The following is a 126074-nucleotide window of genomic DNA, read 5'->3' on the forward strand; positions in this document are numbered from 1 at the left end:
GTTGACGACCCAAGCTCTGTAAAGGACCTTGGAATACTCACCTCTAATGATCTAAGTGCTAGAGCCCACTGCAACTACATAGCCAAAAAGGCATTAAGAGTTGTTAACCTAATCCTACGTAGCTTTTTCTCTGGTAATATCACACTACTAACTAGAGCATGCAAAACATTTGCTAGACCAATACTCGAATACAGTTCATCAGTCTGGAACCCACATTACGTATCTGATATTAGCACAATTGAGAAAGTCTAGAAATATTTCACAAGAAGAGTTCTCCACTCCTCTACTTGTTGTAGAATACCTTATGCCACCAGACTTGAAATTCTAGAACTAGAAAACCTTGAATTACGCCGTCTTCGGTCTGATTTAAGCATGGTATATAAAATCATACATTGCAATGTCCTACCTGTCAATGAATACTTCAGCTTCAACCATAACAACACAAGAGCACACAATAGATACAAACTCAAAGTTAACCGCACCAAACTTGATTGCAGGAAATACGACTTCAGCAATAGAGTGGTCAATGTCTGGAATACTCTACCCAACTCTGTAGTTTCTTCCCCAAACCCCAAAAACTTTAACCTTAGACTGTCTACTATTGACCTCACCCCTTTCCTAAGAGGTCTGTAGGGGGCGTGCATAAGCGCACCAACGTGCCTACCGTCCCTGTCCTATTGTTTCTCTTATTCTTCTTTTATTTTTCTTATATGTACCCATTTCATGTATTCACAACTATGTATACACTTATACTTATTATCTTGTAAACAATTGGCAAATCAAATAAATAAAAAAATAATAAAAAATAAAAAAATCAGGAAATAAAATACAGGCTGATAGTCAAGACCTTGTTGATGATCCTAACTCTGTCAAGGATCTTGGAATACTCATCTCTATTGACCTAAGTGCTAGAGCCCACTGTAACTACATAGCCAAAAAGGCATTAAGAGTTGTTAACCTAATCCTATGTAGCTTCTTCTCTGGTCATATCACACTAATAACTAGAGCATACAAAACATTTGCTAGACCAATACTCAAATACAGCTCATCAATCTGGAACCCACATTACGTATCTGATACTAACACAGTTGAGAAAGTCCAGAAATATTTCACAAGAAGAGTTCTCCACTCCTCTACTCATTGCAGAATACTTTATGCCACCAGACTTGAAATTCTAGACCTAGAAAACCTAGAACTATGTTGCCTTCAGTCCGATCTAAGTATAGTATATAAAATCATACATTGTAATGAATACTTCAGCTTCAACGATAACAACACAAGAGCAAACAATAGATACAAACTCAAGGTTAATCGCACCAAACTTGATTGCAGGAAATACGACTTCAGCAACAGAGTGGTCAATGTCTGGAATACTCTACTGACTCTGTGGTTTCTTCCCCAAACCCCCAAAACTTTAACCTTAGACTGTCTACTATTGACCTCACCCCTTTCCTAAGAGGTCTGTAGGGGGCATGCATAAGCGCACCAATGTGCCTACCATCCCTGCCCTATTGTTTCTTTTATTTTTTTAAATTTTTCTTATATGTATCCATGTATTCATAACTATGTTTTTACTTATACCTATTATCTTGTAAGCAATTGACATTAAATAAATAAATAAATAAATAAATAAATAAATAAATAAATAAATAAATAAATAAATAAATAAATAAATAAATAAATAAATAAATGCTAGCCAGGGATAATGGGACTTGCATGGTAAGATGCCACATTTCCAAAAGAGAAGAACAAAGAAATGGAAACTATAGTCCCAGCTTTTTATTTAGCGACAATCCCAGGGTTAAAATGAAATGTAGATTAAATCCCCCCACCCTTCTTAAAAGAGAGAGAGAAATAGAGAGAGAGAGAGATTCTTTGTTCTTTCTTTTGCATGTGTCATCCTAACAACTGTCATGTAAGGTTAATGACAGCCTCTCATTATCCTTGTCAAATATATAATAATGTGGTCCAACAACAGAGCTGAATGGCTGCTGCTTGTCAGATCCTTGTTTTGCAGAGCAGATGGTCACTATATTTGGAGCAGCCCTGCTAAAATCTATCAGCACAATCTGAGATACATGTATGCAGGAAGCAGTTTGCTCTTAACATGGGTTGAATGCTAAGTTGGCTCTCGTGAGACAAGCAAAGGGCTCTCCACCTCCTCCTTCACCTGCTCCTCCCACTTCTTCTTCTGCCTTCTCCTCCACCCCACATCAACAAAACAAGAATGAGATGCAACAACAGCTTCTTTATTTTTCTTCTTTATTTTTTTATTACACACAGGCACTCCCATCTTTAAGAGCTCTCGAGGTAGCTGGCAACAATAAGAAACAAACACAATTGTATTATATTATAAAATACTTTCAAATAATCATAAACCTTGCCTGTTAAAACTGATGAGCTTATTTTCATATTTTAGAGATTCGTATTGACATGTTAATTGTTTCTGAACATTTCAAAAACAGATATAATTCCACAAGATATAAATATTCTTATATATTTTTGATATTTTTGTTGATATCATGGAAATTCTCAATACCATTTTCTCCCCAAAAGAATCTCACTTTTGTAAATTGTAATAGTGTATCAAATTTCTGAAGATTTTGCATACACACACACACACACACACACACACACTTGTGAATTTTAAAGTTTCTTAATGTTTTGAACTGACAGCTAAAAGATTCTGCTGCAAGAATTTCTCTGAAGTACAGCATTACTAATTTCCAAAATATTCTCCATGTAAAATCCTTTAATGACCTTGAATTTTGGGTTTTTATTTTGCCGATTTCCAAAATCCCTCATTGTGCAACATCTTTAATTGGCCCAGCTAAAATTTCACAACCATTTGCATGCTTTTGAGTACATTTGCATATTTTTGTGACCTTTTATTTGGCTTAATAAAGATATTACCTTAACATGGTTTGGCTTTTTTCTTGATTGTGAAATTCAAATTGGATTGGAGAATTGCAGATAATGCAACGTAATACATATTAAAAAACCCTTTCAACTGAGAAGTTGATATGCTATTAAATCTACTGTAAAATATTACTTGTGTAACTTAACTCTCAGAAGTGTTCATTCTCTGTACATGTGTGTTTTTGTGGGTATATGGGTGTGTATCAACAGCAGAAAGAGAAAATGTGCATCTACCATCACTATGATGTTTTTCTCTGAATGAACAAGCACTGTTGGTGTTGTTGAAGTCATGTATAAGTGCATGACAGTTTATTTCTATGGCAACTGTTATGATAAAACACATCACTTCCCTTCCTGTTGCTGCATCCCTTAATGCAGTAAGGAAAATAAATAATTATGAAGAGGTGATAATTTTCTTATTGAAGTTACTGCAGGAGAAGGTTGCTGTAGTTAAAAAACAAACAAACTTTGCTGGATGCAGGCTTGATTTCTCATGTGATGTTTGACAAGTAAAGAACTCCATCACTCCATACCCATGGTACATTCTACACCATTTTCTATGCTGCAGTTGCCTAGATTTATATCGAGGATACACTTGTTCTCGGCCTTTGAAATAAAAGGTGAAAAGTTTTTATTAAAAAATGTTTTCACTGTCATATTTACTATAATATTAAGCCTAGAAGATTAAGCATTTATGAATCCTCACATTGGGACTGGCTTTTCAAATTCCACTTTCCATGAAAAAAATGGACCTTTAAGTCAATTGTCTGAACTGAAGATAAGAATATCTGTTGTCTCCTACAATATCTGTCCCATTGGACAAATGCCATGGCATAGAAGTCGTTGACTCTTTGCGTACTTCAGGATGGGAAGGTATCTTCTTTGCTGACTTCTTTGTTCAGGTGTTGCAAGATGCTGAAGGGTAGACCATAAATGCTCAAATTCAAATGACAAAAGCAAGGTTACATCAGAGGTGGTATTCAGCAGCTTCTGACCAGTTCTGGAGAGCTGATAGTGGAAATTTTGAATAGTTCGGAGAACTGGCAAATGCCACCTCTGACTGGCCCCACTCCCATCTATTCTCTGCCTCCCGAGTCCCAGCTGATCAGCTGGGTCTTCTTTTGTTAGCTGATCAGCTGGGTCTTCTTTTAATTAGATAAATTCATACAGGAAGCAAGGAATGGCATTTTGCAAAGCAAAGGGGAAACAAATTATAGTTTAAAAGTATCCCTTTAGCAGGGGTGGGATTCTACTGGTTTGGCCGGTTCGGCTGAACTGGTAGCTCCAAGGATCATCTGTCAGTGAACCGATTTGCTCCAACGATCAGCTGTTGGGACCGCCCACCCACCTGCCCTGGCTCTATTCTGACCTTTATTTCCTGATTTTCAAGCTCAGCTGCTTCGCGTGGCACAGCGGATTGTGGCGCATCAGCTATTTAACACACAGGGAGATTGCAGGATTGCAGGAGAAGGTCAGTAGCAAACCCTCACTGAACCGGTTGTTACACAGGTTGAATCACACCCCTGCCCTTTACCTTTCTCTAGGTAACAGGAAAAAAAATTAGTGGAATAAAAGTCAATTAGCAAAAAGGTTGGTAGCCATTTAGAACTCTTGAGGGGTGTGTGTGTGTCTCTCTCTGTGTGTGTGTCACATATACATATACTTTAAAATGTCTTTTGGATAATGTGTCTTGTTCTTCCATGTGGTATAGATATAACACTGTTACATTTCCAGTTTTTTTTTCTTGCATGAAGACCCATCAGTTCTGATTCGGCAATGACATTTCCCCCCATATGTTCTAGCCTTTGGAGACTTTAGTCATAAATGTTTTATTGGTTGCTAAGAGCTTTGGTCAAACATTTTCAAAGTTTGTACAGAACATGATGCATGGTGGCCTCATGTTTTCCCCCTTCACCAATCCTCCTGGGGACGGTCAGGAAGTGAGGGCAGTCATCGAGAAAGCTGGATCGGCCTCTTCTCACAGTTCATTTCTTCTACTTTGTTAGCTCTCTCCAGAAAACAATTCTACAGACCATGGTGGTTTAAAAAAAAACTTTTAAAACAAACCTTACATTAATTCAGATATAAAAGAAAATAGCAACAATAGTAATATTTTACAAAAAATGTTGTAAATTACACTTAGAATTGAATGACACTTAGAATTCATAACCAGGACGCCATAATAAATCACAAATCTTCCATCATTTCATGGCTTAGCTTAAGTCAGTGCTTCTCAGCTTTGGGGACTTTAAGACATGAGAACTTCAAGTCCCAGAATTCCCCAGCCAGCAACTTCAATGGTAGTTGTAGTCCACATATTTTTAGCATCCCCAAGTATGAGAAATACTAGCTTAAGTCCTTGGCTAGGATTGGCAGGAAATCCTCTGACCATTCTTGGCTAGGTTAGGACCTTTCCTATAGACAAGAATAACGCATTAGCCTCCTGGTACAAAAAACAGGTATTAATTTGGAGTTAGGGAGGAAGCCTATTTACATTCTCTTCCCTTACTTTGAAGTGGAGTAAACCATTTTAAGTTACTTTTAAAATGCTTCCTGCTCTTGTGCCAGTCTTCCCATGGATATTCTTAAGTGTGGCAATTATTGTTGTGCCCACCTGATGTACACAAAATATGCTTCAGTATTTGAAATGAACAGGTAAGCATATGGTTAAATATATCAAGTCTAAGGTTATTTCAATTATTTTCAGTTGTTTGGGTTTTTCTCATATATTCTTACTTATTGGATCATTGAGAACAAGAGATAAAAAAAGAAAGAAAAATGGCAATGGTTTAGGATAGTGTTTCTTAACTTGGGCAGTTTGAAAATGTGTGGACTGTAACTCCCAGAATTCATCAGGCTGGGGAACACTGGGACTTGAAGTCCACACATCTTCAAACTTCCAAGGTTAAGAAACATTGGTATAGGACGCAGGAAGAAGAAACTTGGCGAGAGATTCAAATGAACTGTTTTTGTCCCATTTTAGACCTTTCAGCATCTTTCAAAGTCCCTATCCTGAAGGGGAATCTGGAGTCTAGATTCCTTCTGCATCCATAATTTGAGCTCTGTTGAGTATAAAAAGCAGTTATTAATAAGGACAGATCTGTAAGAATGTTTAACATGATCTCTATTATCATCTCCACTCCAGGGAAGCTGCGTTCCTGGGCCAATTCAAAATATTAAAATAGTTTTCAAAGGCATTCCAAGTACTGTGAAGGAAAAAAAAAGTACTTTCTTGGAAGCTGGTCAAAGGTTAGAATAACCTCCTTTGGGGACAGAGGTTTTGGGAAAAAAGTACTTGCAGTTGAGCACAAACGTGCATGGAATGCTTTTGAAAAAAATGTGCATTGACCTTTAAAGAATATGCACACTGCTTAGGAAGTGAATTAGCTGCAGGCAACAATAAAAATGCTCCAAATCTGCTGGGAATTCAGTGGTTCTTTGCTGCCTTTTCTCTCTTGGAGCTTTCAACAGAGAAAGTGTGGTTCTCCAGGACCATTCCTCAAAGCTGATGATAAAAAGAATCTTATCTGCAATTTATTATGGATTAAAATGAATGCAGTGTGGAATCATTCAACAAGACCCTTTTCTTCTTTCAAAGAAACAGATCCCAGTTTGGATCAGAACCACGAGACTATCATTGGGCATGTTTTCTTAGCTTTGTGAGGTAGTCCACACAAGAGGCACACCCAGTTTATTGTAACTTTATTGTAAAGTTACATTAAATCTGTGCCCCCCTCCCCTGTAGACCTCCTGATAAATCTGAACTTTCTTTTTCTAAATAGTAGAGTGGAAAATGTTAAGATACACTACCAGTATGCATGGATTGCTATTATTAGCTTAAGAAAGGCAATTTTATCTTGGGAACAAATTCTACATGGCAAATAGGTATGAAGTATCACAGGGAGTGAGGGTTCATTGGGCATGTTTTGTTAGCTTTGTGAGGTAGTCCACGCAAGAGGCACACCCAGTTTATTGTAACTTTATTGTAAAGTTACATTAACAGAACTTTCAAGTCTGCATCTCTTCCCCCATTTCCATTACAAATAAACTTTCATTGAAGAAATTAGGAAGGACTCCTTCTGCAGACTCAGTGGCTGCTTGTCTGACCATTGTCTAGTCTGTTGCTCTTCTTCCTGTCTTCCAAGATCATTCCCACATACTCTTACATTCTTAGATTTATTATTTTGTTAGATGGAATATGGAAGAGAAAGTTTTTGTATGTTGCAAGAACTGCTTATTGAAATATTGTCTTGTTGCTGAATCTGAGTCTATATGAAGCTGGAGCATCTAATCCATTTATAGGATTTCCTATCTTGCAAATGTAACTCTGGGCAGCTAACAATATGTAAACAAAAACAATTATTATAACAATTATATTATAAATGAATCCTCTTTGAACTATGTACAGAATCAATATCCTGATCAAATATGATTCCCAACTATAAAGAGCTTCATACTATATTCATCCAACATAGATTAAAGCTTCCTTTAATCATTGCAACTCTTTGTATATTGCAATATTCCTTTCTCATTTTAATCCTCACTATAATTTAGGCTGACCAGGAAGTCTAATATAGGGAATTGGAACCTATGGCCTTCCCAGTGTTGCTGCTGCTAGTCAACAACCATCAGCCAGGATGTCCAATAGTCAAGAATGCTAAAAGCCATAGTTCCTCACATTCTGGGATACTAGAAGCTGTGCAATTGATTTGCTTTCAGATCTTGCAAACCAACATGAGTATAATTTAAGTTGCTCTATCCATTTGTCTTTTGCATGAAAATAATTTCATAGCATACTAAAGAAGATACAGATGGTCCCTTTTGATTCAGTCATGCAGTCCAGTTTTCTTCTAATAACAGCAGGGAAAATGCCTCTGGACTTGCACAGAAATATGTCTAGATAATTTCTGGAGCCATTCTCATGCTCTTGGCTCTTCTCCATAGAAGCCAAGGTGTTGAAAACTCATCTGAACTGAGTTTCACCTTGTATTTCCTGGCACTTAGTACAACCTGTCCATTTGAATTAATTGCAAAATGAGCTTGCATTTAATTAAATGCTCCAATAAGTTGATCAGATGATCATCCCTTCTGCAGTCTAGTTCAAAGGTCCTCAAAAGTTTTGGGTAAGCAGACACATTTGAAAATTTGAGAGCACATTGTAATCTATTCTAAAATGGCTATCATAAGTTAAGGTATAGGTCTTCTGCAGTAGCTCATCTAGCCTCTCTCCCTCAAAATATTATTTACTATCTTAGCTTTTGTCCCAAAGGTAACCAGGACATTGGGGGCAAAGTTGGAGCTAATAAAGGGACTCCTACTGATTATCTCACTGTGTTGCCTTTGTGCCATGCTCCGGGTCATCACAGTAGGTGCAGAGCAGGTGCAGATGCATGGGTTAGTTACATCTGCTCCTTTTAAGAACTAGAATGCTATATTACTTCAAGGTTTTACTTTAAAGAACACTTTCTTTAGCCTACTACAAAACAAAATAGTTATTTACACACATTTGTATGAACAATAGTTATTTACACACATTTGTATGAACTTACCCTACAGCCATTCCAAACCCTGAGGTCCTTGACACAGTTATTGTTGGATTATAAATATGACAGTCCAAGGCACATGGAAAGCATAATGTGGGGAATGCTGTGTACTTCAAAAGGCTATGGCCTTAATGGCATTTTCATAAAATACATAAAGTAGGAACTGTTTTAGTAATTTTGCATTGTGGAATGCATTTTTAACATGCAGTTTGCAATCATGTTTATTCCACAGTAGAAATTTGCAGCATGCCTTTTAATTTACGTGGACTGGATATAGTAATTAAGCCATTTTCTCATTTGTAACATAACTGATTGCTTTTCTTGTGTGCGTGCAAAATAATGTGAATACTTGTCTAAGCTAATCATTCTTCATTATTTATGAGCTTGAGTAAAAAAAAACCTGAATTATTTTCTATTTGGAAGTTAGAAAGAGCTATTTCCTAACTCAGAAAGACAACAGTGAATAAGTTTCCTATATACATTCTGTTTCTGAACATGGGCAAACTGCAAGATCAAGGAAACAAGCACTTCATGAAGTCACAGTTGTCTTTAATGCTTTAATGTCTTGGGATAAATAGAAAATCTTGGAAACTGCAAGAATACTCAACCTTTATTTATATAGTGAGTTATTTATGGCAGGATTACTTTGAATGGCTAGAAGCACTTTCTTCCAAATTTCTAGGCACTTAGAAATGGGTTGATTTGCCATTTATAAAATAAGCTAGCAATTGATTCACATTCTGCTCTTTATTGGCTATATCTAATCTTTCTTCTATCTCACACATGCAAAGTACGACTATGAATGTACAACATGTACATTATAGGCAGTGGTGGGATTCTATTTTTTTTACTACTGGTTCTGTGGGTGTGGTTTGGTGGGTGTGGCAGGGGAAGGATACTGTAAAATCTCCAGTCAGAGGTGGTATTTGCCAGTACTCAAAATTTCCGCTACCGGTTCTCCAGAACTTGTCAGAACCTGCTGAATACCACCTCTGATTATAGGGCAGTTCTGGTTCCAAATATGAAAATTCTCATCTTTGTTGAATGTATTTTCCTCTTCTTTGATTCGTTGCTGATAGTCTTCTCCTTCCATGTTCAATCCTTTCCACCTCTTGGAAGGAAAATGAAAATTAAAACCTGAGGTGATATCCTTTCTTCACTTTACTCCTCCCATTTATTGCTTTTTCAGAAAGGTTGATGAATAATACTGCAGGTAGTTAACAAGCACAACTGAGCTTGGGATTTTGGTTGTAGTTTGTTGTGGTTGTTAACTCCATGACCGTGTGATGTGACTTGATGTTATAGTGGTTGTAAAGTGAGTCACTGTGGTTGTTAAGCAAACCACATGGCTGTTAAGAAAAGCCATTCTCCCAAATGGTTGGTTTTTTGCCAGAAACAGCAAAAATGTAAATCACGATCATATTGATTGCACAGTGCTACAATTGATCATAAATGCAACCCCATTGTGAAGTGCCAAAAATGTGATCATGTAACCCTGTCTGTGTATCTGTGTATGTTGTGGCAGTTGTAACTTTAAAGGTAAGTCATTAGTAACTGTGATTAATATTCACCCTGACACGAGACATATGCCAAGGGACACATGAGCTCAGAGGTGGTATTCAGCAGGTTCTGACCAGTTCTGGAGAATCGGTAGTGTAAATTTTGAGTAGTTCGAGAACTGGCAAATACCACCTCTGACTGGCCCCACCCCCATCCCTTCTCTGCTTCCCGACTCCCAGTGATCAGCTGGGTCTTCTTTTGTTGCCCTGCACAGGAGAATGGAGCTGGAAAGCAGGTTAGTGGGGTGAGGAGGGAATAGGGATTTTGCAGTAACCTTCCCCCAGGAGTGGGGAGGGAATGGAGATTTGTAGTATACTTCCTCTACCACACCACCAAGTCATGCCCACCAAGCCATGCCCACCAAGCCACGCCATGCTATCAAGCCACGCCCACAGAACTGGTAGTAAAATATTTTGAATCCTACCATGGATGGAAATAATTCTCATTTAGAAATAAATTGAATGATTCCTATGTCTTTAAAGGAACTATTTTGTGTATCTTCATGAAGTTTTTTCATGAATATTTTTCATAAGCTTCAGAGATATTTTTCATGGGAGTGATTACTTTCCTTCATTACATGCAGTCTTAAAGTTAATGTAGTATTTATTCATCATAAGATATGGGTGTGAAATTATTGTTGCCTCCTTGTATTGCATTTCTTGCCATGCTGCATCCCTGCAGATCTTTCATCTGCACATGCCACACAAACAGGGGTGAGAATAATGAGTATAGGGATAGGGGAAGTACTATACTCCTTGTGGGCTAAAATTTAGCCTGTGTGAAGCCATTTAGAGCAGTGATCCCCAACCTTTTTGACGCCGCGGCCCGGTACCGGCATCAGCTGGGCGCCGCGGCCCGGTACCGGCATCAACTGGGGCGCCGCCATCTTTTTGACGCTTTGAAAAGATGGCGGCGCTAGCGCTCCGTGAGCTTTTTCGGGTAGAAATGGCTTTCTACCCGGAAAAGCTCACGAAGCGCAGCGCCGCCATCTTTTTGATGAAAAAGTGCTTCTGGTGAGCTTTCTACCCGGAAAAGCTCACCGGAAGCACTTTTTTACCAAAAAGATGGCGGTGCCCAGCAACCAGCGCCCGGTAAGACTTGTTCCGCTGACTGGTACCGGTCCGTGGACCGGCAGTTGGGGACCCCTGATTTAGAGCTTATGTCAAGGAAATCAGCACAATGGTCCTCAATGTGGAGCAAAGCAATCATTTCTTTTCCACAACTTATGAAGCCTCTGAGCAGGATGTGCGATAGACAGCTGCAGATTTATCTGTTTATAGTACCAAGCACTTGAGGAAGCACAGCAAGCTGATTGACACAGAAGCTTTTTTTTTTTTAAGTCAAATTGCTGTGACATACATATAAGTGCATGCATGTGCATGTATATGCAGAAAAAGCCCACTCAAATCTACACCCACTGCTACTGTCCCATCTTTGCAAGGTACAATGCTCGATAATGCTGTTTGCCTTCTGTTTCCTAGAATAAAATAATAAAATCTCCCAGGCAGTAAATGTTAGAAATCCTCTTCAAAAAAACTTTTATACAGCTGATAAAACTGGGACACAAAATCAGTGAGCAGCTTGTAAAAGAGGAGGCAAGGGAGACATATTCACAAGAGAAAAGCAGAAAATTTGTAGTGAAGCATATTAACCAATCCTCTTTCATCTTCTTACTTATTTTGCTTCCCCTATAGCTGTATGAAAATGTTGTTTAATTGGGAAAAGGAATGAAAAAACCTGGTTGGCTAATTGGGATGCATCTTGCTAACTACTTTTACTTCTTTTTTAGCTTACTGTAGTTCAGCAGCGGAGGTTGCATGTCCTTGGCTTCTGAAAGCTTTGGTGCTTTCTATGAAATATTTTCATAGACATCCAAGCAGCTAACCAGTAAACCAAACAATTGCAATAACCTTAAACTCCCTTACATATTTGCTTATGGCCTGATGTACTATATATTCTATCCCAGTTTATTCACCGCTATCCACGTGCTTGTGTTGAGTCCCTCTAATTCAGTGAGGCAGAAATACATATTTAATTTAGATGGGGTGAAACAGTAGATCTTCATAACGCATCCAGAGACCAGTGATTGGTCCAGCCCTTCTCTTCTGTCTTAAAAGGCTTTTAGTATCCAATATAACGCCAGTTTTAAAGTATGCTTTACATTTTTTTATATTCAAGTTTTGGATCTTAAATTTATTCTTTCTCTTGAATGCTACTCAGGAAAGAAAGGCAGAATACAAATTAAGTAAACTTATATATCAGAAAGTAAGTAAGTAAGAAAGCAGGCATTACAACAACAACACACACACACACAGTTGCAATGCCATTGCTTTCTTCCTTGCTTCATTTCCTTTTGTGTGTGTGTCCTACCAAAGATTTAACATCACGCCCAAGAATTAGAGTTCTGAGTTTTGCTAAGCAAAATTTCACAATATATTTGAAACTTGATTCTGGGTACTTTCTAGCATTCTAACTATCAAGCACAGCTAGATATAATATAATATCAATAGATCTTATATATATATAATTCATACTGTGAATATAGTTACATGCTAGGTTTCTCTTACAGTCCAAAATGATATCTTGTTAAGGTTTAAATTATCTTATGGGAAAAGTAGCGTTGTTTAGAAGGGTTACTAGTACCAGTAATCTTCCTAAAAGCCACAGCTCCCAGTTAGAAATAATTTGAAATTCTCTCTTAATTTATATTGCTAAATGCAATGGCCCAGCACATTCCATAATCTTATGAACCATGCAGAAATTCTGTGACTAACTCAAGGGACTTGGCTTAAAAAGAAATTGTTGCAGTCATTTTTAGTTTTTCCTCAAAAGAAAGAATATCTTAAAGATACTACAGGAGGCTTAGAGGTAGAGCTACATTTCAAGTCCTCAAGCAAGATGCTATCTGGGACTCTGCGCAGAATCTTAAACCCCATTTAAGTAGCTGAAGATCAGAGATAAAATGTATTTGTGCATGTCTGTGTATGCACATTCTTCATGTGATCTGAATGATGTAGAAAAAAAGGCAAGCATTATGAACAATCCAAACAACATGCTAATTCATGTATATATATGGTAAGAAATTAATAGCTTGTGTAATGGCCCTGAGACTTGAAGGTCTTTTAATTTTACCATGAACCATTCTTGTTTATGGTAACATTGATCCAGCTTTCTGGGTTTCATCCAGATATACTAAACTACAAGTCTCATGATTCTTATAGTCAGCCTTGCCATAATTCTATGAATCAGGGGGGCATCTGGTTGAAGATGGCTAAATAATGTGCACAAGCTGAGACCACAGGACCATGAATATCCCCACCACTACCACACAAACTTTGGATGTGGTCCCTAGAAAACTCCAAAGGTTACTATTAAATAGTGATGCTGAATGTGAGAGAAGGAAAAGTATAAAATAAATTATGTAGAAGTATGTTATTAGTTCTTTTTAATTAAAGATAAATATAAAGAAAATCAATATCTATCTATCTATCTATCTATCTATCTATCTATCTATCTATCTATCTATCTATCTATCTATCTATCTATCTATCTATTTATCTATCTATCTATCTATTTATCTATCTCTATCTATCTATCTATCTATCTATCTATCTATCTATCTATCTATCTATCTATCTATCTATCTATCTATCTATCTATCTATCTATCTCTATCTCTATCTATCTATCTATCTATCTATCTATCTATCTATCTATCTATCTATCTATCTATCTATCTATCTATCTATCTATCTATCTATCTATCTATCTATCTATCTACACACACACACACACACACACACACACACACAAATACATGCATGAAGTTTGGGCCCCTGCTTTAAAGCCACGTGCAGGCGTTAGTCTTGAAAAGCAACTGGGTACTCCAGAGGAAGCTGTGAGACTTCCTTCCAGACTCTCTTTTTCCACTGATATAAAATCTTGGTCCACCTAGGATTTTATGACACGCACTGAAGTCATGATAGGCTTTCTGCCAATAGCATTTGTTCGGGAAATGCTTTGGCATAAATTGAAGTTTCTGGAAAGATTACTGTATGTAATAGTAGAAAGTAAGGATGGGAGTTTCATTTACACATTTTTAAGCCACTAATGCTAGAATGTTTCTTATAAATGGATAGGAGAAGCGTGACTGATGTCATTGGAACTAATTTTAGGGACACCCTTGATCAACATAGCAGCTGGCAATGGCAGTTTCAGTCTCAACCAAAAGAGGGCTCCAATGCTTTGATTTAAGCCTCAAGTGAAGCTGTTGCATTATTTGGGATTTAATTGTAAAAGTAAATCTCTAAATTTCATTGCACTGGATTCCATGGGATGTGTTATGTAAAGTAATACATTTAAGATTATGTTTCTTATTAGGTTAACATAAAGGAGGGGGAATGGCTTTCGAACTAGTAATGGCTTTCGAATATACCATTTTATTTATTTTTTAAAATCTAATTTATAGGGCTATCTATCTCAACAAGTGATTCTGGACAGTGAACAAAGTTAAAATAATGTACATTACAAAAGTTAAAATACAGTAGCAACAACAACCCATTTTTAGAGATGTGTATCTCTTATATGAATTGGAGCAAAACTATGGAAATTGTGAAGAATAAGCCCAAGCCATCTAGTAGCCTTCAAAGCGGGGAAGGATGGCCAGACAAAGTAATGAAATATTAAAGGTATTAATTAATAGTAAAAACAGAACAATATTCCTCCCCCCATTCCCATATTCATGGTAATTTATTCCCCAGTATAGAAACTTTGCTATCACCTCATACAGACATGCTCAATTCTCCTAATGTAAACAAAAGATGGGAATAGTTAGTGCAGGGTTGTGTAATGGTTTGCTTTGCTTGAGAAGGACTAGGAAGTCCAAGATTCAAGGTCCCATTTAACTAAAGCTCAAGTGGGATATTTTAGGTGAATCATCTTCTCTCAGCCTATCTGCTTCATAGTTCAGACTGACTATAAAATTAATGGGGCCATACTATATCAACCACCCTGAGCATCTTGAGGAAACACAGGGTGTAAATGCAAGAAATAAACAAACGAAAAATGCCCATTGCAAATATCATTGCAAATACCAGAGATTGAGTCCACATTTAGTCATATGCATTGTAGATCCACCACAATCAGTGAGACTCCTTTTACTCATAATAGGCAGTACATATTTGTTTTCAAATAAAATTAGAATAAACAAGTTTTCTTTATGTAAAAAAGATGTAGAGTTGACTTCCATGAGATATGGATATTCTAGATATTTAAATATTGCTTCACACAAACATTTTCCAGGGACAGTCTTCCTGATATGTTAGTCTTTCCCAAATTCCGTATTAGATGGGAACTGTGGAAGTTAAAGTTCAACATATATGCAGGCCATTAGGATGAAGAGGGATCTTCTGCCACATTGAAAGTGGGATAGAAAGGAAAGGAGAAGAAAGAAGAAAGAATTATTTATTTCTTTTTTGTATAAAATCTGATAGGGAAAAATCCGTGATGTATGTGTAAAAAAAAGAAAGAAATAATTTATACCAGCAGAACAAATCTAAATATCTGTCTATCTTGTTCTTAAAAATGGATTTGAGGGGACAGAAAGAATTATGGATCTAGATGCCTAAACATTTATTCCCCCAGTCCTTAATCAAATATTTGCATTTTAATACAGGTTAAATTTCTGACTTTGCTGCATAAATCTAGTGACCATGCTATCCTTGGTGTTAAAAACACTATGTGCCTACCAACAAAAAACAAGACTCCACATGGAAATACTTTTCTCTTATCCAAGGAAGAAAGCACACAACTTCTAAGAGGAAGTTAAATGTTGAAAAAAGGTAATGGATAAGGAGGTAAAATAATCCTATGTAGGATTAGAAATACTAAATTTCTAGATTTGCAAATTAATCAGATGAGGCAGTTGATTTGTATGCCTAACTAACATTACCTCACCACATGTAAAACTGTGGACATCTTATCAAGGATTACCCACATTATGTGGCTTGGTACAGAACAAAGAGAATACTGGATTAAATCTTACATAAATGATTTATTGTCACATTTTTTTTACCCACACATTTGTAAAGACACCTGCCTGCACATATATATCTTTCAGAATGAAGCACGTGCAGCAGAATTAGATAATCTGGTGTACCTCTGCAGAATCTATTTCTTTTTTCTAACCAGGAAGGTCAATGCAACAGAAAAGTTTTTTTAAAAAAAGTACAAGAAAGACATGTTATACAGAGAAGATAAGAAATGCTATAAAACTGACTACTGTAATGGTAAATTATTTTGTACTTTGCCATTTTTAAACTTTGTATTAGTTTATGGGCTTTCTTACCATCCTGGAATTGTTTATTCAGCATTGTATCTTCTTACACAGTTTCATTTAAAAGTAAATGCTACCACTTTGAGTAACAATATATAAGTGAATCAGGAGAAATTATACTGTGATGCAGACATGATGTGCACAATAGCATGTTGGAATTGCTTCAGAACTTCCTTAAAAAAAAACAATTGCATCATTCATTTTTACCTTGTTCTTAAATATGAGCCATTGCTGTATGTTCATTCAATTAATCTTACATTAACTTCATTGGGATTTAAACTGCCTCAGTACATATGAGAATGAAACCTACACAGGTATGTTTCTTGTGCATGGCACAGATTTTTGTAGAGCTCCTAAAAAACTAACACAATGCAGTGCAAAAAAAAAAAAAATGGTTTGGTAAACAGACCATTATTATTTTCTGAGTAACACGGACATGATTTACACACAAAGTGTGTTCACAACAAACGATATGTACATCTGTATTTGCAAAGGATGAGGAAAATCAAGGGTATTATTTCCAGGCCACCATGTCAGGGTGCAAAGAAGAAATTCTACTGGCAATGGAAAACCTCGTGTCCAAAATGCTTGTTGTCCACCAAGGCTTTCATTTCCTGCACTTTTTGTATTTCAGATGGAATGAGGGCCTCACCTTGGGAAAAATATTAAACGATATTCCTTTCAATATAAATGTCTGCCCCAAAAATCAATTTCAATTTCATCTTTGTTTCATAAAAAAGAAAAAAAGAGAGAGAGAGAGAGGAACGGAGAGAAAATAAAAGACCTATAAGTAATAGCTACCCACAGTTTTCTTAATAAATATTTCTGGAGCAGTCAAAAGCTATACGAACGCTTTTTTCTCCTTGTGAACTGGCTACACTTTAAAAACATCTATAACTAGATGAGCAGATCATGTCTAGATTTGGATTCCATCATTTTCCAGAGATGGCTCTTTCCCCTTACCCTTCCCTTCCTCTCCCTCTGCTCTATCACCTGGCATTTTTTCCAAAGCGCCGCTTTTTGGAATGTGCGACGGATTGCGTGACATTTCAAGAACTGCTATCAATATGCATCCACAGGTACAGTTATGTCCTGTACAATAAATCATTCATCCTTTGTGTTCAAATAAACATTAGAGGGCCCTTCAGCAGCAACTCCTTATCTCGTCTAGGCAGGATTAGAAGATAAGCTTCTCCAAGCCCAACTGGATATATTATGCTTGCAACCTTGCTTAAATTATCCTTGCTGGATATAAACGTTCCTTTCTTTCTAATTTCAGAAAGGGGAAACAATGTTCTCATTTTAGGGATGCTAACTCATCACCAATCCCCGCCTGCAGCATTTACTCTCTCACCCAAACGCTTCATTCTTTTAAATTTACTTTAAAAAAAATCCAACACCCTAAACTGGAACCACGAGAGATTTATTACGGAAAGCTACAGCAATGAGAAATGTGTGCCAACCTTTCCCCCTCCTGCTGCTTCAGTGATTCAAGCATTGCCTCTGCAAAGTCAGTGTGCCGTTAAGGTAGGTAAGTTACGCACAGAGCCTCTATCGTTCTTTGTGCTATTATGTGGACTGGAAGCTGTGCAGTTGCCTTATTTGCATCTTTTCCTGTATTGGCATATCAAGTGAAAAAGAGATTGCTGGGGTGGGGTGCGGTGGAAGAAAGGAAATCCACCAGCTTTTAACAGATGATATTGTATTGAAAGCCTAGCTTTTAATGAAACCACATGTTGGAAATTTTAGTCTCCTGTAATGGCTGATGCTTCTCTTTTCTCTGGAACAGATTGGGTCGTGCTGCATTTTCTTCTTAACCTAGATTCATGTTAAAGGGGTGGCAGTTTAAATGCACTACCCAGTGTTGCTGACTAATACAACCCAGCCTTATTCTTCCAGCTTCTTGCAATTCCCTCCCATCACCTTACAATGCAAAGCCAGTAATGCAACCGGTAATGGGGGCCAGATTTTGTTTGGTTTGATTAAGAAAAATCGTCAAGGAGAAGGGCAGGAAAGGAGTCTCTTTGAAACTTCCCCACCTCAGCTGATGGCGCAGACAACCCACTTCCTAGCTAAATTAAAAATGTCAGAAAATGCCACCAAGGGGAATGCATTCCAAGAAGACGATTGTGGCTTGCTGGCTTCCTCTCATTCTCTCTTATCCTTCATAATATTAGCACCATATAGATTTAATAATGAGATGACTGGCAACATTTTGATGATGGAGCAGTTTCTATGATCTGCAAAAAAGACAGCATCTGCTTTCCCCGTGTACCAATTAATTATTGATGCAACTGAAAATGCAGGAACACTTTTCTTCTTTTACTATAAGGAAGAAGAAAGGTGGAACATTTTTGCCAATCGGAGAGGAATTATATCATCTTGACCTTGGAAGGTGTGTTTGTGTGTGTGTGTGTGTGTGTGTGCGCGCGCGTGCGTGCGTGCATGCATGTGTATTGTATTGTATAATGCATGTGCATGCGCAGATACATACACATAACATATTTTGTTCTTTTCTTCTCATCACTATCTCTGGCAAGCAGGACGCTGCTGTGAAATTGTCACTCTTATCTCTGATTTCTATTTTCAATCTGTGCTTTATTAGTGCTTTAAAAAAAAAACCAGCACAATTCTCTACTTACTGTTCCATACAACAGCTTTCTTCCCAGTGCCTCTTTCACAGTGAAATCTTCTACTGTAGGAAAGAGCACTTCTAAATATATAGGGTTTATTTGTTGACGCTTATAAGCCAGTTCATAAGGGTTCCCCCCCCCTCTCAAGTTACCTAGAATGAAATGTTAATCTTTGATCTAATGTCATCTTTTTATCATGGGAAAATCATACCCCATATTTAGCATTCTCCAAATATTTTATTTTCAAAAGAACACAAGCATATATTTTGTACCTTTGTAATCACCTACTTCGCCACTGGCGATTAATCTAAAAAAGATCGAATAATTCACTGCCCCATGCCATTCACATATCACTTGCTACCATCTGTGCTTCTCAGCAGCAGCAAATGATGGGTAATTAACTCAGTGCTTTTGTCTTTCTTCCTCCAAATGTCTGACACATATATAGATTTGGTTTTCACTTAAATAGCTTTAGTTCTCCCTTCCCAGTTTGTTTCTCTTTCTTTATATATGCTGGAGAAGAAAATAGTGGAGGCTTTAGATAAATGAAATAATGTTGCATACCTGACCAGGCTGGGGAAGGAAAAGTACACACACACACACACACACACACACCACCAGCAGCAGCAGCAATATGTTGCAAAGGAAAGAAGAGAAGCCCCCTCCCCAACCTCTACCAAATGCTAAATCTAAGAAGGCGAGTATCTCGCCTGACCTTTTGCTCTCCTTAATATCAAAAGGAAAAAAAGGAGTTGACAGTGGACAATGACTGCTTCGAATGCAGAGGCTACCTCTTCTAAAGCTTTGAGGTCAAGGTCAAGATGCAACCATGAAGAAAAGGATTTGCAAGCTTCTCTGTCAGCTGGAGCATGAAGGGGAAGCATGAAAGTGGGGCCATATTCAGGGAAAGTAGCAACCCTGGATACAAGCTAGTGATCTCTCAAATTATATATTCTTTGTTAAGGTGGTGGAGCACCTTAGTGCAGGACAATCGTCTGGATATACAATCTTGCTGTTCTAAGGAAGGGGAAAAGAACAGATATCCTGTGTCATGTTTTCAGCATGTACAGGACTTTGAAAATATCCTTTTGGTAGATTTGATGTGTTACATTTATATACAGGAGGAGAGTGCGGATGGGGGATATATGTGATACAGGAGGAGAGTGCGGATGGGGGACAGAAAAATATGGTGTAAAAAGAATTTTCATTCTCGAAATCTGCTAGCAAAATATGTTTCACATTTCAGGGGTGTTGATAGTCTTAAACAAGCTGTAATTGCATTAAAAATACAATCAAAAAGTCCCACAGCACGGAGATAAATACAAGAAGTGGCCAGAAATAGATAAATGACTTTGAAAGCTTATTGGATTATCTTGGACCAAGTGTTATTTCTTGATTTTAACCAACTCAGAAGGTTGTTATTAGAAAAGAGATGGAAGAGGAGATGCTACACTGAGTTTATTAGAGGAAGAGCACAGTAATAAACACTGGGTGCATTGTTTTGTTTAGGTTCTGGTAGGAAAAATGCATGGGTTGCTAATAATACTTGCTCTTGCAAATTTTCCCAATCTGGTACTCTTTAGATGTACTATGTATGCAACTCCCAGAATTCTTCCTGAGTACATACATGATTCCTTGGAATTCTGTAATTTATCATTCAGTACATCTAGAAGATACATATTAGGGGAAGATTGATCTACTACAATAAAAGAAAAATAATAATACTCCCAGAAGCAAAAACTAAACCTTTAGTAAAGCTTCACATCGATTACCAATTTATAACAAAGCATGTTTTCAAAAAGTCCATGTACTGGCAGATTATTTTTCCAACTTTTCTTCTCATCAACTGGTTTCAATGGTATCCTACTCTGAATACATAAATTATGTTTAAATATTAACATAGTGGCTACATCCATGTTCCATGAAAGGTATGGTTTGTTGCCAGAACTGTATGCAACAATTTGAATGATGGTGCAGTAAATATGAATATTGCCATTATATCATCACTCATAGATATAGATATAGCTTTATCAATTATATTTACAACATATGCATTTCAAATTATCACATATTTTCAGAACTCAGAAAATTGTTCACATTTTTATTAGAATTTGTGAATTTTCCTGCTTTAAATGAAACTAAACAGATTTCTCCATCACTTTCCATTTTTTCACTATTCTAATATTAAGACAAGGGTAAAAGAAGAATCAATAAAATTTAACTCCTCCCCACAACAACTACAGGAATTGTGACTATGTGTGAACAAGTTGGATCCAGAACTAAGTTGCTTTTAATTTATTTTCAACAAACCCTACTTTCTGAAATCTGTTGCAAAGCAATGCTTTAGTGGAAAAACTTTTGTACTAAAAGTGGCAAACAAAAATATGCATATTTGCTGACAATCTATGTTTTATTTTTGGCTTAAAAAAACAAAGTTTATGACTTCTGTAATATATTAGTAATTGATGTTATATAGTTACTATTGCACCTTTAATTATAACATATACTCTCACTCTTGTTACATGCAGTTTTTCAATCCCAGCATGAAAATACAAAACAAGAGCTTCTGTTGTCTACATCCCACACACATTTGCGGTATTTTCCATTGCAAAAGCATTGCAATTATCCACATATATTTTTTCCTCCAAAGCCATTTCAAACTGCAATGCAGGCTTCTCTTCTGTAAAGGCAAACTGTTTTGCATGTATTTAATTTTTTTGAATTGGGTAGGATGCAGAAATTTATCCTGTGGCCTTGCAATTTAAGTAATACTAAGCTCCCTGGATTGCATGAACTCAGATGAGAAAAATACAGAAATTTCATGATTATAGAGAAAAAGAGTCAGCTACATATCACAAAACTCTCTATGTGACTTCTTTACTTCCTCCAAGTTATGTATTTCCTTTTCAATCAAATATATTTCTATTACAGCTTGCTCAATAGAATATCTTGATTTTGTCATTTAGTGAATGAATAAATGTAAACTACCACTTTCTGCAATCCTTTGGTGGAAATCATTCTGATACTGATAATCTGGCATCCTCTCCCCTCTCCTTCTCCCCTCTCCCTTTCCCCCTCCCCTCCCCTCCCCTCCACACTTGCCTACCTTTCCCTCTTCCCTCTTCTCTCTCCCCTCCCCATTTTCCATCTCCCTCCCTCTCCCTCTTCCTCTCAACAATTGATAAGTAATAAAAGTCAGTTTGTATAAATTGCACTTTTAATGGAAAATAGATGTATTGCAGTGAATCGGACAATCAAATGCAGCTTCTCACAGCCAAGAGACAAACTGCAAACCAATGCACTGTGCTTTTCACTGAGTCAGTACTTGGCAATTTGATGACCTAGTATCTTTTCATTGAAAGAAAGGAAGGAGCGCACAGAAAAATAATGGATGCTAAAATAGGCAAGGAATATCTGGCAATGTTGCTCATTGACTGCAATAGATAAATCCTAGAATGACAACAGAAAAATATTAAAATTATTATTGTAATGAGTGGAATACACACACATGCACACACACACACACAGAGAGAGAGAGTTTAGTTATGCAAACTTTTACATGCATGTAGATTTTTAAAAAGTGCAAATTATCTCTTTTCTCACAACCTTGCTGCTCTCTATGCAGTAATGTTGTAAGAAAGTCTATGGCTTGAGACAGAAGTAAAACAGATCCGTTTCATCTTCTTTCTTCACTTTTTCTTCCTCCTTAGCTTCCTTTCTGCACATTGTTTCTTGATTGGCAGCAAACATTAATGCACTCAACAAAAAGTCAACTGGCCATTCTACAGCCATCATCCTGAAGGAGTGTTTTGAACAAAACAAGGGGGTTGTGGTAGTGATAACAGGATCTCTGATAGTTCTCTTGAACCTTCTCAAAGTCATCAGGAGGGAGACCCTGTTGTGGTTCGCTGGCAGCCTGTACAGACGGCAGCAGAATGGGACAGTGGGGAAGAACAGGAACAAGTCTGGGAATCTGGGGTGGACTCGGATGATACAGAGATGGGGTCAGGACCATCTGGGAGTTATGTGCTGACTCCAGAGCCTCCAGAATCTGGCAGCAGCGAGGCAGAGGAACAAGGGGAGCCTGTTCCCAGTGTGCATGTGCACAGAGCTGCCAGAAGACAAGAGCAGCTAAGACAAAAGGGGCAACTTGGAAGTAAGGCTGAAGGGGCAACTTGGAAGTAAGGCTGGGAGGTGATTGCCCCTCCCATAAGGTATAAAAGAAGTGCAAAGGTAGGAAAACCTTTGCAGGAAGCAACATCGTTCGCTCTGATAGGTTTGGACTCTGAAAGCTCTGTGGTGAATTGGTTTTCCATTTGGTTTTGGAAAGACTAATTGGGACTTTAGTTGTTGGTAGCACTTCAAGTAAGATAAGGTACACTGTTATCAGACGTCTCTCAAAGAACTTTGGCAGACATTCCTGGGACTAATTAAAACTGGTTAAGACTCATTGATTCATAGCCATTGAAAAAATAAAAGGGTTTTTGGATTTTATGTGTGTTTGTTGGTGTCTCAGGAAGCCTTAGTCAGAACAGACCCAGCCGTTCTAGCGGATGGAATGCCCCAGGTGACACATTAGGAAGACATTGTTGGAAGTTTGTATCCAATTCATTAGCTGTCCCATCTGCCACTCAGAGTGACTTCTTCATTCATGTAATAGTCAGATTGGAGATAATTGATCTGTCTATTTATTGGAAGGCACCCAGCAGATGATCAATTCCAATCCCTGGAAATCCAATAGTTAAATGTTGGGGTGGATTGCAGCCTTTGAAATGTGCTATTAAGAGAATATTTAGAATCTCTTGGAATCACAAGAGAACAAACCTTGAAGCCCTAGAGATAGCACAAGAGAAAAGAAATCTAATAAAAACCATCAAAAAAGAGCTATTGATGAGCTATTTATGTCTACATTTAGAAGTAATTCTAATTTTATACAAAAGGCCCTGGCACTACTACAAAGAGCAGTGGAGTAAAAAGAAGTAGGAAACAACAAAGAAACATTTGGAATTGCAATGCTCCAAATCATGAAGAATATGCAAAATCAGCACAGAGGCATACAGGTGAAACTCAAAAAATTAGAATATCATGCAAAAGTTCATTTATTTCAGTAATGCAACTTAAAAGGTGAAACTAATATATGAGATAGATTCATTACATGCAAAGCAAGATAATTCAAGCCGTGATTTGTCATAATTGTGATGATTATGGCTTACAGCTCATGAAAACCCCAAATCCACAATCTCAGAAAATTAGAATATTACATGCAATCAATAAAACAAGAATTGTACATAGAACAATATCAGACCTCTGAAAAGTATAAGCATGCATATGTACTCAGTACTTGGTTTGGGCCCCTTTTGCAGCAATTATTGCTTCAATACGGCATGGCATGGAAGCTATCAGCTTGTGGCACTGCTGAGGTGTTATGGAAGACCAGGATGCTTCAATAGCAGCCTTCAGCTCTTCTGCATTGTTCGGTCTCATGTCTCTCATCTTTCTCTTGGCAATGCCCCATAGATTCTTTATGGGGTTCAGGTCAGGTGAGTTTGCTGGCCAATCAAGCACAGAAATCCCACAGTCATTGAACCAGGTTTTGGTGCTTTTGGCAGTGTGGGCAGGCACCAAGTCCTGCTGGAAAATGAAGTCAGCATCCTCATAAAGCTTGTCTGTGGAAGGAAGCATGAAGTGCTCCAAAATCTCCTGGTAGATGGCTGTGTTGACCCTGGACTTAATGAAGCACAGTGGACCAACACCAGCAGATGACATGGCTCCCCAAATCAACACAGACTGTGGAAACTTCACACTGGACTTCAAGCAACTTGCAGTGTGTGCCTCCCATTCTTCCTCCAGACTCTGGGTCCTTGGTTTCCAAATGAGATGCAAAAGTTGCTCTCATCAGAAAACAGGTCTTTGGACCACTGAGCAACAGCCCAGGTAAGACGTTTCTGATGTTATTTGTTGTTCAGGAGCAGCTTGACAAGAGGAATACGACATTTGAAGCCTATGTCCAGGATCCGTCTGTGTGTGGTGGCTCTTGATGCACTGACTCCAGCCTCACTCCACTCCTTTTGAAAGTCCCCAAAACTTTTGAATGGCCTTTTCCTGACAATCCTCTCCAGGCTGCAGTCATCCCTGCTGCTTGTGCACCTTTTTCTTCCACACTTTTCCCTTCCACATAACTTTGTATTAATGTGCTTTGATACAGCACTTTGGGAACATCCAACTTTGTTTGCAATTACCTTTTGAGGCTTTCCTTCCTTATGGAGAGTGTCAATGATGGTTTTCTGCACAACTGTCAGGTCAGCAGTATTTCCCATGATTGTGATTCCTACTGAACCAGACTGAGAGACCATTTAAAGGCTTAGGAACCCTTTGAAGGTGTTATGGCTTAATTAGCTGATTAGAGTGGGACACTTTGAGCCTAGAATATTGAACCTTTTCACAATATTCTAATTTTTTGAGATTGTGGATTTGGGGTTTTCATGAGCTGTAAGCCATAATCATCTCAATTATGACAAATCACAGCTTGAACTATCTTGCTTTGCATGTAATGAGTCGATCTCATATATTAGGTTCACCTTTTAAGTTGCATTACTGAAATAAATGAACTTTTGCACGATATTCTAATTTTTCGAGTTGCACCTGTACATAGTGAAGACTAAGGGTAATCAATCTCCTGAAAGTAGAAGCCACTTGAACTAAACTGAACTCAGGGAAAATTTAATTTCAATAGTTATATCTATTTTTGAAATTCTTGGTGGTTTCTGAGTTTGGTTATTTTCTTGAAGATATTTCATGATCCATCTATGAAGTCATCAGCCTCACACTAATGATGTTACCTAGTTAAGATAGAAGATAGAATACTTTATTGGCCAAGTGTGGTTGGACACACAAGGAATTTGTCTTGGTGTAAATACTCTCAGTATACATAAAGAAAAGGTACATTCATTAAGAATCAAGAATCATAACGTACAACACTTAATGATAGTCATAGGGTACAATAAGCAATTAAATCATACTAGGAAACAGTCAATATAAATCATAAAGATACAAGCAGCAAAGTTACAGTCATACAGTCACAAGTGGGAGGGGATGGGTGATAAGGAGTGATGAGAAGATTAACAGTAATAGTAGTGCAGACTTTGTAAATAGTTGAACAGTGTTAAGGGAATTATTTGTTTAGCAGAGTGATAGCTTTCGGGGAAAAAACTGTTCTTGTGTCTAGTTGTTCTGGTGTGCAGTGCTCTATAGCATCGTTTTGAGAGAAGGAGTTGAAACAGTTTATGTCCGGGATGTGAGGGGTCTGTAAATATTTTTGCAGCCGTCTTTTTGACTCGTGCAGTATACAGATCCTCAATTGAAGGCAGGTGGGTAGTAATTGTTTCTTCTAAAGTCTACCACCATTTCTATGGTTTTGAGTGTGTTCAGTTTCAGATTGTTCCAGTTACACCACAAGGCAAGTAATGTTGTATGTAATTTCCATTTTTTTACTAGTTGCAATAATAAGTTGGACCAAGAGAGGAAGAATGATTTGCACAAAGTCATCCAGTAAATTTTCAGGGCAATGGTGAACCTGAAACCCAGTTGTAGCCCAATTTCTAGACTGTGTTGGCTCTTTCTGTTATGAACTAACATAAACATATTTAATAAAGTTTAACAACCTTAAATGAAAAGCAGGCTCGTAATCCTGCACTTTTGATTGGTCCGTGAATAGCAAGCTGGGATTGGTCCTTACGGGGCTATCTGATTGGCTATTAGCGGAACGTCTCCCATTGGGTACAATTTAAACGTCTCAACGTAAGTCATTGGTTAATGGGACAGCAGCCAGCCCTATAAAAGAGCTGTTGCTGCCCAGGGTTTTTGCTCTGTTCCTGATTGTTAATAAAGAGTTGAAGTTCACTGTTCACAGCCTCGTCTCCGTTCCTTGCGCCCATGCTCAGAACTTAACACTTTCCCAATCATAAAAGAATTTCTTAGTCACTTGGAACTGCAGGACAATCTTGCATCTTTCATTTATTTAAAATCTAAAAGCCATGTCCTTCTATGAGTCTTTCTGTGTATATGAGAATAATTAGAAGAATGATGCAAAATTATTTAGGCTATTATAAAATTACACACATACACACTACTTAACTATTCAACTATCATATAGTGATATTACATACATATAAAGGAACACATATTTAAAAATATACAAACTAGAGAATATTTCACTGATTTATAACAACTTGAATATTGTAACTAGAATAATACTTTAACAACTGTCTCTGGAATATTGCAATACATGGCTGCTGATGAATAAAAAAATATATGAAAGACACATTTTATTCTTTGCATCTTGAGGGTTATTTTCTGATGGTGTCTGGAATAGTACATTTTAAACAAAGTAAATGTTTACATAGTGAGTGATCCAAAAAAGGAGGTAATAAAAATATAGCCATTTTGAATGGAAGTTTTTACTCCGGATTTCTATCTATTATATATATAGTTTGAATTAGGATTCCAGCATGCCCTACAATAAACATGAGGAACAGAATTGGTAAAACAAACCTTCAGTGAGAAAAAAATTGTCAGTGTAAAGTTTCGCACTGCATACGAAAAATGATGTAGGAATTATAAATAGAATACTTCTCATGCATAGTGATTTCACTTCAGATGTGTAAAATCAAGATTTAGAGGGAGAAGGGGAAGAAAAAGAAGAGGCAGAAGAAAAGAAGAAGAAGAAGAAGAAGAAGAAGAAGAAGAAGAAGAAGAAGAAGAAGAAGAAGAAGAAGAAGAAGAAGAAGAAGAAGAAGAAGAAGAAGAAGAAGAAGAAGAAGAAGAATCTACTGTCTTTCCTTTGCTACTGTTCACACACTGATGCTTTGGTTGTAACTGATGAGAACATTTATTCCATCAATCTCACATGTGATACAGATGGGAGACTGATATGTATATGATGCCAGCAAACAGAATGGAAATGACCAATGAAAAATGTAATGCAAGGAGTCCTGACTGATGGAGAGCAAATAAAAGAAAGCAAATGTAATATTCCCTTTTCCCCATCTCTGAGCAGTCTGCTAGACAAATTCAGGACAGCCTCCTTGTGGGGGAGGGTGTAAATCAAGCCATTCAAGATTACCCTACTTACAAATGAGTAAGAGATTACCTTCCTTGACAATGAAATACAATAGCACCACTGATCTGAAACTGAATTCTTCTCTTGGCATGCTTTAATTTTATTTTGAGACCTTTTCTGAGCCAGTGACGAGTTGATTAAAGAGGAATTGTCTCTCCACCCCTTCCTTTCTCTCTCTCACACACACAGACTTGATTGCAAGCATGAGAAATGCGTAATAAAAATTCTGTAGGCAATCTTTTCCAAGGTTTAAATTGCCAAGCTACTTGTGTTTATTTCATTTGCCCACATTGTTAATATTTTAAAATAGCAGATTACAGAAAGAACAAGGATGATGGGGTGAGTGTGCGTGCATGGATGTTTCATCTATTTGCAGATTTTTTGAAGTGTATTCACAAATTATTGCCAGTTTCCTGGGATTCAGTGAACGCTACGAATTACAGTGGTCATTGCAAACAATATTACGAAAGGCAACAAGTCTATTATCACCACCACCACCACTACTAATACCATCACCATTACCATCACATCTGGAGCCCACATTTTAAAGAAATTAAATCTCAAAGGCCTTCCAGACAATCAAGCTTCTGGAAGGTCATGGAAAGGAGAAGCACCCTTATATTTATTCCAGAGTAGAAGAACCCTCATAGAGAATAGCTGCTTTCAGACCTCTCATCTTACCTTTTGGTAATTGGGCATTTCCTATTCATGTTCCTAGAATTATCTGGGATAGGTAGGTTCATAGATACAGTCATGGAGGACTTGTAAGTCCATCACTGAACTCAGAAGCACCCCAGTAGTTACTGAGCCTCCTGATACTACACCTTCCTTATCTTGCAGTTCTACTGAAATGCTGTTAGATATGTGCGCTGTCACCCACAGTTTCATTATGACTAAAGTTATATTTGTTATAGACAAAGTTATTTGTCAAACGCATCAACTTAAGCTTGAGTCACCTGTCTTGGCTCATGAAGTGATATTGGGGAATCTGAAATAGAGATAGGCAAAAAAAAATTGAACTATTTTTTTCTAGAACAGCTCACCACCCATTCACTACCATACATGGCATTTCCTGTTTTAGCCTCCTATCTAACTTTGTATTCCTAAGCTCTTATGTTCTCCATTCACAATCTCTCAAGCCAGTACTGGACAACACACATGAAATTTATTTTTTTATATTTTAGAAAGCTTATATTGCTGCCTACTCGCCCATGGAGACTCAGGGCAGCTTACACAAATATAAAAACATCATATAAAAATAAAAAAATAGTAATTATTAAATAATAGCCCCCCACCCATACCCATCCCAATACATATTTATACAAGTCATTTAAAATAACAAAGTTGGAAATTTTGGAAATCTTGGAAATTTTCTAGTCCAACCCCCTGCTTAGGCAGGAAACCCAACACCACTTCGGACAAATCGTTGTCCAATCTCTTCTTAAAAACTTCCAGTGTTGGAGCATTTACAACTTCTGGAGGCAAATTGTTCCACTGATTAATTGTTCTTACTATCAAGAAATTTCTCCTTAGTTCTAAGTTGCTTCTTCCCTTGATTAGTTTTCACCCATTGCTTCTTGTTCTATCTTCAGGTGTTTGACTACCTCTTCTTTGTGGCAGCCTCTGAGATATTGGAACACTGCTATCATGTCACTCCTAGTCCTTCTTTTCATAAGACTAGACATATTCAGTTCCAGCAACCATTCTTTATATGTTTTAGCCTCCACTCCCCTAATCATCTTTGTTGTTCTTCTCTGTACTCTTTCTGGATCTCAACATCTTTTTTACATTGTGGCAGCCAAAATTCGATTCAGTATTCCAAGTGTGGCCTTACTAAGGCATTATAAAGTGATAGTAGAACTTCACGTAATCTTGATTCTATCCCTCTGTTTATGCAGCCTAGAACTGTGTTGGTTTTTTTGGCAGTTGCAGCACACTGCTGGCTCGTATTTAAGTGATTGTCCACTAGGACTCCAAGATCCCTCTCGCAGTCACCACTATTGAGCAAGGTACCACATATACTGTACCTGTGCATTTTATTTTTGTTGCCTAAATGTAGAACCTTACTTTTTTCACCATTGAATTTCATTTTGTTAGATAGCGCCCAAAGTTCAATCTGTCAAGATCCTTCTGTATCTTAAGTCTGTCTTCCGGAGTGTTGGATATTCCTGCTAGCTTAGTGTCATCTGCAAATTTGATAAGTTCCCCGTCTATCCCCTCGTCCAAATCACTGATGAATCTGTTGAAGAATACTGGGCCTAAAAAAAGCCCTGGGGTATCCCGCCCATTTTACATTGAGAAAAATGCATTCCAGGAAGTTTTCATCATTGTTGTGCTCTATTTCTGTAGAGATGTAGTAATTTCTTATATATAGTGCAACTCCACCTCCTCTTTTATTTGGTCCATTTCTTTTAAATAATATAAATCCCTCAAGCTGTACATTCCATTTGTGGGTTTCATCCCACCAGGTTTTCATAATGGCAACAATATCATATCTGCCCTCATTTACTTGAATTTCTAATTCACCCTGTTTATTCCTCATACTCTGTGCATTGGTGTGTAGACATTTGAGTCCATTTTGACTGATCCTGTGTTTAATGGGCTCAATCCTGCTTTGGGTTCCCCAGGCCCATTGCCAGAACCATAGGTATAAATTTGCCTCACCCACCTCCCATTCCAACCATTTCTGCAAAGATTCATTTTTTCCAATTTTAAAACATCCTATCTCTCTCACCCAGTGATTCTGGGCAATGTAAAACTAAAAATAGTATATAAAAATTAAAAGAGGCAAGCAATGTTTAAAATTAAATAAAAGATGGAGAAGGGCTTTCAGGATGCCAACCAGCCACATGGCTTTGTGTTTCTCTGTGTGCCCCAAGCAAGGGCACAGAGCTATGTTTTCATGCCTTCCAGAAGGCGAGGAAAGTGGGGGCCCACCTCACCACTGGGGGAAAGAGTGTTTACAGGGGGGAGGGCAACAGCAAAGAAAGATATCTTTTTGGACCCCACCAGTCAGAATTCTTTGGCTGACAGGAACTTCAACCTACCTTCCCTGCCTAACCAGGTGGGACAGGCTGATGAAATGGGACTTCCTTCTCTTGTGCCTCCTTCCACCATCTACTCCTTTCTTTTCTTCCAATTTTCCACTTTGCTTTCACTCAAACCTTCCCAATTTATTGTCTCACTTCAAGGGAAAAGTACCACTTCCTCATCCCCCTATTTATCAATAATACAGTAAGATGGCTCTTTCCTATTCTTTTCTTTTGACTTACTTATGTTGATGCTTTCACAACAATTGCGGTTTCTGTGATACTTGCAATACCCACAAATTCATAGATTCCTATCTGCTGACTCTTTCCTGGATGAACTCTATCTATGAATTTTATATGCCTGGAAGCTTCCCAGCTGATCTATTCTAATGGCAGGGAATCTCACAGAATGAGTAGATCCACACCAAGCTCTATGGTCTGCCAGATGCTTTACATATGCCTCTGAGTTACAATAGTAACTTTCAAAAACTCTTTAAAATATAAGTGCTTATTTATCCAGAAGTGATATTTTTAATATAATCTGAAAAATGACACTTGTTGTAGGTAATAATATTTTACTACCTCTGAGGTAGTTTTTTAAGGAACTGGATGGTTGTCATATCTGGCTGATAAGAACTAGCTGACTTGGGTGAGGTACCAACTTTGATAGAACTCGTTAGCAGAGCCTGGCTTTCTCTGAAGAATGACTATTAACCACATAGGTTGCTGTAATTTTGCTGCCTCTGGTTAATACATTGTATGGGAAAACAAGAGTTAATTTAAATGGTTGACTGTGCTGGAAAAGACTAAAATAGAAGTTTATTATTCCATTAGCTCACAGTACATAAAAATTAAAAGAGACTTGGGAAAATAACTGTTGCCTCCAACACTGTTAACTTTGCTACCCCCAAAAGAACTTAAAAAGGCATGCAGTTTAATGAGATGATAAAACTCCTTGGCTAGCAATTCAAGTCAATGTCAAAGAGTCCATAATATATTACTCATGTTGGTCCCCAGAATTCCCCATAGGTAGAAGTAAAATTTCAAATTGTATATTAACACAATCAGCAGCAGCATTCAGCAATACAAAGCATCTTAAACCATCTGACTGACTAGATTCTTTGCTTTGAAGTAGGTTACCGCTTTGATTCACAAATCTGCATTGATGGGATGATTACCATGCCATTGAATTTTATTATTGCATTGGCTTTGCCTGTCAGTCCTGTACACTGCTGTGAAGTGATTGTGTGAAACAGTGAATAAATTGGTAATAAATAATATTTTGCCAAATTGGACTGGAGAAGTCCTTTTAACAACACAGCATTAGTATTTATTGGTCCATTTATTGGTACTCTGTCTGTCTGTCTGTCTGTCTCTCTCTCTCTGTTTCTCTCTCTCTCTCATTCTCTCTCTTTTTCTCATTCTCTCTCTTCCTCTCTCTTCCTCTCCCTTTTCCCCAAGCATATATTTAGTTATAACCCTATAACACTAAGGTTAGCATGTAGGCAGAAGACTAAATGCTTTCATTTTTACTTGCATCATTCTCAGGGAAAATTGTATGAAATTTCATTTTATAGCCTGCACATAGAAATGTTTGCTGCAGAATAACTGTATCATCTGGTCACTCTGGTAGTTAGTCAGAAAAAGAGGATAGGATTTGCTCTGGTCATATTGTTTTGCATGCTTTACCTCATTTGAAGAGGCAAACATTGCCCTTATTAAATGAAAGGAACAGTCAGTGCCTTGAATGTTTGCCAACATAAGCAAGATCAAATGATTGCTCATTAGGAAGACACCCAATTATTTCTCTCTTTTTTATATACTAATTAGGAAAATAATGTCAGCTTTATGATTCCTTTGCAAAGGTTTATGACCTATTATCAGGCACCTGCACAAAGTCACTGCTGATCAAACCCAGGACTTTATTTTAACCTTGAAGTCATGGAACTGGAAGATCTCTGATAATTTTTATGAAGATTTCTTTGCTCCTGTCTTATTTCTCTAACTGGGGAGCAGACAAAATCTGCAATTTTAAAATAAACTCATTTTTTTTCTTCAGATTTCACTGATAAAGTTTTATTAAGCAGTTAGACTGTGGCCACCCTTGGTTATTTAAATCTTGGAAGAGCTCCTAAAATTAATATGAAGTTAAATCATACTTCTGCTCTATTTTACTCCTTAGAAGCATGGAGGCAAAACAGCTTCACAAAGGCGTTCATCAAAGGAGGATCATTAAAACAATGTAGCATTTTTGTTTTTTGTTTTAAAATTGGAGATGGTGAAGATGGTGATACAGCTGATATTTTTCCTTTCTGTTAGATTCTATCACTCAGATTTTCTAATTACAGGTATTATTGACTTACTACTAGTGACTGTTCAAAGTTATGACAGATTTCCCCTGGAGAACTTACAACCCAGTTCCTAAGTTCCAAAAACCACCATCTTCCACAGTTACATGACCACATGTCAGGCACTCGGCAACCAGACCACATTTATGGCTGTTTTCAGAATCCCATGGTCACATGACCACATTTTACACCATTTTTGCTGAAACCTGGCTTTTACTTCCAGATTTTGGCAAAACCAGTTGACAGCAAATAATTGGTTCACTGAATAACTGCAGATTTGCTTAACTGTTGTCACAAAAAAGGTTGTAAAATTGGATTCTTGACCTGTTTTATGACTGTCATGACTTACAATCATAATGGACAGATTCCATATGATCATAAATTGAGGACTACCTCTACCCACAGTTTCCAGTCTGAAAAAGCCCTATATAATATTTCTCTTATAATGTGTTGTCCTGGGATGTAATGAGGAGCCTGGGAGACTTCATCCTGAGGGAGAGATTTTGGGAAAGCAGGATATTCATATACACCCCATAATTATCTTATATATAAATGTTTAAAAACAATCAGGGGTGGGATTCTACCGGTTCGGCCCAATTGTTATGCAAAGCGCATGCTCACCGAACAGGTTGTTATGCTGGTAGGATCCCACACCTGAAAACAACGTGTATATACTGAAATTCTTTTTTAGAATATAAAACGTCTTATTAACTGAAAGAAAACTGTAAAAACAATGCAAGAGATGCTAATCAAAGCCTCAAGTTTGCGAATTAACAGCAAGTTCTTAAGTGAAAACTTAAGTTAAAGGTGTTGATATCCGACTAAATAAAAATAGGAAACAAGTCCATTGTATGCTTCTACAACAGGAACCCAATATCCAGAAAAACAAATTAATTTCAAGATTCAAGATATCACATGGCATCTACTTCACTAAAATACTCACTTCACTTTGTCTTCTCCTGATCCCCATGATTGGATCATTTACCTCTAGAGCTGCATTGATCCAGACACAAATATATGTAGAAACATATATTTCCTTCTAGAGTGTATGTGTGTATGCATGTATATGTATATATGTATGCATATATGGTATATATATATGTATAATATTATATAATATATTAATGTATTTAGACCTGGAATGCTACTTTGGAAAAAAAAAGAGTTGCTTCAGTGGGGAAAATAGAAGGAGCAAGGAGTATTATGCCTGTTGATTGCCTTATTCCTTTATTTATAAAATAATAAAGACATAAAAATCAATTCATCCATCCATCCATCCAACCAACCAATCTATTAAAAGAATTTCTGTCTAGTTCACCTAGAGGATTTTATTGCTTTTGGTCAATAGAAGAGCAAGGTTGCAATGCAAACTCTGCCTCTTTCAGAGGTGCGGGCAACATTGCAATATATGTAGAAAAGCTGCAACATTGCTTTGATCAAACTGGCTCTTTGTTCCTGGCACACCATGGGCACCCCACCTCCTTTCTCTGTTTGCTATGAATGCTCTCTGAAAAGGCATCTGTAGCGTTACATTTCTTATTTTACATCAAATCAGAAAAGAGCTGATTTTAGGGGGATCACTTTCAGGATTCTACCTCCCAGATAGGCTTACCTACCACTGTCAAATCTGAAAATAAGTTAAAAGCATGTGTTAAATGGCTTGTGACTAATGTATTGCCCTTTTAAATAACTGGGTTTACCTCCATTTGAATGAATAGTATTATCTGTCAAATGGAACTACAGTGTTCACTTTCATTGCACAAAACCCATTACTTTTCTTATAGTGCTTTTACATGTATTCTCTTAGCTATTCCACTTGCACCTCCAATACCAGAGTCTGTGAAGTTTAATTTAAATTAAACTTAGTTAAAATAATTAGACTAGTTTTGTTCTATATAGATTTATGATATCATAAACTACTTCTGGCTACAAAGCATCACCACTAAACTGTGAAGCCTATAAGATTTGAAAGAAAATAAGAGTACAAGGATGTGGCATTATTGTAACCAGAAAGGTTGTGTTTATTCACAGACTATTCAACTCTATCAAATATTATGCAGAACATAATACAACATAATAAAAAACCCATGTTTTGAACAAATGTTCCAAATATTTGTATATAATTTTTTCCTTAATAAATAAAAAATGGAACTGCAGATGTAACCTAATTTATTATTTGATAGGCAGTTTTTCTGGATATTGTATAAAAAAGTTAGTGTGAAAGTGTTGAACTGCAAATACAGGGTAGTTTTGACTTTATTCATTTTTCTTTTATCTTTCTGACTCTCAACATAGTGGAAAAGAACACAGTATGGGTCCTTAGAGATAGGCTTAAATAACTCAGGCTTTTCCATCACTGTGTTATTTCCTAAATTAAGCTTGATTTATGATATTTTTAAGCACTAGCCTCAAGAATACTTTCTGATAAAAATTTTATTTCTAACTTCCTCTCTCCAGGCAATCTTTCTGCTTTATGAAGTAAGTTGTCTGTTTTTCAGCAGACAGCATATTCTGTTTTTTTGTAAATCACTATCCCTCTTTCCCATGCTGGCCTGGTCCCTTTGGAAGGCTTACAGCTAGATGATCAGTGGCTTTGATTCATTTCCTATGGATCAGTTGATCAATAACCACAGTTTTGGGGAAATCAGAGTTCTTGCTTATTTTTATAAATGGAACCAAAAAGACAAGAATAGATGCTGCCATGGTGAGCTTTGGTTTCTGTTAATTTGTATATGTGTGGAAGAGAGACTATTAAGGTATGATCTCTATGAAGCAGTGTCAAAGGGATGCAAGTTGGTATAGCAGTTCAAAATTACTTTTTATAAAGACAATGGCCCTTCATGTAACTGACAACATTTGGTTAATTCATCGTGTCATTTTTCCTTTAGTAGCTTTGAGGGATACTATATTGAGCCTTCATAGTCTAACACAAATAACCATGGCCCAAATGCAACAATAAGAAGCACCTGCTAGATGTAGAAAAGAGGTAGTTCCCTGGGCAAGCAAGGTCACTTTAAGGACAGTGCAGCACAATATAAATAGCATGACAATCTCTCTTCAGACAGGATGATATCATGCTGGCAAAATGGTGGCACATAAAAGGATCTATTTAAGAAGACTATAAAGGAATGTGGTGTAATTTAATTCCAAGCATTGCACTATTTTGCAAAAGCTATCAATAGCAAGATACATTTACTGTTACATTTAAGTAACAGGAAAGGATCTCTGCCTACATTAATTTGTTGGAATAAAGTTGAGTATAAATTAGCCCATAAACGATATTCACATATCAAGTAGGGGCTGTTCTGTTTGGACAGTATCAGGATACAGTCCAAAAACCTCTATGGTTGTATTCTATCCTTTTAGTTCTATTTTAAGTCTCTTTTCAAATCTATACTGCAAGTTAAAAGCAAAGGACTGCAATTTAGGAGTTGAAGTGCTATTGAAGGTGCTTCTTCACAGCCATTCTTTTCACTGTCCTACAGCTCAAGCTGACCAGTGATCAACTGCAGCTTCACAAATGCTGAGACAAGGCACTGACAGCAAGACTTCAAAGGGGAGGGAGGAGCCAAAACTTGAAATTAAGGGAATGTTTGTCTCAGCAAAAGACTTGTCCTCAAGCTCTTAAGAGCTTCAGCACACCGAGCAAAAGGACTAGATTTATTGTGTTTTCTCTTATACTTATCTATCCAGCAATAAACTCTTTTGGCTTTTGGGTACAGCTGAGTTGTGAGATGGGACAGTCGGAGACGGCTTTTGAACTAACCGAAGGTCCTGTGTGGAAATGTTCTGAAATAAAGCATTAAACTAAGATCACAGCATTAATGAAGCAGCAGAATATTATGTATGACCTAGTCAGGTAAATAATTTAATATATGTTTGCATGATTTATTTTTCCAAAAGTTATGGAATGTAAAGCCCATTTTCCTTCAATCCATAAAAATATGCTACAGAATGATTTAAGTTAATACCATATTTCCACTATAACTCCTTCCGTATTTTCTTTCATGTAGTGCTTAAAATGCTGTAGGATATCTGAAGTAACAGATTCAACATTATATTATATTATATTATATTATATTATATTATATTATATTATATTATATTATATTATATTATATTATATTATATTATATTATATTATATTATATTATATTATTATATTATATTATATTATATATTATTATATTATATTATATTATATTATATTATATTATATTATATTATATTATATTATAATATATTATTATATATTATTATTATATTATATTATATTATATTATTATTATATTATATTATATTATATTATATTATATTATATTATATTATATTATATTATATTATATTATATTATATTATATTATATTATATTATATTATATTATATTATATTATATTATATTATATTATATTATATTATCAACAAACAATATTGCAGTAAGCACTAGCCTGAACATAGAGTAGGACCATTGATATCAATAGGACTAGTTAGTCATGGCTAGCTTGTGGCATTGATTTCAATACATCTATTCTAACTTTCTGTAGCTAATCCAAAATCTATCATCCTATATGCCGAGAAATTTAAATTGTCCATTCCCATGTGTTTATGGCATATTTGGTTCAGGAAAAGAGTAACATTTCATTGAACTTTATTAAAATGGAGTCTAAAATCAATATTCTCATAAGTTGCTGGTTAGATACCTATTTATGGGAATGAAAGAATACTATATGTCTTCATGAAGCCCATATTAGAGTTCACTTTAGGCCAGTTTCAAAAGTAATTTTAAGTAATATGGATAACCTTTTGTCTCACTGCTGAACCAAATATATCATTATGTATAATGGTTTCAAATCAGCAAGCAAACAGAATTTGCATGCAATGGACAATTTCACTTAAAAGACTACAAGATTTACGTAAGTGATTCATCTTCTCCTTCTCCATCTTAGAATAGTGTGCAGACTCAGAAAGGTTTTAGAGCAACCCAAGAGCTTCAAAACTTGCCATTAAATAGTAAGAGTAGATATTGAGACTAACACTTCATTCATTTAGATGGTTTTATATTGCCACCCATTTACAACTTTGATTCTTGGAAATTAATACAGTTAATTACTAATAGAGAGCCAGTTTGGTGTAGTAATTAAAGCTTCAAGTTGGAAAGTGGAAGACTGTACATTCTATACTTATCTCAGGAACAAAGTCAGTTGGGTGACCTTGGACCAGTCACTCTTTCTCAGTCCTAGGAAGCAGACAATTGCAAAACATTTCTGAAATGACTTGTCCAGGCAGATACCAGGAATCAAAATGACTTGAAGGCATTAAATAAGATGTTAATTAATTTTATCAAAAATAGAATCAAAATGCTATTTTTTCCAGTCTATAACCTACTTTATAAAATATAGCTTTTTCAGGCCATTTACAGGTCAAGTGTGGCATTAAGTACTGAAAGCTTGCAGATTTTAGCATAATGGCACCAGAAGGAGAGATCAATTCCCCTCCCAATGAGGTTTTTCAATGTATAGACCATGGATTTTATTAAATCTCTTTGATACAAGTTGCAAAAAGTATTGTGTTCTACAGAAGTTCTATTTGTTGGTCCGCATTTTGAGTGGGAGTTTTATTTGTTCTGATTGGCTGAGCAGCCTGACAGTGAACTATAAAAGGGAACTGTCAGGCAGCATCAGCTGTTACCTGTCAGCTGGCTGATTCAGCAACATATCGGCAGACTAAGGTAACCTGTTTCTTTGTTGCAATAAACATTGTTTCGTTCTTCAATGCCTGCTTCAGCTCATTCTTAGAAAGAATATAAAATTGGCGACGAAGGTGGGATGCCTGCCTGAAAGCTGAGGTTGAAAGAGCCAGAGGTATTGTGTTTTTTTTTAACCTCAGGATAGACAAGATGTCGACTGCTCCAACATTTCCGTGTTTTCACCCATCACCAGAAACTTGGGAATCTTACATTAATCTTTTTGACTGTTTCCTAGATGCTGCTGATTTGTCTGAGATTTCAAACCATAGGAAAAAAGCGTATTTCCAAAGCTTTTGCGGGGCTGTGGTTTTTGATACCGCCACAGCGCTGTTGGTGCCTCAGACTGTTAAAGCGGTATCCTGGGAAGATTTACAAGAACTTTTAAGTAATCATTACTCACCTAAACCTCCTAGAATTGCGAGGCAGCACGCATTCAGGAGAAGACTACAGGCTGAGGGAGAGACTATCATACATGGCTGCCCTCCGAAAAGCAGCACTACATTGCGGGTTCCAGGATCTCGAGGATCAATTAGTATGCGGTGTACAAGACCTCAGGGTTCAAAGACGCTTGCTTGCCAAGGGTGATTTAACCCTTAAGATGGCTGTTGAGGAGTCTCAAGTGGCAGAAATGTCAATTATCTCTGCTGCTGAGATACAAGGCTCTAATAGCACTGCTACATCCAATCCAAACGCCATGTGCATTATGATGACAGTTTTCCTGACAAAAATTCTGAAGCTGATGAAGATGTAAATCGCCCCAGAAGACAGCCTCCACCACAGTGAAAGAATTGGATTCCTGATAACAAATCTATGCAACCGCAAACAACCTGCCTGAGTTACAGTGGTAATCATTTTAGATCCACATGCAGATTTAGAAATGTAATTTGTTTAAAATGCCAAAGAAAGGGACACATAGCTAGGGTTTGCAAATCAGGAAAAAAACTTTAATCCACAATATCAGCCTCAAGTTAGATTACAAAAACAAAAAGAAGAATGTTTTACTATTACTAGGGCTTCTTGCAATTCTACGTCACGTAACAAATTTAACCAGATCTATACTAACAAAATTCATATGACTGTCTCCTTAGAAGGAAAGCAGTGTCCAATGGAAGTTGATACCAGCTTATCGCTATCCATTGTATCCTGGAGCATGTTAAAAAGGTTAGTTCCTGCTATCACAAAGAAACATCTCCAGCCATGCAAACTGTCCTTAAAAGACTACCAAGGGCATTCCATTCCAGTAATGGTCACAGGTAAATTCAATATCCAGTTTCAAAACTTTGAGGGACTACTTCCTCTCACAATAGTAGAAGGCACCCTACCAAGCCTATTAGGGTTAGACTGGTTCACATTTTTGGGACTTACAATATCTGGAATACATTCCATTCAGGATCAGGATTTACAAACATTATTAAATGATTTTAAGGAAGTATTTAGCGAAGAAATGTAGGAACTCCAATCTCATTTACCTTGGATCCAATATAACACCCATCAGGTTAAAACCTAGAAGAGTTCCTTTTGCATTAATACCTAAAGTAGATGCTGAATTGGATAAATTAATAGCCCAAGGGGTTCTAGAACCCACAGATTTTGCAAAATGGGAGACCCCTATTGTGACACCTTTGAAGCGTGATGGTTCTATCAGGATTTGCGCAGACTATAAAAGTACCATAAATAAGGCTTTGCAAACCAATGCTTACCCAGTGCCACTAATCCAGCATCTGTTGAATTCACTGGGAAAGGGGTCTATTTTTGCAAAACTCGATATGCTCAGGCCTATCAACAGCTACTTGTTGACAATCTTACAGCAGAGGCACAGACAATTGTCACCCATTGTGGAGCTTTTAAATGTATTAGATTACAATTTGGAGTTTCAGTAGCATCAGCGTTATTTCAATACTTGATAGAGAGACTGCTTCAGGGCATTTCTGGGGTAGTGCCATACTTCGATGAAATTCTCATTTCTGCTTGCAACAAAGAAGAACTTTTCAAACATCTCAGAAGGGTCCTAACCTGTTTCGAAACAGCAGGCCTTAAATTGAAGGAAAACAAATGCAAATTTGCAGTCAGCCAAGTAGATTTTCTGGGATACCACATAGATGCCAAAGGTATTCATCCCATTGAGTCAAAGGTAGGAGCTATTAAGGATAGCTACACCTGCACCATCCAATAAGACTGAACTGCAAGCGTTTTTGGGCTCCTGAATTTCTATAGCTCTTTTCTTCCGCATAAGGCTTCTGTGGTGGAACCGTGACATAGATTATTGGATGCGAAGGCTTCCTGGTCATGGGGCCCCAAAGAAGAATTCTCTTTCAATGCTGTCAAAGCTCTGTTGTCATCTGACAGTGTGTTAATACAATTTGACAGGGATTTATCTTTGATACTTTGCTGCAATACATCCCCTTTTGGGATAGGTGCTGTGTTGGCACACAAATTGCCAAATGGCCTGGAAGTGCCAAGAGCATATTTCTCCAGGACCTTATCAAGTGCTGAGAGAAATTATGCACAGATCGATAAGGAAGCCTTAGCAGCAGTTGCTTCCGTAAAAAAATTTCATGAGTTCCTCTATGGTCACCATTTTCAGCTTGTGACCGATCACAAACCTTTATTAGGCATTTTGTCTGGAGATCATCCAAGTCCTACAGTATTGTCTCAAAAAATAACTAGGTGGACAATATTCCTTGCTGCCTACTCATATACATTAATATACAGAGCTGGGAAACACCTTAGTCATGCAGACGCTTTAAGCCGTTGTTCTTTACCAATCCCTGTAATTGACCCCGCACCATCATTAACTGTGTTCTCTTTGGATGATCAACAATTACCTATGACTGCAGCAGATATTGCTCAATGTTCATCAAGAGACAAAATAATATTACAGGTTTTGGACTGGGTGAGAAGGGGTTGGCCTGAAGGAAAATTAGACACCAAATTCTTACCATTTAGAGCCAGGCAGCATGAGATGTCCACCCAGCAGGGGTGTTTATTATGGGGTTGCCATGTCATTGTCCCTAGTAGGTTGAGGCCTGGGATAATAGATAGTTTACATGAAGGACATCCAGGTATTGCCAGAATGAAGGCACTGGCAAGAGTTATGTCTCGTGGCCAGGCATAGATGCAGACATAACTACTAAGGTCAGGACATGCCAGGCATGTCAACTATCAAGGCCTGCCCCACCAGCTGCCAATCCAGGGGAATGGGAATCGGTTAAGTCCCCATGGTCACAAGTCCACATAAATTTGGTGGGCCCTTTCCACAGCCGCATATTCTTAATTGTAGTGGACTCTTATTCCAAATGGGTTTAGTTGTCCCTCATGCATTCTACTATTTCGACAGCTATCAAAAAAGCGTTACACCGTTTGTTTGCAACTCATGGTTTTCCAGATGTTCTTGTTTTGGACAATGGTCCACAATTTGCATCAGCTAGTTTCAAATTGTTTCTAGCTAAGAAGGGGGTCCAGCACACTCTGATAGCCCCTTATCACCCGTCAGCAAATGGGCAAGCTGAAAGGGTCGTAAGGGCAGCCAAGGAGGTTTTAGGCAGACTCGAGGGAGAAGATTGGCATTCAAAATTAGCCACTTATTTACTATCACAACATATCACCCCTAGCTCAGTGACAAATTGTTCTCCAGCAGAGATGCTGATGGGAAGGAGACTTAGGGATAATTTAGATAGGCTCCATCCAAGCTACTCTCCTTCAATTCCATTAGATTCTTTTAGCCAGGTGAGGTCATTCCAGGTAAACGACCCTGTGTATGCTAGGAATTTTGGGGGTAATCCCCTCTGGTTGCCCGGCCAAGTGGTGGCTGTCACAGGCCCCAGGTCTTATAAAATTGGGTTACAGGATGGCAGAATATGGCGACGCCATATCGACCAATTGAGAGGTTGTTGGGGCTCAGCCCAGAGTAACTCAGAGGGGAGCAAACAAACAGAGGAAATGTTTTGTGGGTATGATGCACCGGAGTACGAGACACCGATGAGTGATGCGCGTGCTGACCCAAACTTACCTGATGAAGAGTTCTTGAGAGAGTCTGACTCATGTTCAGTGAGAAGTCCAGCACTGCCATGTCCAGAGCATTTGGTGACAACTGATCCATTCCAACCAGCTGCAAAGACTGAACTGCAAAGGTCAGGGCGAGAGAGACGATGCCCCACCTATTTAAATAATTACGCATGCTCCTAGCTGGGGGAAAGGAGTATTGTGTTCTACAGAAGTTCTATTTGTTGGTCCGCATTTTGAGCGGGAGTTTTGTTTGTTCTGATTGGCTGAGCAGCCTGACAGTGAATGATAAAAAGGAACTGTCAGACAGCATCAGCTGTTACCTGTCAGCTGGCTGATTCAGCAACATATCGGCAGACTAGGGTAACCTGTTTCTTTGTTACAATAAACATTGTTTCATTCTTCAATGCCTGCCTCAGCTCATTCTTAGAAAGAATATTAAAAAAAAGAGATTATGCAAACTGTTTATCCTCAATGTTTGTCTGCATTTTGTTTCTCATGAATGAATTTTTTTATGCATTGTACCAGAGAACGTACTTTTACTCATATTACTTTCCTTGTAATAATGAGCTTGTGGATGTTCAGTCACTAGAGGCTTTTAAGATGAGATTGGACAGCCATTTGTGTGGAATGGTGTAGGATCTCCTGCTTGAGCAGCAGGTTGGACTAGAAGACTTCCAATGTCCCTTTCAACTCTGTTATTCTGTGTATGAACTTTGGGGCATTTATGTTTTGAGCAGGCTGAAAATAATCAATTTATCTTTCTGATGGATCAAATTTCTTATCCATCCCAAATAATTACAGATACAATGCTATAAATTAGCGTATGGACTATTAATATACCTCAAAAAAGACAATAGAGAGAAGTTTTAAAAAGCAATAAAATTAAAATCTCTTTCCTTTCTAATTGTTGATTGAAAAAGAATTTTGATATCATATCTTTTGCTACTCAGACAATAACTGATACATTTAGATATAGCAAAGATGTACACTTTCATTTGAAATTAGCAGGAACTTGGTTTACACTGTCATTACTGTTGTCATTACTGGAAAAGTTATGTGAATAATTGGATGCCACATCACTCAATCCTATTTCTGAATCGATTGGAATTGCTTTACATACATCCAAGCAAACACAACTCTGTCATCAAAAAAGCACAACAAAGAATGTTCTTTCTGCACCAACTCAGAAAGCTCAGACTGCCCAAGGAGCTGCTGATACAGTTCTACAGAGGAATTATTGAGTCTATCATCTGCACCTCTATAACTGTCTGGTTTGGTTCTGCAACCCAACAGGAAAGACACAGACTTCAGAGGATAATTAGGACTACAGAAAAAACAATTACTACCAACCTGCCATCAATTGAGGATCTATATACTGCATGAATCAAAAAGAGGGCTGTGAAAATATTTACGGACCCCTCACATTCCGGACATAAACTGTTTCAACTCCTACCCTCAAAACAACATTATAGAGCACTGCACATCAGAACTACTAGACACAAGGACAGTTTTTCCCGAACTCCATCACACTGCTAAACAAATAATTCCCTCAACACTGTCCAACTATTTACAAAGTCTGCATTACTATTACTATTAATCTTCTCATCTCTCCTTATCACCCATCCCCTCCCACTTGTGACTGTATGACTGTAACTTTGTTGCATGTATCCTTACAATTTATATTGACTGTTTCCTAGTATGATTTGATTGCTTATTGTACCCTATGACTGTTATTGTTGTACCTGATGATTCTTGACTCTTGATGAATTCTTTTATGTATACTGAAAGCATTTGCACCAAGACAAATTCCTTGTGTGTCCAATCACACTTGGCCAATAAAGAATTCTATTCTATTCTGTTCTGTTCTGTTCTACTCCACTCTACTCTACTCTACTCTACTCTACTCACTCTACTCTATTCTATGGAGTTCTTCTTTGGTAGTATTTTCTCAGCAAGAAAGGGAGAAATGTTTCCCAAGATCAGTTTTTAAAATTTCTTAACTATAGTTTAAATATATTCTGTCATATTTTTATGGGGCTTTTTCATAATCTTTTAAAGTTTGTTGAGAAATTACTTTTTAAAATAGGCTTACTGACTGTTTATAACTATAGAACTAAATATGTAGCTAAGATATGACTCATTGAATAAATTCAGACAAGTGACTAGTTTCTCCTAAGCCTAAGGCATTCTTCTATTAATAGCCATTGATTAACTGTTCAAATATTATCTGGAACTTGCTGAATTTAAATAAGGATTTTACTTTATCTGAAAATTATTACCATAATCAGTGATAAAAATAATATCAACAGCAGGGGGCAGCACTGTGCAAAATGTGGCTTTGGGGACTTGAATTATTTGAATAGGACACCATAGGGAAATTTCAGGTCTATTGACAAGATTGAGAAGTTTGAAAGCCATTCCCAAAAGACGACAAATAAAATCATTCTCTACATTGTTGCCAAAGTGAGTGCCTTTGATATGTGTATAGGAGTTTGAAGGAATCTTTGTCATTGTTGCTATTTTCTGATTCAGTTGTTCAACATAGCACAAATATCCAGAAAATTTCAATACCTAAAAACATAGGTAACCTTAAATGTGTATGAATTTCAGTCTTGGCACTGGAAATAATGATAGTTTCTTGTACAAAGAAACTATCATTTTGACTATCGGGCCACATCAAAAAAGCAAATTTATGGGATCATGCAGAAACAGTTTTTAAAAACATGACAATATACTTTAGTTCAAGTTGTCTAAGGAATTTTAAAAAGGAACGCTTCCTGCTTTTTTTATTTCAAAAATATTTATCTGTAGATAAGTATAATCTTGCAGAGTATAAGTTTAGTGATGGGCAGAAGATAAAACCTGAAATTTTCTCCATACATGTTTGGTTTATGGATAATTCTGAAGCTCAATAACCTGCCTAATCATTTTGCCAATACAGCTTTAAATTGGACTGTTTCCCCCAGGAAGTAAATAAATAAAAGCTACACTTGGAATTTAAGTCCTTGCCACTCTAGTGCTTGGTGTTTCAAGTATTGTGTCAAAGGGCAAGTTTGATTCAAGGATGGCCTCGGACACCTGCTATCTGAGGTGAAGGGCAAATTAGATTGTCCCTGTGTCATGAACTGAAATTGACTGGATTGACTAGTGAATCGTATTTTACCACTCACAATACCTTTGCTGAAATAGAATTGCAAACTAATTTGGGAACTGCAAATCATTTTAGTGCAATGTTTCTAAAGCTTGGAAAGTTTCAGATAGGTGGACCTCAACTCCCAAAATTTCCCAACCACTGGGAAGTAAAACATCTGCCAATTCTACTGCAGCTGAAAATATTTTTATTTATCTTGGCATTTGGGAATCATAAGGGCGCTCTGCTTACTGATTAGTGATTTAGTGATTAGTGATTTAGGCTTACTGATTGAATAGGGTAATTATATAGCTTGTTTTATTTTATCTTATAAACTTATAAAATATAACATCTTATATTTTGCTTTTAAAGTGCATATTGATTATTGCAGTTTAGGACAAATGATAAATAAATGTTTTCAGTCACCACCAAGGAAGTTGATTGTTATATTGGGTATAGTACAAGGTGTGTCTTTCTCCTAGATCTTCCTAGTCGATATATGGAAAGGTCTGACAGAGCAGTTAAATGGAATGTGTGAGATTGTGATGCTGGAATGTGCTCCAACTGGAAGCCGGAAGCTCTTCCTGGACTCGTGGCAGACATCATTTTGAAGACTGAAGCAGGAAGGAACAATTGGAGAATTGGACTGTGCCATGCTCTAGCAGAAAAGGACACACTACAGTGATAAGGAACTGTGATGATTAGAGCAGGCTTGGATGGAAAGATGCCCAATCCATCCAAGCCCTTTGGCTGGCTGACTTAATATTGAACGTCCACATTTGCAAACTAAGTTTCCTTTTCTTAAATCATATTGGTGAAATTTCTTTTTTATTTTGGTCAAGTTTTTTATTTTATATTACATATACATCAGTGGTGGGTTTCAAAGAGATTTACCACCAGTTCGATGGGTATGGCTTTGTGGGTGCACTTTGCATGCACGCACACACTTTGCACATGCATGCGTGCCAAATGTGTACCTTACGCATGTGCAGAGGCTTTCCTACTTACCTCTTGCAATCCCTGTAGGTTCAACAGCTGACGCACGCAATCTGCTGTGCTGTGCAAAGCAGCTGTGCTTCAAAAGCAGGAAATAATGGGAGACTGGACAGGTGGGTGGGCCCAACAACAGCTCATCAGAGAGAACTGGGGTTCGGTCTCAGCCGATCTTTGGTGCTACCACTATGCCATAACCAGGCTGAACCAGTAGAATATCAATGCATGAACAGTGTGACACTTAGGTGCCATACATTTGAGTACAAATAAAAAGAATATTATTACTCATGATTATTTCATTTATCCAGCTTATATTTTTCTAATAATAATACACTTTTATAGTACATTTTAATCTTTCATTATTTCGTATTGTTTGAACATACCTGATACTACCTCCATTCACTTTCTAAACCTCCCTCTTATTACATTTATCTTATTATGTAGAAATGTGTATATTGTTATTCCCCTTTTCTCTTATTTCTGTTTCTATTCTAACTTTTATTCATGTCACCATTATATTAAAAGATGTTTCCTTTCTGTCTTTCATCTCTCACCTGCTTTAATACTTTAATTCATCACTATTTCATTATTCAATGTTGCCATATTCAATTCTGATACCAATCACAATATTATTTAAACATACAATATGATTCTATTCATATTCTATACGTTCATCCATGCTATATGATTCTGTTATTAATACAATATTGGTAAAATTTCTTATCTGCTGTCTGCTGGATTCAACTGTGAGCCACCCTACTAGTCAACCTGCTGGACAGACCATCAAGACTATGCATTGATGATTGATTATTAGGTATATAGTATAATATTGTGTCAGCTCGTAGACTTGGAAGACTAGTCTAGAAGAAAGAAAGAAGCAAGTAAAACATGGAAAAGGTGGTCATTTGTATTGGGAAGCTTAAAACAGCCAGATCTAACTGCTTGCATTATAGCAACTGACTGCATTACTGGAAACACCTTAAAGGGCCATCCAACTTACACGTAGATTATTTATATATTTATTTATTAAATTTATATACCACCCATGTTCACTGTTTGAATATGTAGTTTATTATTGATTAGATCAATAAGTTTTAATCAGATTGCATTCATCATCCTTTCTTGCCTATTTTAGGTCAGGACAAGATAACCTGCAAACCTGTATAATGTTAACTCGTTGATGGCAGTGCTATCTCCAACAAGGCTATCACAAGTATCAAATCTATATCAAATAATATCTGCTGGTTGCATGTAAGTGTATAGTTTTTAAATTTTGAAAATTTGTACCTTTTTTAAAAATTGAAAGTATCAATAAGTTCTGCATACAGTGACATTATGTTGCCATGTTGTTTGAGCTTTTATACTTTTCTTTTTTTGAGCCATGGTGGCACACTGGTTAGAATGCAGTAGTGCAGACTACTTCTGCTGGCTGTTGGATGGCAGCAATTTGGCAATTCAAATCTCAGCAGGCTCAAGGTTGACTCAGCCTTCCATCCTTCTGAGGTGGGTAAAATGAGACCCAGATTGTTGGGGGCAATATGCTGACTCTGTAAACCACTTAGAGAGGGCTGTAAAGCACTATAAAGTGGTATATAAGTCTAAGTGCTATTGCGATTGCTATTTTACTAAAAATAAGGACAGACCAACAATCAGACAAAAGCTACTAATTTATTTTCATGGTAATCTACCATCAGATATCAACAATGCCTATTTTTTTGCCTTCAAATTGGACCCATGTCTCCTTGCATTCTCTCAAGTTGATGGGAATGATTAGACAGATATGTTCCTACTGTGATAAATAAGCAGGCTTTTCAAGGACTTGAAGCAATATGATTGATCTGGACAACAAAAAATTAAAATTAAAAAATAAATTGACATATATGCCAAAATTCTCTGTTCATATTTTTCATTAGGCCTTGCAAATTGTGAATTTGGATCAAATGTAAAGATTTATGTACTTGTGTTTTATGCCTTCAAATTAATTTTATATTACATTAGTGACTGTTGCCATATTTTTTTTATTAAACTTTACATTGATTTTTGTGATGAATTTTAAAATATAAGCTAATAATAGTTCTGCATTCATTTCTTGTTAAATCTCAACAAGTACAAAGCATATATTAATTCAGCTATCACATATAAAACTAAAAAAAATCTAACAATATTTAATGTAAGATTACTTTAGTTGTCAATATGCCCACATTCATATATATGTCTGTTAATTGCTTAAGATCCAGCTTCCAGATGCTGCTTTTATCTTTGCCTATCCTAGGTCTATAATGTGTATAAAATAATAATCATAATGAGTTCAAAACAAATATTTCTAATATATTTGATAAAATAGTTTGAAGTTAGGCTAATGTTTGAAATATAAGGCCGTAGTTTGAACTATAAAGTTCCTTAATATATAAATTCAGTAATGTTATATTATGAGAACAATAAATAGCACCAGTACTAATATTTAACAAATTATGTTGAGCAATGTTTTGGATAAAAATAACCATTTTGAATAAAAATGAAATCCTCACCTGTAAATATAACCTTAGTATATTTTCTAGGTTAGTAAGAATAACTTAGTCTTAGATTTCTTTCCCAGTAAACACAATTCAACAATCCAAATGTGATTGTTAATATTTTGTTTATGTGATTGAAAGAATTATAAGTGTATTGTCATACTTTATGGAGCTTTCAGTACTATGTAATAGTTTTTCATTTTTTCCCTTATTTGATCATACTTACTTTACATTACCTAAGCTATAGATGCAACCAATGAGCGTCAGTAATATTGGAAACATCTCAGAGTCTATAAGCAATATGTACATTAGGGAAACAAATAAATAAGTATTGCATTCTCATTAATACTAATCCATACAACTGTAGTCCAAGCCTTTTCAATTTCATTGCCATTCTATTACACATATCATAATTTATTTATCAAATTTATATAACTGCCCATCTCCTAAATATGCCTCATCTTAAAGTAAAACAGAACAATAAATAAAAATATAAAACTATTAAACAATTAAAACAAATATTACTGACATTATAGAGAGTGCCTTAAAGATCTTACATACAATGTAGCCATTTCATGGGCTTCCCTCTTCCATGTGTTTGTTGACAAAAACCAGGCTTTAAGGGTTTTCTGTAGGAAAACAGTAGGACTAATCTCATCTTGGGTGGGAATGATGTTCCATAAGGTGGGCACCATCCTAGTTCACATCAGATGGAACTTCTTAGCAGATGGAATCCATAACACACCTCTTATGCTGCACCTGTAAGGAATGTCAGAATTCTAAACACTTAGAATGTATCATCTTAAGAATCCTCACAGGAATCATATAACCCAGTATTACTATCCTCATTTTATAAATGGGAGTTTGAAACTTACAAACTACAGCTTGCCTAAGATTACGCTGATTGATTCCTGGCAATTGTTAGATTCATAACAGTGGTTTTAGCCGTTATGCCTGGTCACCATTAGAAGTATTTCAAGACAAGCTAGAATTTCAGTATGATGTCAGAATTATTTCTGTTTGAAACTCCGGCTCGTATTTTTCATTGGCAAAAATATACTTTTGGTTCTGGGGAAGTAGTTTCCAAAAAAGAGATCCAGTGCCCATGTGATACAGAAACTAGCATCTACTTAATGAACCATGAGAGAATCTGAATGGAGCTGATGACTGTATTGGAAGATCCATGTATTACTTTATAGTGTTTGCATTTTAATGACAATTCTGACAGAACGGTGCTTCAGCTGTACTGCTCTATTGTCTTTGGAATGCTCTTGCTTGCATTCATACAGTAAACATATTGTATTATGTATACAATTTCCAGCATAATAATGTAGGCAGTAAAATACTTTTAAAAGTGTTTGGTATCTAGGGGCAACACATGTAATTCTAAATCTGGACCTTGCATTAATAGTATCATTAATTGTATCATTAGAATTGTATCACTAATTGGCAAATCTGTTTTCTTCACTGAAGGCCCAGCTGTTAGATGCTTCCAAAAGAATAATATATGGCCATGAAATGTGATTTTTAAGTTGGAGGGATGATCACAGATCATCATCACCTCTCAGTTCATTCATACATCATTACTTACCTGATTTAAATATATAAATAGTACTACAGAATTGTCCTAGAGTTTTTATCCTATGAACTGATTCAATGCCCCACCCAATTCAGTCTCACTTGAACAAAATTATGCATAGATACATTCCTTTTTAATATAAATTATAGAAAAGTGTATGTCTGCCTATTCCAGTTCTCATTGTTTCAGGGAGAATATTCTCATATAACTGTCTGTACCACTGCATCCTTTTAATTGTGACCTTGGAATTGAAGAAGGACAGCTACTGCTTATGATATGGAGCTAAGTTTAAACCTAATCTTTCCCACTGGAAAAAAGTTTATATCCCTTCCTTGCTCCCTCCCTCCCTCCCTTTCACTTTCTCTCCTATGTTCAAGCAAGGATTTAAGGTTCTCAAGAATATATACAATGACCTTGTGGGCAGTAATCAGATAAATATGGCTTGAATACAAAACAAGAAAACAGTTCCAAAGGCACTTCAGACAGCCCCTGCCCCCAATTCACACGAAGATTACAGAGAGAAGAAAGGAAGCACCGTCAGACTTGCAAGATTCTGTTTCTGTAGCTGTTCCAAGACAAGTAGCTTTATGCCCATGTCTACTTCTTAGTGCTTAAACCAGTGCTGGAATATTATATATTTTATCATTATTTTAGACTCAATTCTTCCATGAAAATACATGATTATTTTTACATGATTTTCTGTAATATAAGCTACATTAAATCATAGTGAAATATTGTATATAGTGAACGATACACTACTATATTAATTTATATTGTATAATTATATGAGACACACATACATGTGTGTGTGTGTGTGTGTATGTATGTATGTATGTATGTATGTAAGTATGTAAGTATGGTATTCAGCTTTGTTTGGGTATTTTCCCACATCATTATAGTTGTGCTTTTAAAGTTGTAGCGATGTTTCGGCAGAATCTCATCTGCCATCATCAGGCTTGTATATTGTGGTCATCTCTAAGTAAGTGAAAGCCTGACTCACAGACGAACACAATACACAAGCCTGATGATGGCAGATGAGATTCTGCCAAAACGTTGCTACAACTTTAAAAGCACAAATATAATGACGTGGGAAAATACCCAAACAAAGCTGAATACCATACATGTAGGTACCCGCGAAAACTTAAGAAAACATACATACATACATACATACATACATACATACATACATATATATGGATCTTTGGTTATTCGGGTTTTCTCCCGTGTAAAATTGGAAGTATCTAGGCGACATTTTGATGAAGTCTCATTCATCTTCTTTAGGCTTGTGTCTTCGGCTTTGTGCTTCTTGGAGTAATGTGAGCTTGCAGCTGCTTCTTCCTTTTAACTGCTAGTGGGGGTGTGACTTGATTGGGTGGGGGCTTGGCTGTGTTCTGATTGGGTGGGGGTGTGTTCTGATTGGTTGGGGGTTTGGCTGTGTTCTGATTGGTTGGGGGGTTGGCTGTGTTCTGATTGGCTGGGGGTGTGTTCTGTTCAGGTGGGGGCTTGGTTGTGCTCAGGTTAGTCTTAGTTGCTTAGATTTGAGCTGGTGAGCTGTGATCCTGCTGTTTGGCTTCACATTCGTGGTCGTGCCACATCTTCATGGTGGGTGTCAGTTTGCTTCATGTATGGGTCGGAGGGGTTTGAAGCTGGTAGTGATGCAGCTGTGGTACAGCTTTTGGTCCGTGGTCGTGTCTCATCTTCTGTGTGGGTGTGAGTGTGCTTTCTACATGGAAGTGTGGTGGTAGCATCTTGTGTGGCCCTCGTGGGTGTGGGTCTGGTGTCATTCTTCATGTTAGGTACTCATTTGTTAATGAGGGCGGGTTTCCAAATGGCTGGTAGGCGGGAGGTATCATCTCGTTTATTCATGCTGTGTGGGCGTTTTTCTATCTCTATGGCTTCTCTGATTATTCTGTTGTTGAAGTGTTCGGTTTTGGCGATAGTTCTGGTATTTTTAAAGTCAACAAGAACTCAATAAAAAAAGAACAGACCTCTTCCCTGGTCCAACACCTCAAAGCCACAGGACATGAGATTGACTTTAAAAATACCAGAACTATCGCCATATATATGTGTGTTTTCGTAGATTTTCATGGGTACAGGTATGTAGGTCTAGGTGTCCCACTCTCCATCCTCAGGCTGGTGCTTTCGGCTTTGTGCCAGTGTAAGCAGTGTATGATCGGAGCTGCCATCTCTCTATAAATACTGGGGGGGGGGGCTGGTGTGCTGGGCTGGTTGGCTGCACTGCTGCCTCTTGATTGGTTGATGGAATTGATGTTGGTATAATTGGCTGTGTGATGGCCTTGTGAGTTTTGTTGTTGAGATATCCTGGATCTTGTGCTGTAATCTCCTGGGTCATTTGTTTTGCAGTGATCTTTTTTTCCATAGCCTCCCTTGTTTTAATGGCTTGGGTAATGGGTTGTGTGATGCCCTTGCAAGTTCTTTTGTTGTGGTATCCTGGGTCTTGCATTGTAATCTCCATGACATCTCCTCTTGCTGTTGATATGTTAAATTCCATTATGACATTTTGCTTCTTCTGATGTCTGCAGCAGTTGATTTTTCATCTCTAGTTATGGCATCCTTTTTTTTTTTATCACATCCAGGTACTTAACAATTAAGTGACATAATGCTTTGGCAGAGTTTTCTATGGATGCTGTGCTACACAAAAATGAATTTTATTAACAAACAGTATTTAAAATTGAAGTTAACTTATATTCTGCTGTGAAACATCAGCGGAGACTGCCAGAATCTACAAAACTAGATCAAAGAGGAGAAATGAATGCATGGACTGTAGTTGCGGTATCACAACTGCATGTGCATTAGAACTGAGCTTGTAAGAGATTCACTTAATTTCTTCTTGGTTCCATCCTCCAACTACACGTAAGGTTCAGTCTCACAGCATTGGCTTCATCTTGTTATGCAGTTGAGAAACTGTAGCTATCAAAAAATAATTTTAGGTACAGCTTCCATACAGCACTGCATGGAAAATCAGTTTCTGCTCATAACAGCTCTGTGGTTGGTTGATTTAAAACAAGAAGACGGCTTCGAATGACATGCAGGCTGTTCACCAAGGAAGATATCCTGTCTTTAAGCCTCTCTGACTGGGTGTGTTAATCGTGCTGAGCAGGCCAAATTAGGCTGCAGTGTTCGTGTGTTGCAGAAATATTTAGAAATAGCTCTTCCTTCCCTTCTTACATTGCATATTGGCTTTCTGAAATAAAACAGGAAAACATGGTGCTTAGATTTAAACACATTGTTTAGTTATTAGCAAAGCAAATAAACAAAACAATATGTTTGTATAATCTCATATTTTGGGGAGGGACAATATTTAGGAAATGATAGCTTTTCAAAAAAATAAATGAATGAACCAAAGAAGGGGCACAAGAGACTAGCATCCCAAAGCCTCAATGACTGACCCTCCCCATTCTGTAGTTGTTGAATGCAAAATATCAAATTTTGCTTCAAAATACATCCCTAAGTAACATTCTATTGTTATTTGAAGTAGTCTAGGTCATTAATGCAATTTATGTCATTGACACTGCTAATACAATTTACATTTTTTTCATGATTATGCATTTACATCATTTGTATCAGTTTACATCAATTAGCATAACTATGTAATTGTGAAAATGATGTAAATTATATCAATGATTAAATCCAGTTTTAACAGACATTTTGATTTAACAGATATCTCTTTTACCCATTTAATCTTTTAATCCACTACTTTATTATTGTAGAAGAAATAAGAGGCATATGATAGAAAGGGACATGGTGGCCATTTCTACTGCGTCGCTCAAACGCAGAGCAAATGCAGTTTAATGAATAAAATGACATGATCATTATTATGGAGGGAAATGCCTTAGCACAGGGGTCTGCCAGTCCGTGACCCAATATTGGGTCGTGGCCTATTGAGAATGGGGCCACACAAGCGACGGGTGAGCATGTGTGCAAATCTCCATTTTCACAAGCGGCAGGTGCCTGCGCAAAACCATCCTCTTCCTTCCAGCCACTGTTGCTGACAGTCCACGGAGCTGAGAAGGTTGGGAGCAACTGCCTAGCGCTTTCCTGGTATGATCATTGTAGCAGGAGAGGATACTGTATGCTATGATGAGCCTCTTAGATATAAGAAAAAAACTGAAATGTGGTTGGCAATTCAGCCTGAAGTACACATTGTCTGTCTGTCTGTCTGTCTGTCTGTCTGTCTGTCTGTCTATCTATCTATCTATCTATCTATCTATCTATCTATCTATCCACATACACAATATAAATATATGTATGTATGTATGTATGTATGCATGTATGTATGCCTTTTGTATATAAGAAAACAAGCTGAAATATGGTTCGCAATTCAGCCTGAAGGACGCATTGAGTGTATATATTATGTATGTGTGTATCTGTATCTATATCTATATCTATATATGCGCAATGTGTCCTTCAGGCTGAATTGCCAACCACATTTCAGCTAGTCTTCTTATATCCAAGAGGCAAATAAATAGATAGATAGATAGATAGATAGATAGATAGATAGATAGATAGATAGATAGATAGACAGACAGACAGACAGACAGACAGAAGACAGACAGACAGACAGACATATAAAAGCATGGTTGAAAAACCTGGTGGAATATTGTCTTCTAAGCTCCATCTCTCTCTAAAGTGGCATGTCAAACTGGTAGCCTGCAGGCCGGATGTGTCACACACAGGCCACACACATCCCAGCTCTGCCAAGGAGAAAAATGACACGAAATGTCACATGATGGCAATGTGATGCTGTGAGTTTGACATCCGTGCTCTAAAGTAATGCCTCATAGGACAAAAAACTTGCAAATTTAGACATAAAATAGCAAAAGCTTCTTACTTTCTAGTGAAAAATATAATAAGATTATGTTTGGACTAAAATAAGTTCCTTTACTGGATTAAATCCTCTATCCTTAGTTTAAATGCTAACACTCATACTTTCTAGTTTACCTTTTAAGCTCCAAATGTATTTTCCTTTCTTGCCACATTTTGTAAACAGTAGTGGGAATTACATTAGTTTTTAGGTAAAATAAAATATTACAGTTTTGAAAATGAACACCTGCAAAGTTAGTGGTGCAAAAGACAAATTATTTTTCCTTCCCCAAATCCTTGTATTCGTGTTTTCTATTTAAGGGTGGAAAGAAAGAAAACTTCACTAATGTTTATATTTACCACTCGCAAGGAATGATCATAACACCAAGTATTTCTCCAACAGTTTGAGCTTGTAACAGTTCCAATAGATTTCACATGTCTTCTTAAATTTCACTATCTTTAGCTTCCTGTTGTTTTCAAAATTGTTTTTCCTTCCCTTTTTGAAGGTATATTCTTTAGAATCAAGATGTAGAGTATCCAGGAAATTAAATTACAAAGTGAGATATTATTTTCTCACCCAAAATGGCAATGAACTTAATTCACTGTCAGTTAAAAGTGAATGGATCGCCAGTATATTAAATTCTGCATAACTGCAGTATCATAGGACCCATTCACGGAAGCTTAAGAAAGTGTGTTAAATATTATTATTCAAATAATATGAATAATTCATGATACCATGTTTTATAATCTGAGAGATACACAGAAAAAAAGCAAACAAAATCCTAAACATGGCTTTCTTTTCGGGATTTTTTTTTCTATTTGGTAGAGCAGATTATGGAATGTATATTCAAATCAGGAAAACAACACAATAACCCACCCCTGCTCCCAACCTTGTACAATGGTTCTTTCCAGACAGAATTTCTCAGTGCCATAAAACAAACTACCCTGTGAAGGCTTTGTTGTTTGTAGTGTTTTTGAAGTTTCTGCTGTCTTTTTATTGTTGTTAAAATTGGCCTTCCTCAACCCTTTGCAACCAATTAGAAAAGCAAATACATTATCCACTCTATCTTCCTGCCAAGAGAAATTTGCCTCTGCATTTACTTACAGGAAACAAGCAGGGTGATGGGTCTGCAGCCTCCTGGTGAACCTTCCTCAGCCTGCCTGCCATTTACATAAAATCCTGGGAAATGGTGGGTAGTTGCTGAGTGTAATATAGCATGAGTTGGATTTTTTCTTTGTGGATGTCAAGGCTTTTCTCCTTAAATGCCCTTTTGCAGCATGAAAACATTACTTGTAGTAAACTGATGGAAAAAAAAATGGTCTTATGTGAAGTTACATTGTTAGTTTTCTAATGGCTTCAGATGAAACAACAGTAGCTTTCCCTCTTCACCATCTCAATTGCTTGGCCATTGCTCGTTTTCTACTGCTTTGAAACGGTGAGGGCAAACAGAGTTCATTATTCTGCTCTATTCCAGGCTGAAATAATTATAAGCCTAGGCCATCTGTGCCTGTCTTTTACAACACTTTCCTGAGGACAAATTAAGGGCACTTGCTTGAGGTCAAAACGCACTCCTGCTGTGATGTCCCAATCTTCCACTTGCAGAAAAAAGCAGAATATAACAATGCGTTTCAAAGGCTTTAACAAAATTATAATTGAGCACAAACCCTGTAACTGTAGCTTAGAATCAGTTACAGGGTCTGTGCACAATTTAACACATTTACATACCCATAATCAAATATCACTAATACAAGATACTTGTACAGTGAGATAACTTTAAGTCATAACCAACGTTGAATAAGCACATTGCTGATCACCCAGTGAATATATCCATTGGTCTCCTCTTATGTCCATATGGTCTACCCAATTTATCTTTGGAGAATTTTCAGAGATGATGTTGCCCTTTCCAAAGTAGTTATGAAAACAAACAGAGCTTCTCTCCTCTCCTATCTACCTGTCCCATGGTTTACTTTAAGCAGGGGTGGGATTCTACCAGTTTGCACCTATTCGCTAGTACCGGTTGATAAAATTCTAAGCAGTTTGGAGAAGCGGTTGTTAGAAGAAATTACTGGCTTAATCCTGTAAGAAAGGCAGGAAGGAAACATTCTGGTGTTGCTTACAGAAACTGCCTCTCTGTTAACCCTTATTACATTCTTGGCATTCTTGGTTCTCAGGAACTTCTTTGGAATTTTTTCCCCCTCCTTTGCTGGTACTTTGCTTGTGTGGAGTGACCATTCAGAGTTACAATGGCACTGAAAAATGACTATTTTTCACACTTACAACTGTTGCAGCATCTCCACAGTCATGAGAGGCCAGGCAAGGAGATGCGTGCCTCAATGTGCCTCAATGTGATATTGAGTTGGCCATGCCCAGCCAATAACACGACTACAAAGCCATGCCCACCACCTAAGCCATGCCCACAGAACCGGTTGTTAAAAAAAATTGAATCCCACCCCTGACTTTAAGTATATAAATTAAGACATTGGGAGGATGAAGGAAACATGCCTTATTTAGTGCGGCACCTATGCTTTGGAACAGCACACCCCTTCTTGCCTGCATTCAAGCAATCTGTAAAAACTACACTTTCCCTCCCCAGTCTTGCACTCAGATATTTGGGCTGGACTCTTTTGAGGTCATATGGAAGAAAATTATGCTGCTTTCTCAGATGACTGTTGTCTTTTTATGTAATGTTTTTAAATTTTGTGCAGCCACTGCAAGTTGCTCTGATAAAATTTATACACACACACACGTATATGTGTATATGCGTATATATATATATTTTCTTAAGTTTTCACAGGTATTTATATGTATGGTATTCAGCTTTGTTTGGGTATTTTCCCATGTCATTATGGTTGTGCTTTTAAAGTTGTAGCGATGTTTTGGCAGAATCTCATCTGCCACCATCAGGCTTGTGTATTGTGTTCGTCTGTGAGTCAGGCTTTCACTGACTTACAGATGACCACAATATACAAGCCTGATGATGGCAGATGAGATTCTGCCAAAACATCGCTACAACTTTAAAAGCACAGCCATAATGACGTGGGAAAATACCCAAACAAAGCTGAATACCATACATACATACATACATACATACATACATACATACATACATACATACATACATATATAATTTATGGGATTTGTGCAGCTACTTCTTTTGCAATATATTTTTCTTTTTGATTTTCTATAGTCCTATCCTGTCCTAATCCATGCATGCACACACAACAAGGAGTTTTAATGTTGTATTAAGGCACTGCAAGTCCTTAACGTTATTCCCCCAACTGACTAGCAAAGCCAGGTCTTAATGAGTCAGAATCTACATAGCCAAGGCACGAAGTCAGCAGGCAAATACGAAGTCCAAGTTCAAGGCACAAGTTTGTAAATCCACACATGAAGTCCAGGGTCCAAGCACAAGTCCAAAGTTCCAATACAGTATTCAAAGCCAAGGTACAAGTCCAGAATCCAGTCATGAAATCCAAGGCCCAAGCATGAGGTTGAGTAATAAGGCACATATTTGGAAGTTCATTGAGTCAAAGCACACATGGCAGGAAATGAACAGTTATTTCAACACTATTTTGCTCCACATGTTGGGCTAAATAGGCACCAGCTGGTACAACTCATTAGGAGGGGATGAGGCTGCCTCCTCACAAGTAGCCTCATTTACCTTTGTTGCACCTTCCTCCACTAGAATCCAGCCAGGGATCTGGAATCCAGCCGAGGATCTGGCAATTCCTCCTCAACTCTGCTGACTGACTTTAGTTGTGCCTCTTCTCCAACCTATGGCTCTGACTGGTTATCTCTACTTCTCGGCTTCAGCCACATTTCTCCTCTTGTCTTTTCAGCCAAGTGTTCATCTGGTTGCTCATTTGCTGGCCTCTCCTCCTCTTGCCCATCCACTATTGGCATGGAGTATCCTGTGTCCTCTACGTCTTCTCAACAACCTGCTTCAAAGTCCTTAGAGCCCGCTCTTCCTTGTCATCCAAGCCAGCATCCAGAGAAGCCATTATAAGTCCTAACCAAAGAATGACACTTAAGATCCCAAGATTTTGAACTTTCTTATCAGACATTTAAAAACAATTGTGAAAGTTGTAGTTGTAGCTCTTCTCTGCAGCATTATTCGTTCCCATGTGGACTAGCAGGGAGAGATTAATTGTCAGTGGATTTGATAAGTTTGGAAGTTGTTCTGTCATGTAGATTTTTTTTTTTTTGCCCCTGGCAGACAGAATCATGAATCAATGGGTTTAGTTGACAGACATTTATTCTGATGATTGTGAATGTGAATTACCAAGTACTATGATATTCTTTATTGTTTTCCTACAGGGCAGAGTATAACCCTTATGCCTTTTGAGGATCTATCATCCTGTCTCTTGTTCTGTTCTCCTGGTCTATAGGGTCACATTTTTCTATTCCTCCAAGCTCAGAAACCGCTTCTTTTGTGAAGGTCTGAAAGATGGTTCTGAGTTCAGCTGCAAATAATTGCTTTTTGTCAATTTAGTCCATGAACTTTGATTATGTTTCCACGAGAGTGCTGTAGTGCATCTCATTTTTTATCACTGTTCCTCTCTCATCAACTAAAGAATGGCACTTATTACCTCAGTTCTTTGACAGTTTCTTCAAGAACTTTTACAAGCTTACACTTGATGCAAAATATTAAGGTTGTTCTTTGGCAGAGACAGAAACATGCCTCTAGCATTGTCCATTAAGTGTGCAAAATCCTTCATTTTGTTTCCAGAGGTATTACTGAGAAAATACTATTTTTCTTTCCATTCTAAGCTCTCAGGATAGTTAAGGAAACATCATGGACTTAAACATTCCAACTTGAATTCAACCATCAAACTCCTTTACTCTCACGTTTTTTGGCCATTGAGTCCAATCCTTCTTTACAGCTCTTTTATATTCTTCTTTTGGCCTCTGCTTAATCAGTAGGAAGATATTCCATGTAATACTTATTGCCATTTAGCTCTTGCCTTTTGAAATAACTTGCTGTTGAGTTAAAGTTCATTGAATACGTTTGCACATCATACTAAATGCTTGTTTAGCTCAGGTTTATTGAATAAATTGCAGTTAGCTTAATTTATACACTAAGTTAACATTGGTCTTTGAGGGTTTAGAGCTATACCTCAGCCTCACAATGTTGAACAAGTATTAAGAGAATTTTTAAAACCCACCACTGCCATTTAAGCAGATAATAGAGCGCCCTGTCACGTGTAATACCTAGGTTGCCATGTTACCTTAGTGATTAAATGAATCCATTTCCCCATTTGAATTATTTTAACCAACTATTTCTATAACATTTCTATCCATCTTCTTGGAAAGGATGTGTGTATGTGTGTGTGAATGTATGTATGTGTGCATTTTGGCATATTTCACTTCTCCAACCTTCACAGCAAAAATCAGACACAGTACTTTCCCTTTGTTTCTATAGCAAAAGTAGCTTTCTATATCAGGAATGCTTTAATGTGCTTAAAAGTTTAATATTAAAATATTTAACATTTTAGAAATAATGATTTTAATTTCATCTTTTATATAAAAGAATTGTTATTTTACTTCTAAAATAGGAAGAATTGACTCATCCATTGGTTAGATGTTATAGAGCTAAACTTAAATTGTAATGATTTGTGTAGTCTTATTAATGGAAGAAACTGGTGACCTAATTATTCAGAATCAATTATTCAATCCCAGTATCTGAATTTTAATATAAAATACTGAAGTACATAGCCCATAAATGTTAAACTTATATTCTATTTATTTCAAGAAGATAAAACCCTATTCCAAAATTTCCAAGAATGTTAAAATAAGGCAACAGAATGTTTTGTAGATGTTCCCACCTGTCCTAAAAAACAGTGGATGTAATTCTAGCAGAATTCTAGAATGTGCAATGGGCCTTTAATGAAGAAAAAAGGCCTTTTTATTCAACCCCTTTCCTGAAATATTCTAGCTATAGTCTATGCAATTACTATTATAGTATTTTATTATCTTTATAACAATATTTCTAACCTGGACACTAGTACTAGACAACTTTAAGATGGGTGGGATGGCTTTTCCCACCCATCTTAAAGTTTCCCAGGTTGAGAAATATTGCTTTTTAAAATTAACGTAATGCTTTTTTACATTTGTCTTATTAATTCAAAAAAGTTCTAATTCTAGTATGATGTGATGGATTCTCATAATATGGAGAAAATAGTAATATTTGTTATTTAACGGGGTATACACTGATCCCTTTGAAAGAAGCAAAGCTTTAGAGTGAAGGACCTTGTGCAAGACACATATTGCTCAAGAACAATTTATTAAAAGTAATTAATAAAACAGTATGATCAGGGTTAACAGAACTTTTAATTAAGGAGATTGCTCAATTTCATGTGTCCAAATACATTTTTCTCATTATTTTCTATCACTGTAAGTAGTGGTGGGAAGAGAGAGAATGCTCACTAAAAGAATGCAAACAAATAGCAATATTGAAGCCAGTGACAAGTGAATGAAAAGCAAAGGCTCCTATGTTGTGTCACCGATGGATGACAATACTGAAATCCTAAAAGATCTTGTACATTCTTCATTATCTGTTCTTCAGTCCAGTTGGTGGAAAGTTGCAATGGAAAAGAGGTTGAGTTGCTAATGTTTCTGAAATAAAAACATGCATTGAGTCCTTGCTCTTTGATTGAATTCTGAATGCCAAACAAGTTTCTCCAGTTGATATTCACTGTCAAAGTCAAGTTGTTTACAGTGATGATTGTGTTGACATGAGTACTGTGCATCTCTAGGCCAAAAAATATAAATGGTAAATGAAAGAATGATTTGTGTGATCAAGAATAAAGTAGATGAGCTATGACAGTAATCAATAGACTTCTGCAAAGCCTTTGATTCAGTGGTACATGACAAACTACTGTTAAAACTAAACTCCCACGGCATTTCTGGATCCCTTCATAAGTAGATTACTGCATTCCTGTCAAACAGACAACAAATAGTAAAAATAGGGAGCGTTATATCAAACCCTGCTTCAGTTAACAGCGGTGTCCCCCAAGGCAGCATTCTGGGACCCACACTCTTTATATTCTATATAAATTATCTTTGCGATCACTTTATAAGCAACTGCGTCTTCTTTGCAGATGATGTAAAACTATTCAACACCACCAACAATGTTACTGTCCTTCAAAGCGACCTTGATTATGTGCCTGAATGGTCAAACAATTGGCAACTCCAAATCTCAACCAACAATGCTCTGTCCTACACATTGGTAAAAAAAAATCAGTACATCAAATACAAACTAGGCAGATATGACCTCGTTGACGATCCTCACTCTGTCAAGGATCTTGGAGTTCTCATATCAAATAACCTAAGCACTAGAGCTCATTGTAACAGCATTGCCAAAAAGGCATTAAGAATTGTAAATCTAATCTAATGAAGCTTCTCTTCCAGAAATATTGAATTGCTAACTAGAGCATACAAAACTTTTGCTAGACCAATACTCGAATAGAGCTCATCAGTCTGGAATCCGCACTTATATCAGACATTAATACAATTGAGCAAGTCCAGAAGTATTTCACAAGAAGAGTCGTCCACTCCTCTGCTCGCAACAGATTACCCTACATCACCAGGCTTGAAATTTTGGGTTTGGACAACCTAGAACTACGCTGTCTATGGTTGGACTTAAGCGTAGCACACATTTATCTGCTACAATGTCCTACCAATCAATGACTACTTCAGCTTCAACCACAACAATACAAGAGCAAACAACAGATATAAACTCAATGTAAACCACTTCAAATTTGATTGCAGAAAGTACAACTTCAACAACAGAGTGGTCAATGCCTGGAATGCACTACCTTACTCTGTTGTTACATCCTCTAACCCCCACTCCTTTAACTTCAAACTATCCACTATTGACCTCACCCCATTCCTAAGAGGTTTGTAAGGGGTATGCATAAGTGTACCATCGTGCCTACCATCCCTGTCCTATTGTCCCCATTTATTCATATCTATTTCCTGTATTCTTACTAATGTTTATACTTATACCTATTATCTTGTAAGCAATTGATAAATCAAATCAAATAAATAAATAAATTAGTTTCACCATCAATCCAGGTTTAGTTCCATGTGACTTTCTATTTTTCCCAAATTGAATGAATATCTTCATGGGCATTTGTTTGACTCAAATAAAGAAGGAGAAAAAAATGGTCATAACCTGGTTGAAGAGACAAAATGTAGAGTTCTTTGGTGAGGGCTTTAAGAAACTAGTCTGTCATTGGCAAAAGTGTATAATGAATATACGTGGAGAAATAAAGATTATAAACAAGCTCATTTCAAGGATAATTTTCATGTATTAAAATATCTCTTCTTAAACTGAAGTTATGGGACTGAAGACATAACTTTTCTTTCACCCATCATGCCTGTCTACTTTGATATGCCTTATTTCTTATCCAAACTGCTTATTTCTGTTTCTGAATAAAATAAGACTAAACAATAATAATCCTATGAGCTCTTGTCCTGTCCCCATCAGCTCCTGTGCATCCTCAGTGACATAGTGGATGTTTCAAAAATAGAAAACAAGAGCAGAAATGAAGAAATGTTAGTAGTCGTCCATATATTTAGTGACAATCCAGAGATAATCAATAAACATGGCCCTTAATTTAATAATAATAACTGTGAATTCCAATAAATTTAATTTCAGATGTTCTCCACTCAGGCAATGGATTTTCCATGTTTCCTTTTTTTTAAAGAACATTCAGAATCAAACTGAGACAATAGAGTACCTTTAAATGTATAATTTGTGATTGCCTCTATGTTTTGAATTTCTAATAATCATTTCTGTTCAATCTTGTTTTGGTACATTTGCAGCAATATACAAAGTTATATATTGGTATTGAATACCAACCAGTACAGTCCCACAAAGAAAATCCTATTATCATTTGTCAGAAATGTTCTCAGTTTATCAGTCAATTAATGTCTGATGAGAAAATGTGGAAGAAGCCCCAATCAAAACTGATACTCATTCAAAACTAGTCTTCAATAATGGAAAGACATTGGATAACTGTGGAGCATAAGTGTCTCTTAGCCAGGTCTTCTCCATCATGAGACTGTTGAAGACAATTCTTGTTAAGGGAAACATGATTGTTCTTGTGGTGAAAAATTTGATGTGGGAGTGCTATGTTTTTCACTTTAAATTCCTGTAGGAAAAACAGGATATAAATAACAAATAATGGATAAGTGTTATTATTGCAACAACTACATAACCACCCACAAGTGTTTTATACTGGAAAATCAACAGGAAAATCTAATTTTTATGGGCCTAATTGAAATTCTGAAGATTAATTCATAATTAAGCTGACTGAACACTGAAAAGCTTACTGTAGTGCTGAATTTTTGCATAAAAATGAAACCATTTGTGTAGTACCTAAAAGAATTAGAATACAATTAAACCTACGGGATTGGCCTTTTATTGATAGTAAGCAAATGGCCTAAAAGAACCTGATGGTGACAAAGGAAGGGGAAAAAAAGCAATGATAATGGCTGATTTCTAAGTAAAGAAATCTAGTATGAAGATACTGCAAAAATTATTTTGGGACCAAAGAGGTCTCAAAGATGGAACTTGTGGAGTCTTGAACTATCATATATATGTAATTTTCTCAAGTGTTTATAGCTTTGTAGTACCTGAGGACTGAAGGGCAATGTACTTGATAGTAGAAGGAAATATGACCAAGAGCAAAAGAAAAAAAAATAAAGCCATGGCATGCTGCTGTTGTCTCATGCAATGGAGAATGTTCACCTTGTATTGCTCAACAAGAAGTCCTGGATCTTAGAACATAAAATAAATTTAGTCAGGATCTGTGAAAGAATATATTTTTAAGTCCCATTATAATAATCTGCAAAGATAATCTGCATAGATTATTATAATATTTCAGCAAATTCCATATATGCAACTCCATTTTTTTCTACCATGCAAATATCAAAGACAGCTACATATTTTAATGTGCCCTTTATTATCCCTTGATGGATAGAATACATAATTTAAAATCATTTAGTATAAAGTTATGTAGCAGTGACATCTAGACAATTCCAAAAATTTACAGTAACAATTTACTCTCATACAAAATTAATTCTAGATATTTATTGTATTTATTCGTTGTATTGCTTGTATAATTTATATCACATAACTTTTAAAAAGGGTCTCAGAATTGGACAAAAGTTGGCAGTTGCAAAAATCTTGCAAAAAGCAGCTTACAGAGGCCAAGTGCTTTCATCAGAGGGTGGGGAAATTGATAGTCTAATACTGCATACGAGAGAGCCTTTTTTTTAATCACATCCCCAATTTTGCCAGCCCATATTTTGAAAATCAGTGCTGCAGTTACCTTTTTAAAAAAGCAAATACATGAAAAATGCAAAACAGTAAGTTCTCCAACAGTTTTCAAAATTATCAGAAAAACAGCTGACTTATGCTGATGCTGTCTCATCTACTTCCTATTGTTTCATACTTTATAATCCTTGACAACATAATCTATTCTTTCTTGCTTTTTTGTTGTTTGAATTTTTCTTTAGTCTGTCCAGCATTTTTCTGAAATTATATGCATGACTCCATTTTCTGGATACATACATACATACACATACAATATCCAGGACTAGAACCTCTAAGCTCTTGAATGGAAACACTATTATACAGCAATGTTTTAAGATTTTCCCATGCTCTGCTGAATATGTAAAGGTTTAAACTAGAAATAGGGCTAATAAAATAGAATCAAGGTCTGACTCTAGATTTATAGGAAGAGTTCCATCTACACTGTATAGTTTGTATATTCAGTTTGACCTTCACAATTTCAAGGAACATGTGAAAATTGCTTTCATTGACTCCATAAAGCTCCTCCATAGTATGATTAAGAAGAAATAGGCTCCATAGCCCATCTGAGTTCCTTTCTTTACATTCCTAGGTACATTTAAATGCCATAATCTAACACAGCACATTATTCCATAGTAGGGCAATATTCATTGTCAAACTTACAATTTAACATTGGATCTTATGAGAACATCAAACTATTCTTTAAACTCAGCTGCTAGAATCACTGAACAACACAATTACTGGGCAAAACTGAGCACAAAATAAAGCATTCTTAAGACCACTGATTTCAAAGGCTCTAAACATGACTCAGTGTGAGATAGACTGTGAAATCATAATAATTGGAGATGGCAGACTTCTGAACAAAGAAGCACATGATAAGAATGAGAGATGGAAATCTGGAGAGATTTGTAAACTACAGGAAGCTGGAGGACAAAGGAAGATCATATCCAGATCCTAAATACCCAGAGAAAATAGCTAGTTTTTTTTAAAAAAAATCTAAGTCTAATAATGTTTCTAAATTATAAAGATATGTGCATTTTAAATTATTTCACATATTCACTCACATTTTCTCATTGTATTCTTTTTTATTGTTTTTTTTATTGCTCTATTATTTTACTTCTTTTTATACTTCTTTATTTTGTTCCTTTTTATTATTGTAAACTGCCTAGACTAGCCCCATGGTGAATTAGGCAACAAATAAATTTAACAAGTAAATAAATAAATGATACTAATTTATGAGGCCTTATATTATCTATTTAAATTAAATTTGTAACATTAAAAAGTATATATTGTTTTTAAATTAATTAAATTGTTTTTAAATTTTAAATTAAATTTGTAATATTAAAAGGTATATATTGTTTTAGAATGTATATGTACTAAGTATAGCTAATAGACATACTATCTATCATACTATCATTAGCCAAAATCCAATTCAAATTTGTGACTAAAATTGGTGATTTGCCATTTGAATGTTGAATTGAGTTGATCTAAAGATAATTGAGAGCCTGGTGGGTATACTGATTTAAGATCCTCAGCTAAAAACCAGGAGCTAGTGAATTCTAGTTCTGTTTTAGGCATAAAAATTTTTGGTCATTGGGTCAGGTGGTCTTTGGAGGAAGACACTGACAAAGACTTCAATAAATGTTGACAAGAAATATCTTCAGGAATAAGTCTAACTTGAAGGCACAAGTTAGTCACAAACACAAAAAACACCTTTTACTTCTACCGTATAAAATGTGAAGAGTTTCACACAATCTTCAGAACAAAGGAATTACCTTCATTCAAAAGTTTGAAGAGGCAATTTGATATATGAAATTGTGCATTTCTACCTGTGGTGGGATTCAAAAATTTTTACTACCGGTTTTGTGGGAGTGGCTTGGTGGGCGTGGCAGGGGAAGGATACTGTAAAATCTCCAGTCAGAGGTGGTATTTGCTGATTCTCCGAACTACTCAAAATTTCTGCTACCGATTCTCCAGAACTTGTCAGAACCTGCTGAATACAGTACTACCTCTGATTTCTACTTTTTCCCTTGTAGTGTGCATTCAAACCTATAAGTGTCACTAATTAGAATAGAATAGAATAGAATAGAATAGAATAGAATAGAATAGAATAGAATAGAATAGAATAGAATAGAATAGAATTCTTTATTGGCCAAGTGTGATTGAACACACAAGCAATTTGTCTTTGGTGCATGACACAAATGTAGACATATTAAAGGTATAAAATGTTTGTGTTTTTTTGAACTCTCATGCACAGTTATAAAGCCTAAAGGCCAAATAGTCCTGAGTCATTTTGTCAGCATAAACTGTAGTGGTTTTTCTGCTGTACCATTTTAAAATCCTTTTGAGAAGACTACATTGCTTGTTGAGCATATGATTTGATACCAAACTTTTATTATTTTACTATTTATGAAAGTTGTAAATGGGGATGGTTATTATTTCTGTTATTTTTAAAACCAAAGATGTATGTAATAAATAATTGCATAAATGGGGTTCATGATATCTGATCAAACCTAGTTTCACTGACTTTATATTTCCCATAGTAACTAGGTTACTAAACTTGTGTGTGTGTGTATGTATTGCAATAACTTTACCTTTTATTATTCACTTTATGAATCAGCCCCAATTTACTAGTTTTATTTGTGTCAACATATTTTTGAATACTATTAGCATAGTAATCAGACCAGTTCTCGAGTTCCTGAATGATGTGTTAACTTCTGAAGTAAATAGACATGCAGTGTGAAGAGTGAGCTGTCACTTTGGAAGCTCATCTAAATTAAAAAGCAGTTCTAATTGAAAACTGCAATTTTGGCAGGATTAGGAGAAAATAAAAGCATTTTTCTTTCAAGCAAATGTTCATAATTTTTAACAGGAGGAAGAAGTAGAAAACCTGAAGCAACACAAGAACAAAATCATGCTGCTACATTCTGTAAATTTCAAAATGGCTTCTTGCTTTGCTGGGAAGAACATTGTATACATTGACAAGGTTAAATAAATCAATGATAATGGAAGTGTACATGTGTATTGATTGCTTTGCTCACACCTATTCATGTGCCTATCATAATTTTGACCACATGGCATGGATGAATGCATATTATTATTATTCTGCAGGAGTTTTATAAATAGCTAAATTATTGATTTTTCTGTCAAAAGTATTCTGAAAAATTCCAGTTCATAGACACATTTAAAACTGCTTTAATCGAAGAAAAAAGAGAACCACCTTAATGCAATCTGTTTTAATTTATTGGATTAAAAATAATTCTAACCTTCCCTTTTTAAGGGTTAAAAATTGAATCATGTCTATAGCTCATTTCTATAGTAACCACAAGACTGAGACTTTTTTAATGGGCACCTAATAATTAGAAAGTGCTAGAAGGTATAACAATATAATGAATCAAAACTGATAGACTTGTGGGTTTCCATAGAAACATGTATAATTATGATAATCGGTCTCTGGCGTACCCTCAAAATCGTATACATTCAGTTAAACGCAATAAACATTAGGCACTATTTAGTGAGCTGTGATGCAAATTAACAGTGTGAGATACAGGGAGCCTATGAATAAAATTGCACTACAGTTTATCTCCAACTAATTTCTCAGATTGCTTTAATAGGTATAGTGTGTGGAATGGAAGAGCAGAAAACTGTGTTTTGTTACTAGTAACAACAATAATATTTCAAAAAATGGACTGAATTATGGTTAATTTACTTCAGCGCATTATTACATGTAGGATCACAGATTGCTCTCTGAGAAAATAACTTAGGACGGTGTCAAATTATTTTTTAAAATGAATCTATTTGTATTTCTTCCTTTCAAACAAAAATATTTCTACTTCACAATAAAAGAAATGGTAAAGTTTCTTGCTCATGGATTTATTTATTATTTCTTAATGAAATTACTGGCTTGGCCTATGATTGTAGAACCTGTTCTGAAGAATGGGAGTACTATAATTCAGTAAAAATAAAATGGATCTTGTAGTATTTTATAGTAGCTTTGTAATGTAGTACAGTATTTGTAGTATCTTGTACACCACACACACAAACAACCACACACATCTAGAATTTGGATCTGGACTACAAAAATCTGGACAACAACTGAAAAGAGATACAGAAAATTCCTAGATTTTTACTCCCCAATTTGATTGTTCTAATTACTATATAACAATATATCAATATGTACCTTATTTATTTAATATCTACATAGGAATCTATATTAAATCAAATAAATAATAATAGTAGTTTATCAAACTTGTATACCAGTTGAATCCCAATGACTCTGGGCAGCTCACAACAAATAAATAAATTACAATAAAATCAATTTTAAAAAAGATAGCAAATATGACAAACCACTCCAGTGAGGAATCTTATTCTCCCTTCCAAATGTATTTATGGCTATAATAATAGTTTAATAATAATAATTGAAAACTGAGGCATACAATTTATTCATATTGCTGTACCAGGAGACGTCAGTGTTCTGACCAAGGCTGTTCCCAAAAACCTTTGTTTTTATTTCAATGGCTGTGAATTATATGCATTCACAGCCCGTAATGAGTCCCAAACAGTTTATGACAGAAGTCTGCCACAGTCTTTTGGGATAAGGCTGATAAATACTCACCTTTATGTCCTTTGAAATGCTGCCAATGACTAAATTGCCAAATAGCCGTACAAGGCCAAATGGAGCACAAAGTCAACATGGAGCTTCAGAGTTTAAACCGATCAGAATGAACAAAGTTTCTTCCTTCAAAGGTTCATGTCCCTTTGCTCCCCCTTTATGTCTTATGGGAGGGGCCAATCCTCTCCAATCCTTACTCCTGAATCGCCCCTTTTGTCTTAACTGTTCTTGCCAGCTGGCAGCTCTGCGCAAACACACATTGGGAGCAGGCTCCCCCTGTTCCTCTGCCTCACTGATATCAGATTATGGAAGCTCTGAGTCAGCACATAACTCTCAAATGGCCCTACCCCCATCTCTGTGTCGGACCCAGATCCTCGTCTGAGCCCTCCTCAGACTCCAGGACTGGCCCATTTTCCACCCCACTGTCCGACTTTGCTGCCAGCTCCGCAGGCCGCTGGTGGACCACAACAGCGAAAGTCAAAGAAAAAGAACTGGAAAAAATCATGAAATATCATGACCTAGCCATCGAAACTATGCGATTATGGATGAAACATGTAACAGTGATACCCATTGTCATTGGGGCACTAGGTACCATGTCCAAGAATTTTACAAAATACATCAAGAAATTGCAGCTTCCTGCAATAACACCAGTGGAACTGCAAAAAACTGTGCTACTTGGAACATCGTACATTTTAAGAAGATACCTGGTTGATACTGGCAGCAACCCTTATCAACCATCAGCGTCAATGATATTTTTGATACATTTTCAAATGTTTAGTTGACTCAGTTTCATGTTTAATGAATAAAGTATATAAAATTATACCCTTAAGAGCATCAAACATCCACAACTTGTAGGCCATTGGGAAGGACTCAATATGTGGATAAAAATGCCAAATCCTGTCTAAACATCTGGCTGACTGCGCAGCAAACCATAATATAATAATAGCTGTAATTATACATGCATGAATCTAATGTCTAGTAAAACTAAAAAGAAAGAATCAGTCACCAACTATTTGTAGGAATTGGATTGCCTGCAATATTTCCATGAAGACTTAAAAATCACTTTATTAAATAAAAAAGCAAGAAAAAGCAAGTATAGCTGCAGTAAGCTGCAGTGATACTTCACAGTTAACAATGTATAGAGTATGAAGCATGGAAACACTATAATAGTGCCTTGTGCATGCGGGAGGAGAGGTACACAAGAGTCAAAGAGAGAGAAGGGTTAGTGTGTCAGGCACAGAATTAATGAATGGACCTAGTACTGTTTTGGAGACCAGTGACTGGATTGGATTTTGCTGACTAGAATAAGGATGAAGGCCACATTCAGAAAAATCAAATCAAAAGAAAAGAAACAAGAAAATTAAAGGAATTGTCAAAGCTATCCCACTAATAATAATTGCTTCATACAATCACAGTTAGATTACATTATAAAATATAAAGCATTTGTTTGACAATTATAGTACTAAACTTTATTAATTCATGAACACAAATGTTCACAATAGCTTATTTAACTTTAACAATTTTTACGCTGTTTTTTCTTTACCCTTTCTGAAACACCAATTAATTTGTTTTGACAGAAGTTAAAATATCTTGTGTATTACAACAAAAGCCTGCATTTTTAATTAAAAACATGGTCTCAAGTTTATTCATTTTACGGCCTTAGATTTATACTTTTTAAAAAATACCATCCCTAATGGTAAATCATATTAATGATAGCTTTAAAGAAGATGTGAATCAAAACTTACATCAGAAATTATGGCTCAGAATTATGTAAAATAGAAAAAAGAATGCCAGAATAAAACTGTTGTTATAAATGTATAATATGAAAAAATGATGGTTGAGCAGTAGCTATTGTATTGGGGTGGTAAATAAATAGTTTTTTCACCCATTGCAGTGTGATTACTATGTTTTTGCTTTTATTAGAATCAATTTACTGCAGTTTTGATAAACTATATAATTGTTACCATAGTTTTTTTTCCTCCCTCCAGTGTTACTGTAGTTTAGTTGTAACTTCATGAAATGTAGTTTCATTATGGATTAGTATAATACTTTCAATTTCAGGTAAAGGTAAAAATATTATTTTTCTTCTTAGTGTTTTTCCACAAGTACAAGGTGTGCCCACCCCCCACCCCGATCAACCAAACGATGATCACTGAGATCAGAAGTGATTGACCGACTTAATCCTGATGTTGTGCTGAGAAACAATGACTGACCAAAGTGAGCCAGCCGGCTTTCATGCCTAAGGTAAGACTAGAACTCACAGTTTCCTGACTTCTAGCCAGTGCCTTAACCACTAGACCAGCCTGACTCTTGAAAGGAACAACACCAGTCCATTATTTAAATTATATTTTTTTCTAGCTTTTTTATGTAACTTTCATTATTTTCTATTACAAAAGAATTGGGTTTTGTTTGTGTGTGAGAGTGTGTGATACAATCACACGTGTACAGCCATGATCTTGACTTTTTTTTATCCTAACTCTGGTTTATAATAAGTTTTCAAGATGTATTATTCCCCAGCTTTGTAGGAGGCTGTTTACTCTCCCAAATATCTCCAAAGCAATATTTATTTTATTCAGTTTTGTAGAATTGCTATCACTATTTATTTATCAGTTATATTTTGTTCAGGAACTTAAGGCAGCATACATTGTCCTCCTTTCCCCTCCTGTGAACAGGTTTGTGGGGTGAGAGTGACTGGCTAAGTTTCCATGACTAAAAATGAGCAGTGGGTCTCCAATAAATTACATCAGGTCTGATCAATGGAACCTGTGATGATGCAGAACTTTAAAAAAAATCAACCTTCCCAAATATATTGGATTTGGTTTCATTGTCAACCAGTATTGCCAAAGTTCTGCATGAGAAACCATCATGAGTGACTGAATTAATTTCAGTGACCTAAATAAAAGCCAGGATCCTACATACCCAATGTTTTTCCTGTTTTAATGTCTATCATTGTTATTCATTTGCATAGTAGATCCCTGCAAGTAACTATTTGAGTAGGAGACTTTTTTATGAGAGTCCCAAGACCAGTTTTTATCTTCATCATAAAAAACTTAAACACCTTTCCCCAATTCCATGAAGATAATTTCTTCTATTTGTGGGACTCTTCATTTGAATATGGGCATGATAGTTAAAAAAATCATTTTAATACCTTATTTTTAATGCTTACCCAAATAGTAGTTGAGGTGAAAATAATATTTCATAGACATTACTCTTGACACAATACATTAGTTGTCAAATGTATTAGATTTAATCATGGAATATGGCATTTCAGCTCTTATTCTTTTCAGTTATAATTATTTATTTCTCAATCTACAAAACAACTGTATTTTGCTTCAAGTAGGTAGATGCTTCATAAAAAAGAGTAACAGTTTTCTCCAAATTGCAAGTAAAAAACAAATGTTCCATGGGTTCCCTCCTTTCAAATCCTGAATTTATTCTCACTTTAGATTGCTTACTGTGCTAAACTGACACAATGAATGAGACAAAAGAGTGGGTAGGCAGGAAATCTCAATGAAGAATACCTGGACAGACCAGTATCATTGTCTGTTGGAATGTACAGGAGGTATGAGAAAAAAATCCTTTGTACTGAACTGGATAGAAAAATGGTGGAACGTGTGTGGAAGATAGTAAGAATTGATATAAATATATGAGTGTGTAACAAATTACAAGAAAGAACATGTACGTTGTCTCTGTGTCTCTATGAGACAGAGACAGATAACCTTTTTCTTTCATTCTATATCTTCTTCCTTGCCCCAATTTTATTTTTAAAATAATCATATTAGGTTCTTTCTTGATTTATTTTGAGGAAGAGGAGGGAGAAAAATGATGTAAGAAACTGGTTCTTCTGTTTGGATTTCTCACATCATTGGTTGGCAAATCAAACATTACCCAAAGCATATGCTGTAGTTTTATAAGAAAACATACATATCATGGAAAAAATAAAAATACAATAAATACTAAACAATAGCATCTTATTCTTCTCATTTACTTAAATCCATGTCTTGCAGAAAAATAGAAAGTGAGCACTACCATTCTCATTATTCTTACCGACATACTTCCAGTAATGTGGTACAATTTGCTATATTTGCTATAAGGTAGAGAGATCAGCTTCATCCTGTAGTATTAGATAACTTGTTTATAAGTAATCCATACCAATCATTTTTGAAGCATGATTTCATCTTTCTTTAATAAGAAAAAAAATCTTTCGTGTACATTTTGCTCTTTTACAATGGTTTTAGAGAAACTATTTATTATTTTTTATTATAACCATCGGATGCTGAATCTAACTATACGGTGTAATGTGTATTTTAAAATATTCATTCTGATATGTTAAATATCATTTGTATGAACCAGCTATTTCTGATGGAAACACAAGACTAAAATTATGGAAGATTAAGGGAATATGCCATGCAAATTTTCACCCTTGAGATTCAGCCTTCAGCTGGATCTTTTTCAATACTTACATTACAAATCAATTATTGGTGAAGCATTTCCAACATTAACTGTTCTAAAACATTTTCTTGCTGTAGTATTTTCCTAACACTCTGCTGATAATAATAAGGATAGATGTTATTATGGCGTAAGCTTTGTCAGACTCACAGAATAACAACTTGGTGGGATTTTAAGATATCACAAGATTTTTTATTCTTTACAGCAGCAAACTTACCTGGCTTCCAACTTTCAACAGTGAATTTGATGGTGCAAGTTTTAGGCCTTTGTATTTCTAAGGCTTATAAGTATAACATTTTCTTAGTTCTCAAACATGGGCATCTGGACCAAGCCACAGTGACACTGTGGATATCATGACATCATTGCACTAATGATCGAAATTATGTAATGCACATAATTTAACTCTCTTGTTTCCCCCCATTGCTTCATGGGCCACATGCACACAGTAGACAATTATGGTAAATAGACTTACCTTAAGTCAGAGTTCAAGCTACAAATAGAGCAGTAAGCATATTCATCTGAATAATTTTACAGTCCTTTTTTGATTTCTGGGCTAGATGAATAAGATGTTTGGTAAATATTTTTTCCAAGGATGCCAAGGCAAATCTTTCACCATTTTTATGGTATCTTTCCTGTGTTTTTAAGGACTGATCTACAAGAGGAAATTGCTTTAGTGAAATATAGATCACTGACCATTTCTAAAAACACAAACCCACAGTGTAATTTGCTATTACTCCCTGCACAACAATGAGGAAATTTCTGCTCTCTCTTTTTTGCTACATGTCAAAAGTAATGTCTTGTGCTGGCTCAGCCAATACTGTCTACTTAGTTTCCCCTACCCTTCCATTCTAACTGAATCCTACTTATGGGAATGGCACTTCATTCTGGTCACTGGTTACTGTTCTCATGGATAGTGGTAAAAAGCTCAGTGTCTCTTGGTTTCTTTTTCTTTTACATTTCACTGATGGAATAGTGAATTGTCCCTTCCTTCCTTCCTTCCTTCCTCTTTTCCTTCCCTAAGAAACAGTGAAAGTAGGATCTTTCCTTGTTTGTTTTAATCATGTGAAATTGACAAGAGTTTGTCCCTTTCTCCTTCCAACCCAAGTGACATGAAAAATGGAACACGAAAACACATTTTGTGTTCTTTTATCAGTTCAGGAGGGTTTACAAAAATTGGAATCCAGCAGTCGGAAACTCCGGTAAACATGGTTCAGAAAGAACATCAAGCCATTGCCATGGATAGGAGATGAAGGGCATAAAATCTGGAAAGTGGTTTCTAAAACCAGCTTCAGATCTTGCACCAGTTGTGGGCTGCAACCGGTTTAACAACCAGTTCTATGAGTGTGCACTTTGCCTAAGGCACACTTCATGTATGCACAGCGCTCAAAATATAGCAATTTGAAGCTCAACTGTTTACCTTCTAGGACAGCCCCAATAAGTAGAACAGTTGAGGTGCAGAGATCAGTTGTGCCACATGAATTAGTTGAGCCAGAAAGAAGGAAATATAGGACAGGATAGGGCGAGGGTGGGGCTAGCTGATGGTCAGAACTACAGCTCTGTAGAATTGGTCCAAACTGGCAGCAGCCCAACTTTGCTTTGCACAATCCCATCAAGTTTCTCTGTCCTGAAAGCATCCAATCTTTTTCAGACCATCCTATAATTTTATATATAATTAAGCAACAGTGTGAACTTATTATTACCACAGCATTCAAATCACAGGGCTTATTCTGTATATTACAAAAGCTTCACTAAACAGATCACCGTGACCAATGAGAAACGAAGCTATATAGGACCATTCCCAATGCAACAGCCAAAAAAGAACTTGATTCCTATGCATCACATCCTTCGTCAAAGTTACATAATATTTGTATGACAGATTTCACAAATGGAATTATGATTGCTTCTTTGAAAGAGTCATTTCTTAGAAGGAAACACAACTGAAAGTACACATTAATGAACATAACTGAAAATACATTTTATATGTAATTTTAGTTGGCAGGATACATCAATAGGAACTAGATAAAATTAAACCTGCAACAGTCTATGATTTGTGAAAGTAAGAGCTTTCTTTCGCCCTGATGCCAGATCAAAGAGAACACTGACAGTGAATTCTGTAATAGCAGCATTCTAGGAAAGATTCTAGTAAATGTGTTTGCCTGGCAATGCTCTCTGCTGAGATACTGCAGACTGTCAAAGGCAGAAAACCATTTGAACACCTTATTTTAGTAAGACTCAATAAAATTTCATACAACTTCTGGAAGACAAGACATAAATAAGGCAATCCTTTCCAAGATGAACTATTTGGTACATGAGTTCCATTGTGTGTGTTTTTAAATGAAAGAAAGAAAATGAATTACCATGGTTGGCAACACAGCTGGATTTTTACACTGGATTTGTGGGTTTTATTTATCCATCAATTCTTTTCTGAGGACTCGGGATAGCCAGACATTGTTGTTTGATAATGTTAAAGGCATAGTCTCAGGATGTAAGCTGTTCTAAGTAAAGTATCTTTTGCAATTGACTAATAGTTATTTTCTTAGTGCTGATGGTAATAATGGTATCATTTTGCTTTCTTTTGCTACTGGCATTCTGCTTTTATTTGCAGATCTTTGAATTTTGTGATTTTCATCAGATATTTTCCTTCCTTCCTTCCTTCCTTCCTTCCTTCCTTCCTTCCTTCCTTCCTTCCTTCCTTCCTTCCTTCCGTACATACATACATACATACATGTCATTACATAAATGACAGTTAGGGTTAGACCTCTGTACCCCTATCAATACCAAGTGGTATTTGCCATAGAAGAAGGAGGAGAACCAATGCAAACAGTGCCACCCACCCTATTCTCAACTCCTTTGTGTGGACAAAATATCATGGTAAATGATATTAAAAGCTTCTGGGATATTCAAGAGAGCCAGGTTGGACACACCATCCTATCCTGAGTCCTTCAGAGGTTATCCATATGCATCAGTGGTGGGATTCAAACATTTTTACTACCGGTTCTGCTTGGTGGGCATGGTGTAGCTTGGTGGGCATGGCTTGGTGGGTGTGGCAGGGGAAGGATACTGGAAAATCCCATTTCCTACCCATCCCACTAACCTGCTTTCCAGCTCTGTTTTCCTGTTCAGGGCAACAGAAGAAGACCCAGATGATCAGCTGTGACTCAGGAGGCAGAGAATAGATGGGAGCGGGGCCAATCAGAGGTGGTTCTCCAAACCACTCAAAATTTCTGCTACTGGTTCTCCAGAAATGGTCAGAACCTGCTGAATACCACCTCTGATATGCATGACCAATGCTGCCTTGATAAATAGCCTGCTCAAAACCTTATTTGAAAAGGATCAAAATAATCCACTTCATATATGGCCCTCTGCAACTAGAAGTCCATCACCTTCTCAAAAACTCCATCTAAAAAGGGAAGGTTGAAGACTGGACTGAAGTGATCTAAAACCATAAGATCCAAGATGGCTTGTAGAGAAGAGCACAATCCATTTCCTTTTTCAAGGTATATTTTCATGCAAAGAAGCAATTGATAGATCCAGACACATGCAACCTATTGGGAGGCCTTGTTTTAAAAAATAACATAGCTTTAATTCAATGGTGGGATTCAGTTTTTTAAATAACTGGTTTTGTGGGCATGGCTTAGTTGGTGGGTGGGGCTTGGTGGTCATGTGACTGGGTGGGCATGGCCAACTCGACATCATTCATGTTAAGGGGCGCTTCTCCTCACCTGGCCTCTCATGACAGTGGGGATGCTGCAACGGTCAGAAGTATGAAAAATGGTCATAAGTTACTTTTTTCAGTGCCATTGTAACTTTGAATGAACTATTGTAAGTCAAGGATTACCTGTACAAAAATACAAAAAGCTTCTTTGCTTGCAAAAAGCTGCCCTAAATACCAATCATTAGATGAAAAATACCTGCAACCCAGAGTTACAAATCAGCCAGAGCACCTTGAGGAATGAAAATAGTTAAAATGCAGTGATAACTATCAAGCAGCCATCTCTTGCTCATAAAGTGAAAGCCTTTAGCAGAGAGGTTATTTAAGCTCTCCAGAAAAAGCACACCCAGGAAAAGCAATCCTTAGATCCATTTGCACCACTTAAAGCTGGTCTCACTCACCTCACAAGATATCCTACGGAAATCATCCAGATTCAAGGAAAGGTCACATGCCCCCCAGAAAGGCAATTAAAAAAAATCAGTGCCAAGCTTGCATCCTGCCTCTTGGAAGTATACCCCAAAAGGACAGTGCCAGATAGTACTAAAGCAGTGAGGAAGACTCCCTCCCCAGATAGAAAAAGAAACCATGAGACAGGAAAAAATTCAAACACAATACAAATAATTAAATCACAACAGTAGCTGTTGGTTGTTGAAGCTGAATAGAGAAAATTATCCCATCAATAAACACAGAATTAAACGTCACCAAGCACAGAATTAACCTTCACCAAAAACCAGTTTTAGGCCAAAACTCAGAAAGGGGATGTAAGCTCACGTTTGAAAGTCAATCTTTCTAGCTAGCCAAGAAGCCTTGCTGAATGTCACTCATCTTGGTTCCCTGACATTAAAAGCTTTGCTTCATTATTCAATTATTTCTTCAAAGTGCTGATTGTCCAGGGAAGTATTTCCTCCGAATAGCAGTGTAAAAATCTTAAAACAACCCTTCCCCTTTAAGAAAGACAAGCCCCAAAGCTCCAGAGACAGTAAGTCTAGGCATACTGGCAAGAATGTAATAAGGGTGGAAAAAAACAACAGGAGATTGCTTCTAACTACCGGTTCTCCGAACTGCCTAGAAAGTTAACAAGGGGTTCTATAGAGCCGGATAGAACGGGTAGAATCCCACCCCTGCCTTAATTCCTTTTAGAGTCAAAAACATTGCTCCATTATATTAATTCTTTGTCCACAAAACTTTTCCACCCGAAGATTTCTTATCATTAATTTCAAAAACTTCATATACTATTTTATATTTTTTAAACACCACATAGGAAATATTCTTTCAAATCTATCTAGCTCTTAACTTTCCAAAATCAACATATTAGTCCCACTTTTTCAGTTTTTCAGAAATTAAAGTTTCTCTAATTAATCCATAAACTTACTCAGAGCTTATTTCAACTAGGATGGAAAGAAAAATTCTGGCATAATATAATTTGTCTTTCAGAAGTTCTTTAACTTGGAAGAAATCAATAATAAGCATTTTCCTAAAGTAATTAAGAGAGGAAGTGGACAAACTCATTGTCTCTTTAAGGGGCCTGAGTGTGGTTTAAGCAAAATGAGTATTCCCTGGACCCAGACCTCTCAAATCTACTGGAGAATGCTATTTTGTGATCTCTTTACAGGAAGAATCTGTCTGGAGCCAAACATGGGCAGTCCATGTCTCTTTTTTAGTTTGGAGAAACGCTCTAATGAACCAATCCCTTCACTGGGAAGGCTGAAAACAACATGAGAAAACAACAAGGTATTGATATTGATTGGCCCTGCCTACAAATCCAGACAAGATATAAAAAAGACAAAGAAGAATATGGATTTTATAAAGATCAGCAACAATTAGATAAAATAATCCAGGGACCAGAAGAGAAATTGATATCCAAAATATATAACTTACTTTTGAATTTTAAAATGGAGGAAGAAATTGTAAAAGAAACAATTTTAAAATGGAGGAAGAAATTGTAAAAGAAACAATGATAGTTTGGGTGAAAAATTCAATACAACATTGAATTAGAATATTGGGAAAAATTGTGGGGGGAATTATAAACTAACCTTATGAGCAGCATATAAAGAAAATATATACAAAATGTTTTATAAGTGGCACCTATCCCCTGCTAGATTGGCAAAGATGCTTCCAACTAGAAAATCAGAATGTTGGAAATGCAAAAATAAACAGGGCACCTACTTCCTTATGTGGTGGCCATGCCCTGAAGCTAAAAATTATTGGAATAGGATTATATGGTATATATATAAAAAGATGAGTATTCCCTGGATCCCAGACCTCTCAAATCTACCAGAGAACGCTATTTTGTGATTTTTTTTGCAGGAAGAATCTGTCTGGAGCCAAACTTGGGCAGTCCATGTCTTCTTTTTAGTCTGGAGAAAAGTTCTAATGAACCAATCCCTTCACTGGTTTCTGTTTTGGCCATGTATGTTAACTCCACAAAAAAAAAAAGTTGTGCTCAATCTGATCAAATCTGTCACCTTCTGGATTGCTTTCACCACTGAAGAAGGATATGGATGCAGAGCAGGGGTGGGATTCAAATTTTTTAACAACCGGTTCTGTGGGTGTGGCTTAGTTGGTGGATGTGGCTTGGTGGTCATGTTATTGGCTGGGCATGGCCAACTCAATATCACTCACATTAAGGCACGTATTTCCTCGCCTGGCCTCTCATGACTGTGGGGATGCTGCAACAGTTGTAAGTGTGAAAAATGATCATAAGTCACTTTTTTCAGTGCCATTGTAACTTTGAATGGTCACTCCACACAAGCAAAGTACCAGCAAAGGAGGGGGAAAAAACTCCAGAGAAGTTCCTGAGACAGGAAGTCTAGTCCTGCCAAGAATGTAATAAGGGTTAATGGACAGGCAATTTCTGTAAGCAACACCAGAATGTTTCCTTCCCACCTTCCTTACAGGATTAGGCCAGTAATTTCTTCTAACAACCGGTTCTCTGAACTGCTTAGAATGTTAACAACGGGTTCTAGCGAATAGGTGTGAACTGGTAGAAACCCACCCTGATGCAAAGTACAGGTGACAGAACTCACAGCAGTAAGGCTTCTGCCTACTTTTCTGTGATTGACTGGTTCAAACTCCTCTTCAGACAAGGTGAGATGTGTCCCAGTCAATTCCACTCGATTTGCACAATTCCTAACAAATTCAAGCAACTTGAAGGAAGATTCTGTTCACCTGAAACAGAGTGGTTGGCTCTAACTGCCACAAAGCAAATGTTAATGAAGCTCTTATCTGTAGTAATTTTATCCATCATCTAGTGACATCAGAGATGTCTTTTGTATCATTTTCTTTCTCAGAGCTGCTCCATAAACCCCATAGGATCAACAATCACAGAAAGTCTGCATTGATGCAATCTGATCCAAGGCCCTTGTTACATGTTCATTTCAAGTTGTGACTAAGCCTTATAAACCTATACTATACTAAACCAATACTACATTCTTAAAAATAACTCTGTGCTCCCTCTGAAACCTCATTGGGTCCATTAGTCAGCTAGAGTCAGGCCAATCAAATAGACCCAATTTCCTGAAATATGTGTATATGATGTTTATGTCTCACCTGTACAAACGAGGTGAGAAGTCCACATTTCCAACTAAATACAAGCAAGCAAGCAAGTCTAGTAATTATGGAGTTAACTCCTTTGAGCCGATAAAGTTCTTGGCAGTCTCACACACACTGTCTGCCAAGTCCAACCAGATAAGAGGAATACAAATCATACAAGCTGTCACCACACACAGGATACTCCGAAGCTTCCCTCCATAAGTAACACGTTGTCCCGAACAAGTTCCCAGAGCGAACACACCCACTTTTATTCCCTGTGGGGCGTGTCAGTCCCTCATCTTCGGAGTGTTTGATTCATCCCTTCTTTCTGCATTGCAGCTCGCACTTTTGCCTACGCTGCTGCCTCGCATCAAGCCAGCATTCCTCTGCTGGATTCTCAGTCAGAGACTCTGGTACGCCCTCCTCCTTTTCCTGATTAGCCTCAGGACTTCCCTCCTGGTTATCTGCCGACACCTGAGGCACAATCAGGGAGGAAGGCATTGCCGAAGAGGAAGGTCCTGGGGAGGAAGGCATTTCCAAAACCTCCTCTTCCCCACTGTCCGAGACTTCATCCTCTAATAAAGCAGGCTCAAACCTCAGAGCCACAACAATGATGTATGAAGCACATGTACAAAACATGTGCAAAATGCATACATAATAGAAGGGATTTAATGACAATAGCAAAATTCCCACCTTAGGAGACACTGCTATCCCACGTTAGGATTTATACAGAGACACTGCTATCCATGGAGATATTTAACTGATTATTGCAGAAACTAAATGAAAGAAATATCTTTGGGTATGCAATTATTTGATAGAAAGAAAAGGAGCAAGAGTATTGTAAGTAGTAAGAATTTGATTTATCTTTATTTCAGCCTCTAAAACACAAGTTAAAATGCTTATTTAGAAACAGTGGGAATTGCAGGTATTTAAACCATCCCTTTGTGTCCCTGTATTGTTCAATGAATCCATTATAAGCTTACTTTGATGTACTAAAAAAAAATTAAACAGCCTAAGAATTACTGAGATGAAACTTAAATCCCTGAGTTCAAACTAAGATGCCTGTAGTATAATTCACAGTATCATTTTCTTCTGTTAGCAAGAGGAATGCACAGAATAATTATTTGTTATTTTTCTGCATCCTGTGTCATTGATTACAATTCTTAATTCTTCATGTTTTATACTAGAGACTGTATATAACTGTATCGAGAGAAGCACAAAACATTTAATAGAAATAATTTATTACATTTATATACTGCCTGACTCTGGGCAGTTTAGAAATCGTGACTGTAGACTAGAAAGACTAGTGATTGTCTTGGAAAGGAACTATCACAAGGAAAAAATTAGAACAATAATAGTCCAGGGCACGGGTGTCAAACTCGTGGTCTGTGGGCTGGCTGCATGACGTGCTGGCCACGCCCATCCCCAGTTTAGTGAAGGGGGAAAAGGTTGCAGAAATCATGTGACAACAATGTGATGACACGAGTTTGACACCCCTGGTCCAGGCCATTGAGAAAGCCAGTGATTGCTAAAATTTATTCCGGATGCATATTTCCATGCAATGGCACAAAATAGGTTTGGAGGTCAGCAATACCTGAGATGGTGCAATACCCTTTCAGGCCAAGAACTATGTAGACTAACATTTTATTTGGATATGTGGCTAAACAGATGCTTCTCAGATACTCACATGCAGGAAATGGACACATACCAAATTACCTTGCAAATGGAATTTGGAGGCATGATACTTATGGACCTAAGGTAACACTGAGCCTTTAGGCCAAATAGTTGGCCTAGAGTATTGGCAGGAGGACATCCTAGAAATGTTGTATGTAAGTATGTCTGTCTGTCTGTGTGAATAAATAAATAGCTGGTTATATATTTGTCCTCCATATATGTATTCAGCCCCCTTTTAAAACCAAATGAGTGGCCATCATAATGTCATTCAATAAAGGTTAAGTTTGTATTGTGTGAAGAAATCATTTCTTTATGTCTGTTCTCAAACTTCTTATGGGCTTCTAGCTAGCATAACCTATAACTTAACATCCTCCTCCTTCCACCGCCAGTACCAATGGGATGGAGCTTACAATCTCACTCCAGATCTATAGCTCCTTTTTAGTCTCAGTGCTTAAGCTGGCACACTATCGCAACTTTTAGAATTCTAAAGGTTAAAATCTTCAGTTTTATTAGTGCCAATCAGGTTTTTAAACTATTTGAACTATTACAAGATGAATTTTGTTTGCCTAAACCTGTGAACGATCAGTATTGTCAAAGGTATTTCTGGAAAAAAAAATATTAGATTCATGTAGGGCAGGGCTATTAAACTCGCGTCATCACATTGTCATCATGTGATGTATCGGGACATTTTTTCCCCTTTGCTAAACTGGGCATGAATGTGGCAAGCACGTGATGCATCCAGCTCCCGGATTGCAATTTTGACAGCCCTGATGTAGGGGATAAAAATAAATAAATATTTGATCCAATGTTTGCAGATTTGAGTTTTGCATTAATTTCTGGTGGTTTTGTTCTTTTAAAATTATTTGTTTTCCCAAAGAGTTTTTAAAAGATTAAGAGGAAAATCTTATTATTATTATTATTTTTTAGAGGTAAAAAATCTGTTTTGTGCTCAACTCCTGATGACTTTATGGACACATTCCTCTAGTTAGCATGGTACCAAAGCAGAAATGAGTTCCCATTGGTTTCTTCTAGAATGTAGTCTTTCATTTTCAATACCCCTGAATGTAGTAGGACTTGAAGAATTATACTGGACATGTTCAAATTAATAATCTCCAATAATTATTAATACATACACAGTATGAGAAAGGAGATGGTATTTATCCCAGAACTGGATGTGCTACTGATCAATAGAGACAGTTGGATTAATGAAACAAACCTGTTTTCCCCACTCCTCTTCTTCTAGATTTTTAATGAGTTGGCTCCTCATTCGGTTTAGTGACTTTCTTTTAAAAAATTGAATCACATTTATTGTAAACTTTGAATGAGCTGCTGTTTTTTTTCCTGATTATTAGAAAAACAATGCACGCTTACAACACGAGACAAGATTACATTCTGTATTCGCTGAACCATCTGGGAAAGTACATTTCAACTAAAAGCAAAGCCTCGGGCTTTTCTGCAAAACAAGAGAGAATTTACCCAACATGATATACAGTGTGTACTCCTGCAGATAGTTCCTATGGCTTGACTCCACAGTCAATTATTAGATTACCATCATTTGACTATTGTGACTATCTATCAAATGCACCTTTCCCAGATGCTTGTTCACATTATTTTGGACCATAGTAATTTACTGCATAGGCCTTGGCAACTTCCCATGAAACCAGCAGAACACAGGAGCTTCTTTTTCTGTTCCTTCATTGTGAACAGGCCTCATGCTTACCTATTGTATATTTATTTCCAGAATTATGTCATGTTACTTTGGAATCAGTGCACTCTTATATAATTTCCTAATGCACTGGGAGCATTTTCACTGACAAATATATTTCACCTTTTTTGGACCTTTATTGCATTGGTAAATGCACTGCCATAAATAATTCTGTAAGTATTCATTAAATACTGCTGGAAAGCAGTGCATTAATTTTGCCTGGGGATACCAAGCTGTTTCAATAGTGATAGCATACTTCTCCGGAAGTAAATCAAACTGAACTGAATATGGCTTCATTCTGAGTAACATTCACCACTGTTCAAATGGGTTTTAACGGTACAACATCTACTAAACCCTTAGAAACAATAGTTCCGATTTTTAAAAGGATCCATAAAATTCCTAATGCACATTATTGAGTTCAAATTTGGTTCAGAGTCACTTTGCAATATAACAAGGAGCCCATGACAGATCATGAACTCTTCAAAATTATCAAATGTTATTTTTCCAAGGTTGACATCTTTGCATTCATTGCATCTAGGAATAAATATTGTTGTCTAAGGTAATTTATGAACCAGCCTGAGTGGAGTATCTTAATGGAACCTCACCTTGGCCTCACTCACCTTCCATTATGGTGTGTCTGCTCTGCCCAGAAAGGTTCACACACATTGCACATATTAGCCAGACTGTTCCTTAGTGTGTGATACAAAACTTTTCTAATCCCTACATTTTGTAGAACAGAAAGCAGTTTTACAGACTAGTTAAAGACTGGTTCTTTCATATCTTAAGTTTCCTTATTTCAGCAAGTAGCAATTTTGAATATCACAGAAACAATAAAAAAAATTCTCAGAAGAGAAGTATTTCTAATGGCTTGTAAAACTCTTGTGATTAATTTTATCTCAGATAATCAATTGCAACAGCTTTGCTCCAGAAGTGGGCTTCTAGAATTCACATGAATTATTATGCTGGCACATATTAGCTGGAGTACTCATTGATATGTGATACAAACACACCCACACCCACATACACACACATTTGCACATGTGTACGCACACGCACATAAATACAAAATGTCAAGTCAATCAATCAGTCCTGGGAACAATTATTTTATTAGTCTTGGGATCCAATACAAGTAAAGGACTGTAGATCATTTTAAGGAGCATAGAAAAAACCCCTGTGCTTTCTTATTCATATAAACAACTTTTGAATAATTGATTCAGAAAAAGAAAAAAGATTTATATGATAACAACTATTGTATCATGCCCAGTTGTATGAACAAGCACAATTATTAAAAAACATGTTATCACTTCTGTGTTCATATCATTGCTTGAATTTTAATGAAGGTGAACTTCTGTTCATTAGGTTTTGATCATGTTTTGATGATGTTGTACACTGTACACTGTGCTAGTGATAGGGCTTTATAAATAATTTATTAATTATTATTTATTTAGCTTCTGGAAGGGAACAGCTTCAGAGACAGAAATAATCTTCACTCTCAGAACTGCTTTCATAGGAAAGTCATTTAAGTGGGGGTATTTAATGTATTTTTTAGCTGTTTTTAATGAGATTTAGCAGCTGGAAGTGAGGAACAGACTGAAAAGGAATGTTTGGTTGATTGTTGGTGGATCATTCAATGGCAACTATATAATAACATTCAGAGTTGTTAATATATACCAAACATTGATAACCCTATATTGTTTTTCCTGCCTTTTAACATGGCTTATTTAGCAATGCTATCACTCTTAAACTCCTAGAATTACTTTTCCCAGTGACATCTCTTTTTCCGAATCATTTCTCAGATGATAAATCACTTCCTAACATTCCATGTATGATAAAACCTTGCTCAGAAAAATCACAGATATAATTGTATTTCAAACATTGGTATGGGCTTGATTTCCTGCTATCTCTTCTTTCATAGCCATGAAATCAGAAGTATCCAATTATTATTTCATCCAAATCAGAGCTGCTTGTTACAGCTAAACTTATGAAACTGTGGCATATTTAAATTGTAGTTATAGAGATTCTTTAGTTATTGACATGGTCACCCTGTTGTACTAAATTATCTCATATATGTCAGAAAGTACAACTGAAATGCTTACTCTGAGAGCATGACCATATCAACTTTCAGTTACAGATGTCAACAGAACTTGGTTCCTCTGATTACTAGCCAAGGGCAGTATATCTCCAAATATCAGTTATTTAGATAATTAAAATATTATCTAAACTTTATGTACTATTTATAAACTTGTAGGCACTGTAATACGTTGATTGATATGTCATTTGGAACAAAATGAAACAAATGATTCTGGCACATGACCTGCTGATTTTAAGCAGATTGAGCAATTATGTATGCATGTATGTATGTACGTATGTACCTATGTGCGTGTGTGTCCATGTGTGTATGTGTATTTATGTATTAATGGATGTATACACACACACACACACATACACTCACACCAGTATTTCAAGTATATCAAGCTGAATTCTGGTTGCTTAGCAAACTTTAATTTCATTGATACAACTATGGCTCTTGCTCTTTTCACACAGTCTGTAGACAAGGTAACATCCTATTTATATGCAATCTGTGTTCTTATTGTCCTTCATAAATGATAATATTTTGAGCAGACTACCATATGCCTTACTATTTCCTCCTACCTGTCACAGTACAATCACTGGATCCTGATGGCATCCATGCAGGAATCTGTAAAGATTCCTGTAAAGAAATATAATATCTAACTGCTGAACTCCTAAAATATAATGTAACTTGTCTCTCAGATTGGTTCAGTGCCAGAATACTGGAATAAAGATAAAGTATCACAAATGTTTAAAAAGAGACCCAGGGGAGATCTGGGAAATTATTAGACCAGTCAGCTTAACATCTTAAGGTCACAGTAGACAGCTCAATGAATATGTTGGCTCAGTGTGTGGTAACTGTGAAAAAAGCAAATTCCAGATCATTAGAAAAGCAACTGAAAATGAAGCTACCACTACTACAATGCTTACATACAAATCTATGGTGTTACTTGTATTTAGAATCTGGTCTGTAGTTTTGATCACATTTGAAATAGACTATACTAGAGCTGATAAAATATGGTATTTACATAATATATATTATTGTTACCTGATTTAAAAAAATCAGTTTGTTAAGATTTGTGGTTAACAGATGCATGTTGACTTCTAGTAAAGCTTCTGTATTACTACTTATTCCTGTTCTAGATTACTGCTTCTCCAATATTAATGAATAACAATTAAATACTAATCTGACAGCAGCATTGTGCTCTTAGTAAAAATCATTAAATCCTCTTCCTCAGAAGTAGTCCTTCCATGTACTCCTAGGATCCTTCTTGGCCAGTACTATCTACTTCCAAACTATCTAGCAGCCTGCCATTAACCAGATTGGCTGGCTCCTGCTTCTTTTCCCTAATAAGCAAGTCAGAATTGCAACTTCTTAAAGAAGCTTGCAATGCATATGCCTCAATGTGCTGTGTTAGATTGAGGTATAGACATTTCTTGTAATTTGATCTCTGTTCACTTGTGTAAAACGTCCATTACAGATATTGAAGTGCTCAGCAAACCCTGACAACAACCAGCTCTGATATATAGATTATTCCATCACTCAGAAAACAAAAACAAATCTTGGATTAGGATACCAAAGAATTATTGACTGCCCAATAACAATTGGTTTTGTTGACTTTGAAAAAAAAAAGAGGCGTGCATTGCACAAATACTTAGCAAGTTTGAAAAACCATTCTCTACTTAATTAGGCATTATAAAGCTTTTGTTGGCTTTTAACTGAAACATCTTAATTGGATAAAGTTTAAGAATATTCTGTATGGAACTTGTGGAGATATAATTAATGAAAGCTATATTTTTTAAAAAATAATATTTTGGGTCAATACTGAGAAAATGCAAAGCTGAAGCTGAGAAATGTTTATATACTTAAGGGAATTTATAAGCTTTTCCTGTTGGCTGGAGTTCAGCTTATATCCTATGCCAAATTACAAAGTGCTTTTAAAATTTTTAATATGACTTGCTAACAGCACAGTGCTTAAGAAGGGATATATAAATTTTGTCTTCAAGAATTCCCCCTGAGGTAGAGCAAATTATTTATAGTAAAAATTTCCAAATTGACTTCAGATATTGTTAATAGATAGGCTCTGGCCAGTGGCATAAAATGAAGATTTTATTAACATTATGGTATTCTTAATAAGGCTGTTGCAGGCAGCTCTGTGATTTCAAAACTTCAAAAAAGAAGCCTGTAGAAGAACACAGAAATATATGACTAGAAGTTTATTCTGATGATTGTTAATTTTGCAATGTATACATGTTATTAAGTCACATGGGTTGCATTGAAAAAGAAGGATTTCAAATACTTGGGAGATATGCAGTTTCAAATACTTTCAAATACTTGGGAGATATCTCTTCTGCATCACTACATAACAAACACAAGCACTAGAACATAATGACACCAGAGTCTTGGGTTTTAAAAGAGCTGATTTCAATAAACTCAGAAAGAACTTGGGAAAGATTCCATGGATGAAAATCCTAAAGGGGAAAACAAGAATCTTGGGAAACTCTGAAAAGTACGATCATAGAAGCCCAGACCAGCACAATACCACTGAGAAAGAAAAACAAGAAATCCAAGAAGAAACTAGCATGGCTACACAAAGATCTCTCTGGCAAATTGAAAGAAAAAAAGGACAAGTACAAAAAATGGAAAGAAAGACATACAACTAAGGCAGAATGTCAGCAGATAGCCAGAATCTGCAAAGTCGAAGTCAGGATAGCAAAGGCTCAGAACGAACAAAGACTTGCAATAAAAATCAAAGATAATAAAAAAAGTTTCTTCCAACATATAAATAAGAAGAAAAAAATCAAGGAAACAGTCGGTCCACTAAAGAGAGACGATGGCAAGGAAGTAACAGGTAACAGAGAGAAAGCAGAACTGCTTAACTCATTCTTTGCATCGGTCTTCATGTAAAAAGAAACGATAGTTCAACCCACCAAAAACATAACTGTGAAAGACAGACCAGAAATAAAAGTTAAGCAAAAAAAAAAAAAAAATAGTAAAAGAACACCTATCTGATCTTGATGACACAAATCACCGGGGCCTGATGGATTACATCCCAGAGTTTTAAAGGAGCTGGTAGATGTCCTCTCAGAACCACTGCACCATATCTTTCAAAAATCCTGGAGCACCGGGAAACTACCAGAGGATTGGAAAAGACCTGATGTGGTTCCCATCTTCAAAAAAGTTAAAAAAACAGACCCAACAGACAAGGTTCTGTCTTAGGCCCAGTACTCTTCAATATCTTCATTCACGACTTAGATGAGGGAATAGAAGGGGAACTTACCAAATTGGCAGATGATACTAAGCTGGCAGGAATAGCTAACACCCAAGAAGATAGGCTCAAGATCCAGATGGATCTTAACAGACTAGAACACTAGGCCTTATCTAACAAAATGAAATTCAATGTAGAGAAAAGTAAAGTCCTACACTTAGGCAAGAAAAACCAAAAAATAAGGAGAAACTTTCTGACAGTGAGAACAATCAACCAATGGTTGATTTCTCCTTGTTTCCAGGTTAAATCTCTCCTTGTTCAGTTTCCATCCATTATTCCTTGTCTGGCCTACAGGAGCATTAGAAAATAGCTTGACCCCTTCCTCTCTGTGGCAGCCCCTCAAATATTGGAAGACCACTATCATGTCCCCTGGTCTTTCTCTTTACTAGACTAGCCAAGCCCAGTTCCTGCAACCGTTCATTGTATGTTTTAGCCTCCAGTCCCCTCATCATCCTGGTTGCTCTTCTCTGTACTTTTTCTAGAGCCTCAACGTCTTTTTTATAATGTGGTGACCAAAACTGGATGCAGTACTCTAGGTGTGGTCTTACTAAGGCTTTATAGAGTGGTATTAGTACTTCCCTTGATCTTGACTGTATTCCTCTGTTAATACAATTTAGGATTGCATTAGCTTTTTTGGTGGCGGCTGCACACTGTTGCCTTATTTTTAGCTGGTTGTCCTATAACACTCCAAGATCCCTCTCACAGTTACTGCTATTGAGCCTGGTTTCACCCAGTCTATATGTGTACTTTTGGTTTTTCTTGCCTAAGTGTAGGACTTTACTTTTCTCTATATTGAATTTCATTTTATAAGATATGGCCCAGTGTTCTAGTCTGTCAAGATCCATCTAGATCTTGAGCCTATCTTCTTCGGTGTTAGCTATTTCTGCCAGCTTAGTATCATCTGCAAATTTGGTAAGTTCCCTTTCTATTCCCTCATCTAAGTCGTTAATGAAGATATTGAAGAATACTGGGCCTAAGACGGAACCTTGTGGCACCCCACTGCTTACTTGCCTCCATGTCAACTTAGACCCATTAAGAACTACTTGTTGAGTACGGTTTGCCAGCCAGTTGCGAATCCATCTAGTGGTGGTGCTATCTATTCCACATTTTTCTAGCTTACTAAGAAGTAGGCTGTGGTCTACTTTATCGAATGCCTTGCTGAAATCTAAATATATTATGTCCACAGTATTTTGCTGGTCTACAAGAGATTGGACTGCCATTTGTCAGAAATGGTGTAGGGTCTCCCGCTTGGGCGGGGGATTGGATTAGATGACCTATAAGGCCCTTTCCAACTCTGATTATCTGTTATCTTCCAGTTATGTGATCTTCAGTTCCTACACATGCCTTCATCCATACATGAGATTGCTGAAACTTTTGGCTATCTAGATAGCATCCAAATTGAGATAGTCTAGCTTAGCCTCTGACATTCCACCATCATCTTCTTCTTGATATCTAAGTGAAGTGATTCCATGAATAAATTTAATATCTTGAAACACTGTTTGTTTTGACTTTCATCCAAATTCACTCCAAAGCTTCTTCTGAGAATTCATGATCTTTTTGTTTTATTGGCATTTTAGTGTATCACAAGTAAGGATTCTTATATTAGCATTACATTTAATACTGCTAGATTTTGCTTACCATGTCATCTATTAAAATTTTTGTGTATTAATATGTGTCTTTAGAAAATGTAACTGAGGCTAATCTCCTGAAGGAAAGGCCAACTATAAAGCTAAGCAATTAAGTGTTCCTTCCATTGAGAATCATATAAGAAGAATGAGACTGTGCTTATCAGCTTAAAATGTTCAATTAAACAATTTACCCTTCACTTTCCTTGAAAGTCAACAATCTTAAAAGCTATCACTCTAAAATGCTCAAGGTGACAACAGCAAAATAAGGAACCAAGGAAGTACACTTTAAACCTTCTCCAATTTGTTAAGATTAAAACAAAAGGAGGGCTGCATAAATCATAATGAAGAAAACAAACAAAAGAAATATGTCAAAACAATATAGCTTGATTAAAATCTTTTTTTCAAAGGTGTAAATTGCCAATCTGACATAACTGCCTGCCTGAGATATTCTATTTAGCAATGAATTTTAACTGAAGAATTTTTCCCTGAAGAAATAAAACATATTTTCCTCTCAGTTTCTAGGAAGGGCAGAATTTTAATCCAAAATAGATTTTGGATGGAAATAATAATAACAATAATCCATCAAACAACAACATCCCAGGTGTTTGAAAAAGGCTTTGGGAATGCCAGATCTAGTTTAAACATCTGGCTGACTAGGTGACCAATCATAATAATAATAATCATCCAGTGAGGCACTACTCCAATGAGGTTGTGGGCCTTTTGTGATCTGAGGAAGAGGAGAACTATGCCAGATGTTTGATCATACTGTTCAGTCTCATCAGAAAAATCAGACCAAGAGTTCCTCTTCCATAAACAATGTGGTGACACATAATTTACAAAAACCTATTCTGGTTTTGTCATTGCCCAGGTGAACAAGGACCAGGCTCTGTATTCTAGTTCTTGGATATATGTTGATAGCTAAGCTACAGGATTCAGGGCTATTGGCTGAGCAACCAGGGTCAGCAGCTGCAAGACTACTGGAAGAAATATATAAAGACTGAAAACAAAGAAATAATGATTTGCTATCATTAGCTTTATAAATGAAATACAACAGGAGAATATCTGAAAAAAATGCATCAGTTTTGGAAAGAACAGCATGCAGAATTACAAAATAACAGAACAGAGGCTAGTAGATCAATGTCAATTTATAATACCAAACAAAGTATCCACAGATATAGAATTGAAATAATTGCTAAGGTCTACTCGAGTGAAGAAATTGAAGCTCAGAAGTAGCTCAGACTATAGAGGCAAACTAGAGGGGAATGGGCAATAGATGAAGCCAATGTAACTGCTAAAATGTTTTCACTCCCAAACCAGCCATCTCTCTTCTGCCTTCTCCATCTTGCTAAGATGAAATACAAGCAAGCTAGAATAGATGAAAGAAAAAAAATATGAACAAGAAGATCAAAGAATATCTGATCAAGAAATATCACCTAGAAACAAGGAAAATCAGGGAAGCACTGGAAATATCAAAGCAGCAAATAACAGTCCATAGCAAAGAAGATCAGCAGATCAATTATCAAATTGCACACAATCTAGGCAGAATTTTCAGTTTCAATTAAATCAGAATAATTTCTACCAATCTACAAATGGAGAGACTGCAGTGAACCAGTCAACATCTGAAAAACTAAAACACTACGGTTCTGGGTGCAAGTCTAGGACAACCTAAAGAAAGATAGCAAAAATGCAACTCAAAAAAAGAATGTGGATAAGAATGAAAAAGCAGCATGAATGAAAGAACTCGTAATAATAGCATAAATGGTGAAGAAAAGGGCAAGGAAGATCAAGAATTGGTCAGCACCAGATAAACATGCATGTTTTTTTAGTTGAATCAACTGATGATCTGCACCCATTCATTTCTAAGCAGTTTAACTTTTATTACTGAAAGAAATTGAAACTGAAGATTAACATCTAACAAAGTCAATCTGATCATGAAGGATCCAACAAAGGGGGCATCACCAGGCAACTACAGACCAACAATTTGCTTACCAACAATTTTCAAATTGCTAACTGGTGTGTTGTTTGATAACATCTTCTTCTCTTTCTACTTGAGCAGAAAATAAACTGCCCAAACAACAGAGAACAAAAAAATAAAAATAAAAAATCAGCTTCCCATTGACAATATGGTTTTGGAAAACTTCAAGAAATGGAAGACCAACTTGAATGTAGCTTGCATTGATTACAACAAGGCATTCAAAGCCTAGAAAGAGAAGTCAGTAGAAGCATCAGAAGCTTTTGCAAAGATCAATGCCACAATGCAAGACAAACTTGCTGGTCAGTGGCAATAGACTGGGAGAGGTTAATATCAAAAGAGGAATCTTTCAAGGAGACTCATTATCACCACTACTGCTTGTTATTGCATTGATTCTTTTGTCAAGAATACAGAACAAGTCAGGTCATGGCTATCAAACATCAAAAACATCTGTCAGGCTATCCCACCTGGTCTACATCAATAATATGAACGTATACCAAAAACAGCATCTGAAACCACATCCTTGCTTAACCCTGGCCTTTTACAAGAAATTCAAGAATATAATTACAACAAATTATAATATAGTTTGAACAGGGAAAATGTTACTATCAATGGGGGGGTGGGAACAGTAAAAAGAAATCAGGACTCCCTATGGAAATAACATCAATAATCTGGAGGGAGAAGATCATTACAAGTACCTAGGCATGCTTCAAGTTAACAACATCAAGTACACTGAGGTCAAGATGAAGGTTAGTAGTGAATACATAAAAAAGATCATAAAGTCTAAACTCAGTGAAGAAAATACCATCAAGGTAAGTAACACCTGGCAATTCCAATAATTATATATCATTGCTATATCATCATCATCATCATCATCATCATCATCCCTTGCTCCGGGAATTTAGAATTCAAATAGACAGGCACCTGCCACATAACACCCCAGACTTAACAACTGTTGGTAATAAAGACAAAAAAGTGAGGATAGCGGATGTGGCACAACCTGCAAATAGAAACAGAATGACTGGAGCAGAAGCAAGCAATGGTAGTCCCAATAGTGCCTTGGCTGCAATCCTAAAACAACTGCAGCAGCTCCACTTGAACACCATCAGCATTGACAAATTCACCAACAGTCAATTGGAAAAGGCAAAATTTTACTGGGAACAACTTATATCATGCGATGATATCATAAACACTATCAAACATCCAGATATGTCTCTACCAGGTCCTTGGAAAAGACTCAATAGGTAGATAAAAATGCCAAATCCAGTCTGAATATCTGGCTGATTTTGCTACCAGACACAATAAACCTAAAAAGAGGATTGAGCTTTATCACCAGAAGTGCCAATGATGTTGTTTTCCATCACTCATGCTTTCACTCTGAAGCTCTCTGGCTGTCCATACTTTAAGGCAAGCAAGAGAAAGAATTCCCTCCAGGTGTTTTCCTCTGATTGAAGGCCTGAGAAATCATGCGTGTGCATTGGCCAAAAGTATGGTGCATAATGAAACAAAGGATACTGGCACACAAAATATATTCTATTTTGAAATCTATTTCAAAAGCAAATTGTATTTCATCAAACTGAATGGGAAAAGATAGGAAAAATAAAGGACGATTTTTCTGCAGAGCATTAAAGGATTAGTATCTCATCCACTGAAATTAATACATTTTAAACTTCTCAGCAATAATCACAGGTCACCATTATTTTAAGGAATGTTTTGCCAGAAGATGTAGTATTGGGTCGCTACTATATTTTTCTTTCAAAAAAGGTATAATACTGCAACAGGGTATAAGTTAGTAGCTTTTAATCATAATGAATATGTACAATCTCAAGCAAACTACTGAATGCCATTGAATGAGGAGAAACTATGTCTGCCCCAAGGGGTTTTCAAAAGTATCTTTGTACACAGGTTGCTAAACTGAGCTGACATTTATTCTGATCCAGTACAACTTTTATATTCTGATATGTGATTCTTAATCCACAGCAAATTCATCTGTTTATCTTAACCTTCCTTTTCCAAATTACTTAAAGGACTTTGGATGCTTTCAATATTATGTTTTATACAAAATGTAACAAGCAGAACAAGCCTAATCAAGATCCAAGAAAATCAAGGGGAAAGCACAATAAATTGACCTGGAATCTACTTCTTGCCTTAATCCAATCGTTCAGGCTCCCATTCTTACAATGAATGAATGTTGTTTTGCATTACTTGAATTATTGAATTCAGTAAGGACAGACACTATCTAATGAAGCAGCTTTTGACTTATTGTTGCTTTTCCTTGGATGAGATACATGCCATCTGTCCTAAAGCAGATTTGGGGTTAATTAGCTTACTAATGTTGGAATATATGTGTTATCATCAATAACTTTTTTAAAAAAATAGTTACTGCTAATAATTTATCACAATCCCTATTTTCTGCATGACCTTATAATCTTTCCCAATGGTCTCTCTTTCTTTCTGTATGACACATTTTACATCTAATGAACTGGATTGTATATTAATGATTTTAATTGTCTTGTTAATACTGTGCTTTATTTAGTACTGGTGTAGCTTTTTAAAGGTTGCTAATTGCCTTGAGCACCCTTTCAAGAAAAAAAAGTATGGAATACATAGGATAAATAAAAAGATAAATAAATTTTAGCCATGATACATACATTTATTTGTTCATGTATTAATTTGTTTAAACAAATTATATAGTTACCCACATCACCGTAGATGCTGGGTAGCACACACAGAATTAAAATAAAAGAAACAGTCTTTAAGGGATTGATAACTACAGACATTTTGGACTATAACCCCATGTACCTAACCATTAGCCACATTGATTGGGGCTGATAGGAACTGAAGTATAAAATACATATGGATAAAAAAGAATAATGCAGCCAATCTATCCTTCAAAGTGGCAGTCATGCAGTATATTATTTGACTAGGATTCAAAAAACCAATTGTCTTCCATGTGATGGATCTTTTTGGTTCTTGATTAATTGGATATAATTTCCTCTTTTTATTTCTTGGTGTTCTAAGTTATAGCATTGTATCTTAGCACTCTATTCCTGTAAAGAGCAATTTGTCTGAAGAAAAATATGCTTCTCATCATTTTTCAAAATAAATATTTGGTGGAATGTATATTTATTTATTTGAATTCTATCTTTATTATTTTTACAAATAACTCAAGGTGGTAAACATATCTGGCACGGTTTCTCCCCCTATTTTCCCCACAGCAACTCACCTAACAGGGCTCAGAAAGAGTGAGTAGCCCAAGGTCACCCGCTAATTTTCATGGCTTTGGCAGAACTGATGGTCTCTCACTTTCTAGCCTAGTACCTTAACCACTAGATCAAGCTGGCTTGTAACTGACCAACTCGCATGCCCTCTCATTGTCATACGACTTACATCAGTGTACACCATCCTCATATAAAAGAACCTTAGTCTTCCAACCTAGTTTTAAAAAGATGTACCTGTATTGATAGATGGATTATATAGACATTTAGGCTGCTTCAATGATACAAAGAGGATTTGGAATTCTTGGGAGCATCTATAAATCACCTGTTTTTTAAAATTAAAGCAGCCACTATTTATAATAGAGTTGAACTATGGTAACTTTAAAAAGTGTGGATCAGCTCTCAGAATTTCCTAGCCAGCATGCTCAGGCTTTCTGTTAAGTTCTCCCCAGATTTCTTTGTGGAGGCAATTAAGGAGCACCTCCAGCATGTGATCTCCATCAGTGAAATTGGTATCCTCTCTGCCTTCCTCTGGTGCATCTTATCCCTATGGCTCAGTACTGTAGGTCCAGATCTAAATGTGATCTGATGAATGAATGGCAATCTGCCATGTTAGAAGATGTGATCAGTATCTGATAACCTAGTCCTATTAGCAGAATTGGTTTCTCAAAGCAGGGTAATTCCCCTAAACCATCAAGCGTCAAGGTGATTACTGTGTTATCAGTAATATAGTGAAACATCCCTATACACTGAATGCTGTTTGTCATTACTCCCAAACAGGAAGCCCAAGAAGAGGAATATTTAAGTCAGCCAATGAACTGGACCTGAATGCTATGAACCTGGGGAAACAGGAATGTTTGTGTAATTCATCAAGAGTGTTTCCTCGCCTCTTTCTGTGAAGGTTATAACTCAGAAATAGAGTTATATCCAAGAAGCATGGAGTTTGAACTGTCAAATAGTTGACAAAACATACAAACGTGCCTTTCGAGATCAGGAAAAGTTACACCACATTCTACAGATCTAGTTACGATGCCACTGCACCATCATAATCATGTTCTACAGCAACCGAAACAAGTTCTACAAAAGAACGATAACATTACTTGGGTAAAGCTCATCCTTTATAAAGTTAACTTTATTGTGACTAGAACAAGCCAGCTATGAATATTAGATATCTGTATTGTAGCTGGTTCCAGATCAAAAATTGTAAAGTTACGATTGCCTGCCCATACTATAGACATTCTGACTTGGCAGTCAGTTCCTACTACTATTAACTATCTCCTAGTAGTCTAACTGTCCTCTCAGATTCCATACTCCATATATTGCAGAAAATTTGATATTATGGACCTTTGTTTATTAACTGATATGTGATTCTTAATCCACAGCAAATTCATCTGTTTATCTTAACCTTCCTTTTCCAAATTACTTAAAGGACTTTGGATGCTTTCAATATTATGTTTTATACAAATGTAACAAGCAGAACAAGCCTAATCAAGATCCAAGAAAATCAAGGGAAAGCACAATAAATTGACCTGGAATCTACTTCTTGCCTTAATCCAATCGTTCAGGCTCCCATTCTTACAATGAATGAATGTTGTTTTGCATTACTTGAATTATTGAATTCAGTAAGGACAGACACTATCTAATGAAGCAGCTTTTGACTTATTGTTGCTTTTCCTTGGATGAGATACATGCCATCTGTCCTAAAGCAGATTTGGGGTTAATTAGCTTACTAATGTTGGAATATATGTGTTATCATCAATAACTTTTTAAAAAAATAGTTACTGCTAATAATTTATCACAATCCCTATTTTCTGCATGACCTTATAATCTTTCCCAATGGTCTCTCTTTCTTTCTGTATGACACATTTTACATCTAATGAACTGGATTGTATATTAATGATTTTAATTGTCTTGTTAATACTGTGCTTTATTTAGTACTGGTGTAGCTTTTTAAAGGTTGCTAATTGCCTTGAGCACCCTTTCAAGAAAAAAAAGTATGGAATACATAGGATAAATAAAAAGATAAATAAATTTTAGCCATGATACATACATTTATTTGTTCATGTATTAATTTGTTTAAACAAATTATATAGTTACCCACATCACCGTAGATGCTGGGTAGCACACACAGAATTAAAATAAAAGAAACAGTCTTTAAGGGATTGATAACTACAGACATTTTGGACTATAACCCCATGTACCTAACCATTAGCCACATTGATTGGGGGTGATAGGAACTGAAGTATAAAATACATATGGATAAAAAGAATAATGCAGCCAATCTATCCTTCAAAGTGGCAGTCATGCAGTATATTATTTGACTAGGATTCAAAAAACCAATTGTCTTCCATGTGATGGATCTTTTTGGTTCTTGATTAATTGGATATAATTTCCTCTTTTTATTTCTTGGTGTTCTAAGTTATAGCATTGTATCTTAGCACTCTATTCCTGTAAAGAGCAATTAGTCTGAAGAAAAATATGCTTCTCATCATTTTTCAAAATAAATATTTGGTGGAATGTATATTTATTTATTTGAATTCTATCTTTATTATTTTTACAAATAACTCAAGGTGGTAAACATATCTGGCACGGTTTCTCCCCCTATTTTCCCCACAGCAACTCACCTAACAGGGCTCAGAAAGAGTGAGTAGCCCAAGGTCACCCCGCTAATTTTCATGGCTTTGGCAGAACTGATGGTCTCTCACTTTCTAGCCTAGTACCTTAACCACTAGATCAAGCTGGCTTGTAACTGACCAACTCGCATGCCCTCTCATTGTCATACGACTTACATCAGTGTACACCATCCTCATATAAAAGAACCTTAGTCTTCCAACCTAGTTTTAAAAAGATGTACCTGTATTGATAGATGGATTATATAGACATTTAGGCTGCTTCAATGATACAAAAGAGGGATTTGGAATTCTTGGGAGCATCTATAAATCACCTGTTTTTTAAAATTAAAGCAGCCACTATTTATAATAGAGTTGAACTATGGTAACTTTAAAAAGTGTGGATCAGCTCTCAGAATTTCCTAGCCAGCATGCTCAGGCTTTCTGTTAAGTTCTCCCCAGATTTCTTTGTGGAGGCAATTAAGGAGCACCTCCAGCATGTGATCTCCATCAGTGAAATTGGTATCCTCTCTGCCTTCCTCTGGTGCATCTTATCCCTATGGCTCAGTACTGTAGGTCCAGATCTAAATGTGATCTGATGAATGAATGGCAATCTGCCATGTTAGAAGATGTGATCAGTATCTGATAACCTAGTCCTATTAGCAGAATTGGTTTCTCAAAGCAGGGTAATTCCCCTAAACCATCAAGCGTCAAGGTGATTACTGTGTTATCAGTAATATAGTGAAACATCCCTATACACTGAATGCTGTTTGTCATTACTCCCAAACAGGAAGCCCAAGAAGAGGAATATTTAAGTCAGCCAATGAACTGGACCTGAATGCTATGAACCTGGGGAAACAGGAATGTTTGTGTAATTCATCAAGAGTGTTTCCTCGCCTCTTTCTGTGAAGGTTATAACTCAGAAATAGAGTTATATCCAAGAAGCATGGAGTTTGAACTGTCAAATAGTTGACAAAACATACAAACGTGCCTTTCGAGATCAGGAAAAGTTACACCACATTCTACAGATCTAGTTACGATGCCACTGCACCATCATAATCATGTTCTACAGCAACCGAAACAAGTTCTACAAAAGAACGATAACATTACTTGGGTAAAGCTCATCCTTTATAAAGTTAACTTTATTGTGACTAGAACAAGCCAGCTATGAATATTAGATATCTGTATTGTAGCTGGTTCCAGATCAAAAATTGTAAAGTTACGATTGCCTGCCCATACTATAGACATTCTGACTTGGCAGTCAGTTCCTACTACTATTAACTATCTCCTAGTAGTCTAACTGTCCTCTCAGATTCCATACTCCATATATTGCAGAAAATTTGATATTATGGACCTTTGTTTATTAACCATCAATGGATCCTTGAAGTGCTATGACGTATACACTTATGGCACTAAGACTAGTTGCTGACTGGTTGCTGTATGGTGCTGACTTTGATGTATTTATTTTATTTATTTATTTATTTGATTTGCCAATTGTTTACAAGATAATAAGTATAAATGTATACATAGTTGTGAATACATGAAATGGGTACATATAAGAAAAATAAAAGAATAAGAGAAACAATAGGACAGGGACGGTAGGCACGTTGGTGCGCTTATGCACGCCCCCTACAGGCCTCTTAGGAAAGGGGTGAGGTCAATAGTAGACATTAGTATGTATTATATATATATATGTATTATATATAGTATATAGACATTAGTAGTATGACTGCTTTGGTGGTGATTATCCTTTGTGACTACTTGATAATAAATTATTGCCTTAGAAGATGAACCTACAAACAAATTAGTTTATTTATTCAATGTTTTTCAGTATGTTTATAATGTACACCTTTCTAATAAATGATGAATAGCCAAGGTCAAAAAACACTGATTAAGAGACAGCAAGAAGCAGGCAGATACACAAACCCATAAAAGACACAAATTGCTTTAATTATTACAAAAATCCTTAAATGATTTTTTGAATTAAAAATGATTCAAAAATGTGCTTTGTTATGAAGCCCTTTCACTCCTTGAATAACTGTAATGGAAATGCCATTCCCAAACTGATATTTAAGGTATTAACAAGGCTGTACTATATAGTCAACAACTTGGAGATTAATTTAGAAAGAAAAAATAATTTAATTAATTTAATGTAAGATGATCCACTGGGCTGATTACATTGTATACAAATTGATACCTTTGTGATAAAAAGAAACATGTTGGCATTTTTTTAAAAGATTTTTTTATTTTCACAATGTAAACAAACATAAACATAAACACAAAACATAAAACCATCTTTCTGTTGTACAGTGTGTCAGTTGGTCCATATCTCTTGTGTACAATATCAACAGTATTTCCCTTCTAAATGCATTATTAAAATTCATATTATATAAATCAACTATGCATATCATATTATATTATAATTAACTCCTTATTAGACTTTAATTGTAAATTCATAACATCCTTTTTGAGCAAATCTCAATTTTTACATAACCTAGTTCATAATATATTCATTTCATGATAATCAGTTATAACATATCATTACATTGTCTTATCTTTACTATATTGTTATATTTATATTGTATTATATTTTATTTCCATATTTTCTTATCTAGCCATTGATGAAATAAATCCCAAATTTTATAATATTCTTTGTCTTCTTGCTCTCTAATTGCTATTGTCAATTTACTCATTTCTGCACATTCCATTATCTTCGTAATCACCTCCTCTTCTATCGGAATCTTTTCACTTTTCCAATTTTTGGCAAATACAATTCTAGCTGCTGTCAAAACATTTATAATTAAATATATCAATTCTTTACTATATCCTTCAGGTAAGATACCCAATAAAAATATCTCTGGTTTCAAGTCTATATGATGTTTTGTCATTTTCTCCAGCCATGTATGAATTTTAGCCCAGTATCTCTTGGCTTCCACACACATCCACCGCATGTGGTAGTATGATCCAGGTATCTAATGACACTTACAACATTTCTCTGATTTGTTCTTAAACATCCTTGCTATCCTTGCCAGGGGTAGATGCCACATGTTGGCATTTTTTAATATGAGTATTGGAAAGCTGCTGAATTCTTGCCCTCTCCTGTCAAAGACATTAAGACAGATAAATGACTATATTAGCTGTCTTGATGAAAATTTTGTCTATCAAAATGCCAAATATTTTGATATTTGAAAATATAAAAATATTTTTAAAAATAGAAGACAACTCTCAAACTACAGTATCTTTGGACCTTTCTGAGCACATGCAGTAATTTGGTTTCACCTAATTCAGAGCCTAACTGAGACAACATTATTTTGAACTATGAAGGCCATTGCTTAATGTATAAACAGCTGATTGAAACTAATGCTACTTCAGTTATAGGATCACTCTTGTCAGATGAGACTTCCAGAGCTCCATCTCAATTTATTGCCTGCTGATAATTAGACCATGCATAAATATAAATAACTAAGATTTTACTTGACAGAAAAGATGTAAAATCATGCAAACCCAGGCAAAATTTTTGTTAGATTGACTTTGTTCAATTTAGCTTCTATATTGGAAGCATTTGGCTGATAGGTTTTCCAGCAATAAAAAGTCATACAACTTGATATTCTTTCTGATCTCTCCCTTCCCACCCAAATTTTGGGAATAATTGTATAAAGAGCCTTTAGACTCTGTCTGTCTGTCTGACATCAGGAAAACAGAATGGATAGAACCAGATCAGGTGTGGAGGAAGAAGGTAGCAAAAGAAAAAAAACAAATTCAGTAAGGGTCCATGAAGGAGAAAAAAAAAATTGCCTTCGTTCATGAAAAAATAATAATTCCCCAATATATCCATATGGGAGATAGAGTGGAAGCAGTAACATTAGATGCTTCATTCTTAAGCCTCTTTCCCCTAGTCACATGACCTAAAATGAAGCCAAGTGCACACATATTCATACAAATTTGGATGTAACAAAAGGGGACAGCAGAAATACCCCAAAAGAATCACAAGGTATGGATCAAACCCTCTCAATTTCTACTGAGACCATCACAATCCCCAATTAAAGCTCATCTCTATCTACCTGTATGCCAGCCTACCTGCCTGATTGTCTCTCTCTTATGCACACTGATTCTTCTCTAAAAAGAAACACAGATATAGCATGTTTTATCTTCACAGAGAAGACACTATGATGTCCTCTTTTATCAATATGACTACTGGTCACATTGATAAAACTGAAGAAGCAGTCCCATGTTTACTTATCCCCAAATAAGTGTAATGAAATGTATTTGTGAATCAGTATGCCTAAAATTGCACCACCACTCTGCCTTAAGAAACCTAGCAGAAGTCATAATGGGTGTGGGAACAGCAATTAATGTTGGTTTTTCTTTTAAATAATCATGGGACTATTAGTAATTATTGTAATTGCTCAAATCATAAACATGAAAAGCCTTCCATCAGACTTAAATCAACTTGCAATTAATTCATCTGAACAAAAAAAAACACATTTCCATAATAGCTTTTTATTTTACATTAAAAAATAATTGTCAATATTTTGGGGGAAAATTATATTCTTTCCTAAAATGACAACAGCCTTAACTTTTTTTTGCATGTTCTTTTTTGAGATTAGCATCATTATATCCTCTTAAGATATAGAGACTTATCCCCACAATCTGTAATTACTTTAATTACATGATAATTATATAAATAATGCGTTTGAACACAGACTTCATTTTCTTTAGTTTCTAAATATTATTATGTTTTCAGATGCATAAACAAAAAAAAAACATTTAAGTTTATTTGAAGAGCAGGTGAACTGACTGCTACTGAAAAAGGAACAATGAAAACATGATTATTGCAAACTGCCTAACTTCGAATCATTATAAAACAATTAGATGTGCACATTTTCCAAACATTTAAAATAAACTGAATAACAAGAAATCTTACTCTTAGGTTTGGAAACAGGTTCTAACATTTTTTTGTGGATGGGATAAAATTGACAAAAATAAATTTGTAATCGACACAATATCCCACACTGGAATTAAAAAAATCTGTGAACCAACCAACTAACCAACCAGTCAACCAACCAACCAACCAACCAACCAACCAAATCAGCAAAAACAGAGTATCCCATCTAGATTTTTTTTTAAAAAAATCAACTTGAATTTTCAGGATTTCACAGATTTATCCCGAAAAGTGTTCTTTTATAAGAAAATGTAATCTTTTGTATGAATGTTGACATCTTGTGAGATTTACCAATTTATGTTAATGCAGTCAACACTATTCCTTTTTATGGGAAACATTATAAAAAGCACAGAAAATAGCATGAAATTATACAGAAAATGAAATTAAGGATATGACATAACAAAGAAAAGGACCACTAACTACAATTAATTTATGCTAATGCCAATTACATATCACTTCTTATCTTGTTCTTTTCTTTACAGATAACTACATTTATATACTGATTCTAACTTTAAAATTAAATATTTTAAAATACTAATTTAATTTTGACGTTCCATGAGGCTCATCTAACAGTTTTATGAGATTCTCAACAGGAGACCAAATACCTAATCATACTGAAGACCTGCTCTATGAAAAGTTTGAAGCGGTTTGGTTTTTAAAAAGTGATACAATAGCTTCCTCAAATATTTGCAAAGCTGTCAGGAAGCTGATAGAGTAATGGTTTTCTATTACTAAAATAATAAATTCAAATAAGCACCAAATAGAAATTCCACATATGGAAAAAGTTGCTTTAGAGGATAGATTAATCTTCATTTTTAAAGACTAATGCTACATCCATCTACAATATCAAAGATCAGAGTATATTTTTCTAGTACATAATAGAAACTGAAGAAAATTATCTTTATGATCTGATGAAAATTATTGGTATCAAGCTGAATGAAAGATGAAATGCTATGATAATCTTCAGACTTTATCCTGCTTTTGTGTTGAGGTGAATGGATACATTTTTCTAGCTAGGAAGTTTGGGTATAAATTCGTCTTTTACAACATATGGAAGAAAGGAAGGGTTACAGGAGTAGATAGAATCTCTTCCATGTGATTGAAGGAAGAATTCTTTAGACAACAACTTCCTTCTGCTCAAAGTGTAATTGAACCACAAATTGTGAATCTTACTGTTGAATCCATTCTGTTTTTTGTTTCTGAGAGACAGATCATTCTTAATGAAATGGCAGCATTTTGATATGCACACTTAGTGCCACTTGAGAACTGTTGCTTGGGCTTGGAAAAATATGGTGTCCTTCAATAACAAAGCTTCAAAGCATTAGTGACATTAGACACTTTTCACACCCTTACCACATAAAGATATTTTTTGTTTTTCATTGTTCAGGAGTCATTTTTTGTCAATACATTTCTTGTTCTATTTTCCAAAATCATGTTAATTTCAGCAACCAAAATGTTCCAGAGTAAAGAGTAGGAGAAATGAATCTTTAAATATAAAGTATTCCAAGCTTCCTTCCTTCAATTCAGCATCTGATCTGAAAAATGGAAAATAAAGTTTCTGTAGATGGAAATTAAAAACATGTGTTTGTCACACACATTGGTGATAATTATGAAATTCAGAGCAAAATGCCTCTTCACGTATTAAAAATAAACATTATAGTTGAACAAATTAATTTCAAACTTTAAATATCTCCAATTGTATTTGTTTGCTTCTAAGATCTTTCTTCTTAATAGTATATTAATGACAGCTTATTCCTGGTCCTACATGCAGTAAAGACAATATCCAATAACTACATAATCTTAACAATAAATTTAAATAATATTTTTAAAAATGGCAGAAATGTCATATTACTGCAATTGTGTGAAATTTTGTAAGGAATAGAGTATAAAAATAACTTTAATAATCTATTTCATCATAACCTTAAACACTAGGATATTTTCTAGCTTGTGTTATTTTTTACAGCTGTTATAAATACGCTAAGTGTACCTCTTATTCTACAGTTACAACAAACCTACTTTCTCTTAAATCTATTATGTTCAATTATTAAAATGATAAATAATAATATTTTCATGAAAAAGATATATAAGGAAATTTCCAGTCAGCAATAAACATAGATACTATCTTTTGTCTAATCAATGAAGCAAGTTCCATCATCTTTGCCAACTATTTCACCAAATTTTCCATCTTTCTACATATATAATTTCACTGCAGTTGTCTTTTTTTTTTTTAAAGAAAACCCAAATTTCCATGACTATTTTTGTTGCTGTTTGTCCACCAGTCCCAAAAAAGAAAAGCTCTGGTTAAAGTGTAAACTAATTTAACCACTGGAGGCACAGGGGTTAGAATACAGCATTACAGCATTAGAGTTCAATCGTGATCCTGCCAAGCAGTGTTGGGATTCAATTTTTTTACTACCAGTTCTGTGGGCATGGCTTAGTGGGTTGGCAGGGGAAGGTTACTGTAAGATCTCCAGTCAGAGGTGGTATTTGCTGGTTTTCTGAATTACTCAAAATTTCCACTACCTGCTCAGAACCTGCTGAATACCACCTCTGCTGCCAAAGTTGGTAAAATGAGGATCCAGATTGTTGGGGACAATATACTGACTTTGAAAACCACCCAGACAGTGCTATAAAGCACTGTGGAGCAGTATATAAGTCTGGGTGCCATTACTATTGCTAATTTTTTAGATCCTCTCAATCAGTGATGTACTTGAATCCAGAATTTTCTATATTTTTTACACATTCACCAAACATTTTAATAACTTTATTGCTTTTTAAATTAATAACAAAAAAGATACAAGTTTCTGTGTCCTTAATATAGCTAAAAGACTGACATTAGAAAAATAAATATATGGCCCCATTTATCCAATAAATTGAAACTTGATTTCACTTGCTACTGATGAATAGATTGCCGATAGATGTAGACTTTACATGAAGAAATATAATGAAATATTGGACTCATATAAAAAATACAATATACAAAATGCAGTTTGTTAAAAAAAAGCATGATAGCTATCTAAATGTATTTGCTTGCATTTGATAATTATATATAGAATTTCAGCTGTTTACTGTAATGACATATAATACTTCATATTTTGGTTTTATTCTATTTATATTTTCATTTATTTTTAAGCACTTGTTATGTATTTTTATTATAAACATTCTTTAAATATAATAAACTCATTCTTAGAATGCTAAAATCCATAAATATTTTGTCTATTTCAAATTTCTGTAAGAACTGTAAAAATGAGAGCTATTGACAATTATATCCCTCTGTCATCAGTTCTTTTCTTGATTTTATTTTATTTTGCCATGGTTTTTCCTGCCATACAAATTTAGATGTATCTTTATGCCACTGTTTAAATGATACATCAGTTATCAACAAGTATTTCCTGGAACAAAAATATCATTCTAGGTAAGACATTCATTCTTATAGAAATTCTCCCCAACAAAGACAGTTCTGATTTCTTCTATCTCAATGTATCTTTTAAAGCTTCATTCCATAAACATAATTATTGTAAAATAACAAAGTTTATACTGGTCATAATTATACCCAAATATTTTACCATCTTTTCAATTTAACCTGTTTTATTCATTAGTTCTGTTTTATCTTCTATTTTCATATTTTTGCTAGCATCATTGTTTTCTGTTTATTGATTTAAAACTGCTAATACACCAAATTCTTTTAATTTGTCCATTATTTTTTAAATTCTCTTTAAAGGATCTTCCAAAACCAACAGCAATCATCTACAAAAGCCCTTATTTTATATATTATGTTTTTTAATCTTTACTCCTACAATCTTGTCATTTTGTCTTGCATTTCTGTTCAATTCCACCAATGTGTTAGCATCTGGAATTTAATTTGAAATTTCACAGAAATTTAATTTCCTTAGAATTGACTTGGGGATCAGGGCCTAGATTTTCAATATAAAAACCAATAAACATTATTTTGGAGGTGGGTAATTTGTTCAGAGGCTTTGCTTTGTTGAAAAGATACATTTTTAAAAAAATCTATAAAAATTTTGCTTTGTTCTACATGATGCAAGCAAAGCTGTCCCACTACAAAGGTATATTGCATTTGGAGAATTATTAATATTTTTATGATTGCTGTACATTTTGATACCATTTACACTGATGTATACTTTGTAATAAATTTTAAATATGATTAAATGAAAACCAAATCTGCTAAATAAAGGCATTGCTACTTATTTGGTTTTAGAGATAAACTTAATTCAATACTTTCATAAATGTACAGTAAACTTATTTCCAGATAGATTAAGTAGTATATCCCATGAGAAGCCCATTTTTGAAAAGTTTCCAAAAGTTTTAACTACTAGTGTACACTGCCAAAGAAATGCCACAATATCTTTCTGTGGTGTCATTTATTGACCATGGCCTTATTTAAATTGTAGTGATTATTAGCTTGTTTACAGATTCAGTTAAATGTAGAAGGTACTATATAAAACTCTGAACATCCTGAAACTTGGATATTTCCATTGCAGGACTGGAGATGATATTGAAGATCACCAGCGTTCCAAGCTGGACTGTGAAACTGAATGAAAACTTCCCAGAAGAAGACAGTGGCAAATAACTTTCATTCTGTTCCCAGGAGAGTGAAAAGGACATGTCCATGTGGTCATATGATGTCTCAGAAGCTGGGCTTTGCAATCTGCAGTTAAAAATGGTACAGACCAGGAAAGAGGGCATTATTTGTAATGTTACAATTACAACACTGTCTTCTTCTAATACATCTATTTGTTCCTTTCCTTGATATCACAGTCAAGTTTTTATAGCATTCTGTTCAGCTTTTACTACATTTTAATTTGTCCTGTTTATTGAACTGCTATCTCTCTCCAGCTGGTTGTTAAATTGTATTTATTTATATAAAAATAGCTTAAATGTTAAAAAAAATTGTAAATACAGTGTGAATAAAGCAGTGAATAAAGTGAATAACTTTTTACTTCTTAAAAATGAGAGTGATAGTTAAATTTGTATTTATGATTTTGTGTAGTCTCCCTGATTAATGAAAAAAGGCATCCATAATCAGTAACACTAAAATATGATATAAACTGGCAATGTTAGGGAAGGAAAGGAAAGGAAAGGAAAGGGAAGGAAAGGAAAGGAAAGGGAAGGGAAGATAAACAGTCGTCTAATTGTCTGCTTTTGTTAGTTCCTGCAGGGTTCTTTCTGAGAAACTTGAGAAAAATTCAGGTACTATTCATAGATAGGAGTAATTTTATAATGAAGGAATTAAAGACAAGACAAGGCTTTTTTATTTCTTGCTAAAATCTACTGTTTAAGATTTAGAGCTTGGCTGTAATGTAAATTTTCATTCTCTTGGTTAGCTTCAGGGAAAATAGTCCCAATTTTCCAACTTTAACTAATAAAAAGGGTCAACTTTTGTTATGATTCCAAAATTGTAATGCTGTATTTGAAATTGGATTTCATTCATATATACTATGTATCATTGCAGAATGAATATGGCAATAATTCCAGAAAACTAAAAGAATTGTTTATTTTAAAAAAGCATATAATTGCATTCATTTTACAATAGTCATTCAACAGTCTAATTGAAACAATCATAGCCAGTAGCGGAAGTTGTGCATTTTATCTTGAATCACATTTTAGTATAAATCCAGCAATTCTGCTTAATTGAAAAAGAATAGAATAGAATACTTCATTTGGTAAAGTATGATTAGACACACAAAGAATTTGTCTCTGGTGCTGAAGCTCTCAATGTACATGCAAAGCAACAGAGTAATAATAACCATAATATACCAATAAGAGAGTGTAATAGAGAAGATAAGAAGGATGGTAATATTACTACAGCTATACAATATTGGTAAATAAACCTAGACATAAAACAATACTGTAGGAATTAGGTATTCATCAGAGTGATGGCATGATGGAAAAAAGTATCTTTGTGTCTAGTTGTCTTGGCATGCAATGCCCTATCGTGGCAGCTTCATTGGAGGAGTTGAAACAGTTTATGACCAGAATGTGAGGGGTCTGTAGATGGTTGTCAGTCCTCTTTCTGACATGTACAGTATACAGGTCATCAATGGAAGACAGGCTGTTGCAATTGCATTTTCTATAATTCTAATTAACCTCTCCTACTCTTAACTGCTTTATCCCCCTTGAACCCACCACGCTGCCCCCTTACCTGCACTGAGCACCTTCCACTGATTTTCGGTTACTTTGAGGCCTTTTTTGGCCTCCCAGAGGCTCAAGGGAAGCCTCTGCAGCCTTTGAAGGTTGAAAAATGGGCCTGTTTATCACTGCCAGTATTTCTGGAAATATAAGAAGTGACAAAATGGGGCTGTTTTTCGGCCTACAAAGGCTGCAAAGGCTTCCCTCGAGCCTCTGGAAGGCCGAAAAGGGCCTCAAATGGGCCAAAAATCAGCTGGGAGGTGCATGCATGCACAGTGCAAGTATGTTTGGCTGGGGCTCACATGCTCGTACAAATGGCTCTGCGTGCCACCTGTGGCATGCACGCCATAGGTTCACTATCACGGTTCTATACAGCCCAATTTTTGTAGTGTATTTTATCCATCCTGATTTTTTAAAGCAATAATTCTATTATATGTCTTTTTCTCATCCACAGCTTCATTTACTTCTTCATTCCATCACTCCATTAAGCATCCCCTTTCATATTTCTCATTAAGGGTAACACCACACACATTCTCTAGCATAACTCTATTCAATGCGTTCCAAGTAACTTCCATGTGTTCTTTTCTTTAGTTTACTACTGTTTGAAAAAAAGTAATATATCTTTTAAATTTTTTTGTATAAGACTACTTTTTCATTTTCAATCATTCTATTTTACATTAGTAACTTTCATTCCTTTCTTTTGATTCCAATTCTATTTTCCCCAAATTTGGGGAAATAATTCCATCATCCTTGTATCTTTGTTAGATTTCCCAATATTTAACCATAAACAATAAAATCAATCATGATTTCAAATTTTAATAAAGATTAAAATAGAATGATATACAATTTAACTCAAAGTTTTTCATTAATTATTTCCAAATACTGGAGCAGAACTCAAACTTATCATTTTCTACTTTCATACTCATCCACAACATTTTAAATAAGACCAATTTATACTTTCTGATATACATATTGGCCCCTTCATTCACAATTAAATCTATACTTTCATTTTCTTGCGTATTTTCATCAACCCCATTCCACAACATTGAAACATCTTCATTCAGATATTTCCCTGTTTTCTTATTTTTACTGATATACATCTATAGCTATTTTCTTTCTTTTCTTAATTGATATTCATTATTATGTACTCTCTTTACATTCCATGTCAAAAGCTTCCATATGCCATTATTGTTACCAAATGTCCCAGTGTGGTTTTGGTCAATTAAGGTTTTAATATAAGCTATTTTTAATAATATAGCGAGTAAATTATCCATTGCAGCTTTATATATGCCATAGTGATCCAGGTTACTTGATGAACCATATCACCCCAATGTGACTGGCCCATCCTACCTATCCCAGCAGAAGAGGCATCTGTGGGCCTCATCAGTCAAGGAATTCTGGCTGGCAAAAGAAGACCCCTTTCTGTCATGGTTCCTGCCCTTTGGGACATCTTATTCCCTGAGGTGAAATCAGCTCCTACCCTACTGACCTTCTGTAAGGGCCTGAAGACCTGGCTCTGCTAACTGGCTTGGGCCTCAATAGCAGGTGTATCACATTGGAGGAGGTTGATGGCTCCCTCCCTCTCCATTTTTAATTGTAATTTTACTATGAATTATAATTCTATTTTATTGCTTTTAGAAATATTTGTTTTGCAGTTTTATAGCTTTTAATGTTGTAAGCTGCCTAGAGTTGGTTCTAGGAAAAATAGGCAGCAAATAAATATAATAAATAAAATAATAAAATAAAATAAATACTGCTGTACTAGCCTATTATGGCACATTTTGGATAATATACCATAAATGAAAGTAAAACCCAATTTTCTTTGAAGAATGCTCATACTATGCTATCCAGTTTAGAGATTGCCTTAAAAGTCAACATAGTGTTGCTTGAATCAACCAACTGACATTTGATTGACATTAGCACTGTGAGATGGCAGATAAACAAACAAACAAACCATTTTAAACATAAAACAGGTCTGAAAACTTCCAAGAAAGGTCCTAGGAAATATGCTATATGTTAAAAACATGTCTTTCCTACAATACTACTATTAGAGTAGAATTGTGATCATAATAAAAATATACTGTAGGCACTTGGAAGATTAACTACACATGGGTGTTAGGATAACTGGGTGGAAAATGAAAGGAATATACTTCTTTAGTGGCTCAGATTAAAATCCAGATATGGGCTATAATGTTCTGCCTTTATTTGAATTAATAATTACAAAGATCAACATTTAAATTTTCAGTCATGAAATATATTTTAATATGATTTCTCATCTACAAGGTGTAATTGAAATGTACAACAAAAAATCTGTTTTGAGTTGAGCCCAGATTTGCATTACACAACAGTGATATCTACAATGCTTTCCTAAAATTAGAATAGAAAAAAAATCAGAACAGAATAGAATGACAGAGTTGGAAGAGAGTTGGAATCTTCTAGTCCAGGCAGGAAACTCTATACCTTGTCAAACAAATGGTTGCCTTCTTAAAAACTTCCAGTGCTGGAGCATTCATAATTTCTGGAGGCAAGTTGTTCTACTGATTAATTTTTCTAACTCTCAGGAAATTTTTTCTTAGTTCAAGTTTGCTTCTCTTCTTGATTAGTTTCTATCCATTTCTTCTTGTCCTGTTCTAGGGTGTTCTGGAGAATAGGTTGATTCCCCCACTTCTTTGTGGCAACATCATAGATATTGGAACACTATGATCATGTCACTCCTAGTCCTGCTTTTCATTAAACAAGACATACCCCATTTCATCAACCGTTTTTTAAATATTTATTTTATTTATTTATTTATTTGATTTGCCAATTGTTTACAAGATAATAAGTATAAGTGTATACATAGTTGTGAATACATGAAATGGGTACATATAAGAAAAATAAAAGAAGAATAAGAGAAACAATAGGACAGGGATGGTAGGCACGTTGGTGCGCTTTATGCACGCCCCCTACAGACCTCTTAGGAAAGGGTGAGGTCAATAGTAGACAGTCTAAGGTTAAAGTTTTTGGGGTTTGGGGAAGAAACTACAGAGTCGGGTAGAGTATTCCAGACATTGACCACTCTATTGCTGAAGTCGTATTTCCTGCAATCAAGTTTGGTGCGGTTAACTTTGAGTTTGTATCTATTGTGTGCTCTTGTGTTGTTATGGTTGAAGCTGAAGTATTCATTGACAGGTAGGACATTGCAATGTATGATTTTATATACCATGCTTAAATCAGACCGAAGACGGCGTAATTCAAGGTTTTCTAGTTCTAGAATTTCAAGTCTGGTGGCATAAGCTATTCTACAACGAGTAGAGGAGTGGTGAACTCTTCTTGTGAAATATTTCTGGACTTTCTCAATTGTGCTAATATCAGATACGTAATGTGGGTTCCAGACTGATGAACTGTATTCGAGTATTGGTCTAGCAAATGTTTTGTATGCTCTGGTTAGTAGTGTGATATTACCAGAGAAAAAGCTACGTAGGATTAGGTTAACAACTCTTAATGCCTTTTGGCTATGTAGTTGCAGTGGGCTTTAGCACTTAGATCATTAGAGGTGAGTATTCCAAGGTCCTTTACAGAGCTTGGGTCATCAACATGATCTTGACTATTCAGCTTGTATTTTATTTTCTGATTTTTTTGCCAATATGTAAGACAGAGCATTTATTTGTTGAGATTTGAAGTTGCCATTTGTTTGACCATTCTGATACATAGTCAAGATCTTTTTGTAGGGTAGCAGTATTGTCTGTGGTATTGAACAGCTTTACATCATTAGCGAAAAACGCAATTGCTCTTAATATGATCACAGAGGTCATTTATATAGAGTATGAAGAGAGTTGGTCCTAGAACACTGCCTTGGGGGACACCACTATTGACAGGTACAGAATTTGATAGGACGCTCCCAATTTTGACCATTTGTTGTCTGTTTGCCAGGAATGCTTCTATCCAGTTATTCAGTTGTCCAGAATAACTAAATAATTAAAATATGTTTAATATGTTTTTTTTATGTTTTATATGTTTCAACCTCCAGACCCCTAATCATGTTTGTTGTTCTTCTCTGCACTCTTTCTAGAGTTTCCACATCTTTTTTACATCATGGTGACCAAAACCGGATGCAGTGTGGTCTTAAAATGTCTTTTAAATTCAACAAACCATATGCCTAATGTTAATTTTCTATACAACAATGCTCAAATATCTCAAGTTCCATTTTAAAATCAAATTTCATTTTAAAGGAGGAATCTTTTTGTTCCTTGGCTCCAAAAGCCCACAGGTATGACTCATTATTGCCAATTGAGCCTAATTAGTCAGAAGGACTATTGTTTTAAGCCCTTCTTTTCCCTGGAGGAAATTCTCAAAAGTCCTTCCCATTCCATCACTTTTAAAATTGAAGGCACCCTCAGAACAGGTTTTCAGCATGCATAATTTCTTGACTCAAGCAGCACAAGATGATAATAATCCTATGAAGTTGTGAATGTAATCAGATCTTTGTTTCTGTGTGCAACAATACGTAAGGAACTGTATCAAGATACCTTTGTGTAAAACTGCATTTTAAGTTGTGTTTGTTCCTGGAAAAGAGGAGTTCTTTCTTGTGCCACCAGGACTGCAAGTGATTTTTAACAAGTGATTTTTTATTATTTGTAGCATAAGAAATAATAAAAGTATTTGTGTTATTCAAAATATTGTAATTATTCAAACATAAAAGATTATTATAACGTTATTTAGAGTTAGATGATGATAATGATGATGATGATGAGCAGAGTCAAATTACACATGTTTTAATTTTTTTGACTTGTCAAGCCCAAAAGTTCACCATCACTGATCCAGAGAATGTTAAACATTTGAATTCAAAATGATTAGTTTTATAAGTAGGACTTGAGTAGTGATGAGTGGCTAATAGAGATTATTAACAGTGGCTTCTCTTCCATAACACAACATTGTTCAGAATCCAATAATCCTCCTTGTTTAGTCATTCCAAAGCTGATGTTTGAAATGTCCTTGAGAAAACAAGCTGCAACACTATTTTTGGACAACACTACATAATTTACAAATGGACTGTAACTCATTATTATTATTCTTCATTTAACTATAATGCAGCCATATGCTCAATAAATAACTATAACACATTTCATAATTGACAATTGAATGTGCAAATCATTCCAATGAACAGCCTTTTACAGAATTTTTTTTGGAGTTTAAATTAAAACATGATTATTTTATTATTCAAGAACAATAACAATGCCCTGAGGATATTTTGAACTACCGCCTCCTTATAGGCCTGTGCTAGATATCTTTCAGGAAATTTGAACATAAATATACACTTCTAGTGTATATTTACTTCTAGTGTATATTTGTGTTGGCCCATTAAATGATGGACTTAACAAGTGATGTTCATGCACTATTAAGCATGCTATGGCTTTGGTATAGCACAATATGCACCTTCTCTCATTGGAAGGCAGATGGCGAAGGTGTTCATTCAGTGAAAAGTCTTAGTGTCCATGGTAGACATTAAATGGTTTCATTTTATTATTGTTCAGCTGTTTTACTGTTTTTGCTGGGGGCATGCCATTCCATCATTTCCTGACTATAAATAAATAGTTTATCAAATGTCATAAAAGTAACAAACTGCTCTTTTCTAGTTCTAGAACCAGTGTGAACCTTTCAGTTGTATTATGAACTCGGGAGCAATAATATTTTCATTCCCTATCCTAGTATTTATTTTTGAAAGGCAAGTATAGATTATTAGGTGCACTGTTCTTTGTCTTTACAATAGTTCTTTCAGATAATTATCAAATGGCAATAACAATGATCATTTGTGCATAACAACTCTGGTGTCTTATGATTTCCTGTGACATTAAACACAGATGGACTGCCCCTCTCCCTAGTTCTAAAACATGGTACATTTTATACTCTAGGAAAAATATTGTGTAGGTTATCTACAGGACAGATAGTGAAAATTTCCTTAGTAACTTCCTATTCAACAAAAACCTCTAAACAAATATTAATTCATTCACATAAAGGAATTTTCTACAAGCTCTTTTTATTGCAATTTAGCATAAATGCTTCAGCAACTTTCATCATCATCATCATTATCATCATCTAACTCTAAATAACGTTATAATAATCTTTTAAGTTTGAATAATTACAATATTTTGAATAAGACAAATACTTTTATTATTTCTTATGCTACGAATAATAAAAAATCCTTGTGCTTTTTAAAAATGTTGAAATAATAAAAAAGAAAAGTACTTTTAATAGTTTAAAGACATATTTTTTGCCCTTTCATTTTTGCACTTGACCAAGAATAGGATATCAACATTTGAGAAGATAATATAATGCGAGACCATGGGTATTTTTAAGCGTGCTACTCTGTGAAAAAAAAATATTAATTGTTTTTCTAATCTATGAATTAAAAATGGAAAGCCACTGTTACTTAAAATTAACCTTACTGTTCAATGAATACATATACAAAAAAAAATAAAAATGGGGGGGGGGGAACTCTCTGCTTTTATTATGAATTCAAAAGAAAGAAAGAAAAGAAAAAAGACATTGCATACTTGGAACAATTTATTTTTGTGCTTGAAAACTTCAGAATAATTTGATTTCTCTATTAAAAAGTTTAATGTTAACCCCATATAAATATAATGTTTGTCTCAAAGATGTAGATTCTATCCATTTAGTACTCTATCACTGACCCTTTCTTTCCTTATTTGCTCTTTTTTTTCAGGTTTCTTATATTCCCAGTGTTGTTGATGGCCACTTCTTTATTCTTTTAACCATTTTCATGGCAGAATCAGGTCACTGCGTTGGAGTTATGCCAACATGCCTATTCCTAGTAAGCAATGTGACTAATATAGCTTAAGGTTCCTCTATGGTATCCTAACTACTGTATATTGCAACAAAATCTGTTTCTCTCTCTCTTCTTCTGTCATTTCCCATACCATTAGAGTTGTTTTGTTATAAAAAGATTGTTAAATCATTTTAAAATACAAAAGAATAATTTTAATGAAAAATAAGTTAAAATTTAAAATTATGTAAAGTTTATTCAAATGAATTTATATCTACCGCTAATTTTGAGAAATATTCAAATTCCACATTTTAAAAAAATTCTAGCATACTCCAATCTCTCTAAAGTATGCATCAATCTGTTCCAAGGCCTGTGAGAACAACCAGGTCTTCCATAATGTCCTAAATGATATAAAAGTGGGACCCATATGAATCTCTGGGGACAGATCATGCCAGAGAGCAGAAACTGCAACAGTAGGCACATTGCCTGAATCTTTATTTGACAGGACCCAGAACATACTTACAATGATAGGACCAAACCAGATAGGCAGAAACAACTGGAGATAAGTATTCCCTCAGATAATCAGGTTGTGTGCCACAAAAGACTTTAAAGTTAGAACCATGAATTGCACCTCAAGCCATATAAATAAATGCAAGTGTATCTATCTATAAATCTTGATTCCTGACTCAGTGTAGTCCTCTGGGCTGAAAAAGTTGCTCAGGCTTACTTCTAAGAAAGAAAACTCACTTGTATGTTGAGTTGCAGGTGGAGTTTCTAAAGAAAGCTTAAAGAATTGGGTCACACTAAATTCAAAGATTACTGATTGAGTCCCAAGTTTTTCTTACCAAAGAAATTTTTCCCCTCTCCATCATGTGTCTGTCGTCTTGCCACTTACAGTTACCAGTGCTTGCAGTGGTGTATTTTACACAACTGAGAGTTCAAGGTTCATGCTTAGATGCAAAGACTCTAGTAAATCAGATTCCACTTTGGAAGATATTTTTTTCTGGCTCTGGCTCTATGTTATGGGATGCAAACTCCTCTATTTGCTTAGCTCCTTAAAAAAATGCCAACAAGCAATTTATTTCTTCTTTCTTAATATGCATTGTTGCTCTCTTGTTATATTGCATCTGTAGTACTAATCAAGGTCATGGCATTTTCTCCCAAACACTAAAATATTGATCCTTGGCTCAATATTTGTTTTAACTGAACCAGCTTAGAACTCATTAAATATCAATAGAATGAAAAGTGGAAAATAGCAAGCAAAAGTTCTTTAGAAGTCTCCCATCAGCTTTAAAGAGGGAGTACCATTCAAATATTAACCAAGGTGGGCTGCAAATAAATTACTAAGCTTTATTTAAAAATGATGGGAAATTTTTCACATAAGAGCAACATATGTCATCTCATACAGCAAAACAGTGAAAAGACTGATGGAGACTATTGTTGCCTTCTCCCTATAAAGAATCTGTCCTGCGACTGTTGGAGTCATGGTAGCCATGAGTTCTAGCATATTCTTGGCACTACTTGATCATCAACCTGCAGTTGTTGAAAAGGAGCCTTTTCTAATTTGAATGTTTTAAAATTCTAAATTTATTGACTGCTTGATTTTATAGCGATAGCACTTATATACTACTTCAAAGTTCTTTATAGCACCCTCTAAGTAGTTTACAGAGTCAGCATATTCCCCCCCAGCAATCTGGGTCCTCATTTTGCCTACTTCAGAAGGATGGAAGGTTGAGTCAACCTTGAGCTGGTCAGGATCAAACACCAGGCTGTGAGCAGAATTAGCCTGCAATACTACATTCTAACCACTGCACCACAAATGACAATTATATACTATCAATTTTGGCAAAGTTCAAGGAAGGCAGTGGACATAGTAACCTGCCGTCTACTTTTTCCCATCACAAGAATCCAGTCAGGTAAATTAGGCTAGGAATTATTGTTTTGATTTCCTAGATAACATCACATCCTGTCCAGAAAGTTGGAAGACTGAGTTACAGCCCTGTGGCCCTTCATACATTTGACTTCTCCTGCTATGGATTAACATTATATGCATAAAGGGCAATAGGCATATATTTATCCTCAGCAAATTCTGAAAAGAAAACCCATGAAAATTAAGACGCCCCAGAATAAATATGTTGGTCACATTATTTTTAATATTCTATATAGCTATTTTAACCCAATTGCCTATTTCTAATTCAACATAGTTCCTATAATTTGATAAACATTTAAATTAGACTGTTATAACTACAGCCTAATAAATGTGAGTAAAGTATGACATTATGGATAAATATCAACTATAATTATCAGGTAGTATCAGGTGATGGAAAATATTATAATGTTCTTACTAGACTGGGTGATTTGGGGTTAAATAAACAATCTGAACTCTATAAAGTAGTTTTCTGTCTGCATTCTTGTTATACCTGCAATTGATTAAAAAAAACAGAATTCAGTTCTTGATATTCTGTAATTTCTAGAGTTACTTTGGATTAAACAATTTGAGAGCATTTATTTGAATAGAACAAAACATGCCTGCTGTCAAAATTTGTGTATGTTTATTGTGTTATTAATGAATGGGAATATCTCAGATAAGGACTGCATTTTATCATACAAAATATATTGCAATGGTAAGTTTATTTACAACTAGCAATTTACGGTAAAAATGAAGACAAAGAAACCAGGATCAAGTTAACAAAGACATTTATTAAGGAATACTTCTATTTTCATTCTGGCACCACTTTACAATGTTTCACTAGTGGATAGTCATGAAACATTTTAAGACCATTATTTATCACACTGCATATTGCAATATCTCCAGAAGATTTGAAAACATGTGTTTTAATCTTTGGTCCACATGCACATATAAATAGAAAAGTTTTTGTTTCAATGGAACCTCCATCACAAGATGTCCAGCATCAACATAATGGAATGCTTAATGGATCATAGGAACACAGAGCAGACAGTAAGAGAGAAAACAAGACCATTAAAGAAGAGATTCTTGAGTCCAGGGAAGTGGGTGGAAGGGCAAAAAAGTGACTCAGAATAACTGCACTTAATTCGTATACTAGGTATAACTTGTGCAGATATAACTTGTTTTGGTAATGTTCAAGATTCTATTACCTTAGCCTACTAGCAACAAAATTTCCCCAGAAATCCAAGTAGCTCTTGTTTCCTGAGTGCCAGCCTTGTAGAAGTACTGCTTAGCAATCCCTAGGAATGATAAAATATATATATGTCTGCTTCCTTTGTAGGGACCAACCTCATCTTCCTCAGCTGAAAAATCTGGGGGTCTCTTTAGAAGTCTGGGAGATGTATTATAATTGTTATTGTTCTGTTGCTCTTTCTAGTTTTATATCACTTTCTTGGTTCAAGATACCTCATAGCAGTCTATTAATAATCTATAATTAAAATGCAAAACATAACCGTATATATTTGCAACAGATTAGAAACTTTTAAAAGTTTTTAGAGTGGGCAAAAATAACAATTAAAGCATTCTAATCATATTATCTTCTAATCATGAGAATGATGGCAATTTTGTTCTAACACATGGAAGACATCAAATTACAAAAAGCTGATATCTACGGATTCTGAATATCTTAACAATTTAAATCCAGTGGCTTAATTACTGTAATATGTATAATACAGGTGAAACTTGAAAAATTAGAATATCATGCGAACGTTCATTTATTTCAGTAATGCAACTTAAAAGGTAACACTAATATATGAGATATACTTATTACATGCAAAGCAAGATAGTTCAAGCTGTGATTTGTCATAATTGCGATGATTATGGCTTACAGCTCATGAAAACCCCAAATCCACAATTTCAGAAAATTAGAATATTACATGCAATCAGTAAAACAAGGATTGTACGTAGAACAATATCGGACTTCTGAAAAGTATAAGCATGCATATGCACTCAGTACTTGGTTTGGGCCCCTTTTGCAGCAGTAGCATGGAAGCTATCAGCCTGTGGCACTGCTGAGGTGTTATGGAAGACCAGGATGCTTCAATAGCGGCCTTCAGCTCTTCTGCATTGTTAGGTCTCATGTCTCTCATCTTTCTCTTGGCAATACCCCATAGATTCTCTATGGGGTTCAGGTCAGGCGAGTTTGCTGGCCAATCAAGCACAGTAATCCCACAGTCATTGAACCAGGTTTTGGTGCTTTTGGCAGTGTGGGCAGGTGCCAAGTTCTGCTGGAAAATGAAGTCAGCATTCCCATAAAGCTCATCTGCAGAAGGAAGTGCTCCAAAATCTCCTGGTAGATGGCTGCATTGACCCTGGACTTAAAGAAGCACAGTGGACCAACACCAGCAGATGACAGGGCTCAACACAGACTGTACAAACTTCACTGGACTTCAAGCATCTTGCAGTGCATGCCTCTCCATTCTTCCTCCAGACTCTGGGCTCTTGGTTTCCAAATGAGATGCAAAAGTTGCTCTCATCAGAAAAGAGGACTTTGAACCACTGAGCAACAAACCAGTTCTGTTTTTCTTTAGCCTAGGTAAGACGCTTCTGATGGTGTTTGTTGTTCAGGAGCAGCTTGACAAGAGGAATATGACATTTGAAGCCCATGTCCAGGATCCGTCTGTGTGTGGTGGCTCTTGATGCACTGACTTCAGCCTCACTCCACTCCTTTTGAAAGTACCCAACACTTTTGAATGGCCTTTTCCTGACAATCCTCTGCAGTCATGCCTGCTGCTTGTGCACCTTTTTCTTCTACACTTTTCCCTTCCACATAACTTTCTATTAATGTGCTTTGATACAGCACTTTGGGAACATCCAACTTGATACAGCACTTTGGGAACATCCAACTTCTTTTGCAATTACCTTTTGAGGCTTTCCCTCCTTATGGAGGGTGTCAATGATGGTTTTCTGCACAACTGTCAGGTCAGCAGTATTTCCCATGATTGTGATTCCTACTGAACCAGACTGAGAGACCATTTAAAGGCTTAGGAACCCTTTGAAGGTGTTATGGCTTAATTAGCTGATTAGAGTGGGACACTTTGAGCCTAGAATATTGAACCTTTTCACAATATTCTAATTTTTTGAGATTGTGTATTTGGGGTTTTCATGAGCTGTAAGCCATAATCATCTCAATTATGTCAAATCACAGCTTGAACTATCTTGCTTTGCATGTAATGAGTATCTTATATATTAGGTTCACCTTTTAAGTTGCATTCCTGAAATAAATGAACTTTTGCATGATATTCTAATTTTTCGAGTTTCACCTGTAACCATTTCAAGTAAAGCTCTAAAAATTAGTCATAGACAGAAGGGGGACACATAATGTACTATGTGAATTGTAAGAAAGACATCCAAATGTCCTATTTTACTATTGCCTTTTCAAATAAAATTATGCAGGAAACTAATAAAAAGATGTTTCCTTGCCAAAAATGAATTGTATGAGAAGACAGATCAAGGAGAACTATCCACTGCTTTATTAAGATATAAAAACTTTGCTACCTTGAAGACAGCAATCTAAACATTGTTCAACCTAAGCACTGATTCATTTTCTTAACTATGTCGTGCTTGTGAATCTTGAGGTTAATTTATTAGATTATTCTGATATTCATCAAAGATTTTTGGATGTACCAGCTCTTCACAGTTTAATATGTTCATTTGTAGAGAGCAGGTAGGAGAAATGAAAACTAATTAAATGGTTTATTAGAAGTCTTTATTTTTTTCTCTATTTTTTTTCCCTGTCAGTCTCAATTTCTCTCAACTTTTTTTCTGGATGAGGTCAGTAAAGAAGCACGAAATCAGTGTTTAGTTACCAATATTTCATCTTTGATTCTGAACAGAATGGCACTTCCCTGGACAGAGCTAGTGTGCAATTTGGAGGTATTCCTGGACTCATAGTTTTGCTTAAGGAACAGGTAACGGTTGTGACTGGGAGTGGGGGCAAGCACAATTCATCTAGTGCACAGTTTGCCTCTTTTCCTGGATTGAGAGGCCGCCTCATGATCATTCATACCTTGATCACCTCCCAGTGGTAACTTGGTACTCAACTGCTTTGAAACTCATCAAATTTGGTACTCAATGCATTTTAATGTGAAAATTTCCCAGTACTCATCATTTGTTTAGTACTCAATGCACAAGCTAGAACTTACTGATGCCTGTGATTCACTTCATTATTCCTTATGGGAAATATTTGTTTGGCATTCACTATTTTTGGTACTCATCGCACCTCCTGCAACCAATTAATGATGAGTACCAAAGTACCACTGTAATTAGATTGTTTGCTTCCTTACACCAAGCCAATTACAGGAGGGATTTTAGTACAACTTATTTACCATTAGAGTATTGCAGTCTTAAGCATGATGTTTTGATAGAGTCAGGATTAGTGGCCAGCTTTGACATTTGACGCACAGGGTAAGATAGTATCCAGGAGTAATTTTCTATAAATTGGATTGAAAATTCATTTTCACTTATTTCAGTCATTTTTCATGGATCATTAATTGCTGAATATATCAGTCTAGTACACTTTATGTCAGTTTTATCATGGATGATGGTATAAGAGCATCTACTTGTATGAGCTGCTGACATTCAGTTGTTAGTTATAAAATGAAAGCAGTGCATATAATTACACTAATAGATAACACAATTGCATAATCTTTTTAAAAAATATTTGCTGTTATATTTTCAAATCTTAAATGAATAGACTTCTTTGACTTGATTCTGCATTCAGAAATATAACTGGGGAAGTCAGGATACCCCAAATTTTTATTATTGACTTAGAGAAATAAATAAAGGTAATATTATAAAAGTGGAATGAATGCAAATTGGATAAGAAGAGCAATACATAGCCCCCTCCTGTGCGCAAATTAAAAATTATACTGAAAGTGTAGAAGAGATAAGGTGTGGATTCTTGGTTTGATGGCAATATATGTGATAAGGGTCCTAGAATAGATAACAAAACTAAAGATGTCTAGACAATGTAATGTGGCTTTCAAAAACTGCAACAAATTTTTAGAATGCAAACAGAATTATAGTTATCATAGATGGAAACTATTTGACTCTATGCTGCATAAATCAAATAGCACACAAATGCAGCTCTGGGCAGCATTCCATAAGAAAGGTTCGGACAGTTGAAAAAGATGCAGAATAGAGTAAGGAAGGTGGTCAAGAGATAGGAAAATAAACTGTTCAGAAGATGGGAAAACAAGCTTTGCTA

The 126074-nt window shown here is 35.8% G+C and overlaps 1 long non-coding RNA gene across 10 annotated transcripts; it reads left to right on the forward strand.

Annotated features, from left to right (window-relative positions):
• Positions 1-17506: 17506 nt before the first annotated feature.
• Positions 17507-83084, forward strand: LOC148131482 (uncharacterized). 10 transcript variants are annotated; one of them, XR_015748923.1, is made up of 6 exons: positions 17507-17886; positions 37206-37342; positions 40318-40390; positions 48493-48608; positions 57381-57463; positions 60114-63663. It is a non-coding gene; the product is annotated as an uncharacterized LOC148131482 (long non-coding RNA). The 10 variants fall into 10 exon arrangements; XR_015748922.1 differs by having other exon boundaries at positions 17508-17882; XR_015748926.1 differs by lacking the exons at positions 37206-37342; positions 40318-40390 and adding an exon at positions 47391-47589.
• Positions 83085-126074: the final 42990 nt, after the last annotated feature.

This window comes from Notechis scutatus, chromosome 3 (genome assembly GCF_049901735.1).
Source record: "Notechis scutatus isolate UNSWTSFEM ecotype Mainland chromosome 3, rNotScu1.2, whole genome shotgun sequence".
In the NCBI taxonomy this organism is placed as follows: domain Eukaryota; kingdom Metazoa; phylum Chordata; class Lepidosauria; order Squamata; family Elapidae; genus Notechis; species Notechis scutatus.